The sequence below is a fragment of the Balaenoptera physalus genome (genome assembly GCF_965194825.1).
Source record: "Balaenoptera physalus genome assembly, chromosome: 11".
NCBI classification, from domain to species: domain Eukaryota; kingdom Metazoa; phylum Chordata; class Mammalia; order Artiodactyla; family Balaenopteridae; genus Balaenoptera; species Balaenoptera physalus.
The window spans coordinates 32533853-32659463 of record NC_138896.1 but is presented as its reverse complement, the minus strand read 5'-3'; the positions used below and the strand labels follow the sequence as shown (position 1 = coordinate 32659463).

Genomic DNA, 125611 nt, shown 5'->3' with positions numbered 1-125611 from the left:
CCCTAGACTAAGCTAATAGAAGCAGAGTCTGCAGGGAGCCAGGCAAACACACCATGGCTCACTGGTAATAACAATGATTTCTCCCTCATTTTATTTTGAAAATTACACAAATATAGGACAAAAACTTCAAATGGAATGAGAGAGTACACAGTGGAAAGGGAGTCCTGAGACCCCAATCCCATTCCCCAGAGGAGCACATCATCGGAGGTTTCTTCTGAATTCTTCCTGATTAACTATAAAATACCAAAGCATGGGGTGACAGAGCAGACACAATAACCATTTTTTTAAAATGCAAAGACACAAAGAGAAGGCAAAGACATCTTAGGCTATCTCTGTCCTCTGATGTACCCAGCTCCAAAGATACACGAACCATGGGGCAAATGTGTGTGCACAGCTGTGCACTAGTGCTCTCAGCACCTTCGCACACACAGCCACAGCTGCATACTTAGGAGGCTGGCCTCAGGTGCCAGAGGCCTTGAGGGGCAACCTCCTTCACTCTCCCTACCCTCAGTCATGCCGTCCTCTGGTTCTCGCCACAGGTGAGGAACACACGTTCACATATAGACACAGAGCATCTTGTTTCTGCCTCGGTGTCTTCAAGAAAATAAGCCGGCCTCCGTCTCCTTAGCTCCCGCACTTCTGATGTGCCTGGCATCCCCACCTCAGGCTGAAGGAGAAAGAGGAGAGAGATATTTTGTCTGTTTCTCTAAATGGGATATAAAGCCCTGCGATTGGTTCTGTGTCCACAGTTGAGTTGGGTGAGGGTGCAGAGCCAGCCACGGCTGGCAGCTCAGATCCTCGGCTCAGTGCAGAGAGGCCTGAGTTGGAGCGACAGGGCACTAAGTGATGGGTTGGGGGACCAAGGGTGGTGGGCAGGTCAGTGTATCCAACTTATATACCAGTAAAGGGAGCAGCAGAAGACTATCTATTGCATGATTGTATTTAAGTGAAATGTCCAGAAAGGGCATATTTAGAGATACAGAAAGCAGAGCAGTGGAGGGCTGGGGTGGGAGTGGGAAATGACTGCAGGGTAGGGCCCAAGGAAATCTTCTGGGGTGATGGAGATGTTCGAAAACTGGACTGTAGTGAAGATTGCACAAGTCTATAAATTTACAAAATATTAAATTGTACACTTACAAACGGCAAACTTTATTGACATGTAAGTTATTCCTCATAAAGCTGTTTTTATTTATTTATTTATTTTTATAAACTTATTTTATTTTATTTATTTTATTTTTGGCTGCGTTGGGTCTTCATTGCTGCACATGGGCTTTTCTCTGGTTGTGGCGAGCGGGGGCTACTCTTCGTTGCAATGCGCAGGCTTCTCATTGTGGTGGCCTCTTGTGTTGCGGAGCACGGGCTCTAGGCGTGCGGGCTTCAGTAGTTGTGGCACATGGGCTCAGTAGTTGTGGCTCACGGGCTCTAAAGCGCAGGCTCAGTAGTTGTGGCACACGGGCTTAGTTGCGGCGCACGGGCTTAGTTGCTCTGCGGTATGTGGGATCTTCCCAGACCAGGGCTCGAACCTGTGTCCCCTGGATTGGCAGGCGGATTCCCAACTACTGCGCCACCAGGGAAGCCCTAAAGCTGTTTTTAAAAAGGCAAAAATAAAGTACTGAAAATAGTATCAATATAATGAGATTCAACAATTATCAATTTATGACCAATTTATGATCTTGTTTCACCTATATGCATATTCAACTTCCCGCTGTCCTATTGTGATGCAAATTGGCTACATGTTCAACACTGTCTCCATTCCCTCTGATAATATTTTTTCAAGTATTCCTTTTGTTGTTACATTTAAAAATCTGTATGTCTTGACAACTACTTAAGGGGAAGATAAGATTTCTTTCTACTAAGTGTGATACTGTGATACTTTAGGCATTAAAGCACAGCTAGTTCTTCTTTCCTAGTTTCATATTGGCATTTTAACAGATGGAATTTTATTTTAACAGACGGAAGTAGCGTTTGTTGTAAGGTGTATGTAACCTATGTTAACTTCGTGGTCTGAAGTGTCTAGCTATCAAGTGGATTCTTTAGTAGACCAAATCTTTTGTCACTGAAGTGTTCTGAAGCATATACCTTGATGTTTAAAAGAAAAATATTCGTTAAAGCAACTTTTCATCTTCTGTGATCTACTTTTTAAAACTTCCATCCCCTGTAGTTATCAACTGCATGTTCCAGGCCTCTAGAAATTAGTATGTTAAACTGAACCAACTTGATGGGAGTCACTATCCATACATAGGGCTTGTTTTCCAAAGAAAAGTATTGTTTAGAGTAGCAAGATTATAATCCTACCTAGGCATGTTGTAAAGCCGTTTGAAAAGTAACTGAGAGCAAGTTTTGTGAATAGAAATGTAGTGCTCAAATCACATCCTCCTTTAAAAGTTGTAACAAATACAGATGAATTAAAAAGAAGTTATGTAAGAAAAAGCAAATTGAAGATCATATTAGTTCATTTGTAAATTTTTATTTTTTTTTTTTGCTGCGTTGGGTCTTCGTTGCTGCGCGCGGGCTTTTTTCTCTGGTTGTGGAGAGCAGGAGCTACTCTTCCTTGCAGTGTGCAGGCTTCTCATTGCGGTGGCTTCTCTTGTTGCGGAGCATGGGCTCTAGGCGCGCAGGCTTCAGTAGTTGTGGCACACAGGCTCAGTGGTTGTAGCTCGTGGGCTCTAGAGCACAGGCTCAGTATGTGTGGCGCACGGGCTTAGTTGCTCCGTGGCATGTGGGATCTTCCCGGACCAGGGCTCGAACCCGTGTCCCCTGCATTGGCAGGCAGATTCTCAACCACTGCGCCACCAGGGAAGTCCTCATTGTGGTTTTGATTTACATTTTCCTGATGATTAATGATGTTAGGCAACTTCTCACGTATCTGTTGGTCATTTGTACGTCTTCTTTGGAAAAATGTCTATTCAGATCCTCTACCCATTTTTAAATCAGATTTTTTTGAGTTGTATGAATTCTTTACATTTTTTAGATATTAGCTGCTCATCAGATATATGATTTGTAATATTTTCTCCCACTTCGTAGGCTGCCTTTTCATCCTGTTGATGGTTTCCTTTGCTGTATACCTTCCCATGTTTAACAACCAAAAAACTGGGAGGATACATGAAACAATGACGTTTGAACATTGGCCATCAGGCGGCCTAAGACAGTGACTCCTGAAAGACGAAACAAGCCAGGTGAGAGTATTGTCTGCAGGGTTTCTAGGCTGCAGGCAGGAGGGATCCAGGCTGAGCCTGGCTGTCTCCTTGAGCTGAGGAGACGGAAGGGGAGGCCAAGGCAGCTAGTTTGCAGGATAGAGCACAGGATAGGTCAGAGAGCTCTGGAATCTTCAGAGGGTTCCCTGGGACAGTCAGCTGAGGACTGATCAGCACACATGTGTGAGGAAAGTATCTGAGGTGGGAAAAGAACCATCTGAATGAACAGAGAGAACAATCTTTGGAGCCCACACAAGATGCAAATCATGCCTTTCCCTCCAGCTGAAGGAGTAAAACCTCATAATTCTTGGGGCATTGGGTAAATGATACCAAAGGGTTTGCCTCAGTGGTGGGGAAAATTAGGCCCAGACTAGATGCTTCTCAGTTCCCTCCTAATGAAGACTTAAAAAGTAAGCCTTGAAAGGATCAAACTGTTTCTAAGTAAATTAATTGCATCCCAGATCAAAGCTCAAGAGTATTTACTGAAGCACAAAAATATCCAGGACACCACAAGGTAAAATTAACAATATTTGGCATCCAATTTAAAAAATTACAGTATGGAAAGAAGCAGAAATGTATGACCTACAGTGGAAAGATAAACCAACTGAAATGGTTTCAGAAATGATTCTGATAATAAAATTAGTAGACAGTTTGTTAAAAGAGTTATTACTATTCCATGTGTTTAAGAAGTTAGAAGGAAAATTAAATATGGAAGATTTTTAAAAGACCCAGGTCAAACTTCTAGAAATGTAAACTACAATAAAAAAAATACATTGAACGGGATTCATACCAGATTACATGCTGCAAAAGCAAAGATGAATAAAGTTGAATAAATAGCAGTAGAAACTATCCAAAATGAAACACGGTGAGAGAAAAGACTGGGAAAAAAATGAACAAAGCTCAGTGAGCTTCAGGGCAACTTCAAGCAGCCTAGTAGACAGAGTATTTGGAGTCCCTGAAGGAAAGAGAAGAGCAGAAAAAATATTTGAGTAAATCGTGGCCAAAAGTATTCTGAACTTGATGAAAACTATAAATCCACAGATACAAGATGCTCAACAAACCCCAAGCACAAGAAACATACATACAGAGACTTCCCTGGTGGTCCAGTGGTTAAGAATCCACCTTCCAATGCAGGGGACTCGGGTTCGATCCCTGGTCGGGGAACTAAGATCCCACGTGCCATGCCACAGCTAGAGGCAACTAAGCCCGCATGCCACACTAGAGAGAAGCTCGTGCACGGCAACAAAGCCCACGCGCTGCAACGAAAGATCCCATGTGCTGCAACTAAGACCAGACGCAGCCAAATAAATAAATAAATATTTTTTAAAAACTTAAAAAAAAAAAAGAAACATGCATACAACTACACCAAGGCACATCATAATCAAGTAGCTTAAAAACAGTGATAAAGAGAAAATCGTAAAAGTAGCCAGAGGAGTAGAAAACATTACATACAGAGGAAACAAAGATAAGGATAACTGCAGATTTTTCATCAGAAGCAATGCAAGCTAGAAGACGGTACAGCAACATTTCTAAAATACTGAAAAAGAAAAAAGTCAACCTAGAATTCTAACCTAATACTCAGATCAGACTGTGTCTTATCTCTGCTCAAAGTGCTTCAGTGACTTCCTGTCTAAAAGTCTGAGTCCTCCGTACATTGACTCTGCGACAGAGATGCTCACGCAGTAGGCTTATTGGGATGTGCTCTGAGGATCAACATCTGGGGAGGACTGAAGGAAGCAGCACTGGGCAGAGTAGATGCTGAGTTTTGACGCAGCCTCAACAGAAACCTTGGCTCACCCTATCGGGGGTTCGTAAATGGGATGTTCCTTCAGAGCGGCCTTGAGTTGGGGTGATGGTGCCAGGCCTTTGTACTCACGGGTCTATCATCGATTGGCTATGGGATGCCCCAGGAAGGGCACATGATCTTGGGCATGGCAGCTCCCTTGGTCAAGGGCAATTCCAGACAGAGAGTGAGCTGAGAGAGCCAGTCTTCAGCAGCCCAGGCAGCCAGGAAATGAGTCCCTGGATTCTGAAGAGGATCTGGATGGCTCACCACATGTCCACTATGCTTCCAAAAACTAAATGGAGAGAAGCTAATCTCCTTAGCACAGCACACAAGGCCCATCTTTCATGATCTTGCACAAGGTCACCCCCAGCTCACCACACACTGTCTTCTCAGCCTGGAAGTCTGTCCCACCCTCTGGCCCCACTCATCTGTTGAAAAACTCCTACTAATCCTTCAAATTACAGTCGAGTGCACCTCCTCCAAGAAGTCTCTTCTGGCTACTTGTGCAGATTCAATGATCCTTCTTGCCAGCATAGAGGTTAGAAGCATGCACCCTGGGGCCAGGGTTTGAATCCCAGCTCTGCCACTTGTTAGCTGTGTACATAACTTAAGGCAAATTATTCAACCTCTCTGCATCTTAGTTTCCTCATCTATACAATGGGTATAACACTAGTACGCTACCTCAAAGGGTTGTTATGAGGGTTAAATGAGTTAATATATGAAAGGTCAGAACAGTGTCTGGCAGGAGTAAATCGTTACTGCTATTATTATTGTTGTTGTCGTTGTGGTTGTTGTTGAAGTTACTCAGTGTGCATTTGTTGAAGACAAGAAGGATGGAAGGAAGGAACCTGAGAGAGACAAACTGCAAAAGTATGCTCAGGGAATGTTGAGTAATCCAATCTGTCAGAAGGGTAATAATAGCCTCTCTGGGCCCATATTGGGAAGAATGTTTCATGTCACAGTAAAGAGTGTGCATCTAATTTGCTAAGAGAAACAAGAGTTTGTCAACAGATGGGAGAAAGGACCAAAGAAAGAAAGGGCCAGGTTGAGACAGGAGGTAAGGAGTATATATATATATACGGCGAGGTGAGAGTTACAGGTGAGGGATGGTGTTAGAAGAAATGGGGGGGGTGCTTATGAGAGGATGGGTACAGGTGAGGGGAAATGAGTTTAGAGGAAAGTAATATGAACGTATGGAAGATTATGTGGGAAAATCAGTTGAGGCTGATGGGAACAGGTGAGGAGTGATAGAGACATGCTGGGAGTGGTGAAGATAAAGCAGGATGGAGACAGGTGAGGTTTGTGGGGACAGGTAAAGAGTGACAGGGCCCTGCAGGGGGATGGGGGTCAGGCGAATGGCAGAGACCAGTGAAGAGAATCTATGAGCAGAAACAGGTCCATACGAGAGAGAGTCCTAGGGCCGCAGGAGTGGAGAAAGGAGCAGAGTAGACTGTGATGTCAGAGCAAGGGCGGTGATGTAAGAGCCGGGGCGGTGAGGAGGTGATGTCAGGGCTGGTGCTGATGCTGGCGGCGCAGTGCATTGTGGGCAGCTCCCCGCTCTGCCGCTGCCGCCGCCGTCGCCGTCGCCCGAGAAGGATCCGGGCCGGGCCGGGCCGGGATGGTCCCGGTCGGGAGGCCGCCGCCACCGCCGCCGGAGGGAGCGGGCCGCCCAGCACCGCACTGAGCCGCCCACGCCCCCGCCCCCTCTCCGCCCCGGCCCCGGGGGATGCGCCGCCCGGAGCCGCTGCCTCCGCCGCCGCAGCCGCAGCCGCAGCCGCAGCGGGCTCAGAGCAGGTGAGGCGAGGCGAGCCGAGGCGAGGCGGGGCGGGGCCGGCCGGCCGGGCGGGGGTCGGGGAGGGGTCTCCTTCTGTGAACCCATCGGGCCTCCGCCCTGGCTCACCTCCCAGCGCAGCCTTCTCCAGTTCCCCCTCCCTGTGCCGTCTCCAGCTCCGCCCGAGGTGGGACGCTGGCCTACACAGCCTGGGCCGCATCCCGAGGCCTGGATCGGCGCCCTGCCCCCCAGCACACCCACCCTCTCCAGCCTGTCCTCCAGGGGTTTTGCTCCTCGCTTCTCATCTCTGTCCCCATCCCTATGGCTTCACTCTCCTGACATCCCTGACAGTCGTTCCCTGCTGTCTCCATAACCTCTCTCCCTTGTCCTCCCACCAGCCTCCTTGCCTACTTCCTCATCCCTTCAACTGTGCCCAGAAGCCCTTCTCATGGTCCTGTCCCCTCTCCATCTGTCATGATTATCCCTCACCTGTCTCTGTCTTATGCAACCCCTTCCTCTGATCCTGTCACCCTTGTCCCTTGCATTCCCTGTGCCCCCTTCCACACCTCTCTTCACCTGTTCCCATTACCCCTCACTGATCTTCCTCACCTCTCCTTACCTGGGCTCCCAGATTCCTACACACACCTGGCTTACACCTTGCACAGGTGCACACCAACACTTATATGCACATGCCATGATGAGCTCGCAACCACCTAGATATACACCCCCAACACACACACCTGCACGCACGCACACACATCATCGGTCCCACACTCTCATACATACACACTTGCTGACAGATATAAAACCTCCTCCACAAGCCCTCTCTCTCCACACACCCATCCCTCCACACACTAAAGGGTCCTGAGGGGGCGGTCATGGGGCAGCCAGGTTCCGTGTGTCTGTGTCATCCAACCCTAGCCTGGGCTGAGTGCAGTCCTCTGAGGCAGAGAGTGGGAAGGATGGTGGGCAGGGAGAGGCAGGGAACCCTCATTTATCCTCTTGCCTCCACTCCCCCTTTTCCCACCTCACCTGTTCCTCTATGCTTGCCCATCTATAGAATGGGAGCAGGACTCACATCTTCCTCACCAATCTATAGAATCCACCATCACAGGACTGGAAGGCCCACCAGAGGTCACCCTGTTTAACTCCTTAAGGCTCCCTCCCTACTGGTTCAATTGCTTCTTCAATCTTGTCCTCATCCTGTCTCTCCACCTTTATTCCAGAATCCCCCATCACTCCCTCTCCCTTCATCCTGCCATTGCTCTCACTGCCCTCTGAATTCCTGATGCCCCATTTGCCACTTGGCAGAAGGAAGGCAGAGGCCTATTTAATATCCTCACAGTCCTGATACTCTGAAGTTGTGTGGATTGGAGGAAACAGTCAGCTGAGTCATTTGGCAGAAAAAGAGTGACAGTGTCCCTCTCCCTGAAGATCCCTCACGGCACACCATGACCTGTGGAAGGTTGTTTCCACGCCTTCGCTATCCCACGCTGCCCCTGTACCAGGATGGTCAGACACAGGAGCCCTGGGGAATGAGTCCATCCCAAGTAAAGACAGGCTCATGGAGTTCCCGCCCCATCCATTGGTATCTTAGGCACTTTCCTCCTCTCCACCTCCCCCACCATACCCAGCCTGAGGAGCTTCCTTCCATCTGTGACTGTCCAGGGTCACTGGGAGGCCAGAGCTGTGTACTTATAAAAAGTGTAGGGGGAAAGGAGAGAGGAAAAGATCCATTCCTGTACCGGGGTGGCAGAGATCTCAAAGAGCCATCTCTTCTGGCCCCTGCCCACATACGGGCACATCACACACCAACAGACACAAAACCACACATAAGCACACGTGGACACAGATGTACAGACACAAAGACACAGACACATAGACACACACAAAAAGACACACAAAGACATATACACACTCATACAGAGGGTACACACAGACACACACATGCGCACACTGACATTTCCCTGGGTAACACTGGCTGGCTTTCCCAGCCCTCACACTTGGGACACTCCCCCCTGATATCCAACTTCTACCTATCCGAATGCGACAAGAGCTATGTTTCTTCCTTAGCAGACACAGAAAAGTGTGGGCAGAGGCTCTCTCACCCACCGGCCGTCCAGACCCACTGCTCCCTGGCACATCTGCCTTCTCTTAGGCCGCTTCCACTTCCCTGCTGTCCTCACCTCCCTCCAGTTCAGCCTGCCTCTCTCCCTCTGAGTGGCCACAGGGCTGCCATACCTCTAAAATCCATGTCTTGAATCCATCGCCTTATGTTCACCCCATCACTCACATCCTTGCTTCTCACCGCCGTGGCCGTGTCAGTGGTTTGGGCTCAGCTCTGAGTACGGTTGCAGCCTCCTCACTCAGCACCACCCTCAAGGGGCTGTTGGGTAGCTCCTCATTTTCGGATAATCACATCTCCCATGGTTGATTGGCGGTCTCTGTCACTCTGGTGTGTGTCTTCCCTGGGTCACCCTTTGGTTCAGCAGGTCTCCCCTTTCAATAAGCCTCAGATACACAGTTCCTTGGGCACGGTGTGGCACGGGAAATGTGCGGGTGTGGGGGCCACAGATCGAATCCCCAGACTGGTCCTTCTTGGCTCAGGTCTCCCCTGCCTAAGCACTGATTCCAGTCTGGTGCGCCCCTCGGTCAGCAAGTCTTCCCCACATTAGTTAGCATATGTCTCTTTGGGAAACCCTTTCCCCACAGCCTGTTCACACATCATTTTCCTCTCCTTTTTCTACCACATGTGTGTGCCCGTTGCTGGTTTTCACATCTCCAGTTTGTAGTTTGTATCTCCCTTCCTGTGAATGGCATTTCTGTCTTCTCCTCTGACCTCCCCTTGGTTTTTACACAATGCTTCCCCCATTGACCCCTAGAGCATCCACCCAGTGGGCCAGGGAAGGATGCCTGCCAGGAGAATGGAACTCCCCTCCTCCATATCTGCAAGTGGGTCCCGGGTCCTAACCTGCCCCCCTCACAGTCCCTCCCCACTCCCCCAGGTAGATGGCCCCTTCAGGGCAGGCCCTGCGGACACCCCTCCCTCCGGCTGGCGGATGCAGTGCCTAGCGGCCGCTCTTAAGGACGAAACCAACATGAGTGGGGGAGGGGAGCAGGCCGACATCCTGCCGGCCAACTACGTGGTCAAGGATCGCTGGAAGGTGGTGAGTGAGTGACCCAGCAGGGCAGAGGGAGGGGTGGGGGAGGATGGGAGGAGAGGATCTAGAGACCTGTTAAAACAGGTGCCCTTGGCGCTCCTACCCTAAGAGGGAGGTGCCCCTAAGCTCATTTGTATATGGCTTGCAGGTCATTATTTTGCCTACACTTGTGGACAATCGCTTTCTCCCAGTGCCCTCTCTCCAACCCCGCCGTCTCTCACCCCTTTCCCCGCTAGATCACGTTGGTCGGGCCCAGCCTGCAACAACTCCTGGTTGGATGTCGGAGCAGGAGCTGCAGAGCTCATTGAGGGGAGGAGGGCGGGGGTGGGGGAGGGGGCCGTTTCTCTGCTGGACCTTGGAGAAGGGCAATGAGTGAGCCCCTCCTCTTCCGCAGAGGACAGAAAAGCTTGGGTTCGGGGAAAGAGGCCCTGAAGGCGGCTCCCACCGCATCCGCACTCCATCTTCTCTATCCACCCTCCTCCCTTCACTGCTTCCTGCGGCAGGTGCAACATGCCGAGACTCCATCTCCCAGCGTGCCTTGCTCCTCCAGCCCAGGACTTCGGGCTGCTCGGTCTGCTGGGAGTTGTAGTCCGAGCCTCTTCAGGGCTTTGCCTCTCGGATGGGAGGGCGACACGTGAGGGTCGAGGCAAAGGCAGTGTAGTGTATGTTGAGCGGAACCTATGGTAAATCAATCCCTGTCCCAGCGCCCCCCCTTTCTTTCCGATGCTTGAGGGCACTCTGATGTCCTCTTTTTATGGGGGCAGGATGATGTGGGGCAGAGTTTGGGGTGACTATGTGAGCTTGTGGGTCTGCATAGCGTGGGTGCTCAGCTCTCCGGAGGTGCGGGGTTGAGAGGGGAGTGGGGCCTGGCTGCGGGCAGGTCTCCATGGCAACAACTACCCAGTGGGCAGGTCTCCTAGTGGCCAGGGAGAGGGGCAAAGGTGGCAACGTTGTCAGAGATGTCTCTGGGACTGGAGGAGGTGAGGGAGGGAGCTGGAGGAGCCAGAGAGCTGAGGGAAAGGGCTGTCTATGTCCCAGAGGGGGACTTCCTGAGGGGCAGAGGAAGGGGACAGAAACTGGGAGAGGAGGAGCCAGGGCAGTAATCAAAGGCATGAGGGTCTGGCAAAGTGAGGAATGTTCCTCCAAGACCCCACCCTCACCCCCTCCGGGTCCTGCTCAGGGCGTACTTTCTGGCAGATTGGAGGCAGGAGGACTTTTGCATTGAAGAGGTGAGAAAAAGAGGGTATTCACTCACATACTGAAATTGGGTTAGAAATTTCCTGTGCTTTTTGAGGGAGGGGGTGGGAGATGAGTGGGGAGAGAAGTGGTAGGGGTGGAGGGGAAAGGAGCAAGCCCTCAGTCTTTGCCGGGTGACCTCGCTTTCCCCTCCCTCCCTGGACCCTGGAGAAATAGAGAGGGTGGGGTGCCAGATGCCTCCCCTCAGCCAGTCTCCACGAGGAACAGACAGAGAGTGAGGCACAGCTCAGGAACCAAGAAAATTGCCCAGATGGGCTGTGCCAGGAGAAAATGAGTGTCCATGGCACTTGGTGGAGTATTTAAAAATAATAGCAGTGTTTTTTCTTGAGGGGTGCCCCTTAGAATCAGAATGTCAAACTATAATAACAATAAAAACTTAGCATTTATTTTGAGCACTTACTGTGGCCGGGCGCTATGCAAACTGCCTTACATGCATTATCTCAACAACCTATGGAGTAGATACTGTTATTATCCCCGTTTCACAGTTGTGGAAACTGAGGCACAGAGATTAGCTAACTTGCCAAGTTCCCATGACTAGTCGGTGGAACCAGGTTTGTCTGACTGCTGGGGCAACAGTCACTGAACTATGTTGCTTCCTAAGAATTAGCCCATCTGAGAATCAGGATCAGAGAGCTGAGGGAGAGTTGTAACATATATTCTAGTCCAACTCTCATTTTACAGAAAGGGAAAAGCGGAAACTCACCCCAGTTCACCCAGAGCTGGGCCAAGAAACCTGGTTTCCTTTTTCCTAAGTGAATGCTAGTCCTATTGTGTCGTGTTTCTTGAGGTCCTTCGGCAGGGGAGAGGGTCCAGAAAAAATTTAGGAGGGGAGGAATAGGGTCTGGTGCAGGGAGGTTGAGAGAACATTCCTGTCACTGGGCTGTGGGCAAAGCTGTTTTGTGACACTTTAGTGGGCACTTTTGCCCTTACCGGCCCCTTCCAACATAATAAAGTACTAAAGATTGCAATTGTATGACTGCATTGCTATAATGAGGAATAAATTAATACTATATAATAAAAATTTTTTGATCTAAAAGTTCATTTTCCCCTTCTGATTGTAAAAGAAATGGAAACATTTTCATGTCCTCCTAAAAGTATTATTAGGGTGCCTGCTGTACTCCCCTGCCCCCAGAGGTTCTGTAATGGGTGGGTGGGGGGTGAGGAAGGAACTAAGGAAAGAGAAATAGACTCTGTTTGGAAGTGGAGGTGGTAGAGAAATACCGTTTGGCATCCTGGGAAATTGGAGAGTAGGTGTCAGAAATGTCTTGGGTGCCCCGAGCCCTCCTTACCATCTCCAGCAAGGATTTTGGAGCCTGGTGGATCTGGCCTTGAATCTCAGCACTCACACTGTTAATCACAGTATAGTCAACGGTACCTACATTATTTCAGTTAAGACTGTGGGTTCTGCATCAGATTGCCTGGGTTTAAGTGAAACCCGGCTTTGCAACTTACTAGCAGTGTGAACTGGGGCAAGGTACTTACTCTCTGTGCCTTAGTTTTCCTTTTGTGCAAAATGACAACTCCTGTGACCTTCCTTACCTGTGTTGCTGGGAGCCTCTGGGGATGAGCTGAGATGATGTCTGTGAGTCTGGAGCACAGAAAACGAGATGTTTCCTCCATGTTCCCACAAAGAAAACCGTAAAGGAATCTAGAAGATACTAGAATCTCCCCTGAGTTTCACATTCCCAGAGGAAGACATGCCATTGCTTTCCTTGAGTCTGCATCTGTCTCCTCCTGTTCTGAAATTCTTCTAGAAGTCTGACCTTAACTTTCATCTCAAGTAGAGAGGAACCCTGGTTTCTCACTGTTCTTCCTCCCTCCTCTTTCCTGGGCACAAGAACCCAACCAGCCTTCCACTTGTCTTCTAAATCTTCCCTTCATCCTTCTCTCTTTTTCTAGAGTGTTTACAACTGTAACCTGCTGGGAACTCCCAGTCCTCAGCTCTGCCCTGCCCCCTTTCTCTCACCATTCCCATGTTTCAACCACCATTAAACATTTATTGGGCATCCGCTTGCTGAATAAATGCCAAGGGGAGGGCTCAGAGATGCAAGAGGCTGAGAGTCAGGAGTTTACAGATGCTCAGAGCAGCCTCCATCCAATCATGAGCAAGCCCAGCTGCGGCTGGCACGTTACAAGCCAACAGGACACAAGTGAGGACTCTGGAAGAGGGCAGGCCACCCATGGGTGGGGGGCTCCCTGGGGAGGTGAGAATTGAACTTATAGCTTTTTTTTTTTTTTTTTTTCTATTGAGGCATTTTCTTTGCACAGATGTGTTACATCCCTAGAAAAAGAATCCCAGGATTTTCCCTCCTGTGTTTTTTCATCTTGCTTCCTCACGGTTCATGATGCCAGCTGAGGTTATCAGTACAGTGAAACCACACTGACGGGATGGAAGCAGATTATTCTGCCATTTTTCTAGATCTTTGAGCTGCACATCAAATCTGAGGCTGATCACTCTACACTTGTTTAGCCTGCCTGTGAGGTTCACAATAATTTTCCCAGCTCTGTGAGCATCAGTGATTTCAAACTCGCCAATGTAACCATGCTTCAGCATCCCAGTTAGAAACTGGACGGTGACTTTGGAGCACAGCCTAATAAGAACCTGGCATTTGCCTCACTTTTGTTGATGCTCTTGAGAGCATCAGCCAGGACCTTTGTGCGCACCATTATGGCGACACGGAAAGATGGCGGAAAGAGGTGTACATCTTTCTTAAACCAAATGAGTCCCAACCTAGAACTCAGCATCTTCTCCCCTGTCCCCCCATCATTGCTAGCAGCACCCTCACTCTCCAAGACCCCTGGGCCCCTGACTTAATCCCGCCCCATAACTCAGCTTTGCTCATCTCCCCTGGCCAATTCTTCCTCTGTCACAGTTCTCCCCTCTGCCTTTTCTCACTGACTGCCCAGAGATGCTAGGGGAGGGGGGCCCAGAGCATCAGAGCTCCACTGCAATGCTCCCTGGGAACACACAGATTCTCTTCAAACCTCCATCCCCACCATGTTCCCCTGGACAGGAGGCTCACCCTGGTTTTGGGCATCTGACCTGGGGCCTCGGGAGTGATGTGAGCTTCAGCAGGGGGCCTGGGCAGAGAACACCCTTTGCTGAGTCCCCTCCCCCAAACACTCCTCTCTAAATGCTCTCTGCCCCTGGTGTCATCTTTCAGGAGACTGTCAACCCCAGGAAGGGCTGGCCTCCCTGGGGGAGGGACCCACCTGAAGCTGCAAGGTTCTGGAAATTAGTTTTGCTTCTGGATGGAGGCTGCTCAGTCTAGGTGGGGAATGGGGGGAGCGTGATATTTATTGTCCTTAAAAGGCTCACGGCGGCCCATTATCTCTTCAGAATCCTGCATCGGCTTGTCTCCTTGTCTCTGTGGAGTCCCAGGTCTCATAACTTTCCCACTGCCCACTCTGACGTGTAGCCCCATGCATGTGTGTGTGTCTGTGTCTGTGTGTCTGTGTCTGTGTCTGTGAATAGTTGTACACCCATGGACTGAGCTCTCTGTCTCCAGCACTAGGAGAGGCGGTGGGAGCATGGGTGGGTGGGGTGAAGAAGGGAGCCATGGGGTCCTCCCCTTCAAGGACAGCCTCTGCCCCCATCAGTGAAGGAGGTGACCCAGTAATGGGTGGGGTGAGGAGCTGTTCAGCCTGATCCCTGGGTCCCCTATTTCCCTTTCACCCGTCTCTGTAGCTCAAAAAGATCGGGGGCGGGGGCTTTGGTGAGATCTACGAGGCCATGGACCTGCTGACCAGGGAGAATGTGGCCCTGAAGGTGGAGTCGGCCCAGCAGCCCAAGCAGGTCCTCAAGATGGAGGTGGCCGTGCTCAAAAAGCTGCAAGGTGCGGGTCCAGGGCAAGATGGGAGGGAAGAGGTGATGGAGCCAGGGGCTGAGAGGTGATGGGCGAGGGGATATGGGAACAGAGTCCAAGAGTGATGATGGGCCTAAGGGCAGGGGGAGGTGGGAGAAGTGGCCATGGGGCCAGGGCTGGGGGAACCAGGAATCAAGAGTGCACGGGAAGCCCACCTTAGGGCTGGGAGTGAGGAAGAAGGAGTAGGAGTTGGGAGACCCCTGTCTGTATCCCTCAGGGAAAGACCACGTGTGCAGGTTCATTGGCTGTGGCCGGAACGAGAAGTTTAACTATGTAGTGATGCAGCTCCAGGTGAGTCCCCGTAGCCCATCCTCCCTTCACTCTCCCCCAGGAGCTCTGGTGGTGACTCCTGGGGTGGGATGGAGACTGTGGCCCTGGGAGGAACGGGGAGTGGGCGCAAGCCTTTGGGACGAGGCTGGGAAGAGTGTCATGGCGGGGGTGGTCGGAATGGCAGCTGAGCTGGGCCTGTCCCCACCCCCTCCCCCACCCCAGGGCCGGAACCTGGCTGACCTGCGACGCAGCCAGCCTCGAGGCACCTTCACGCTGAGCACCACTCTGCGGCTGGGCAAGCAGATCCTGGAGTCCATCGAGGCCATCCACTCCGTGGGCTTCCTGCACCGCGACATCAAGCCGGTGAGGGCTGCCCCCTCCTCTGAAGCACACACCCCACCTCCTCTCCTCCCCTGGGTCCCCTGGTTTCTTCTCCAGAACAGTGGTTGGGTGGGGACAGCCTCTACTACCTGTCCCCTCCTCCTGTTCTCCATCCCAAGCTCCATCTCTTCCGCTCCCCTGCCTCTCAGGAGCACCCCTGCCTGCCCCTTGGGCGTGCCCGTGTCCTCCCCTCTTTTCTCTTCTCTTCCTTTTTCTCACCCCTGACCTGAACAGTCCTTGAACCTGGAAAGGTGAAGGGGTTGGGGAAGGATGGAAGGATTGAAGGAAGGGGGACGAGGGGCTGAGGCTTGGTAAGAGATTCCAAGTAGCTGATTTTGTAACATCTTGGATCTTGGTGCTTGGACCCAATTTAAAGTGGTGAAAACTGAGACCCAGAAGGGTTGGTTGAACGGCCCAAGGTCACACAGCAAGAACAGTGCTGGTCTCCTGATGCCTCAGGGCAGGACAGTTACACTAAGCCACACAGCCTCGCTGGGAGTTCCGAGGATTCGGAGCCAGGCGGACCTCGGCTGGGTCACCTCTTGCTGTGTGATCTTGGAGAAGCCTGCAGTTTGCCCTCAGTTTCCTCCTCTCTAAAATGAGCATAATCACACCTGCCCCTCAGATAAGGTCCGTGACCTGCTGTACATGTTGATGTTTTACTCTCATGTGAGTGTATGTGGGGTGGAAGGCCCCTCACCAGAGCTGTTTCTTGGTGTCTCCTGAGGTGGGCCTGGAGCCCCAAGACTCACAGCTGCTGTCTTCCCCCAGTCAAACTTTGCCATGGGCAGGCTGCCCTCCACCTACAGAAAGTGCTACATGTTGGATTTTGGGCTGGCCCGGCAGTACACCAACACCACGGGGGACGTTCGGCCCGTGAGTACTGCCGCTCACGGGAATCCTGGCATCCTCGCCCCACCCCCTGATCTGGGGACCCTTCACCAGTTTTCCCTGCAGCTGCCTAGACAGGCCTGGCCTTGTGTTCAGTGTCATCCAGTGCTGGGTCCACACTCGGCCTGTCCCCCTCTCCCCCTTGGCCTGGGTGGATGCCACTTCCACGCCCTGTGGTCTGCCTGGTCAAGGGCAGACGCAGCGACAGTGAGCAGGGTCGAGACGGGTTTAGGACTGGGCCTGGTGTGTCAGGTTGCTCCTGACCAGGCTGACTCGGCAGTGCTGGGTGGCGGGGGTGGGGGGGGCGGTGATGGGGGAGGAGGCAGTCAGGGCTAAAGTAGGCAGAATTAGGCTTGGTAAGCAGGGTTGAGACGTGGCCGAGGTCAGGGGCAGTGGGTGACGTTCCTGGTGGTGTTCTCCCCTCTGCAGCCTCGGAATGTGGCCGGGTTTCGCGGGACTGTTCGTTATGCCTCGGTCAACGCTCACAAGAACCGGGTGAGTGGCAGGGCGGGACTGAGGGATGTGGGGACAGTAAGGGCAGAGGTCAGGGGCAGAGTATGCTGCTGAGGAAGAGGGCAGGGCAGGCAGCTGTGATGGGAGGTGGGGAGAGGAGTGCAGGGCAGGGGCTGGAAGATGCCCGTCCAGAGACCCTGATTGGAAGAGGGCTCAGAGGGCGTCTCCCCTTGACGTCACCTTCTTCCTTGTTTTGGGGATCCCCTCCTCTCTGTCCCCACTACAAATCTCTGTGGATGAGAAAGCACACACGGAACTTTTGACTGTGGGATTCTGTGTGTTGGCGGGTCAGGAATGGAGCCGTGGCTTCAGGGAGACCCCAGCTCTGCCCATAGGCACCCTGACTGGTGTCCCTCAGTGAAGGGTCAGCGTCCACTCCCGGGGAAGGACCTGGGAGCCATGGGTGACCCCCTCCCTGCTCCCACCCCCAGGAGATGGGCCGCCACGATGACCTGTGGTCCCTCTTCTACATGCTTGTGGAGTTTGCAGTGGGTCAGCTACCTTGGAGGAAGATCAAGGACAAGGTGAGGGCAGTACAGCTGGGTCTGAGGGCAGGGAGGGGGTGTGGGGCAGCTGGGGCTCCATCTCCCAGTGCCCTCTTGTCTCCAGGAGCAGGTAGGGATGATCAAGGAGAAGTACGAGCACCGGATGCTGCTGAAGCACATGCCCTCCGAGTTCCACCTTTTCCTGGACCACATCGCCAGCCTTGACTATTTCACCAAGCCCGATTACCAGGTGGGAGCCTGCCTGCCTGCTCCTGCACCCCCGACGTCTCTCTATGGGTGACTGTCTCCAGCGCCACCCATCCTGCTGAGGCCCTGCGCCCCTGCCGGCTTGGCCCTGAGCACCTTCCCCGGTCTTCCAACCGCACGAAAGAAACTGTTCTGTGCTCTTGTAAACAGTAGTCACAGCTAAGATTTATCAAGAGCTCACCCTGTTCTCAGTACTTTTCCTGCATTAACTCATTTAAGCTTTAAAACAAGCCTTTGATGATATTGCGTGTTCTTTATGTTATTATTCCAGCACTTAACAATTAATGAAGCCAAGTGCTTTCAAGGACTTTACACTGAAACGCTGCAGGAGGCCAAGTGGGATGATTATCCCCATTTCATAGATGAGGAAACTGAGGCCTGACAGCCTGGTTAGGAGCAGGGCAGGGCTCAGGCACATCTGACTCCAAGTCCAGTGCTCTTTCCAAGGCGCCATCACTACACCCCTATGGGACCCACTGATCAGAGAATGTTCTGCCCAGGATCCACTATGTGGGAGCACAGATAGTGTCAGGCACACAGTGGGCTCGCAGTGAAGGGGGTCGTGCTAGCAGAGAGAACCCTCTGGAGAGAGCTAAGTCAGAAGTGGAAAGGTCTGTGGGGCCGCCACCTCCTGAACCCAGGGACCCGGTTGTTGGCAGAGATCCCTTACTTGGGCAGTGGGAGGCCAAGGCCCCCAGGCCTAGCTCAGCGTCATGGGTTCCCCCAGACCAAACAGCTTCGAGCACACCCTGTGCTGGGCCCTGGGCTGGCTGCTAGAAGTGTAGAGGTGGCAGATAGGCCTGTGAACAATTCAAACCGCTGCTCTGTGCCCAATCGTGTGGGCGGGGGATTCAGGGAAGGCTCCAGAGTGGAGAGGACAGTGGGAAAGGCACTGCAGGCAGAGGAAGCAGCCTGTGCAGAGGCATGATCCCAGGTGGTGGGTTTGGGAAACTACTGCTGCTGCTTCTGCTGAGTTGCTGGAGATGGCAGAGGAGGCTGGGGATGGTAATCAGGGGACAGATCTCCAAGGGCTTGTGTCCAGCCAGTGGAGCTTAAGTCAAGACGATAATTTGCATGCTGATTTGCATACTTTGTGCATGTTTTCATTTAAAATCAATGTGCCCTTCTTTCAATACCCCCCTCGTGGCCCATCCCTGTCCTGGAAGGCCCCTCTCTTCCCCCTGCAATCCCAGCAACTGCCCCCTCCTCCTGGCTAGCCCCTGGGTCACCTCTCTGTCCTCCCACCAACCCCATCCCTGCAGCTGATCATGTCAGTGTTTGAGAACAGCATGAAGGAGCGGGGCATCGCCGAGAACGAGGCCTTTGACTGGGAGAAGGCGGGCAATGACGCCCTCCTGTCCACGAGCACCTCCACCCCGCCCCAGCAGAACACCCGGCAGACGGCAGCCATGTTTGGGTGAGTCTTGGGAGGGGTGATGGGGGGGCAGACGACCCCTGCCCCAAGGTGTCACCTGAGAAGCCACCCTCTCCTCCTCTTCCTACCTGGACACACCTGGCTGTCTCTCCTGTTCTTGGTGCTCAAAAGCGGGGTTCTTGAATCCCAGGAAGTTCTGCCACATCTCTACCTTCAATCTGGGGATGGAGGGGGCACCCTTATTTGGAGTTCTTGACCTTACTGGGGAGCAGAGAACCCTGAGTGAGATTCCCGCAGCGCCACAGTCTGTCTGTTTCTTGGTGGTCACACGCATCCATTCAGCGAACAGGTCTTGAGCCCTGGCACCAGGCCCTGTGGGGGCTCGAGAAGAGATGTGCAGCCCCTGCCCTCCAAGTGCTCTCAGCTGAGTCTGGGATGTTTGTAATCGATGGGTCAACGATTTCAGATCTAACTGAAAAGCACAAAGATAGAGTGGCCCAGGGAGGGGCCAGAGTGAGAAGGGCTCCCCACCCAGCCCCAGGGGTGAGCCAGAGGACACACTGCGGAGACTCCACAGGACTTGCCAGCACATGAGGTGCCGGGTCTGTAAAGACATTGGTCCAGGAACTCCAAAGTGATTCTTTATTTAGACCCATTTCCTAGTCTCAAGGAAGCCAGCCAGCGAAATGTAGTGGGGAGCTGGCAGGGCCGGAGAGCATCGAGATCTCCTACATAAACAGAGCCAGGTGGTGCCATACTTGCCCTTCAGCCCTCTGACCACCTGAGCCACCTGAGGGTGGTCTGGTCCCAGAGGGTTTGCGAGCCAGGGATGGAGATGGGCCTACGGACGCCCCGACCCTGCCGGACCTTGCCTGTGCCCACTCTCATGGGTGGCGGGTGGTCTCCAGGGCCTGTGCTAGAGGAGAGGGCACCCCTGCCAGCCTTGCCCACGGCCCCCTCCTGGCCTCCACAGGGTGGTCAACGTGACGCCGGTGCCCGGCGACCTGCTCCGGGAAAACACCGAGGATGTGCTGCAGGGCGAGCACCTGAGTGACCAGGAGAACGCACCTCCAATCCTGCCGGGGCGGCCCCCCGAGGGGCCGGGCTCCAGCCCCCACCTCGTCCCTCACCCTGGGGGTCCTGAGGCTGAAGTCTGGGAGGAGACAGATGTCAACCGGAACAAACTCCGGATCAACATTGGCAAAGTAACTGCAGCTGCGGAGGGGGACGCGGGTGGCCTTCCCCCTCCCACCTTGCTCCCCACCCGTGGGCCCCTCTCCCCAGCCGCCTGCCTGCTCGCGCTGCCTGCCTGGCCCGGCCCCATCCCAGGATCACCGGCATCCCAGTGCTCGGACCTCCCTCTCTCTCCTTCACCCCAGAAGATCACCTGCCCACAGCTGCCCTGTCAGCCCCACTCATGGAGCTCCCCTGTCCTGCAGACCCCCTGTGTGGTGGAGGAGGAGCAGAGCCGAGTTGCGGGGGTCCCCAGCTCCCCGGTGCGCGCCCCCCCAGACTCACCGACAACCCCAGTCCGTTCTCTGCACTACCGGAGGGTCAACAGCCCTGAGTCGGAGAGGCTGTCCACGGTGGATGGGCGGGTGGAACTGCATGAGAGGAGGTGGGTCTGGAGCCAGGGGGATGGTCAGGGGCCCCTGGTCCCCTCCACCTTCACACGGCTGGTCTGGAGGAAAGTTCAGATTCCAGGCAGAGGTGGGGGGACCCTGGAAGCGTTAAGAGGGTTCTACTTGGGCCTGGGGTCAGACTCAGTTGAGTCAGTGACCAGCCTGGAGAGGGGGTGGGGGATGCAGAGGGCCCAGCTCAGACCACGGAGGGGCGTGGGGCTGGAGGAAGGTGTAGGAGGAGGCGAGAGCTGAGATGGTAGGTGGGCGTGCTTCCAGAACCTCTTTCCCTGGGGACTAATTACAGATGCCACAGAGCAGCTGGTGAGGCTCCCTTCAGCTCTGGGGGAGGGGCCTGGAGAAGGATTCGGGGAGTGCCTGAGGAGAAGACAGACCAAGTTTTGGGGGTCAGGCCTCAGGGATCTGAACGTCAGGGAGGGACCTGGTTGGTGGGTGGGAGTGTTGGAGAATTGAGAGTCAAAGTGAGCCTTTAGGATGGGGGATGAGAGGGTGGCTGGTTGACCTTGGGTGGCTGATGGCCGCTAGGGACCAGGGCCCCATCCTCACCTTAGATCTGATGGGTGGGACAACCTCGGGTGGGAGACATGACCCCACCTCCCTTGGCTCTGGGTGGGGCTTTACCTCACAGCAAGGCTGGGGCCTTCTCTGCACCAGGAAAGAGGTCTCTTCCTGTGGCCCAGCCCTGGGGTAGGAGGTCCCTGACTCCTCATGACCCACCTCAGCCGGGAACCCCTCTCTGGACTCTGTCCCAAACTGCACGCCACCTCTGGGATGGGCACAGTGCCCCTCTGGGGTGTGGAGACGCCCGAGTCAGGGCAGCCCTGTGCCAATCCCTGTGGTGACCCCAGGACAAAGAGACGCAGGCCCTGTCCCGAGGGAGCTGACAGCCCTCACACACACACTCATATCCACACACACTCCCACTCCCACACTCATACTCCCACTCCCACACTCATACTCACACTCACGTCCACACTCACACACTCATACACACACACACTACACTCACACGCACACTCTCACGCTCACGTCCACACACTCACACACACTCACTTTCACATGCCCATCACACTCACACACTCATACACACACACCCTCACCACACTCACAGTCTCACAGGTTGAACTACCCGGGACAGAAGACCACATTTTCATCCATGGTCGCCCAGAGGGTCCAGGAAACAGGGAGGAATGAGGAGGGGCAGTTTGGAAGGGATACGAGGGGAGAAGGGAGGTGGGAAATGCCCTGAGCAAAGACAGTCCTGAAGAGCACTTTGGTTTGGCTCAGACTGAACCCTTGTTTCAGGGATGCTGGGGAGAGGAGAGGGCCGAGGAGAGATTTTCTGGAAGGTTCAGGATCTCAGGCAGGGCAAAAGGGTTTAGGGTGCTCTGGGGCACTTGGGAGCAGGAGAACATATGAAGCTGGTGGGATCAGGGGGTCCCACCTCCCTGCTTTCTTCAATTCCCACTCCCCCCACAATCTTCGGCCCCTCTCTTCCTCTGGCTTCCTCTCTCCTTCACATCCATTTAAACAAACCATGCTCTTGGGAAAGGAAGTGACATTAGCCACTTACATGGGAGTATGAATGTAAGACCTGGGTGACCTCCCTCCGGGGTTTTTATTTTAAGCCTTATGAACAAATTGATAAAAATGTTGTGCAGATTGGAGTTGGCAGGTCCCACATAGGCTGGGGTAGGAGGATGTTGAGAAAGCCCCACAGGAGGCTTTGATCTTGCACCCCTCCCCTCACAGGCTCGATGCGGGTGGGGAGGATGGCAGTCCACCCCCTGTCCACAGCCTGAGTGTGAGTGAGGCCTCCGTGGTTCTCAGGGGGGCACCCTGGCATCTGGGAGAGGACAATTCTTCCTTGTATGGCATCCTACAACCAGGAATACCCTCACCTTGGGGCTGGTACTCCCCAGTTGAGAACCTCTGCAAGTAACGTGAGATTCACAGCACAGGTTAAGATAACGATGAAAGAGATGTCCCCAGGTAGGATCAGGGTCCCAGAAGCAAAAGTCAGAAGGGACCCAGCCCCTGCCTGGCAGAACTCGCAGTCTACTGGGGCGGGAGATTTGTAAACATACACGTGCTCCTCTCTGTGACGAGAAGGGACACAGGCAGCGCTGGGAAGGCAAACTAACCCCCATCAATGCAGGAGGGAACAGCTCCCTGCAGGAGGTGACATGGAGCTGGGGTGGACAGCAAAGGGTGGGAGGACAGGCTGTGTGTGGGGCGTGGCATTCGTAAAGGCACAGAGGTGTGAGCAATTTGGGGAAAAGCAAGTGAATTTGAGATGGGTCTGGCTAGGGGAAGGGGGAAATGGGGCCTTTGGCTGGCCGTCAGGGGCCTTGAATGCCAAACTAAGGCATGTGGACATTGTCCTGGGCTGGGAGTCACTGGAGTTTGTTGGAGGTGGTGAAACCAGCCAGGTAGGCTTGAAGGGTGGTGGTAAAAGAGGCTAGAAAACCATCAGCAAACTCGAGGGCCAGGTGGGTGTGTTTGCCCTGGGTGCAGCGGGAGAGAGCCCGCGTGGGGTGGGAGCCCTGGCTGGGCCAGCATCAGATTGCCTTTAGGAAGATCAGAAGATCCAGTTTCTTGGGGGTGGTTTGGAGGACAGTGTTCCTTGGGCACAAGAACCAGATTTTACTTTTTGCCCGTTTAGATTCCTGGAACACAGTAGGCATTCAAAAATGTGTGTTGAATGAATGACTAAATGAATGAATGAGATCTTTGCAGGGACTGAGGTTGGAGGGTGGCAACCCAGGAAGTGGCTGAGCCTGGCCCAGGGTGCGAGAAGTGCAGTGGTCAGGGGGTCTCAGGCATCAGGCTCCACCTTGCCACCTCCTTGGGGTCCTCGGGGGTCCAGAGAGGCCGGGCACTGAGCCCCACGTTGGGTGGCTTTGCAGGTCACGGATGGATCTGCCCGGCTCACCCTCGCGCCAGGCCTGTTCCTCGCAGCCGGCCCAGATGCTGTCAGTGGACACAGGCCACGCCGACCGGCAGGCTAGCGGCCGCATGGACGTGTCAGCCTCCGTGGAACAGGAGGCCCTGAGCAATGCCTTCCGCTCGGTGCCGCTGGCCGAGGAGGAGGACTTCGACAGCAAGGAGTGGGTCATCATTGACAAGGAGACAGAGCTGAAGGACTTCCCCCCGGGGGCTGAGCCTAGTACGTCGGGCACCACGGACGAGGAGCCCGAGGAGCTGCGGCCGCTGCCCGAGGAGGGCGAGGAGCGTCGGCGGCCAGGGCCGGAGCCCGCCGTCCGGCCCCGGGCACGCGGCATGCACACGCTGGCCGAGGAGGACCTGCGGCTCACGCCGGCTCAGCCCCTGCCACCCCAGCTGAACCAGGCCGATGGCCGGTCAGAGACATCACAGCCCCCCACGCCCGGCAGCCCTTCCCATTCTCCCCTGCACTCCGGACCCCGCCCTCGACGGAGAGAGTCGGATCCCACGGGCCCGCAGAGGCAGGTAAGGTTGGGCTTGCACCCCACTCCCCACCCCCGGCGCCCACAGTCCTGGCACGTAGCCGGGAGTGCTCCCATGTGCTCCCTGGGGGCTGCCGACTAGCACCCAACTGTTGCAGCTCTGATGAAGGGAGACAGGCTTAAGGGGTCTGAAACCAACCTTATGCGGGCAGCAAGACTTCCCAGAGGAAGTACCCTCCCAGGTCTGAGGTGAGTCTTGCATTCTGGGTGGTGTCAGCCAGGTGACAAAGCAGGAGAAAGACCTCCCAGGCCAAGGGGACAGGGTGTGCAAAGGCCCAGAGGTGGCAATCAGAAAGCACTGCTCTGCTTGCACTTTGCAGCACATGAGGCTGCGAGGTGGGTCCTGGGGCCCTGTCTGGGAGGGCCTTGGGGTTGGGGCTGGATTCTGAAGGCTTGGTGAGCCACCGCAGGCTTTTAAACAGGGGTGCGACATGATGACATTGGTACTTTTGAAGGATCCCTCTGGCTGCTGTGTGGAAAATGGATTGAAGGGGCACAAAACTATCAGCAGGAAGGCCACATGGCAGGCGCCAGCAGGAGAGTGCCCTGGTGGCTTGGACCAGGGTGGGGACTTTGGATTCGGGGCAAGGTGGATGGAGCCGAGAGGTGTTGGCTGAGGACTGAGGGAGCTGTGACGGAGCAGAGGGGTTCTCCACTGATGCCGGTGTTCTGGGTGGGTGGCGGTGCCGTCACTGAGTGGTTTTGAAAGGAGTATCAACTCAGATTTGGATGCAATGACCTCGTGGTACCTGTGGGATGTCCACTGTGGAGGCATCAGTGCTCAGGAGAGAGATCTCGGCAGGAGATATGGATTTGGGGGTCTTGTAGTCCACAGGAGTGGATGATGTCACCCAAGAGGACACCCAAGAGGGTGGGGAGAGCCAAGGGTGAAGGCAGAGCTGGGAAACATTCACACCTGGGAGGGGAGGGGTGAAAGGAAAGAGAGCCCTTGAAAAAGAGTGAGATGAAGGGGTCAGAGCGTGGAACACCTGGGGAAAGGGCTCCTGGAAGTCAGCAAAGGAGCTGCTGAAAGGGGGTGAGGGCAGCAGGGGATGTCCTGTGGTCAGGGTAGGCTCCATGTGGGGGGTGAGCCCTGAGGACCAGGACGCTCAGACAGTGATGGGGAGAAAAGGAGCCAGGGCAGCAGGGACCCTAAACTGGGCACAGGGGCGGGCATGTTGGGGGCCCTGGGTGGACCTGGTCAGGCTGCCATGGCACCTTCTTGTGTGGGAGGACTGGGGGACAAGGCAGGACGGGCAGGGAGGGGCCAGATGGTGGTTGCATCATAAATGCCAGGGTGAGGGTCCGCAGCATGTCTCATGGTATTTTGGTTATTTTCTTCTGGCAAACATGGGGTGTCAGAATAGGCAGAAGGCCGCTGGCCTGGCCTGGCTTCTCTGTGTGGGGTAGAGGCTGACCTCTGATCCAGGAAGTGGCTCCAACACTCACCCTGGGTGCTGAATGGGGTCTGTGCTCCCTCAGAGGACTGGGGAGAGCCAAGGAGGTGATGCCAGAGGGCTCAGGGGCTGTGCCGCGTTCCACTGGACTGTCCCATGTTGGGGGCATGCACGCACAAGGCTCTGGGAGATGCCAGGTGCAGGGCCGGGGCCAGTTCCGCTGTGTGCTCAGAATCGGGAGGTCTGGCTGGGAGATCGCAGGTGCTCTGGAGAAGGCAGCTCCAAGCAGGGCTGTCTTTAGGCCCCATCCCTGTGTGTAGAAGAGACAAACTCTGACCCAAGATCCTGAGGAGTGTTCGTTCTGGCCTTGCCCTGGACACTGGAAAATTGGGGGCTCAAAAAGTGGGGACCATGAGCTTCCACCCAGAGAGGTCCTAGCCAGCCTGAGTTGGAGGTTCAGCTGGGGCAGGATGTGGGCAGCATGGCTGTGTTGCTGACCTGGACACTGTGCCCACCAGAACCAGCCCTGGGAAGCAGGAGAAGGAGCAAGATCCGTTTGGGCTCCCTTGCTCCCCTCTCATTCATTCACGCATTCATTCATCACCTAGTCATTCCCTACTTACCGCGCATCTACTCTGTGCCGGGGACCGGAGGCATCAGAGATCAGACACACAATCGGTTGTGCTCTTGGCAGGTGCAGAGTGGAGGAAAGGAGACAGGTGGTGGTGGTGTGGGGTGGAGAGAAAGCCCAGAATTAAAATCAGGAGGCCAAGTTCTGGACCTGGGCTCTTCCAGTCCCTTCCTGGTGACTGTAGGCCAAGTGGGTCTCAGAATCGGGGTGCTGAGCTATCTGGGAGGTTTTTCTCGCCTTCAGATGCAACCCCCCTTGTCCTAGGAGTCAGCCTCACACTGGGGAATTCCAGCCAAGGGATTGAGGAGAGATTTGGGGGAGCAGGCTCAGGCCTGTCGTACAGTCAGTCTTGGGCTCAGGTCCTGCTCGTGACAAGGGCGGGCATTGCCTGTCTCAGTGAGCGATGAGCTGATGAGTCGTGTGAGTCTGGAGGGGATGTTAGGTGTGTGCGGGCCTTGGTTTCCCCACACTGTACAGAGGGAGGTTGGTCAGCATTCCATGGCTGCATGTGTGCCATAGAATGTCAGTGTCAGCTTACCCAAGAGAGTGCAGCGGTGTGTGGGCGTGTCCGTGTGTGTACGCACGCATGTGGGTGCACGTCGGAGTGTCTGTGTAGAGCGCGTAGTGGGTCTGCGAGTGTGTGGAGATCCATGGAAGCCTAGAACGTCACAGCTGGCAGGGTAATCATCACAGTACATGATAGTTCTAATGAGGATATAACAGCTGGCACTGCTCCCGAAATTCCATATTCTACACGTGTATTCCTCACAACAATACTGTGCAGAGGCCATCCCCATTTACAAGGTAAGGAAACTGAGGCTCAGAGTAGCTAAGTCTTTAGCCCAGGGCCACCAGCTGCTAAGTGGTAGAAGCAGGATTTGAATCCAGGCAGCTGGCTCCAGGGCTGTGCCCGGAGCCACACAGTCTGAGGCCTGTGTGTTTAAGAGAGGAGCAAACACAGGCCAGAGAGAGCAGATGACTTGTGCGGGATCAGAAAGAGCCTTTGTGGGGGGGTGTGTGTGTGTTGCATGCACACATGTGTGCGCGCCTGCTGGCTGGACTGTGGCAGCAGGTGTGCCTGTGGGCGTGTCATTGTGTGTGGTGCAGTCTCTGTGTGTGTCTGGGTGTGAGCACATGGGGCAGGACATGTCTTGGAGTATTTCAGTACAGCAGGGTGAAGCTGACTCCTTCCTTCGCCAAGGGCAGGGGAAGAGGGAGGAATGGACTGGCACATGTTCTCCTTCTTTTGGTCTGGAAAGAGTCCTGAGCCCAGCCTGGGTGGGGGATCCAAAGCTGGCTGCACACTGGAATCACAGTTTGTGGAACTCCCCCCATCCTGTAATGTAACTAGATTAAGCGGCTCAGGGCAGGCAGGAAGTCTCTATAGGGACCCCACCCTGCCGCCTTTCTGCAAGGAAGCCCCTCCTAGTCCCAGCTCCGTCTGCTTGGTGTCTGATGTGTGAACTTCCTCCTAACAGCTCCTAAGATAGGAGCACCTGCAACTCTGTCACCTACCCCCGTGGGGAGCCGGGACGAGGATAATGTGGAAGCAGGCAGTTTTAGAGCATCTATTGTTCTTTGGTGTGCAGAGCATGATACTTCAATTTTTTTCTTACACACACCTTGTTTTCTTCTCTCCGGAATTTACGGTGCAAATTAGAAGTGACCGGAAAAGCCAGGGCAGAGGAGAGAGCAGCGGACAGAGTGTGTGATTTGGGGGAGGGATGTTTACCCTCCTTCCAGGTTGTCTCTGGCTGATAACCCAGCGGGTCAACATTCCCTGAGTACATGGACATTTGTTTGGCAGCCCCTAGAGCATTTCCCTGCCACGTGTGCGAGGGGCTGGGGGACAAAGATGAATCGGAGCTTACAGTCAAGGGGGTGGGGTGGGGATGCAAACGTGGAGACACGGTGTTTACAGTCAAGGGACATAGGGAGATAACAGAGAACTTTCTTCTGCTAGGAACAGGGAGCCAGCCTGCCTGGGAAGCTGGGGTGGCCTCAGAGACATGACACTTCAGTGGGGCACTGAGGACAGGGAGGTGGCCACAAGAAGTACCTGGCCTGAAAGGGCAGGAGCACGCTGGGATTAAATCCCTCTGGCAGCTGACCAAACTCTGGCTGAGATGCTGAACTTGAGCCACCCGCATGTGCTGTGAGAGGGGCTGTGGGCAACTGTGGGTACCTTTGGCCCTCAGTATCCCCAGGTGGGCCTGGGACCCCTAACCCTCAGTGCAGACAGGACTGGTTCAGAAGGATCCTAGACTTGGACACAAAGAAGCTGGAAGGGAAAGCAGAGTGAGGGCAAAGACGATCCTACAGAATATTCTGTCTCCTCGCCTTTCTGCTGGAGGTTCCATGCTGGGTCCCTGGACCCCCATTCAATGGCCTCAGGGGCCCCCTCCTCCTCAGCCCTCTAGCAGCTGGCCCAGCCAGTCCTCACTGGCCCCGCCTAAAGCTATGTAAACTGGCCTCAGTCCCAGGAAGAGCTAGGGGTCAGGATGGGAAACATCTGATGACAGCCAGGTCACCATTTCCATCCCCATAAGCCTGGGACACTGAGCCCCACTTTCCCTTTTCCCTTTGAGGGCACGAGGGCAGCAGGGCACAGGCGGGATTCTTCCCAACGGTGGCCAAGTGAGGCGGCCACACCCTGCCATGCCGCTTGACCTTGCAGAGGACAGGGAAAAAGCCACCTTGGAGAAATGATTTCGATCGACTCCTCCACCCCCTAGTCCTCTATCTCTTTCTTCATTCTCAAGAGTGATTTAAAGGGTAATAAAACAGTTCACATGACACAGCATTTACACCATGGCCAGCACTGTTCTAAGGGCTTTGCATATTATAACATCTGATCCTTACAAAGGTCCTATGATGTGGGAACCATAGTTACCCCCATTTTACAGATGAGGAAGCTGAGGCATGAAGAAGTAAAGTAACTTGCTTGAGGTCACCCAGGTAGTAAGTGGTGGAGTTGGGATTCAAACATAAGTAGTCGGACCTCAGAGTCCTACCCTCTGCTACGTTGCCACTGAGACCCTGATTGCCCCTGTCATGGGGGCAGGAGTGCCACCCCAGAGGGCTTGTAGCTGGTGTTCTCTAGACTTCATGAAGGGCATGGAGTCCAGCCGGGAAGACAGATGGTGCACAGATGCTAATACATTTTAGAGCAGCCTTCCTGGGGGGCAGGATTTCCCCAGCCCAGAGGGAACCCCGAGCTATGTAAGCCAGGAAGGCATCCTGGAGAAAGTGAGTGACCAAGGTCTCTGCAAGGAGACCATGGTGTGAGGAGGAGGCCGGGAAAGGGCATTGGAGGCCGGAGCCTAGATTGTGAGGCAGGAAAGTACTACAGTCTGCACCCCTCTGCACCCTGCTGGACCCTGCCGACCTGCCCGGGACGCCGGTGCCGCAGGGGCTGTCAGCGGTGGGGTGGCCCCCCGAGACGGAGCTGTCGAGTCTGTGCCTGACGCCTCTTTTCCCTCCACTCTCTTGGTCTCTTTCAGTTGGAGGAGGACAGACTCTCGGGGCACTCCCTCCCGCGGTACAGCCCCCTGCGACGACTGGCGTCCTCTGTTTTCTCCTCCTCCACGCTGGAGACCGAGCATTACCCTCACCCTGGCGGCGGCGGCTCCTCCGGTTCCCTCATTCAGCGCAGCCGCTCGGCGGAGAGCAGCCCCGTGCGGGCGCCCCACCGGCGCCACGCGCCCCTGGCCGCCGGCAACCACAGACTCGTGCCCTCGGTGCTCCGCATCTCGCGGTCACAGCTGCAGCAGGTGTGGGCCCGCTTCACGCACAAGACCTAGGCTGGGCCCCCCCCCTCCTGGAGGGGGCAGGTGGGGGGGGGTGGGGAGCAGGCAGAGACCGTGGTTCCTTCCCAGGACGCAATAATCACACACTCATACACCCTGTCCCTCCCCATCATGCAATACAGCCCCCTATAACGTTGGCCCAACGTACTGTAACGCCCCGCCCCTCACCCCCCATCATCTCCCTTTGCTTGGTGCCAGCCAAATGGTGCAGGGAGGGATGGGGCTGTTGGTGCAGTTTCTGGGACAGGACAGGGGCCCTGGGCTGGAGCCACCAGTGAGTCCAGAGTCCAGTGGAAACCAAGGTGTCAGGGAGAGGCATGCTGGGTCAGAGTCAGTCTGGAATGGGGCTTATTCTTTTTAATCTGTGATCTCTTGGCATAGTTGGGCCTGGTCCAGCCTTGAGGGGAGTGCCAGGGGACTGGGTCCCTCTTGGTGTGCTGTGTGTCTGTCTATCCGCGTGGGGCAAGGCGTGTGGCCCTGTGTGTGAGACGGGGACCTGGCCAGCCAGATTTGGGGCTTGGTGGGAAAGTGCCTCTACACTCAGTGGTACGGGAGGAAGCAGCCCTGTGACCCAGTGAGCGCTTCCCATGCCATTGTCACAGAGGACAGAGTCCTTGCCCTCCCACATCTCAACCCAGGAGGCCTGGAGCTCAATCCACTGTAGGCTGCCCCTCCCCCAAGGCATATGTGCCATCATCCGCTGGTGGGATTGGTTGCCTGGCTCAGCTCCTTAGGAGCTGAGCAAGTATGAACAGGGGCCTGGGATCTGCCTCTCAAGGCGAGCTGGAGCCTCGGGGTGAAAGGACCCCGTCCAGTAGCAGTGGCAGAGAGGGTGGTTGTAAAGGATGAGGTAGGACCTGTGAGCTCAGGACGAATTCCAGACACAGCAGTCCCACCACTGCCCCTCTCAGAGGGTGACTCCTTCCTGTGGGTGCTCAGCCAATCTTTTTGCCCCCCAGGGGCGGTGGTGAAGACAGAGCAACAGAGCACCTGGTAGGCTGATCAGATGGGGATCTGGAGATGGGTGGGGGATCAGGATGCCAGATTGCTTATGCTCTTTCTGCCTGTTTCTCAGCACCCAACCTGTCACTGCAGGGACCCCCAACGTTCTCTTTCTTCGTTCCTGCCCATGTCAGCCAGCACCTCTGTTCCCCTGGGGAATGCGGCAGTGGTGAAGATGGCTCCAAGAAGGGCAGTACCTGTATAGGGAGGGAAGGAGGGGAGGAGGCCTGAAGGTTTGCAAAATGTTTATTGCAGTAAGGTTGCGTCTGTGTGTGTGCTTGTGTGCATGCAGGTACACTTATGAGTATGAGTGTGCTTATGTATGAGCATTTGTGCACGTGGCAGGGTTGCCACGGATAGATGCTCAGGCTTTGCGCTGCCATTTACATAGACCCTAATGTGAATGGCATCCACTGAAGTTGCACAGTGCTGCAGTCCTGTGTGTGTGGGTGTGTATGAGTGTCCATGTGTGTGTGTGTGTTAGGGAGTCAGAAAGATGTTTGGGCAGTCCTTGGTAGTTTCCTATGTACCTACTATCATCCTGACTCCTCTTTCTCCCTCCTTCCTCTCTTGATGTCTGCTTCACTCCCAACTCATCTCCCTTCAACTCCTGTCTCTGGTTGCGGTGGAGGCCTCAGGGCCCCTGCCCCAGCCTAGGGATGCCGTAGTGGGTGGGCAGTGTCCTGAGCCAAACTGTTCTCATAGATGGCTCATCCATGTGAGCTAAGCCTGCACCCACCACTCTCCTTTCTCCAAAATCTGTTTCTTTTTGAGGATATCTGGGCCAAGAGCACCCTCTCCATCGAGGAATGAAAGCCAGACTCGGGCCCACCCCCATCCTGACTGCTCATTTTTGAACCTCCTCAAGTCCAAGCCTCTGTTGCCCTCCGGGATGTTCTGTGTGGCTCTGCATCCTGCGGTGGCAGAAGGTAGAGGAGGGTCAGGGTAGACCCTCAAGAAAAGAGGGAAAACACAAAGCACAAAGGTGAGGGGGTGGGATGGACAGTAGCCCTACTCCCCGCCTTCTGGCACTGCCCCCCTCTCTCCCTGCTACCCTCTGGCCCTCTTTCCGTCCTCTCCAGCTAGTGGCAGGGGCTGAAATGAAGGGGAGTCTGTCCACCAGCCACTCTTAAAAGTCAGCAGCAGTGGGGGAAGGGCCCCTGTTATCTGGGATTAGATGAAACCAAGCACTCTGTTATCCGGCATTTCCTTCCAGAGGGTTCCACTACCCGACCCTGAGCACAGCTCCCACTCAGTGACCAGCACCGTGAGGTACTCTAAGATCCCAAAGTGCCTTGTGACATATCAAAGATGATGGCACTAGCTTCAGCCTCATTTTAGCATTAAACACATATTACTGTTTCTAAAGCTTTTGGAGGTGGGGAATCCTGTTTAGCAACCCCAAAGTGGCTGAATTTTCAAACACACACACACACACACACACACACACACACACACACACACACACCAGAACTGATAACTGTGGGAGAGGGTGTGTCCTTCAAAGTAAGATCATGATTCAAAACATTTTGTCCTTTGGGGGACATCCTTTTACGTGTCCTCTGTAGTGGAGGAGATACTGTCTTATAAGCCATAAAGCTCTGAACTAACAGGAAGTGATCTTGATAATATTAAGATTATCTCAGGGCCCCTGCCCCAGCCTAGGGATGCCATAGTGGGTGGGCAGTGCCCTGAGCCAAACTGTTCTCATGGATGTCTCATCCGTGTGAGCTAAGCCTGCACCCACCACTCTCCTTTCTCCAAAATCTGTTTCTTTTTGAGGATATCTGGGCCAAGAGCACCCTCTCCATCTAGGAATGACCTCTTGAGGGTAGTTTTGACTTTTGGAACATCTAAGGCCATTTGAAGCCACGTGTGTTGGAGCAAGTTCATGTGAAGCTCAGCAGAGCCCTGCATGGTTTGGAGTTGGGGTGCCTGTCTCTAGGTCCCAGGCTGGGTAGGGACCTGGAGTGTTGTCAGGCTCCTTTGGGTTTCCCAAAGAAGAGGTCAGAGTGTTTCAAGAAATGACACCCTGCTTGGGGAAAGCACATAGCCTCCCCAAGGTCGTCTTTGAAAAGAAGCAGCACTCTTTGTTGTATTGGAAAATGATATTTTCATACTTTAAAGTCACACCCTGCATGTAGTGGTGGCTTCCAATTATTAATTAATTTATTTTATTTAACAGTCACTGGCACACAGAGCTTATTATGTGCCAGGCAGTGATCTAAGCACTTTACAAAAATAACTTGTTTAATCCTCATAATAGCCTAGGAAGTAGATCCCAGTATTATCTGCATTAAATGGATTAATCAGAATATCTAATTTACAAAAGCATATTAAAAACCCCACCAATGCCGAATAACTGAGGTCTTGTTTGATGGGAGTTTTAAAGCGTTTTAGTCTGTGTATTGGTCTATTTACTATTTACTGTCCTTTCTGGTTGGCCCCTCCTCGCTCTATCTAGGAAGAAGGAAGTTGTCTATGAGTCAGACTCTCCTTCCTTCTCCATCCCAGAGTCCAGGTGGGGGTCACTCCAGAGTACTGGGGTTGGTTGAAATGGCTGGACCCTGTCTCTCCAGAGACCCCAACCTCTCAATCCCACATGGCCCCAAGCATCCCATAGCAGCTCTGGGGATTAGATGGGCGGAGTAAGAGTTCCGGTGAGAAAGCAGGTGCTCAAAACCCTGTCCTCAGTGGTATTGGTGGAATCCTTGGGGTCAGGCTCACAGGCAGGGCAGGTACTGGCATTGGTGACCACTGACCATGGAGATGTGATATGTCACCAACTCACATGTCAACAGGAGCCAAGCAGTGTCAGGGAGAGGGTACTTGTGGGGATTGTGGTAAACAGAGGGACCACCATCCTCAGCTCAGCCAATTGTTGCCAGTATCTTCCAATTTTTAAGTGAAATCTCACAATTTTTAATTAGTGGCCTCTAATTTTTTAAAAGCAACAACTTTTTAAAGAAAAATCACTGTGTGAGCTAAACAAAACTGGTTTACAGGCAGAGACCCTGAACTCAGTTTGAACCTCTCTGAGCCTGAGGACTCCCCCACTCCCCCAAATCTATCCAAGGCTGTAGCACTCAAATGGGGGCAGTGTTCTGCCCCAGGAACTCAGACTGGGTGGGCTTCTTAAGAGAAGGCAGTTCGTGGCCAGTGGGGCTGTGTGCTGTGTGTACATGTCAGTGAGCTCATGGTGTGTGTGCCTAAGTGTGTGTGTGGGCCGGTGGATTTGTTCATGGCAAGTGGGGTCCTCCTCAGAGGACCAGTATTTTCTCTGTGGGACAGGAACCTGAGTCAGTGAAAAATGCTCTAGTAAATTCTCAGTAATGAATAGACCCCCCCCCCCACCCACTTAAGGCAGCTTGGGTCACAGCAATAACCATTCAACACTCACCCCCGCCGCTAGCATCCCGAACCCAGCAATCTCCTTTGCGTTTCCAGTTGTGGGGAAAAGGGGAATAGTCCTGCCCAGCACATGGGGGAATAGTGGAGACTCTGAGCCATGCTGGTACCTTAACCCTTGCTCCCCCAGCCAAGAGGGGCAGGCCCCTCCAATCCCAGGAAAAGCCAGGGTTCCTCTCTGTGGAGGGGCCCAGGACCCTCCTTTGCTATTTCTCTCCTCTGCCCTGCTTAGATCTCCTTTTCTGGGGAGGGGTGGTGCTGTCTGCCCAGGCAGTGGTTGGGGGGGTCTGGGCTACTGGGGTGGGCAGAAAGAGCTGTGGCAATGTGTCTATATTGGGTGGCCAGGGGAGGGGACCATGCTTAGGGAGGATATGGGGGCCCCTGGCTGTGGGAGCATAATGCTGTATCCCCTGCTGTCCTTGGGTTGATTTGGTACCTGAGGATGGAAGCATAGACCTCTAAGGAGGGCCCGAACACCATCCCACCCCACCCCAAACTCCACTGAGATTCCAACCCATAGGGCAGGAATCAGCCCACCCCCATGGGCAGTCCTTGGTAACAAGGAGTGTGGCAAATCACTCTTCTTAAGTTGGGGGGCACGTCCCCAAAGTTTGCATTATTCCCATTAGGGACAGAGGTGCCCCCTGGGACTGGTGGGGTCAGCCTCTGAAAATTTTAAAGCATTCTTCTCCCTAAGGGAGAGGCTCCCAGCCTGAGGACCACATCCCTCAAATATCCCAAATGGTTTCTCACACCACCCAGTGGGCTTCCCAGCTTAGGGAGCCCCTGGGCTTGAATGGCCCCAGCCCCCCAAATGAATAGTTAAGAAGCAGTGGGGGAAGAAGGGCAATGAAGCCCAAAGGACTATGGGAACCTTCCTAGACCTCCGCTTCCACTTGGTTCCGCCGTGCATCCCACCACGTACCCTCCCTTCTACCTGCACAGGCTCTGAGGGTGGGGGGGCTGGGGTTCACCTTGCCACGACTAACAGGCGCCCCCTCTCTCTCTCTCTCTCTCTCTCACACACACACACACACACACACACACACACCCCCACCCATAGCTGCACGCACGCTTCATGCACTCTCCGGACAGCAAACTAGCGGCCCCCCGCCCAGGAGAGCACGAGGATCGTGTTTCCGGGCCCCTGTCGCAGGTTTATCACTGTATCGGGACCCCCATCTACCACATTCCCCTTTGTCCCCGACCCCTGGACCCGCCTCCGCGGCCGTCGCACCACGAATGTACGTTCAGTCTTTTTAACTAGCTGCTAAGCGGCGTGATCAGGGTACCGCCAGGCCTCTGAGCCCCCGGCTCAAGACCCGCCCCTCACGTCGCCAGAGCTGCCCTCCCGGGCGCCCCGACGTGTGCGACCCGAGGTGGTGTCAGCTTCTGCGCCCCGCCCCCGCCGAGCTGCCTGTTGCTAAAGTCCTCCCCCGGGTTATCGCCCACTGCCGCCCGCCGCCCCCGCCCCGCGCTGTGATTGTGTTAGCTTTCCCTCCGCAGGCTCTCGGTCGCAGGGTCCCTGGCCCGGGGAGGGGCGGGGCTGGAGTGGTGGCTCGCCCCTCAGGGCTTCAGGGCAGGATGCTGACGAGGGCTGAGAGGGCAAGCTGGCCAATTCTCCGGGCTCGAAGAGCCCCTGTCGCCCACCCCTGATTCCAGTTACCTCACCACCTACAGAGCTGCCCCCTCCCCGCCCCAAATAACTGGCCTTGCAATTGGATGCCAAAGAGCCCAGAGTTGAGGGGGACCCAAGCTTTGAGCCTAGGTCTCTCAGAGCCACCCAACACCCCCTTTTGGCCCAAGCCCCTGCGTCCGTGTCTCCTGCCCCACCCCACTTACACCGAGGGCCCTGGGGGTCCCCAAACATGCCCCCACTTCCAGCTCTTCTCTCTTCCCACCCCCGAAAATAAAACTCAGGGACCAACATCTGCTTCCTTTGCACTTGCTCCGTCGACCCCTGCCCCCCCACTTGGAGGGGCTTCCGAGGGTGAGGAGGCGGGGTTCGGGGCCCTTGTGGCTGACAGTATTGAGCGAGGAGAGGGCTGGCCCCTGCCCCCTAAGAAGTGAGACTGGTGGGATGGGGGAAGCTCAGCCCTGGGGCCCACCTGAGCCCTTTCCCTCCAGGGACCCGAGGAGCCCCCTCCCATTGTTGGGAGACTTCCTGATCGAGGTGGGGAGGGGAGCGAGGGATAAGAAGGGGGTTGGCGAGAGGACCTCCCTCCCGGAGGTCCCGAATCCCAGCCTGTTTATTCCTGGGCTTCCCCATCCCATCATAACCCCCCCCCCCATTTTGTACTGCAATAATACTGTATTATAAGCTTGCACTATTTCCCAACCCCGGCCAGCATAAGCATGCACGAAAAACTCGAAACCACACACACACACAGGAAGATGGGACGCTTTTTTTTTTCTTTCTCTCTCTCTCCGGGGTGCGTCCTCAGTGTACAGAGCGGCGTCGGGGGGCCCCGGGCCAGGGTAGAAGAGCATGCACTGAGACCCCGCCCCTAGACTGCGAGTACTGTACAAATCCAACACTTGAAACTGACACGCACACGTGCGGCGCCGCCGGGGAGGGGGGTGGGACACGGACACGCACCCCCGCGCACACGGCCACGCACAGGCGGGGGTGGGGGGCGCCCCGCCGTCACGCGTCGCTGTGCGAGGGATCTTGTGCCTTTTAAAGTCCCTGTATGTTAATGCAGACAATCCGGCGAGCTTGTGTACTACCAATTCCTGATTAAAGACGCCTTCCAGGAACCTGCACTTCGCCTGCTTTCTTTCACCCTCCTCCTTCCTAACCCACCATTCGATGCAGAACCAATTCTGGGGTCGCCAGGCTAGGCAGAGGGCAGGGTCTAGTCTTTTGCTGACTCAGAGATAGGGTGGGGGGCAAACTCCAGATCAATGGATCCAGCCCCACTCCTACCTCCGCTAAGACAGGCTAGATCGGGAGGGGACCGGAGGTTTCAGCCTAGTTGGACTTGAGCAACCCTCACGAGGCGGCTGGCTGTCTCCTTTCATCCGCAGGAGGGCTTTGGGGGTGGACTCTGGTCTTTGGGGCCGACTCCAAATCGCCAACTTGCTGGAGGGGGGAATGCGGAGTAGGAAGGTGGGCGCACTAATCAGTTTCCTATGGATCAGACAATTGAGGCCAAGTGTGTGCTGGGGGTGGGAAGCCAGAATGCCAGAGAGCCCTGTGGGAGGGAAGGGCGCTGGAGCCTTCCCCCGCCCCTTGCTTTAATGGGGGGTCTGAAGTAGCCCTGGCTTAGGGGAGAATGGTCTGTTGAGGGGGATCAGTGAGAGAGTGGATTGTGCAGAGCCAAGGGAATGCAGGGATAGAATGTGGGTTGAGGGAGAACTAGGACAAGGAGAGGGGTGGGACACAAAGAAGGAGAGGCTCGCAGAGACTTTGGAGACTGCAGAGAGAGAGGGTGAAAGTGGAGGGGGGCTCACCCTCTCTCTGTCCCCCACCCCACCCCTGCAAGCCTGCAGCCACAGCACCAAAAGAGGAAGATACTTTTCTTGGGGCCTAAAGCAAGTGTGCGGGTAGAAGAAGGGCAAGCTACAGCTGCATTTCTTGACCCGCAGAGCATTTAGAATGTCCCCATGCTGTCAGATCCTTGCCCTGGGGCAGCCAGGGAGGGGCTGGGGACACTGAGATCTGGGGGTCGAGTATGTGAGGATCTGTAGAGACCTAGGGTAGGCAGCTGCCTTCCCAGGTCATCTTACCCCTTCCACTGGCCATAGGCCAGTGTGCCCGGGGTGGGTGGCACCCCTGGGTGTGGGGTGGAGGAGCAGAGGGAGGGCTCTTGGCTTGGCAGATGTGGTTCAAGAATAGAGACCTGGACAGACAGATGAAGAATCTGGGAAAGGCAGAGGTGGGCAGAGGAAGCTACCCTGTTGACTTCTCATCTCCAATTTTCAGTCTGGGAAATTATGGCAATTGTGGGGGGAGGGTCCCCTGGGGAGGAGGGGAGATGGGAGGTATGCGCTGGGCAGCTGTTGAGGGAGGAGATGGGGCACTGCCGTGAGAGGCACAAAGCCCTCCCCGCCCTGCAGTGAGGGAGGGGCGGGGTGTCAGAGTTCACACTCCTCTTGTCCGTCGGCAGCCCCCCTTCTTTGACCTTGGGACTGTGGGCTGATGTGCAGTGCACAATGTCTGGGACTGGCGAGGGTCCAGGCAAGAGTTGCTCAATGCACGCCGTGTGGGGATGGGGGTATGTGGAGTAACCTGTCTCCAGCATCAGTAGCAGAGAAGTCAAGGCTGAGGAGAGCCCAGTTTTGTTGGTGGCAGGGGCAGTTGGGAGTCTGGTCCGTCTACCTCTGTTCACTTTTCCGGCTGACTGGAGTAAACACGGGCTTGGGCTGAGTTCTGAAGCTGGTGAGGCCACATGCTGCTGCTCTGGGCTCAGCGGAGGCAGGGGGAGGGCTGAGGCTTTCATTCTCTCTGTCTCAGCTCCAAAGGCCTGCCTCTCCTCCTCCCACACTATTCACCCTCACCACATCTGCCTTTGGCCTTTGGTTCACCAGGGAGCTTTGAAACAGATTTCTGGGCCTCATCTCTGACCTACAGAATCTACGGAGTAGGACTCAGGGCTCTGTTTATTTTAAAAAGCACCGCCAAGTAACGTTGTACCAAGCATGCTGGAGTACCACAATAAGCAGACTGGAATCATAAAGGGCCACTGCCCTGGGAAGGGAGCAGGAAGGTGTGAGCTTCCCCAGAACCCGACTTCCGCTTGGTGACACCCAGCACTGTTTCTTCCCTCTGAGATAGACTGGGAGAGTGTCACTGCTGTCCCCCTCCCATGGTGTCCTCAGGTCTATAGGGCCAAGCACACAGAGGCTATCCAGTGACCGTTGGCTGATTGAATGAGCACAGGATCACATGGGCGAATGGATGAATACTCATTGGGCACAGGCATCCAGGAGAGGCCAGAAAGGGTGTGGGAGGACTTCCCGCTCTCTGAGGAGGGAGGAACTTGAGCCCAGCCCTGGCCCTCCCCAACATGGAGCCAGATGGGGAGGGGCTTTGAAATAGAAAACCCAGCATGCCCAGGCCAGGGTGGGCTTGGCAGTGATGCTTAGGGCAAACCTGTCCCTACTCTGAGGTTCACAGTTCTGCTAAAGGGCAGAGGGTCCTGAGTTTCTCCACGTGGGAGGATGGGAGGCCAGTGAGGCAGTGGAAAGAATTCTGAGTTCTGGGCTACCCTGGGTGGTGTGCTTTGTGACTTGGGCATGTTGATGCTTCTCTCCAGGCCTCAGTTTCCCAGTCTGATATTATCAGTGATGCCTGATTTCCAGTTCTCATCCCTCATCCCTCCCATGTAATGAAAGGGGAGGGCTTTGAGATGAAAGGAGAGAGGGTTCCAGCTATGATCATCTAATGTGGGCACTGGGAGCAGAGGATCCATCCTATGGATGGGGCTTTTCCTGAGAGATCCAAGAACTGGCCAGATGGCAGGGGAAAAGGTGGTTCTAACAGGGATGCCCAAAGTGTCAGAGATGGGACAGGGAAAATAGGCAGAGGTTTTGCTGAGAAAGAATGGCTTGGTGGGGTTGAAGGATATCCCTGCTGGGTAGGATGTATCTAGTGCTGGGTGGGTGAGTTCTGAGCCAGACAGGATAAAAACATAATCAGAACACACCCCAGAGTGTGCTGGGGTCCTATCCGGTGTCTGATGCTATTTTGTCTGGCATCACTCCTCCCCACTCCATCAAGGCCTCACTGATGGTCTGATTGTGAGGAAGATTATGGCAGTTAAGGAAGGGAGAAGTCACAGCCTTGAGCAAATCTTGGCCTTGGGGATTCCTTCCCCTCCACCAGCCTTTGGGCTGACTGCACAGAGACCTCAGCTGGGAGAACCCCTTCTTTCCCCACCCCCCGCCCCCCGCCTACAGGTGTGGAATCCAGGAGTTTCTGGGGTTGAGGAAGGGATCAATGATCTTCAAACCAGAGTGAGCAGGGTGGGGAGGGAGCTAACATTTATCAATCAACTGCTATAAGCCAGACTCATTGCTAACATGACCTCATTTATGGTCACAGCCTTTGTGGAGAATGCATTATCCCCATTTAATTTCCTAATCTAAAGATTTCACACTCCATGAAAACAAGGACCAGATCTGTCTTGCTGATCCACAAATTCACAGCCTCTAACACAGCAGCCAAGACGATAGACATTCAAGGACTTCTTGAATGAATGAATGAATGAATGAATGAATGAAAAACCCTTAAGAGGCTCAGTGTTTATCAAGAAAGAGAGCCATGTAAACACGTGCTTGTGAAATAGAGGATGGGAGGTTCTGTAATGGAAGGATGTGTGAAAACAAGTAGAGTGATGAAGTCTGCTTGGTGGGGGGACAAGAAGCTTTTGGGGAAATGAGCTGTTTTAGCTGGGTCCTGGAGGAAGAACAGGAATTTGTCATGTCAATAGAGAGAGTGAGAGGAACCCTTGGGCAAAGGAAACTGCCTAGGGAAAGACCCAGAAGTGTGAGATGCATGAGGCATTTAGAGAACTGCTGGAACATAAGTGGGAGACCAGAGGGTGCTGCTCAAAGTGAGGTTGGAGCACAAGGTAGGAGTCAGATCACGGGGTGGGGTGGGGACAAGGTGGGGGGTGGGGATGCTCATGTGCCAAGCCAAAGATTGAAACTGTCTCCTGAGGACTGTGGGACCCACCATAGGTTTCTATAGGTTTGAATCTGTCTCCTGAGGACTGTGGGACCCACCATAGGTTTCTGCAGGTTTGAAGCAGAGACAAATGGGATCAGATTTAAGTTTCAGGAAGATCACTTGGGCAGCTGTAGGAAGAACGGATGGGCAATGCAGAATGGAAAAAACAGGTTGATGGCTGGGGAACCACCAGGCAGGACAGGGCTATGCCCATGGGCATAGGGCAGCAGACACAGATGTTCAAGAGGAATGCCTGGCAGGACTCCCTGAGAGTCTGGATGGCACCTGAAGGTGTTGGAGCCCCTCCAGGGCTTCTGGTCTGCATGGGCTGTGTTTAGGAAAACAGAGGCCCTGTGTGTTCAAAAGGCTAACAAAGTGCTGGATACCATCAGTACCATCCCACCAGGAACAAAGCCATGTCAGCCCTAATGGGGCCTGGCGCATTGTGGGTGCCTGGGGATGTGTGTGATTGACAAGGGCGGAGCTACAGAAGACACAGCAGCTGAGGTCCTGGTAAGATGGTCAGGCCTTTTGAGTCTGGAAGGAAGGGGGCTAAGGGGAGATGTGGCAAGAATGTAGAAAACCAAGGACATGCCATCACATTGCCAAGAACTCTGCACAAATCTTCAAAGGGTAAAACTTAAATCAAGTGAAAAGAAACTGCCTTTCATAGGCTGGCTGTGAGTTTTTGGAGGAAGTGTGGATTCAAAACATACCTATAGAGGACTGGAAAATTCCTGGCTGACAGACAGGTGGGAAGGGGGCTGGAGCTCCAGGGGCCCAGCCTGCACTTCAAGGGGTGGAGGACGGCCTGAACTTTGCCCTTGTCTGACAGGTTCTGGTGGCCCTGGTGGCCAGCTCCCCGGCTGCAGAGGAACTGTGCCCTGTGAGGAAGCAGTGAGGGCTGACCCAGACACTTGCTGCCTCTCTCTGGACCTGGTTTCCTACATGGTGGCTATGATGGCTTGCAGTTGTCATTTTCTTCTGTTGATTGAACTAGAGTTGCCTCTGGGTTTCAGGATAGACATAGGATACAGAAGAGTGGGGGTAAAGGAGAGACTGGTAGACAGAAAAGCCACCAGGATCAAGGCCTGGGACCTCAGGGGACCTGGAGCATGAACACAGTTATTCATCAGAGATTTACTGAGCACTTCCTAGGTGCCAGGGACCATTCTAAGCCCTGGGGACAGAGCAATGAGCAAAACAGCCCCAGCATGTGCTCTAGTGGAACTCACACTCTCATGGGCCTCCTAGCCTGGGAGTGCAGTCAGTCCTTCTCCGGCCCAGGATGGGGGAGTGACCTCAGTGGGTCCCTGTGTGTGCCCCTTGCAGGTATTCTCCGTGGCGCCCCCGTTTGAGGTGAATGGTCTCCCACGAGCCGTGCCCCTGAGCCTGCCCTACCAGGACTACAAGAAAGATCTCTCCGATTACCGCGAACGGGCTCGGCTGCTCAACAGGGCCCGGAGGGTGGACTTCTCGTACATGCTACTTGCCACCCCGCAGGTCCCGCTGGCTCCTGTTCAGCCTCAAACGAATGGGAAGGAGGAAGAGGAGGAGGAGGAGGAGGAAGAGGAGGAGGAGGAGGAGGAAGAAGAAGAGGAAGAAGAAGAGAAGGAGGAGGAGGAAGAGGAGGAAGAAGAGGAGGAAGAAGAGGAGGAGGAGGCAGTGGCCCTGGGGGAGGTGCTGGGGCCACACAGTGGCTCCAGCAGTGAGGGCAGCGAGAGGAGCACGGACCGGAGCCAGGAGGGCGCCCCGTCCACGCTGCTGGCCGATGATCAGAAAGAGTCCAGGGGCCGAGCCTCCATGGCTGACGGGGACCTGGAGCCTGAGGAGGGCTCCAAAACGCTGGTGCTTGTCTCCCCTGGCGACATGAAGAAGTCGCCTGTCACTGCCGACCTGGCCCCCGACCCTGACCTGGGCACTCTGGCTGCCCTCACTCCTCAGCACGAACGGCCCCAGCCCACTGGCAGCCAGCTGGACGTGTCTGAGCCAGGCACCCTATCCTCTGTCCTCAAGTCTGAGCCCAAGCCCCCTGGGACCGGGACAGGGCTGGGGGCTGGGGCAGTGACCATAGGGGCAGGGGGAGTGGCAGTCACCTCCTCGCCCTTCACCAAAGTCGAGAGGACCTTTGTGCACATTGCAGAGAAAACCCACCTCAATGTCATGTCTTCCGGTGGACAAGCCTCCCGGTCTGAGGAGCTCAGCGCTGGGGGAGAGCTGGGCCTGGAGGTGCCCTCTGATGGAAGGGCTGAGGAGGAGGGGGCCTCCGTGTACCTGGAGAACGGCATTGCCATATCAGGGCTGGTGAGCTGTGTCCTGTCCGCCCCCCCCGGGAGCAGCCCCTTGGAGGTGACCACAGACTCACTGCCCAATGGCCCAGCCCTTGCCGATGGGTCAGCCCTGGCGTCCCTGCTGGAGCCAGGTCCCGAGAAACTGGCCACCATCTCCCCCAGTCGCCATGCCATGCCAGGCCCTCGTCCCAGGAGCCGAATCCCTGTCCTGCTGTCTGAGGAGGACACAGGCTCGGAGCCCTCAGGCTCACTGTCGGCCAAAGAGCGGTGGAGCAAGAGGGCCCGACCACAGCAGGACCTGGCGCGGCTGGTGATGGAGAAGAGGCAGGGCCGCCTGCTGTTGCGCCTGGCCTCTGGGGCCTCATCCTCTTCCAGTGAGGAGCAGCGCCGTGCCTCTGAGACGCTCTCAGGCACAGGCTCCGAGGAGGACACGCCTGCCTCTGAGCCCGCGGTGCCCAGGAAAGCCGGGCGGGCAGCTGCCACCCGGAGCCGGATCCCCCGCCCCATCAGCACCCGCATGCCCACGCCTGCCGCAGCCCAGCAGCCCCCTGACAGACCCCAAGGCGCGGCCCCAGCATCTGACACAGCCATCACCAGCAGGTGAGAAACTGCTGCTAGTCCTGGGGCAGGCAGAGGGTGACTACAGAAGGCTTCCACCAGCAGACGCTTCCCTGGAGCCAAGTGCTATTGATAATTCAGGAAGGACCCTCAGCCACACCTCCTGTCCACCAGCTCCCCAACTAAGTCTCTCTTCTGACTCAGCTCCCAGCCCTGTCACTGGGCTCAAGGGAGTGGCTGCAGTGAGTGTGTCTGGAGGGGTGCCAAGGAGGCCGGGCTTGGGAAAAGGCTGATGGGGGCCAGTGGGGTCCACACACAGCCTCTGGTGTGCCATGGGGCATTTGAGGCCAAAGGATAAAGGCCAGAATAGTTGGGAGAAAACATTATTCATATTAATATAAACATGGGTATATAATAGAGTAGAATGTAAAATCCATGTGAATTTTAAAGATAAAACAGAGACATCAAAGAAAGCCTGGAGCAAGCTCTTTTGGTAGCAGCCTGGGAGTGTGTGGCCCTTAGAGGTCCCGTTCTGGAGGATGGGGCACCATGCCTCAGTTTATCCATCTGTGCCAAGGTCTCCTCAGTTTCATCCAGTTCTGAGGATGCAGGACTCTGGAGCTCAGTGCCCAGGGAGATTCTGAAAATGTCTTTTTGTTTCTTTGCCCTCCTCTTGTCTCTTGCCTTCTGCCCTCCGCACCTCCCGCAGGCTCCAGCTGCAGAAGCCCCCAGGGACGGCCATTGCTGCTGACCTCCGTCCCAAACAGCCCCCCGGCCGTGGCCCGGGCCCAGGGCGAACCCAAGCCGGCACCAGGCCCCCAGCCCCGCGCAGTCCCGGCCTCCCCGCCTCCTCCGCGCACCATCCCAGCGCCTCCCCTCGGAGCCGGTCCCTGTCCCGCAAAGAGAGCCCCTCCCCCTCGCACCAGGCCCGGCCCGGGGCCCCCCCACCCCGGGGCGCCCCGCAGGCCCGGGCCCAGCCTGAAGGCACCCCCTCCCCGGGGGCCCCCAAGAAAGGACCCAGAGGGAAACTCCAGACTCAGCGCGCAACCAAAGGCCGGGCGGGGGTTGCGGAGGGTCGGGCTGGGGCCAGATAATGACGCGCGCGGCGCTCCGTGGCCCCTCACCCTCACCCCGGCCCCCCACCTGCAGCCGGCCACACTGGAACAGCTCCCAGCACAGCCTTACGCGCCTGACGCGCGCCACCCGCGGCCCCAGCTTCCTGCCTGCACCCGCGAGGACGCGCGCCAGCACACGCCGCGCCCACCCGCCGGCCCTGCGGAAGGGGACGCGGCGCCGCGGGGGGAGTGTCCGCCTCCCCATCCTTCCCCGTCTCCGCCCCTCCCCCTGCTGCCCTTCAGGTGGGGCAGGCTCACCCTACGCCCCGGGGAAGGCTCAGCGACTCTTCACCAAGGACTCCACGAATGGGGACGCCCTGCTCACCACCAGGCCTCTGCTGCTCTCCAAGCTCCCCCAGGGAACTCTGCTTACATATCCTGCGGCGCCTTTCCCTTCTCCTGACCCTCTTCCAGCCAAAGCTACACGCCCCAACCCTTTCGGAAAGGCAGCCTCAAATACCAGAAGTGGAGGCTCCAGCCTCCCTCCCACTAGGGGTTAATCTCACGTCTCCTGGGAGCTGTGGTGGTTGGAAAGGGCTCTTCTCAGCTGCCAGACGGGGGTTGGGGAGGTGAGACCTAGGAGCCATTGGTCTACTGTGGTGTGAGGGGGCAGGTCTGACCTGCCCCAAAGCCAGCACCATCCTGGACACCCCTGTAGGAGGCAGGGGACAGGTGATGGGGGGAGGGTGCTCCCTTGCGCCTCTGGGGTGCAAAGACCCCCTCCCCCTTAGTTTGTGTGGGACCTCAGTGGGAACCATCAAGTGTGTGTGGGCTGCCTTCCTGGGTAAGTGTTTCCCAATGGAAAGTTGCAGGGGGGCTTTAAAAAAGGTTTCACCCCTTCCCTTTGTCCCTGGATCTAGTGCTCAGGACCCCTCACCATCAGGAATTCCTTCTTGCCATCTAACCTCAATCTTGCCTACTGCAGTTTCAGCCAACTTCTCTCTCTCCTGAATTCGGTGGAGGAGGTGGAGAATGGCTGGTTATCATCTTCTCTGCACTGGCCCTTTGGAGATTCAGGGACTCAGTTCTAGCTGGGTCACCCTCCCTGTCCTCCTGCCTGTGGGGAGTAGGCTGGATCAGACCATCATCTCCCCCAGTGGGAGAGAGAGCAGAAATAGGCAGACAGACAGACAGCTGGCCCCTGGACTCAAGGCAGAAAGGCCTTTCTAACTTCCAGACTGTATGCTTGTGTGATAGGTCCAGCCCCAGTCCCCTCCGCCTCCAGCTCACCCTTCAGCCTGTCCCCTCTTGTCCTAATCCCAACCCATGCGGCTGAGCAGTCCCTGCAGCGGGTGAGGCCTCTGCTGCTCCATGAATGGATATGGGGCCTCCTCCTGGGTCTGGCTCCTGCATAGTTCATCCCAACTCATCATCAGCCTCAACTGCCTACATCCGGGCCAAGGGGCTGCAGAAGGATAGCCAACCCTGCCTATCTGGGACAGGTCCCCTGCAGGCCTTCTCCATCCTCAGCACACACAGCCTCTGCCCCCTGGCCTGGCCCCTCTGTTCTTCCCTGGGTCACAGAGAGCAAGGCAAGACAACCAAGGGAAGAGGAAGAAAGGTCCCAGCCTGCCCTAGTGATCTGGCAGCATCCAGCCACCATCACTTAGAAGGATGCCCATGAGGAAATTTGCCCCGAGAGAAGCCTGGTGGTGCCAGCTGAAGCCCCTGATGGAGAGTCGGCAGCTTGGGCAGCTGCTTCTATGCGAAGGTGGTGGTTTCTCTGCAGACCAGCCCAGGGGAGGACTCCAGGGTGGATGGCCTTCGAGGTTCACCCTATGCTGACGCAGAAGCTCCTAGAACACTCAGGAAACCTCTCCGGACAGAGCCCTCTTTGTCAACCCGAGACCCTCCCAAGGCCTCTGCTGCCCTCTGGATCCAGCAGAGGGGGTGGAGGAAGGGCCACTCCCTCCCACCTAGAGCTTCTCCGAATGACAATCAGCTCGTGCCAGGTGGGGACCAGGGCATGACCCCTGGTGCCCAGGTCCTGGGCCTGCTCCTTGCCACCAACCGAACTGTGAATGTAGGGCCCCCAGCCTCACCCCTGCCCCAGGACCAACAACACCCTGGTTTGGTGTTGGGAGGGAAAAGGGGGCGGCCTGAGAGAGCCCCAGGCCCATCCCCCGCTCTAGCTTCACCCAGCACTGGAGCTGGGCAGAGACACAAAACCCTGTCTGCCTTTGGGATTCCGGACCTCCCTAGGGCTCCCAACTGACCTCAGGCCTCTGCGTCATTGAATGTCACTGAGGTGGGGGGAGGAGAGGAAGGGGCGAGTGTGCGAGGGGGCTAGGGGACTGACTCTGCTCTTCTCCCTCAGAAGGATCCAGGGCAGAGGAAACCACACCTTCCAGTGCCCCCACCCCCAGCTGCAGCTTCTTTCCCCTTGGGCACCCATTCCCCGCCACCAAGCCTTCCCAGTCCTGAGCGCCTTCTCTATAAAAGAGTGTCACACCACCACCACCACCACACCCCTCCAGCATTTCCTCATCACCACAGCCTGTGTCACTGGCTCGGATGCAGGTCTGCTCACCCCAAAACATGCCTCCCCTCCCCAGCCGCACTGTGCACGAAGAAGGTGCAGGCGAGGAGCCGGGCCCCAAACACGTGGGCTGCCCCCTTCCCAGATCTTCGCAGGGGCCTGGCTTGCTCAGTCTTCTCAGCTCCGGGGACCAGCCCTGGTGGCCATGGGGTAGGGGGCAGAGAGTTGCCCTTTCCCTCCCCCTGGGGAAGCCACTGAAGAATGTTTACATGCCAAAAAGAATGTAACACCCTCCCCCACCCCTCCTAGTCACTGCATGGCCTCTGCCCACCTTGCACCTGTCCACCCCTCACCCCCACCCCCTGGAAGCCCCTGTCATGATTAGATCGGGTCTCGGAAGGGAAGTAGCCATCACACCATTAAAAAGCCTGTGGACCTTTCTTTCTGTTGGCCTGGACTCTTTTTCCTTTGGGAGAGAGGGCAAAGCCCAGGCCCTGGGGCTGGGGGTAGACAGGAGAGAAGAGAGCAGGTTGGTGGGAAAGTGTGGAGGGACTGTCATGGAGGCAGATTGTCTACAGAAAAGGATATGGAAGCGCAGGATGGATACCGGAAATTTGCTCAGGGTTACACTGGTAGAAGGGGACGGTCCTGCTGTCTCTGACAGCAAAGCTCAGGCTCTCTTGGCTCCCCTGGCTCCCAGAGACTCTAAGTCTAGCTTTGTGCAGAGAGGGAGGGAGGAAGAATTTTCATTGCCCCCAAAATTAACAGACAAAAGTACAAGTGTTTGGAAAACCATAAAGTACAGCAGCTTACAGGCAAAGAAGATAAATGGTCATTATTCTTACAAAATCTATGAAAATCACAAATGAACAGAGCCTCCACTCCTAGAAATGTATCCTATGGATATACTTGTAAACTTGCAAAATTATATGTGTCCCAAGTTATTCATGGCAGCATTCTTTGAACTCTGCAAAGCCTCATCTGCAATTCTGAAAGCCAAAAAGTTCTGAAACTTGGGAGTCTTCCCATTAGATTGGCATAAACTCATTTGGTATCAAAACCTGCCAAGACCATTTATAGTCTTTATTAATTCCATTTATCATACATGTTTGCAGTGGAAATATTAATGTGTTTGATTGCACGGCGCTGCCTTAGATCCTACTAGGGTGTTTCATAATATATGGAATATGCACTGAATTGCCTTTCTAAATATTAATATATTCTGGATTCTAAAAGATTTTCAATGGTTTGGGTAAGAGACTGTAGACCTATAAAAGCAAGCGCTCAGAAGCCATCTAAATGTCCATTAGGGGGGCTTCCCTGGTGGCGCAGTGGTTGAGAATCTGCCTGCCAATGCAGGGGACACGGGTTCGAGCCCTGGTCTGGGAAGATCCCACATGCCGCGGAGCAACTGGGCCCGTGAGCCACAACTACTGAGCCTGCGCGTCTGGAGCCTGTGCCCCGCAACAAGAGAGGCCACGACAGTGAAAGGCCCGCGCACCGCGATGAAGAGTGGCCCCCACTCGCTGCAACTAGAGAAAGCCCTCGCACAGAAACGAAGACCCAACACAGCCAAAAATAAATATAAATAAATAAATAAATTTATAAATGTCCATTAATTGGGGCCTGTTAGTAGAACATGGCCACCCATGTGACATCGTGGGGGTACTATGAAGCTCTACAATGAAGGAGGTGGCTTTTTGTATACAGTAAAAGAACTGTGTGTGTAATGTCCAACTGTGTAGATGAGTTAGAGGCCTCTGGTTGCTTTGGGAGGCGAGCTGGGGGGAGGGAGGCTGCAGTGTAGTGTACTTGCTGTACTTTTTGCATTTTGGATCCTAGGTTCACTATGTGTGAATCTTTCACCTAGGCAATACGTAAGCAATTTCTGTCCCAGGGTAGGCTCCCAGCCCTGTCTGGGATCAGAGGGAGAAGGGCCCAGGCTTTGATGTCCTGCTCTCCCTCCGAGAAGACCACTCCACCACAGCTCTGACATTCCAGAACCTGTGTAACCATCTCCTGTTTCCCTCCGTGACTTCCTGGGCCCCCCTTTCTTTTGACGTGATGCAAGGGGGCTCTAGGGTCTGATTCACTAGCTTTCAGTGGGGCCCCCACGTGCTTTTACCTTCCTTCTTGTTCAAAAATGTCAAAAGCAGGTCATATTTGTAGTAAAAAGGCAAGTGCTAAAAGCATATAAAATAAAACGTGAAAGCCTCCCATCCACAAATGTGACCATCTACAGGTAACCCCTGTGAACCACTTGGTGTATACCATCTCAGCCCTTCTTTTATGTTTATAATAATAGCACTCTCTCCATATATATTTCTTATAAATAGAGGAGCATATTACACCTACTATTCTGAAACATGATTTTTACACCCAACAATGTCTTAAAATACAGATCTTCCTTGTTTTTAGTATATCATAGAGTTGTACAACCAATCATCACAATCAATTTTAGAACATTTCCATCACCTCAGAAAGAAACTCCATACCTATAGCAGTCACTCCCATTTCCGCCCAACACCTCCAGCCCTAGGCAATCACTAATCTACTTTCTGGCTCTATATAGATTTGCCTATTTTGGACATTTCATATCACTGGAATCACACCATATGTGACTCTTTGTGACTGCCTTCTTTACACAGCTTCCAAGGTGAATGTTTCCAAGGTTCATCATATTTAGTTTTTATCAGTACTTCATTCCTTTTTAGGGCTGAATGATATTCTGTTGTATGGATAGACAACATTTTGTTTATCCATTCACCAGCCGATGGACTTTGGGTTGCTTCTACCTTATGGCTATTATGGATAATGCTGCTATGAACATTCATTTACGAGTGTTTGTGTGAGCATATGTTTTCATTTCTCTTGGGTATATATTCTAAGTATATAGGTAGAATATAGAAGTAGAATTGCTGGGTCATATGGTAACTTTATGTTTAATAGGTTGAGGAATTACCAAACTTTTCCACAAGGGCTATACCATTTTACTTTCCCACCAGCAACGTAGCAGGATCCTCGTGTTCTTTTTAATGGCTATGTAATGGTCCATGGCATGAATGTTCTATCTATCTAACCAGCTCCACATTGTGCTTTCATTAGAGTCTTTCCAACTTCTCACTATTTCAAATAGTGCCAAAATCAACATCCTGGCTCCAATCTTTGCTTACGTCTACGAGTCTAATTCTAGGAGAAATCCCCAGAATAATCAAGTAGATGAAAAATGATATCTTGTTCTATTTTTTAATTTCTTTTATTATTATGAATGAATGAAAGAATGCCAAGGACTATTCATTCATTGTTGTTTAGAATTCCTTCAATCATTCATTCGTTCAACTAATTCTGAGCCCCACATGTACCAGAGGCTATGCCAGACATGGGACACCATCCAGGAAATGAGACAAGGCAGAGTGTGCCCTCTAGGAGGTGGCTGTAAATTAACTTTCACTTTACACGAGGCTCTATGTGTGCTGATACATGAGGCTCAGGTAGGGCCTCCCAGGCCAGCCTGCAAACTTGTAGGAAGGCCCTCCGATGAATATGACTCTTAGACTGAATTTTGAAGGAGAAACAGCAGTTGGGCACATAAAGAGCAGCGGGGGCAAGGTGTGGAGGTGTGAGGACTATGTGTGGTTCAGTGTGGTGGTCACTGGTGTGATTCGGGGAGTAGAGAGAGGAGTGAGGGGGGGCAGGACCAAGCCTGTGGCAGGGATGGGCTATGCCAAGGAGGACAGCTTTAGAGGGTTACAGAGAACCCCTGCCCGCCCTCCTCCCCCAGGAGCCTGAGACCTGCAAGGCACACTCACGTCCCTCACAGCTTGGCTCCACAGGTGAGGACCTGCCCAGGCCCCCGCTGACCTTCTCTCCACTCCCTCAGAAAGACTATCTTTTCTGTTCTAGGGCCAAGAGAGCTCTGAGGACAGCGACACAGAGAAATGAGTGGCTTGAGCAAGGTTCCTCAATCAGGGGCTTGATAGGGGCCAAAAGACCCAGGACACTGGAGGGGCCTTTGTTAGTAAAGAGAGGTCCTTGGGGGACACTCTGGAAAAAAGAGACCAGAGTGGGAATGTGGAGGGTGTCATGTCTCTGATCGTCATACACTGGGGCCTGCTGAGATTTTCCCATTGGCTACTCAGGAGTCAAGGCCAGGATAAGAGCTGAGACCAAGCCAAGACTGAAGGGTGGTCAAGATGAACTTCTACGTCCTCAGCCAATGCAGGAGCCTAGTCTTGCCCATGGTGATGTGGTGATGGGGGAGGAGAATCTGCATGGTCATTGGAATTTGGCCATTAGTCAGAGGGAAATATGAGACAAGCCCATTTTCATCCGTTCCAGGTGGCATCTTCTGCATTCCTCTCCATCCCATGTACAATTAAGCCCAAAGCAGTGTAACATCACCCATTGCCACCACCATCAATTTTACCACAATCACCACCTCTATCTCCATTACCTACTTCTAACTCTATTACCCACCACTACCAGCACCCTTATCACTCAAATCACAGATACCCTTCTCCATCACCTGCAGTCACCACCACCATCACCATCACCACCACTAGGCTCTGATGACACGATTAACAAGAGAGACAAAATTCTTGTTCTCCAGGAGCTTATATATCTTCAGCATGAGCACCGCCACCATTTTCGCCATCACCACCACCACCACCACCACCATCAGTATCATCTACCACATAATCCTCATCACCACCACTGCCCTCATAACCACATCACTATTACCACTATCCCTAGCCCCATACCCTTCATCCCTATTCCAATCACCATCATTTCTGCCATCAGTATTCCCACCTCCATCGCTGGTATACCATCCATCCCATCACCATATTTCCCACTACAATGGATTCTGTCATTACCACCATCATCAATGTAGGAAATGATTACCTGGATTGTAGCAATGATTAATGGTCAGTGAAGCCCCAAGTAAGATAGGGAGGTCACTCAGTGGAGAGAGAGGCAAAAGAGTAAGAAACACTAAAGTGTAAGAAGTCTCTATTGCAGGCAATCCCAAATAGGGAATTGTTTACCCCAGGAACTTATTCTTTCCCAAACCCTCCAACAGTTCTAGCATAATTTCAAGTAAGGAGTTGTTGTTTTTCCAGTGCACAAGGCTCCTTCTCATCTAGTCTGGTATAAATGAGGGTCTCCTTCTATCTTGGCCTCTGAGCCCAAGTTTGGATTCCCAGGTTGGAGGGGCATGGGGATGGTTAAAAATTTAATCAAAACCAGCTCTTGACTGGTAATTCAGAGCTGATCAGTACTCTGGTTAGACTCCTGGCATTTCCTACCTTGCTTGTCCTTGCTTTTCCAGCCTCCAAACATCACGGTCATTGTCACCACCATTCCTTGATGACATCAGAGAGGAGAGCTGCCATATGGGGTGGAGGCAGGGAATAAGATGAAGCCGGGGGTACAGTTAATGTCAAATTACTCTCTGTAGAAAGGGGCTTCAGATTTAGATCTGAGTTGCCTAGAAGCCAATGCAAAGAGAGAGAGGTGACTATTAGCTACGTCTCATGTTAAGGCAGGAGAGAACCCTCCACTGTGAAAATGAAGGCACCGCAGCCAATGCCCAGGGTTGGCCTCATTGGCTGTTCTCTCTGGCTGTGGAAAAACCTCAGAGTATTCCCCTGTGGAGTCGCTGGAGGGACCATGGTGATGAGATGGCTGCAAAACTTACCTCTCAGGAACCACAAACAGTTATGGTATTTTATATTTTTATAGAAATGATTACATAGTATCAAATGAGGGAGGAACCAACAATGTGGGGGTCGCATATGGGTGAGAGCAAGAGGGAAGGAGTTTCTCACTCTTGAGCTGGTCTCCAGAGTGGCTGGGGCATCCACCAGGTGAATAGGAGGGAGGCCAGGGCTGCCCTCAGGACCGCACCCATGGTACTGGAGGGAATGGGGCATGGTGGGGAGGGGTCAGAGACAGGCTTGGGGAGAGGAGTCATATGGAGGGTCATATGGCCAAGCTAGGGAGCTGGACTTCCACCCTCCAGCAGAGGGAGCTCGTGAGGGGTTTTTTGTTTGTTTGCTTTTGATGTGGACCATTTAAAAAGTCTTTATTGAATTTGTTACAATATTGCTTCTGTTTTATGTTTTGGTTTTTCGGCCGAGAGGCATGTGGTATCCTAGCTCCCTGACCAGGGATTGAACCCGCACCCCCTTCATTGGAAGGCAGAGTCTTAATCACTGGACCGCCAGGGAAGTACCATGGTGAAGGGTTTTAAACAGAGACATTACCCTGTCAGATTTGTGTTTTAAAATGTTCATTGTGGTGGGTGTGTTGAGACGGGTGAGACTGGAGGCAGGGGGGGTTGTATCACTTGTTTTAATCCTCTCGCCAGACTACACGCTCACTGGGGGCAGGGACTGTGGCCGAGGCATCTTTGTACCTTACCGAATGCTGAGGTCGCACTAGAGACTCAATATCTTTTACTATTATCATCTCCTGTCACCACCACCAAATCACTGCCCTCACTCCCAAGCCTATTAGCATCACCATTAACACACACCATGTCAACAATTTAGCTCTTTTCCCAGAGCTTTCTCAGGGAGCCCAGCCTAGGGCAGACTGGAACATCTCCAGCTCAGCAGCTTGGGTCAAAGGCCCGGGCAAGAGTCAGGGGTCCTGGTCCTCTCTGCAGCTCTGCTGCTGAGTCACTGTGTGAACCCAGCAAGCCATGTTCCCAGCCTCCCAAACAGTTTTTCTTAACTCTTCAAAGTGGGGCTAGACTAAATAAGAGGTTTTCAAATATTTTTGTAGCTTGGGCTCTTTAGAAGCTTATTTGCCAACCTGGTGTTTGGAGAATCAGATCAGAATAAATCTGACATTGCTGGCTTTCCCTGTGCTTTCGCAGCAGGGGGACATGAATGAGAACTGAGTGGGGAGTCAGACAAATTCTGAGTCTTAGGCATTCATTGCAGGCAACTATGCCAGGACCTTGGCAAACCCTTTCCTTCCCTACCACCACCCCCCAGACACCACGGGGTGATCTAGGAAGCTCCTGAAATAGGGGCAGAGGGCAGGCAGAAGGGATTGTGTATATGGGAAGAGCCCCTGAGTGAAGAAGTGGGAGGGTGATAGGTCTCGGACCCCCAGATCAGCCAGGCTGTCCAGTGTGGTTCCAGGTGTGCCTCAGGCCAGGGCATAAGCTCCGGGTAGGGGTACAGGGAGGCCTTGTGGCTCAGCAGGAAGAACCCTTCACCTGGTTAGGGCCTGGCTGTCAGTCTTGCATCCTGAGCTGCTGGTCAGGCTGTGGCTGCAAATAGACAAAACTGACCTAAGGCTTCACAGGACAAAGGGCATCCAGGGAGAGCTGGCACTATGCTCCAGGAGACCTCCCCTTTTAGGGACCCTTGGAAGCTCTGCTGACCAAGGGGCTAGGGCCTCACCTCCTACATACCCAGCTACCCCATCATGGCAGCCCAAGGTTGCCCCACTTGGTCCTTGAGCACCAATATGTAAGTCCCAGAGCCACAGAGTCAGTGACCTCTGAATGGATGGCAGCCCCTCCCCCCAGGCACTGGGCCAGACAGGCAGGGATCCCTGGAGACCTAGGTGGCCGGGGAGGGCCCAATCCTGGGCCAGCCCCTGAGGGCTGGATTCTGGCTGCAGGCTCTCTGCTCATCAGTCAGTCTACTCCCGCCTCCAGAGTCCAAGGGTCCAAGTGGTGGGCAGTTTGAGCTGGGCTGGGCACTACAGAGGGAGTCCGTGCTGGAGAAGGTTGGTGGGTGGGCAGCATGGGATTCGAGGAGCTGCTACACAAGGTGGGAGGCTTTGGGCCCTTCCAGCTGCGGAACGTGGCACTGCTGGCCCTGCCCCGTGTGCTGCTGCCCATGCACTTCCTCCTGCCCATCTTCCTGGCTGCTGTGCCAGCCCACCGCTGTGCCCTGCCTGGAGTCCCTGCCAACTTCAGTCACCAGGATGAGTGGGTGGAGGCCCACCTGCCCCGGGAGCCTGATGGCAGGCTCAGCTCCTGCCTCCTCTTCACCCATCTCCAGGCGCTCCCCAACACCACGCTGTGGGGAGGGGGGCAGAGCCCTGGGGAGCAGCTGGAGGGTGAGCCCTCCACAGTGCCCTGCCCTCAGGGCTGGGAGTACGACCACTCGGAATTCTCCTCCACCATTGCAACCGAGGTACCCGTGCTGGGAGGTTGGGGGACATGCGAGTGGATGGGCCTGCCATTGCCTTGGGTGATTACCATGTGGGCATTAGACACATTATTTTACCATTTAGAGTCTCAGTTTACCAATCTGTAGATGGGATCTAGAAATTCAAAGCACTGAGCTTCGTTCCTGGCTTGTAGTAAAGCCCCTATGTGAGAGCTGCTATTATTAATTGCGAGGTAATTAGGGCAGGTGAGGGCTAAGATGGCTCTAGGGAGCTGGGGCAGAGATTTGAGAAGGGTGTTTCTGTAGTAAGAGGTGGAGAAACAATAGAGGATTCCTCTCTCTTCCTTTTTTCCGGGCCCCAGGTCTAGGATTTGCATAATCCATCTAGAGGAGTGCAGGTGGGGGCAGAGTCTCTCTGGGAAGGAGCAGAACTCCTGTTGTCATGGTCAAGGCCTTCTATGGGAAGACACTGAGGCTGCAGAATTGGGGAGGGGCAAAGTTTTCCACCCCCCAAGCTGGGGTGAATAGTTGGGGGCTATCTGACATGGAGGTACCAGGATGGCACAGTTGACCTCAGAAGAACCTGGGGTCTAGGAGAAGAGGGATTGGTACCAGCTGGAGAGGGCCCTGTGCCCATAGGAGGCCCCTCCCTGCCTGTCCCTGCAGTGGGACCTGGTGTGTGAGCAGAAAGGCCTGAACAGAGCCACTTCCACCTTCTTCTTCGCCGGTGTGCTGGTGGGGGCCGTGGCCTTCGGATACCTGTCTGACAGGTGGGGTGAGGTAGGGGGGCCAATAAGGGTGTGGGGTGGGGAACCCTTTCCACTAGCTGGGGTATGGGCCTAGTATACCTCTGTCTTGGGACTTCCCTTCTACAGGGCGCTGACCCTGCATGACCCCTGTGCAGGTTTGGGCGGCGCCGTCTGCTGCTCGTGGCCTATGTGAGTTCCCTGGTGCTGGGCCTGGCATCTGCAGCCTCAGTCAGCTACACCATGTTTGCCATCACTCGCACCCTCACTGGCACGGCTCTGGCTGGCTTCACCATCATCGTGATGCCACTGGGTGAGGCAGGCAAAGGACGGGTAGGGCCTAGAAGACTGCAGGGAGGCAGTTGTCATGGGTGAGACTGAGCCCATCTGGCCCTTGCTAACTGTCTTCCTGTCTTCAACCGCGCCCTGGGTCCAGAGCTGGAGTGGCTGGACGTGGGACACCGTACTGTGGCAGGTGTCCTGAGCAGCACCTTCTGGACAGGGGGTGTGATGCTGTTGGCACTGGTCGGCTACCTGATACGGGACTGGCGATGGCTTCTGCTGGCTGTCACCCTGCCTTGTGCCCCAGGCATCCTCAGCATCTGGTGAGACCTGGGGGTAGCTGGGGAGTGGGAGATACAGGAGGCCACAGACAGAATTAATCAAAGGCTGAGATTCGAAGACAGACTGAGAGATGAAGAGAAACTGTCAGTGACCAACAGAGAGAAAGAGAGACAGAGATCAATACAAAGAAGATGGCACCAGGCTTGTGAAGCAGAGAAACAGGGAACAAAATATAGAGAGATAGAGATGGAATGACAGGCAGAACCACTGAGAGACAGTGAGAGACCAGGACAGAAAGGCAGACTCAGAGGCACAGATAGAGATGAACACATGAGTGACAGAAGAGACAGAGCCAAGCACAGACAGGCTGGCGCCCTGGAGGGGTGGGGGTGGTGGCAAAGCCAGCACAGGGGTAGGGAGTCCAAGCAGGAGGGTGGGGGGGCTGGGTGAGATGGGCATTTCATTGCCTACCCAAAATGAACTGGTTTTGGATGATCCCTGTGGGTATGTCTGTATGTCTGTCTCTCTTTCATCCTATGCCCTCCTGTCACCTGTGGGTGAAGTGGGTAGCTGGTCCTGGGGGCTGAGGTTTTGGGAGCAAGACCAATTCAGCTGAGTAGAGAAGGGACTCCCAGGCTGTGGAGGACCTAGGCCTGGGCAAGGAAGAGTGGGAAGAGGTGGCTTTGAAACTGGGCCTTAAGGGATGAATAATAGTTCATCAGGTGAGGAGGGCTTGGGAAGAGAACACATTCCAGGCTGAGGGGACTGTGTGGGGAAGAGCCTGGAAGCTGACAGCCTGTGGTGTGCCCAGGAGGGAGATGTGGCTTAGGGCGCTCTGACTGAAGGGCCTCCTCCTGCCCCCCCAGGTGGGTGCCTGAGTCTGCACGCTGGCTTCTGACCCAGGGCCGTGTGGAAGAGGCCCACAGGTACCTGCTCCGCTGTGCCAGGCTCAATGGGCGGCCTCTGGGTGAGGACGGCCTGAGCCAGGAGGTGAGAGTGAATGTATGTGTGAGTGCATGCAAGTACACGTGTGTGTGTGTGTGTGTGTGTGTGTGTGTGTGTGTGTGTGTGTGTGTGCCCTGTGTCAAGGGTCCCCTTCCTGGGGTCCACTCTGTGTGCAAGAAAAGCTCCTGACCCCCAGTGGAGTGTTCCAAACTCTTCAGGATGTCCTACTGGCCCTAGTGGGCCACACCCTTGACTCAGGCCCACCCTACTCAGCTCCCACGTGCATCCCCTCCCCCACTACTGCAGAAGAGAAGGACGGAGACCCAGGGAGAACAAGGTGCCTTGCTTGCTCAGGCCACATAGCCAACTCCGATGTCACAAACACTTCTCCTTCCTCACCAGGCTCTGAGCAAAGTGGCTGCTGCGGAGCGAGTGGTCCGAAGACCCTCATACCTAGACCTGTTCCGGACACCAAGGCTGCGACACATCTCATTGTGCTGCATGGTGGTGTGGTGAGGAGGGGGCTGACCTGGGCCTGGTGGGCTGGGGGAGGGGCACACTCCACTGGTGCTGAGTGTGAGAGGACAAGGGACAAGTGAAACTGTAACTGCGGATGGCAGGAGGATCCGCCTCTAGGGAGGAAGGGGCTCTGGGAGGTCAGGATGGAGCAGGCATCAGAGACACGTGGGGTTAAATTCAGGCTCTGCCACCTCCTTACTGTGAGCCCTTTGACAGGTCAATTAACACTCTGAGCCTCAGTGCCTCTTCTGTACAACCGACGCTATTAGTTCCTATCTCACAGGGTTGCTGTGAAGATTAGGTAAAGGTGCTTGGGCTACTGGCATGTGCTGCACACTCAGAAGGGATTATGGGGACACGGAAGACCGTGGGCAGCGGGCTCCGAAGGTGGGGGAGACGGTCCCTCTAAAAGGCCAAGGCTCCTGAGGAGAGGACAAGGGGGCGCGAAGGAGGACCCCTGAGTGGTATCGCGACCCCCCTCAGGTTTGGAGTGAACTTTTCCTATTATGGCGTGAGCCTGGATGTGTCGGGACTGGGGCTGAACGTGTACCAGACGCAGCTGCTCTTCGGGGCCGTGGAACTGCCCTCCAAGCTGCTGGTCTACCTGTCGGTGCGCCACGCTGGACGCCGCCTCACGCTGGCAGGAACGCTGCTCGGCGCCGCCCTCGCCTTGGGCTTCAGGCTGCTGGTGTCCTCCGGTGAGCCCCGCCCCAAGCCCCCGCCCATTCCCGTAGGCCCCGCCTCCTGGCCGAGAACCGCCCCCCCCCCGCCCTTTCCCGGAAGCCCTGACTCAAGGCCAGTTAAGTCCGGCCCTCTCCGGAGGCTCCACCTCCTATCCTGGGAGAACCTCGGTTCTCCTGCAAGGCCTGCTCACTGCCTGAACCCCTTTTCCTCCAGAGGTGAAGTCCTGGAGCACCGCCCTGGCGGTGATGGGGAAAGGTTTTTCTGAAGCTGCCTTCACCACTGCCTACCTGTTCACGTCGGAGTTGTACCCTACCGTGCTCAGGTGACGGGTCCCAGGCAAGCCACCTCGAGGGAGGGCTTGTTAGTCACAACTCTTACCAACACGCCTACGTACACACACTGCACCCCAGTCCCTGTCGCCCATTCCTTACAGAGCTAATCAGAGCTGTCTGTGTTTGCCTAAGTCTGGGAGGAGGTGGGGCATTTAATCTTCTTTACTAAGTGACCTTGAGCAAGGTCAGACAACTTCTCTGGGCCTCCTTTAAAAGAAAACAGTCGCAAAAGGCCCCATCTGTCCATCCCATCCTACTCAACACAGCCCAAGCAGAACTGCCCTTGGGGGTTGTCTCTGGACATAAGGCCCTGGCCCTTTCAGGTAGCTATTGACAGGTGGGGAGGAGATGGGTAGGCAGCTGGGCATGTTTAGAAAGCCTTGTGTCTCCTCTAACATGGCAGGGTCTGTTCCAGCTGCTGACCCCTTCCTTTCACGCTACCCTTTCCCCATCCTCTTTCTGATGACTTTTTTTTCCTTCAGCAATACGTGATCGGTACTATCAGAATGGGGGCCCATCCTCTGGTGGGTGCTGGCTTGGGGGCCCCTGGCCTGGAGGTGGGTGGGAAGACCACCTGAAAGAAGACTCAGCTTTCTTAGCTGTCTGGGGAGAAGGGGGCACCAGGCCCTGCCAGCCCAGAAAGGGAGCCCCGTGAGGCATGACCGCAAGTAGGTGTGAGCACCAACCCCCTCCTCCATCCTCTCTCTCTGAGCAGACAGACAGGGATGGGGCTGACTGCACTGGTGGGCCGACTGGGGGGCTCTTTGGCCCCACTGGCAGCCTTGCTGGACGGAGTATGGCTGTCACTGCCCAAGCTCGCTTATGGGGGGATCGCCCTGCTGGCTGCCTGCACTGCCCTCCTGCTACCAGAGACAAAGCAGGCACAACTACCAGAGACCATCCAAGACGTGGAGAGGAAGAGGTGTGTGCACAGGACTGTGTCTGTGTGAGCACATGCATGTGGGTATGGGTGCTCAGGTACCTGACACCTTGGGTAAGATTCAGAGAGGAAGACATGTCTGCACATGTGTGTCTGGTGCATGTATGCGAGTGTGCGTGGGTGTGTGACCTGAGGTATGTAAACTGCGTGTATAGAAGTGTACATGAGTCCGTACCTGTGTGTGTGTCCAGGAAGAAAAGGATGTGTACACACACTCAGGTATGCCTACATGTCAGGGATGGGTCAAGCATGTGTGGGAGTCACTTGTGGGAGTACATGTGTCTGTATATCAAGAGCTGGGGGGAGCCCTAGGCCAGCCCTATGGGGCAGGCTGGGGCGGTAGGCTGGGAGGATAAACCCCATCATTGCTCATGACTCCTTCCTCCTCAGTGCCCCATCCAACCCTCAGGAGGAAGAGATGCCCATGAAGCAGGTCCAGGACTGAATGGAATCAGGGGCAGGCCCTCCATGGAAGTTCTGCAGCAGGGGCTGGGAGAACAGAAGGGCAGGCCCTCTGACCAGGGCTGGGGGCAGTGAGCCCCCTGCCCAGGCCTGGAGTTGCCCCCTCTCTGTGCTCATCCAGCCTTGACTATTTGGCCTCCAGCAACAGAGCAACTTCCCAGAATGCAGTGGGCTGCTGAGAATTCTGGCACCCCTCTCATGGCTGGGGGGATTCTGTAAATAAAGGTGCCCCTTGGGTTAGGGCAACAGTGAGGAGCTGTGGGATGAGCCCTGGATGGGAAGCCACTGAGTCTGGCCCTGGGTTCTGGTCCCAGCTTTGTTACTGATTTCTGGGTGACCTTGGGCATGTGGCTTTCCCTCTCTGGGTCTGTCTGGTCATCTCTCAAATGGATAATGAAGCCTCTTAGCAGACCTCGCCACAGGATCTATCTGCTCTCATGCTCAAATGAGATACTGAATAAGGTGCTTCCTCTCGAGATGGTGCTAAAGAAAGAACTGTCCTATGACGACTTCTGGTACCAACAGGGCTGGTGGGCATGCTGTCCACTGTGTGGTGCTGGGAGCTGCCCAGTGCCAGAGCCAGGGGACCAGGAGAACAGAGCTCTTTGTTCCCATGGCTGGCTTTGCTACCTCCCAGTCACTTTGCAGGGTAATGCATCCCCACACCCCTACACTCCCCACCCTCCAACCCACTGTCTAGGCCTCATGCCCAAAGAAGAGTTGAAGGCATGGGAGCCAACATTTTATTGGAGAAGCCAAAATAAACAGAAGTTTTATGAGTACCTTGAAGTTACAGAATTTGCTGGGTCAAGGGATTGGGAAGACCAAGACACTAACCTTCAAATGGGGTGGCCTATGTTCCCTGACCAGATAGGAATGGGAAAGGGAGGAGTTGGCAGAGAAAGTCTAGACTCTGGTCTACCACGGAGCCTAGGCCCAGGCCGCCAGAATCCCACCTTCTCCTACCCTCATGGGACTAGAGAATTCTGTAGCTTCCATTGGACCATGGAGAGGATGATGGGAGGCCTGAGTTAGGGTGACCTCTGCTATGAGCATCTCATTTGGATTTTATCTCCACGGGGTCATAGATGTAGCAGCCCACATCACCAATGTTCACACCTGAGGGAGAGAGTCCCATCACCAAGGGCCTTGGGGCTGGGGAGGGTGCTGGGCTGAAGGCTGGAGGGAATTGGGAGGGGTCTGGGGTGTGTTTGACCACAGGGGAAGTTGTCCACACATCCCCACAGACCCACATGCCATACTTTAGGCCCATTGTCTGGGGTGGGGCTGCCCACCTTTGGGGCCAAACAGGTAGCCATAGCAGGGGATGTGGCAGTAGGGGACGCCGTCATGCTGGGACACAGAGAGAAAGAGAGACGTCTCAACTTGGCTCTTTTCCCATCTCCAGCCTCCCTCCTCCCAGCATAATCACCCACCCCTGCCCTGCTCACCTCAGCGTGACTCCCAGCAGTCAGGGTCTTCCGGCACCGCTGGCACCTCAGACAGGGTCGGTGCCAATTTCTGCCCAAAGACATCACCTTCTCAGCTGGTGGGGGAGAGATGGTAGTTCAAGGGGCAGGGCAGGGAGACCGACTTGCCTTGTACCACCTCCCTACCCTTTGATGCGCATCCTGCACCCCCCTCTCCTAGCTTTCTGTTGTCACTTACCGAAATAGACGGGTTCCTTACAGCCTGGGCACAGCGAGGTCTCCCCAGTGAACGTCTTCATGTGGGGAGGGCCTTTAAGGGGAAGAGGCCCCCGCTAGGGCTGAGGTGGAGGCCAGGCCTAAACAGGGCCCATCAGCCCTGCCCTGCATATGGCACTGTCCTCTTCCAAAAGCCATGCATCCCAGAGCCTCCCACCCACATGGACATGAGCCTGCCTTCCTCAGGCAGAGAGCTGAGTCCCCTCTGACTCCACTTCCTGCCCCATCCCTACCTGCAGGAGGGACCACCTGCTTCCTTCTCATCCTCCCAGGGGCTCAGGTGCCCACCAGCCCAACCCTGTCAGCAACTCAATCCTCAGGAAACCTGAGCTGATATAGGAGCTGGCCAGGGCAGGGGTGTCAGGTGTTGGGGAGCACAATGTCACTGCCCACTCCAGGGGATGGAGGAAGGAACAGGGAGAGGGGAGAAGTGGAAGAATGTAAGGGGCTGGCCCATCTCAATGACCCCTTACTCTAGGTCATTCCTTCCATGGCCCTGGCCTGGGAGGGGCCTGAGTTCCAGGCCAGCTTTGCCTCTGATTAGCTGTGTGACTGCACAAGGTCATTTGCCCTCTACAGACCTCAGTTTTCTCACCCGTAAAATGGAGGTGATAATGCCACCTGCCCGATTTACCTCTTACTCAGCAGCTGACATAAGGAAACATCAAAAAAGGGGCCACGGAGAAGAGAAGCCTTTGCCATGAACAAAGTTGTAGGAATGTGAAGCAAAGGACTAGGTGGGATACTGCCACCTGGTCCCCATCCCCTGTTCCATCCTGGGGAAGGGTCAGGAGGAGGAGTAGCTGGGGCTCAATCTCACTTACTTTTCTTGCCCTGGGGGAGGCCAGTCCTGGGCCTGGGGGGGCTGAACCTGCTGGGGCTAAGGGGAGTAGCACTGGCAGGGGTGGGGGTGGGGGATTTGTAGAGGTAGGAGCCCACACCACCAATGTTCACCCCTGCAGAGAGAAGAGGGGAGGTCAGGCTTGAGCCTCCAGCTCCCAGCCACACGGAGGGTTCTGCTGTCCCCTGGCCCCTTCCAGGCTGGTACTTACCCCTGGGTCCAAAGAGAGCCCCATAGCATGGCTTGTGGCAATACGGCCTTCCGTTGTGCTAGGCACAAGCAGAGGGAAGAGGACTGCTTAGGGCCCAAGGGGGCTCTCCTGTGCCCCACAGGCTTTTCCCCAGGACAGGCTGCCAGGTGTGTCTGTCTACTGGCCTGGGCTGCCGGGGCTGGGAGCAGTGAGGGGTGGGCTGGCATGCCAGAACTGCCATTGTGGTCAGGGAGACAGGGAAAGAGCAGGTCAGGAAGCAGTGCTGCTTCCCTCCCCCACCTGACGAAAGGCGTGGGATCCACCAGCACAATTCAGGCTCCCCACATGCTGGCTGGTGTGGTGCCTATTGGGTAGGTGATCTTGGGAGTTGGCTGCTGAGGTTGCCTTTGGTGGGCCGATGGGGCTGAAACCAGGGGCTGATGTCTCGGCGACAGTGACAGACACAAGGCTGTGCACCCTAGCCCGGCCTCACCTCTGCATGCCCTCCTGGGGACAGGACGCTGTGGCAGCGCTCACATTTCAGACAGAATGGGTGCCAGTTCTTGCCCAGGGAGCTCACCTTCTCTGCTGTGGGGGACAAGGTGCAACCAGGCAGAGCCAGGCCAAGCACAAGGCGCCCTCCTTTCCCCCCTGTTCCCCCCACACCGTGATTCCTAGAGACGATGGGGAGTGTCTCCAGGAGGCCAGTTCCATCCCGCCCAAGTGCTGTGCGCCCCACAGGTGGAAAAGGGGGCTGGGACCACACCGTCGCCAGCTCCTTGCGTCCTCATGGAGCCCAAAGGCTCTCACTCGCCCCGTCTTCTCCCCTTCCTCCTCCCAGGCCTCACCAAAGAAAACGGGTTGCTGGCAACGCGGGCAGGTCCAGCTCATGGCTCCGCTCTGAGCAGCCGGCGCCGCATACTGTAGTCAAGTCTGCTGGAGTTCAGTTCCCGCCCCCTTCGCTGGCCCCTCCCATGGCTCAGCCTTGAGCCTCTTTGGGCTGAATCCGCTGCTGCTCGGTTCCCACTGGCCGCCGGAAATTTAGAACCACTCCACCTGGGGAACGCAGGCAACTTTGCTGTTACTTCCAAACACTGAAGTCTCGGACCCGTGGACAGGAGGGAAGATCCTGAAGCTAGACTGGGAGGGGAGGGAGTAATGAAGACGCCTGGAAGGGTGGCTGGCACTAGTTCCTGGCTTGGTACAGAGAGGAAAACTGTTCAGAGTGTAGATGCCATGAAAACACTATTATTTCCCCAAAGCAAGGAGTTAGGCATTCTTTGAAATGGTTTCATTCCGCCTTCTCCGTGGCAGATGGTTAAGAGCAACGGAATCTGGAGCCCATCTCGGTTACTTACTCATTCTTTGGCTTCAGGCAAATTACTTAACCTCCCTCTGCCTCCGTTTTCTTATCTTTACAATGAGTAAAGTAATAAGTTTCTCCCTCATAGGACTGTGGTGAGAATTAGATAAGTTAATACTTGCAAAGTGCCCAAACAGCACGTGGCACCTAAATGCTATAAAAGCGGTAACTATCTTTATGATGGATCCCATAGTGAACCCAAGGTTCAATTTGGAAGCCCCAAAACGGGGTCTGCATACTATGGTTTGCTCATAAAATTATAATGCTTATTAAATTTAAAAGTATAATTCAGACACCAATTACATATTCCTAATTTGGTTTAAGATGTTTTAATATTTGTTAAAAGTAGCTCAGCAATGCTTCAAAGGACACTTCAAGAAACATAAACCCATAGAATGAAAAAAAGTATTTGCAAACATGTATCTGATAAGGGTCTAGTAATCAGAATATATAAAGGATTTTTACAACTCAGCAATAAAAAGACAACCCAATTAAAAAATGGGAAAAGAATTTGAATAGAGATTTTTCCAAAGAAGATATACAAAGGTCAACAAACACATGAAAAGATGCTCAGCATCATTCGTCATTAGGGAAATGAAAATCAGTAACACAATGAGGTAATATTATACACCTACTAGAATGGCTATAATAAAAAAAGATGAGTGTTAGTGAGGATGTGGCAAAATTGGATCCCTCATACAATGCTGATGGGAATGTAAAATGTGTAGCCCTTCGAAAAATAGTCTGGCAATTCCTCAAAAAGTTAAAACTTAGAGTTACCATATGACCAAGCAGTTGCACTCCTGGGTGCAACTGCCCACACACACACAAAGAGCATATGTCCACACAAAAACTTGAACATGAATGTTCATAGTATTGCTATTCACAACAGCCAAAAGATGGAAAAACCCAAAGCCCATCAACTGATGAATGGATAAACAAAATGCGGTCTATCTATGATAACATATTATTTGGCCATAAAAAGGAATGAAGTACTGATGCATGCTACAACATGAATGGACCATAAAAACATTACATTAAGTGAAAGAAGCCGGACACCTAACACCACATATTGTATGATTCCATTTATATGAAATGTCCAAAAAAGGGAAATCCGTAATGACAGAAAGTAGATTAGTGGTTGCTACCGGTTTAGGGGAGGGACAATTGGGAGTATCTACTAATGAGAACCAAGTCTCCTTACAGGAGAAATAAAAATGATCTGGCATTAGTGGTGATATTTGCACAACCTTGTGAATATACTAAAAATCATAGATTTGTACACTTTAAAAGGGTGAAATTTATGGTATGTGGATAATGTCTTAATAATTATGCCTGAAGGGAACTACTTTTTTTTAAAAAAGGTAGCTCAGTGGACTTCCCTGGTGGTCCAGTGGTTAAGACTCCGCACTTCCAATGCAGGGGCCATCAGTTTGATCCCTGGTCAGGGAAGTTCCTCATGCTGTGAGGTGTGTCCCCCCCACCCCCCAAAATAAAAAAATGACAACAAAAAAAGGTAGCTCAGCAAATGAGGGGCAGAAGAGAGGCCTGATTACCTTGTGCCAGGGCCCCAGCAGAGGAGACAATCCCTCGATGAAGTATCATGGTGAAATGAAGAGTTTTCCGGGAATAAGTTCCTGTGTTTTGTCAAGTCAGTTCAGAAATGACTGAATGGGGCGTGTGTACTAAACCCATCATTGGGTTGCAGCGCTGTGCCCTGCTAGGTGAAAGGAGTCCTATTTGTGTCTTAGGAGTTGGAGACCCTCTCTGGACTTCAATCCCCTCAGATGGGCAATAGGGATGGGACTGGTGTCTCTGAACTTCTGCTTAACACTCCTGTTTCCTCACTTGTCTCCATGAGTGCTTTTTGCTTCTAACAACACTTGCTTTATCCTCCTTGATGACTTCTGAAGGTGGAAGGCTTGCACATTGTGAAATGAACTTTTCTACACTTTCTCATTATTTGTTTCTTGTTTTGGGGAACATTTCAAGATCCTTAGTTTTTAATTGTTTCTGGAAGGGATTCTTCTTTAACAAACTTGAAAAGTACTAGTTTTAGTCTCCACTGATATTTTACTCTCGTGTTTCTGCCTCTCATGTGTTTCTTCTTCAAGAAGGCAGCTCAAGTTTCACTGCCTTTTGCTCTCTAAGGCTCACATGAAGAAGGTCCACATTAGGAGGTTGGGAGGACTTCACTGTTGTATTTATTCTTGGACATGCTGCCTCCTTTAGGAAGGCAAACGTCATCTGTCCAAGGATCTAGCCTCAGAATTTCCAGGCCACATCAAATAATCCTTTTCTAAGGTTCCCCACCTCTTTCTGCATTCGAGCGCCTTGTGCCCATGCCTCAGCCTCCTAGTTGGGTCATCTTTACCCTGGCATCCAGCACAGGGCCCCATATAAAGAAACAAGCACTGAAGTGCTTTACTCCTCTCCATCTTCTGTGGCCTTCCGATATTGCATGGCCACAACAAACACAGTATGCCTCATCTTTTCTATTTCAGTGCTTATGAAAGACTAGTTGAGGCCCCTCCTTTTCAAATATTTGCCATCCATTTATATGTACAACAAATCACAGTATTCCACTCTTCTTCCTTGCCTGGCTTCCATTATTCTGACTCTAACCCAAGAGTCTTCGTAAAGAATGTTAACAGGGAGAATTAACATCTCTTGTAGGAATGCGTTTGCAGTCACTAACAGTGGCTGTTTGAATACTTTGTGTGACTAAAACCTCTAAAATGATGTTTTAACAAATACCACAAATGGATAAGTCCAGTTGAGTTGTAAGTATTGCCTACTCAGTTGAGAGGGTGTAGTTTATATTATCTCTTATAAGAGGCAGACCCCTCTTTCATAAAGATAACTATTCCCTTGGTGCCCCGCCCCACTTTTTTCCTGCACAGACCTCTGTCACAGTATCTGTAATGTTGTGTTACACTTATTTACTTTTCTAACTTTCTTCAGTTGACAGGATTGATTGAGACTTACTTATCTGTGTATCTATAGTATCAAGTATAGTGGGGGTGCTCAGTAAATGATAGTTACTACTACTACTACTATTATTAAAATCTTCCACTAACACTCTTCATGTTTTTATTGTCAGGTACACGTTTTAGATTGTTGTATTTTCTTGATGAATTGACCCTTTTATTGTTGTTGTTAGGCTGAAGAAACAAGCTTTTCAACTCTAGGTGAGTGGTAGTGGGAGATAATGACCTTAAACACCTGGAGGACTGTCACATGGAAGAGGCATTAGGGGTACTACCGAGACCCCTGGATAGAAGTCATAGGGAAGCAGATTTGGATTCAGTCCACAAAAAGAACCTTCTAATAGAGCCAAATATGCAGTGACTGCTTCAGAAAGTAGTGAGCTTCCTGTCTCTGGATGTTATAAGTAATGCTGGAGAACAAACCAACTAACTGTCATTGTTGCAGAAGGAATGCAAGCATCATATGCAGACAGATCTTTAAGGTTTCTTCACAATTTGACGATGTGTTATTTTGTGATTCCACTCCCCAAGAGAGTTTGAAATCTGTGTTAGCAAGAGAGCATTGCTAAAATAGTGACAGCTACCACCTATGGAATGCCAGTCGTAGGCGTTATACTTATTATTTCTGATCCTACAAAACCTGATGAGGGATTTAAACATTACATTACCAACTGTACAGAAAAGGAAAGTGGCTTGGAGAGGTTAAGAAATGGTTCAACACCATACAGACCCTCATGCGTTGTGACTCTTGAACTCATACTTTTTCTACTTGATGCTCCTAAGCATGGTTTCTGCTAAGCTACCCATGTGTTTCAGTCTGAAAGGATACTACTCTTGTCTGTACAGCATCTCTGTACCTAACTGATAAGAAGGCCTATCCAGGTAAATAATGGGTTGAGATACAAGAGGCAGGGAAATGTCATTAAAACTTTTCCATGGCTTCTCGGTACTCTCAAGATAAAGTTTTTAACTTGGCTCTAGGACCCTCCACCTTTCCAGTCTTCTAAGCCATTTCGCCTGTTGCCTCAACCTCTGTAATTACAGTAAATGACCTTCTTAAATCTGCCAAGTTCTTTCCTGCCTCGGGGCTTTTGCAAATGCTATCTTTTTTCTGGGAACTTGCTTCTCCAATATCTTCACCTCACTAATTCTGCTCCCCCCCATCACCTATTCAATACCAGGCTATCGGCACCAGGCACTCCCTCCTATAGCATCTTGTGCTGGGGGTAAAGGGGGTACAATCTATGACAGCTGTGTTTTCCCTGCCTGAGTGCTGAACCAAATGAGGGAAAAAGTCAAATGGAGACCCCATGATAAAAGCTGAGTTTGTAGCTTAGTGGGAGGGTAAAATAGGTCTGCCAACTTCCCACCCACCTCCCCCGCCACATTCTAGGCTTTGTCTACCTCATTACTCTGTGAGCCCTATGAGGGCAGGGACCAGGACTGTTCTGCCAACCACTGCATATGCTTCCAATGCCTTGCTCAATCTCTAGCACATGATGCTCAATAAAAATTTGTTGGTGAATGAATGTTAAATGTTGCACACAAGTCTCCCTCAAGTGTGAGTAGATGAGGACCAGTGGGAGAGATGTGCGATTACGAGTGGACTGGTAGGGGTTGAGAGTTTGGTTATAACAAAAGCCCTGGAGCAAGGGGAGCTCATTTGTCTAGGAGTAGACTCAGGAGTTTGTTTCTTAATATACATGAGGATCAGCATGTATGATGTAAAATGGAATACGATTTAAACTGATCCTGATTATAAATACTAGGAGACTAATACAGTAAAAAGAACTGAAAATTTGCTTTGGCAGCAAATCAGTCCCACTAATTACAGTCATTCACAAGAACTTACTAATTAAGCCTAATTAGCATGTAGCACAATTATGCCTATCATTAAATATATGGCAAAAGAGAGAATGAGGGAAAAGTGTTGTGTAAACTGTAAAGCACCTTACAAATATGGCTGCTATCATGTGTCAGGTTGGCAATGCAGTGAGTTTTGATTATAACTATAAATTCCACTCATTTTATACCTTTGTAGACTTGTTCAAGTACATGGCCATATGCTTGTCACTTTTAGGCATTACCAAAATTTGTATCTACGGATGACTCTTTTAAAAGGTTTCACTCAGTTCTGTATGTTAATGAAAAATCAGTCTTACCTCTTTATCGTTGTGTTTCTCAACCTTTATTACCCATAACCCTTGTGCTTTCTCACTCCATGTTTTGAATATCCCCTACAACTAGAAAGTTTTACTTTCTATAGTTTATGAACAAAAAATAAAAACAAAAAATAAAAATAGAAACATACACAGAAAACAAAAACAGACTGAAATGCTTTCTTAAAATACACTAATCCTCCCAGCTGTAGATAATTGCTGCTGTATAATCACACATTATTTATGGCTCTTGCAAGAGTCTGTCCGATTTTTCCCTTGTTTCCCAGCATCAACTTGCCATCATATGAACCTGTTGAGAGCACTCTGTATTAGCTACTTGTGGTTAGCTGCTTGGGCTACTGAGTGAGCTACATTTTGTGATTCAGTGGCATCAGCTGGACTAATTCAGAATCAAGACTGCTGGAAAGGACTTCTTGACCCTTCACCATGTCTGCCTTCAACCTATGCTTGTGAAGAAATCAACAACAGCTTTAAATGATGATTTTCCATGCAAAGATGGATTTGGCCTCTCAAGTATCACTTGGGAATGTGTATTTCATCTGAAAGTATATTTTAGAAAATGACCTCCAAATAATTTGCAGCATGAAAAATGTATCCATATTCTGGAAACTTAGAGAAGAATAAGAGTGAAACTTGGTGGGCAGCTTAGTTATAAATCTGATAGATGGTGACAGTGCTCCTTGGTGGAAACTACCAGCAACTTCCTCATCTTCTTACTAAGGTCTGAGGGGTATTTTTTTTTACAATATACAAGAATAGTCCTTCCATGTCACGAGACTATGTAATAAGACTAAAACAGTTTAATCTTATGAATTCAGACAAATGCAAATGCTTACCTTTTTATAGAGGAGTCTTTCAGTTCCTCTATGAAGCTCAAGGTCACAGAATCAGGAGCCATGTTCTAGCCTCTTCCCAACTCCAAAATGATTGGGCTTTTTCTCTTCTTCTCCTGAGCTTTTGGAACAGGTAGAACTGTAAGATCTTCATTTCTAATCTCTTACTACCCCATACCCTCACCACCAAAAAAAGGGCAGCAATTACTAGTATCTTAGTGGGGATAAGAACCTGAGCACCATCTTTTGATAAAAAGCCACAGGGCTTCCCTGGTGGCGCAGTGGTTGAGAATCTGCCTGCTAATGCAGGCGACACGGGTTCGAGCCCTGGGCTGGGAAGATCCCACATGCCGCGGAGCAGCCGGGCCCGCGAGCCACAACTACTGAGCCTGCGCGTCTGGAGCCTGTACTCCGCAACAAGAGAGGCCGCGATAGTGAGAGGCCCGTGCACCGCGATGAAGAGTGGCCCCCGCTTGCCGCAACCAGAGAAAGCCCTCGCACAGAAACGAAGACCCAACACAGCCAAAAATAAATAAATTTAAAAAATAAAATAAATAAAATAACAAATGTTCAAGTACAATTGGTGTCTAAAAAAAAAAAAAAAAAGCCACAAAGAGGGAAGGCTACAAACAAAGAAGGCACTGAATCTTCGCAGCTCTATAGGGGACATTTTATTTTCTACTTAGAAGCATTTCCTTTGGAGAACTTCATCTTCCCCCACTGCACATTAATTCAACTTAGTCTAGATTCCTCATTAGGGTAGACCCTGTCTTCCCAGGGTGAGCTTATGACCAGGGCCTGGTCTGGACACTTCATCCACCTGGCCACAGTAATTGTTCAGAGATAGAAATGTGGCCCAAGTCACACTAATCAACATCCTCCCTGAGATTTTTTTGGTGCTATAAGGAAAGATACACCTCATTTTCTAGACAGAGGCCTATAAGAACCATGGCAGCTTGAGACTGCAGGGCCTAACTTGCACCTGAGTGGAGAGAAAATAAGAAGTTAAGCAGAGCTGAGGAAATGGGGAACAAAGAGTCCTGATGACATCTCTGACCTCCTGGATCTAATTCTGACTCGGTTTCCCAATTACCAAACCACAAATTACCACCTATTCATTTTTTTTCTTAAGCTTGTTTGAGTTTAGTTTCTGTTACAACCTAAAGAATCCTAATTAATACAATATGTACCTTTATACAGAGAGAAGTGCTTCTTCTTGTGTTTAAGAATTACATCGTGTTGTGTAAAGTTCTGAAACTGTAGTTTTTTTTTTTTAAAGCAAGTTTTTTTTAAAAATTTTTACTTATTTATTTATTTATGGTTGTGTTGGGTCTTCGTTTCTGTGCGAGGGCTTTCTCTGGTTGCGGCAAGTGGGGACCACTCTTCATCGCGGTGCGCGGGCCTCTCACTATCGCGGCCTCTCTTGTTGTGGAGCACAGGCTCCAGACGCGCCGGCTCAGTAATTGTGGCTCGCGGGCCCGGCTGCTCCGTGGCATGTGAGATCTTCCCAGCCCAGGGCTCGAACCCGTGTCCCCTGCATTGGCAGGCAGATTCTCAACCACTGCACCACCAGGGAAGCCCTGTAGATAGTTTTATACACACATTTTCTTAATGCATGATTTTCAGGATAACCTTGTAAGAAAAAGACTAGAAAATAATATGTAAGAAATGGATCTTAGACAAGTAATCCAATCAAAAATGGGCAAAGGATTTGGACAGTTCTCCAAAGAAGATATACAAATGGCCAATAAGCACATGAAGAGATGCTTGACATCATTAGTCATTAAAGAAATGCAAATCAAAACCATAAGGAGTGGGCTTCCCTGGTGGCGCAGTGGTTGGGAATCTGCCTGCTAATGCAGGGGACACGGGTTCGCGCCCTGGTCTGGGAAAATCCCACATGCCACGGAGCAAGTAGGCCCGTGAGCCACAACTACTGAGCCTGCGCGTCTGGAGCCTGTGCTCCGCAACAAGAGAGGCCGCGATAATGAGAGGCCTGCGCATCGCGATGAAGAGTGGCCCCCACTTGCCGCAACTACAGGAAGCCCTAGCACAGAAACGAAGACCCAACATAGTAATCAATCAATCAATAAATAAATCTTTAAAAAAAAAAAAAAAAAACCATAAGGAGATACCACTTCATACCCACTAGGATGGCTATAATTAAAAAAGAAAAACAGAAAATAACAAGTGTTGGAAAGATGTGGAAAAAATGAAACCCTCACATTTCTGGTAGGAATATAAAGTGGTACAGCTGCTGTGGAAAACAGTTTGTTTGACAGTTCCTCAAAAAGTAACATATTGTAATGTCACAGAAATGGCACAGCAGAGATCTCCAAGAATCAGTTCCTCCACTGAAGCTATCATTAAGCTGGCAAAAACTGACAGAATCAACTTTTTCAGAACTCTGGAATCTAATAAAAAACTTACAATGGAGTCCAACCAGTGGTGTGCTTAATGAAAAAAGCAGCTGCAAAATTTCAGTAACAGAGCATTGTAGCATTTTTGCTTACCCATCTAACATCCCCCATTCTGCAGCTTGGAGGTGGCCATTGGGACAGCAGCCCATATTCCTGGTGTGGCTTGCGGGTGCCAGGGGAAGATAATATGCACCTTGTTCTCAAAAGATTGTAGCTGTGAATCTTGCCCTGTCTAGTGGTTCCCCAAGGAATCTGTGCTGAGGCTGACCTTGTTTTGCCCCCCTCAAGCTGGAGCAGCTTTCAAAGCATCCATTGAAAGCATTTAAAGACATATACTACCAGTGGCTGCATAGATAAAGAAACAACGAATGGAACAAGCAGCAGACGGATCTAAAAGTCTGGAAAGGAGGAGTCTGAGGAGGAAGATACATGGGGAAATAAGAACTCTGAAGGGCTACCATGTGTATGGGGAAATCCAGCATGTAAAGTATATGCCCAGAGACAGATGAGAGTTCGGAAAAGACCTGAGAGGACCCTAGGCTTGCACCTTTGGCTGAACTTTGGGTTCCATGCAGCCAGGAGGTGAAGGCTAAGGCAGAGTTTTAGGCAGACTGGCTTAGCATTGAAGTGGTGCCCCAGGTCAGTGTCTGCAAAGACCAAGAGAAGTGGGTTTTTTGTCTGTTTGTTTTTGTTCATTTTTTCACTCCAGGCATTTAAGGAAATCTCTGTCAGGTCACTGACTGCTGAGATACTGGAACAGAGATTTAAGGACCAAACACAAGCATACAGTCTTCGCAAAAATAGCTTGGAAAAGTCAGTAAACAAATGATGACTACAGACTTCAATAATCAACAACAGCAAAACTTGGGAGGGGGATCTGACTCCCAGATTGACACATCATAATATTCAAAATGTCCAGTTTTAACCAAAAACTCACAAGGTATAAAAAGAATAAAGTATGGTTCATTCACAGGAAAAAAGTTTATAGAAACCATCACCAAGGAAGCCCAGACACTGGACTTATTAGACAAATATTTTAAATCAAATATTGACATAATTGAAGGGGAAATAGACAGTTCTACGATAACAGTTGGAGATTCCAGTACTCCAATAATGAATAGAACATCTAGACAGAAGTTCACTAAGGAAATACACGACTTGAACAATTCTAAATTAACTAGATCTAACAGACATACAGAATACTTTACCCCAAAACAGCAGAATACACAATCTTCTTAAGCTCACATAAAACATTCTCCAGGACAGATCATATGTTAGGCCACAAGCAAGTCTCAATACATTTAAAAAGATTAAAATCACACAAAGAATCGTCTCCAACCACAATGGAATAAAGCTAAAAATCAATAACAGGAGGAAAACTGGAAAATTCACAAAATGTGGAAATTAAACAACACACTCTTAAAGAACCAATGGGTCAAAGAAAGATTCAAAAGAGAAATTATAAGATACTTTGAGATGCGTGAAAATAAAAACACAACATATCAAAATGTATGGGGTGCAGTGAAAACAGTGCTCAGAGGGAAACTATAGCTGTAAACATTTTTAAAAAGAAGATCTCAAATCATCAACCTAACTTTTACACCTTGAGGAACTAGAAAAAAAAGGAGCCAACAAAAGCAAGTGAAAAGACAACCTACAGAATGGGAGAAAATATTTGAAAATATCTGGTAAAGATCTAGTATCCAGAATATATAAAGAATTCTTACAATTCTACAACAAAAAGGCAAACAACCCAACTAAAAAATGGAAAAGGTCTGTGTCTTTATTCCCGACTTGCCACTAGGTTCTTCATGGCCTTTTTTTTTTTTTCCTTAGATTCCGTATATATGTGTTAGCATACTGTATTTGTTTTTCTCTTTCTGACTTACTTCACTCTGTACAGACCTACCAGAGAATGGACTTGAGGATATGGGGAGGGGGTGGGGTGAGATGTGACAGGGTGAGAGAGTGTCATGGACATATATACACTACCAAATGTAAAACAGATAGCTAGTGGGAAGCAGCCGCATAGCACAGGGAGATCAGCTCGGTGCTTTGTGACCACCTAGAGGGGTGGGATGGGGAGGGTGGGAGGGAGGGAGATGCAAGAGGGAAGAGATATGGGAACATATTGTATATGTATAACTGATTCACTTTGTTATAAAGCAGAAGCTAACACACCATTGTAAGGCAATTATACTTCAATAAGGACATTTAAAAAAAAAAAAATGGAAAAGGACTTCACTAGACATTTTTCCAAAAAAGATATAAAATGGCCAAAAAGCATATGAAGAGATGCTCAATATCATTAGTCATCAGAAAAATGTAAATCAAAACCACAATGAAATATTGGGATGGTTATAATATATGAAAAAGGAAATTAAGTGTTATGAATATGGAGAAACTGGAACCATCATACATTTTACTGGAAGGGATGTAAAATGATTCTGGTGCTGTGGAAAACAGTTTGGTGGTGGTTCCTCAAAATGTTAAACATAGAATAACCATATGACCCAGAAATTCCACTTCTAGGTATATACTGAAAAGAACTGAAAACAAGTACTCAAACAAATACTTATGCATGAATGTTCATAGCATACTATGCACAATAGCCAAAAGGTGGAAACAACCCAAATGTCTATCAATGAATTAATGGATAAATAAATTGTGGTATACACAGACAATGGAACATTATTTAGCCATAAAAAGTAATGGAATACCTATACTTGCTATAGCATGGATGAACCTCAGAAACGTTCTTCTAAGTGAAAGAAGACAGATAGAAAAGGTCACTGATTGTATGACTCCATTTATATGAAATATCCAGAATGTGTAAATCCATAGAGACAGAAGGAAGACTGGTGATTGCCAGGGCCTGTGGGGAGGTAGGAATGGGAACTAATTGCATAAGGGACACAGGGTTTTATTTTGTGGTGGTGAAAATGTTTTAGAACTAGACAAAGGTTCCAGTGGCACAACACTGTGAATGTACTAAATGCCACTGAATTGTTCACTTTAAAGTGGCTAACTTTATGTTATGTGAATTTCAGTTCCATAAAACAAAAACAAAAAGCACCTGAGATAGCAGTTATATTTCAGGAAAGTAGTGACTGCAAGAGAACAGGAGAGGGGCTTCAGGGGTGTTGGTCACATTCCATTTTTTGATTTGGGTGTTGGTTACCCGAAGTGTTACACAAACTGTTCACTTTGTGAAAAGTATTGAGCTTAACACTTGTGTGTGCTTTTGTTTTGTTATATGTACCTTATACTTTAATACAAAATTATATTTTTTAAAAAGTTAGAGTTGTCATGACCCAGTACATACCCAAGAGAATTGAAAAGTATGTCCACACAAATACTTGTACACAAATGTTCACAGCAGCATAATAGCAAAAAAGTGGAAATAATCCAAATGTTTACCAACCAATGGATAAACAAAATGTGTTTATATCTATACAGTGGAATATTATTCAACTATAAACAATGAAGTACTGATACATGGTACAACATGGATGAATCTTAAAAATGTTAAGTGAAGGAAGCCAAACACAAAAGACCACATATTATATGACTCCAGAATTGTCCAGAATAGGTAAATTCATAGAGACAGAAAGCAGACTCATGATTGCTGGTGGCTTTGGGGTAATTGGGAATGTCTGCTAATTGGTATGTGTTTTTTAAGTGGGGTGATGGAAATAGTCTGGAATTAGATAACAGTGATTGTTGCACAATCTTCAACACAATCTTCTTGTACACACTTTAAAATGATGAATCTTACGTGAAATTTAATGTTATATGACTTATGTTTCAATAAAAAAGTAGATTTTAAATATTTAATCATTCGTAATGTATGTGAACTCTAGCATATCAACTTTTAAAAGTCCAAAGGGAAAAATATTATTCTAAAAAATGTTTCCTTTCCCTCTGCCCATGCCCTAGATCAGCACATCTCAAAGGTGGACTCCAGACATTACTGAAGAAGGGAGGTGTAAGCAGCAAACCAGGGGCTGGTAGGTAGGTGAGTCACATTTAGGAATAAAAGCTGTGACCAACACCCTTGATTGTCCCTGAGCAGAGGAATGTGGTAGCTGATGAGAAACAGATCTTGGACTGGAGCAAGGGAGAGAAAGTAGTGGTGACAAAGTGTTGTCAGCCCTGGCACCAGGCTGCTTTCCATTGCTTCATCCACAGGGTCATGCCTGAGGAATGAGTAGTCATTAACTGATATAAGCTCAGCAAAAAGAGGCCCTGAGATACTTTTTACCCCTTACTTCTTCCTTCTTATTCTATTGATGGCTTTGGTTGTATATTATGCAGTTCTTTATATTTATAGTGTTATGAGTAGTCCCAAAAGTTACCCAAACCACAGATTTATTTGGGCAGTAAAGCAGACCTCCAGGACTCTAGAAGTGCCAGCATTTACAAATCAGAAATAAAACTAGGTTAACAGTTTTAAGGGTAAATTTGGAGTTGGGGCAGCTCAGATTTAAATAAATCTCAGAGTTTAAAGGACTTAAATGTCAGGTTCTCATCCTCACTGTGTTCCTGAGCCCAGTTCCAAAGCACAAAAGGGCATAAAAGAAGCACCTACTGGCTTTTTAGATGAACAGAGAGTAAGGTGTTTCCTTGGTATTTTGAAATGCTTGCCTGTTTCTGTGTACCAAAAGTTCTACTGTGTGTAGAAGAGGTAGTAAGACTGAATGGAAACTTCAAGACAGCTGTCTTGAAGTCTGAAATCCCAGGATTTTTCAAACACATCCTTTGTGATTGTCCCCCCTTCCTTGAGACTCCTTTGTCTATTTATATCCCACTCCTCTAAGGACATACCCAATTTTTACCTTGATTCTTGTATGGACCAGGAAGGAAGGCTAAAGCCGAGATAGGAGATGTTCTACTTGCTGGGAGCATTGGGCCCAGGGCCCAGGAGGGATGAGAAGATCTGAATTCCACAGCTTTAACGTAAGTATCGTGGCACAAAATGAGAGATGGAAGTTAGGAGATAATTTGAGATGAGTAGTGGAAAGTTTAAAATATACACCTATGCCTATCCTCATCTTGTTCCTCCTCTACCGGTACAAAGATATAGACATACATAAATAACATATTTGCTCACCCAACTCACCATTTCCTGGCAGCTAAAATAACAGGGCCTTCTCCATAACCCATTCCTGCCCCAGCAACCATACCCACCTTCTGGAGTCAGACCCTAGAGGTGACTGCCCATTGGCCCCAAGGGCGCTCATCGTTTCTGTAGCTTCTATCCCTGCCTCCCTGGGGCAAAAATGTCTTCTGCAGTCCTTCCTTCTAGAAATATGAAGACTTCTGCAATTGCTCCTGAAAAGAAAGGAAGATAGGTGGGTTAGAGTCGGTAAATGTCATCATAATCATCCTTATGTAGGTATACCAGCTATGGGAGGGCTGGATTGAACTTTAGGAGGGGCAAAGTATCGGAGAGAAGATGAAAGAAAACAGTACCAGAATATGGCTGATTTAATTTTTTTGCTATCTTCCTCTACTGTAATGTAACTCTGTCTCTATTTTTTTGGCCGCGCTGTGTGGCATGCAGGATCCTAGTTCCCCAACCAGGGATAGAACCCCTGCCTCCTGAAGTGGAAGCGTGGAGTCCTAACCACTGGACCGCCAGGGAAGTCCCTCTGTCTCTTTTTTTACTCGGCTCTTTCACTTCTCTTAAACATGCTCATTTCCCTTGTTTTCTACAAAACACTTTTCTTGCCTGATGCTCCATGAGTGGAAGGAATAAAAGCCTGTAAAGCTTTCAATCAATACATCTAGATACGAGTTATCTTCTGTCCTTCTGCATGCAACAAAGACTTTGTGGTATCTTTTGTGTACCTGCATTAAAGTAAGCTTTGTGAAGACAGGTATCTTGATTTATATAATGTCCAAGTGCTTGTACAGCATGAATGGAAATGCATAACCAGCTCCACGGAGATAGGAGCTAGAGAAAGGGAAGAGGAGGAGAGGAAGATGAGTGGTATTCTTGAATGTATGTAACCCAGCCTTGATGGGAGTAGAGGAATTTAGGAAATCTTGAGGGAAAAGCAGCAAGACCTATTTGTAATAATGGAAAACTGATGTGAGGAATGGAGACAGAGATGCACTGAGTGGGAAGAGACACAACTTTAAAAAAAACCACTATTTTTTAATACATAAAAGTATACAGAAGAGAAAAAAAACCTGGTCTGTAATTCCACATCACCAGACAACCCCTACTGACATAAAAATTTCCTATAGGTGTGTGTACATATTTTATGTGTATAAAATATTTGTATTTTATATAAAATGCATTTTCATAGTCTGAATATTCAAACAAAAAAGATAAAAAATAAAGAGTGAAAGCATCATTCCTGCCTCTTCCAAAGGCAACTTTTTTTGGTTAATTTTTTGGTTTCCTTCCAGAAATAAAACTGATGGCTTGATTTACAGTTTTGATGACATGACGAGGATGCTGGGCCATGAAAAGTTGAATTACTCCTTCAGCTACATCAGAGGGATTTGGGGTTTAATTTACTTCAACATGCCTGTGAAATCTGGCTGGAAGGAGAAAGGGAGCCATCTGAAAATCAGAGTCCCCAAAGCCTTTTATTGCTAACTCTAAAGTCAGTGTACCCTTACCCTTCCTATCCTGTTTTTCTTCTAGGAGCTTCAGGGGCAATGTGTCCCCCTCCTGGCCTGGCACCACTATTCCAGAATGCTGTTGAAATGAAGGGGCCACGGGCAGCCTTGATATGCACTCACTGCTATAGACAGTGCCTTGTATACAAAGATCTAGGACAGAAGCAAGAGGACAGTTGTCTTCTGCAGTATTAAGCACCCAGCAAACACAATCATCAATTTACAGCTTTTACTCACTTATAAATTGCTAAGTATTCACAGTTAATTTAAAAAATAGCTACTATTACCACACTGATTCTTTTAATGAATTTTTATTGAGCACTCTTAATGTGCCAGGCAACTGTGCACTGTGAATACAATGATGAAAAAACAGTAAGCAAAGACAGACTTCCTGCTTTCGAGAGTTTATAATCTAGTTGGGGGGGATGGGTGGGAAGGAGGCACATATTAATCAAAGAAACACATAAATGTAAAAGTACAACCACATTAAGTTCTACAATGAAAATGCACATGGTCCTTTGAAAGTGTATAAGGGTTTTTTGGTTAAAAATTACAGACATTATTGTAAAATTAAACTCTAAAAGAAGAAATGTGCTCACAATCCCAAACTATTTTCATTTGTCCATGTTCTCACAGAATTGTCAATGAATGAAGACCTTGCTTAGGTTCTCATCCTGGGCTTGGTAGGTAAGCTTTGTGAAAGTGAGAACCAGGGCTTTGGAATATGTATTTTCTAAAACCCCCACCTCACTTAGTTCCATAATTTATAGGCTGTCTCCTCCATGATCCCACCTCCAGCTTTTTTTTTTTTTTATAACACACTTAATGTCCCTACTGGATTCCTGTATCCCATACATCCAAACCCCCCATTCCCACTTCCCCATTCTTTTTCAGTCCCTTAACCTGGCAGTCTGATAAATGGACATATGCTCTGGCATGCTTTACTACCAAAACATTAGCTAACTTCTTGACTTGTTTTAGAGAGATGAAGTGGCATAGTGTAAAATGGGTATACTTAGCAGAAAGGTCACTAAGAGTATTATGTGTCCTGAAGGTAGCTGTGAAGAAAGAGGTTTATAAAGCAAGAGGCCTCCATTCACAAAGCCAAGGGGAAGTTTTAGGGGGTTACCTACATAACTTAGGTAAAACTTGGTGTTTGCCCAAATTTAAAACTAACTGCTGATCACCTGTTCTCACAATTGAGGGAGTCAAATAAAAACTGCTTCTGATGTTTGCAGAAATTTAAACCATAGTTATATGACACCATAGGCCACATGTGAAGATTAGGGCCCACTCTTTGCATGTGCCTTTGTCTCCTAAGACGAAAATTTATTCAGCACTGTGATAGTACTGAATAAAAAGAAACAGGCCCTACCTCTAGGCGCTGGCAACTGGATTAGAGTTCTGCCCTTCCTTTCACATGGCTTCTCTAGATAGGCTCCAAAACCTGATCCCACTGATCAAAGAGGAAGCTAGCAACACTTCCCGCCCAAACTACAGAATCCTAAAAGCTCTCCCTCTGCTGGTTCAAGGCAAATATGAAGAACACTGTTGCTTCAACTCTTAGAAGTGGGCATTATTCTAGAAAAAGCCTAAGATTGGTAGGTACCTTTGAGTTATCAAGAGAGTACAAGAGGAGTTGCTCTAAGTACTCCAGCCCCAGTTACTTGAATTAGTTCTGCCCTTCCTAGATTTTGCCTCTTTTCCCTTCTCCACCCTTCTCAAGTGGCCCTCTCCTAACCTAGAGACTAAGATTCTGACTCCTTCTGAGACGGAGTGAGTTTAGGACTGAGATCTGGATAGGATTAACCCCTCTCCATGCTTACCCTAAACCCACCTGTCTCTCCCCAAAGGGAGGTGGAACTTATTAAGTGAACAGGCCTGAAAATGAGTAATAACTGGCATTTTAAACTCTTATGTTCTCTGAATTCCTGTACATAGGCTCCTAGAATGGAGAGGGAGTAGTTCTCTGGAGAAACAAATACATCTCTGAAGCTCACCCGGGTTTACGTTCTGCTAAAGGGCACCTTCTGAGTCTGTTTATGGTTTCCAGGTCAGAAAGATGCATTGAACTCAGGCTTCAGCCTAAAAAGCAGACCTAAGAAGACTGCTCAGGATGGCCCGACCCTGTACACATTTGGTGTGAGATGGAGATAATGATCCTCCACATTAAAGAAAAAAAAATCCCTATGGCACAGTGAGGCAAAGTAACTCATCTAAAATCACAGCAAGGCAAATGGCTGAGGAACATCCAAGGACCTAACTATTCCAAATCTGTGCCCGTTCCGCAAGATGAAGAAGGGAGGCCAGTACAACTTCTAAACTTCTAAATTAGTCAAGAAAAATAGCCTCCTCGAACTCAACCTAGGGATTCTGCAGCTCTGCACACAAGGAAACAGGAAAACAAGAATTCTTAGAAAAAAAGATCAGCAACTTTGCATTATTTTTGAGGAGTGGGAGAATAAGACTCTGAAGCCTCTGTTGAGCCAGGTTATAAATTGCTAACAGGGGTATCAAGAGGAAACTGGGGCAGAGATTAGGAAATGTAAGGACCAAGCTCCCTGATCCCCAAGAGCACCCTCAGCGAGAACATGAGTATTCTTGGGGAGCTCAGTTCCCAGAGGAGCGTCGGGAGAGCCAACATAAGGGTATATACAAAACTTCACAACAGAAAGATGCCAAAACCAGACCACTGGTGCCTACTCACTACCCACCCAGCAAGCACTGGGGCACAACTATATAAGCTAACAAAAGTAGCCCTAACAACTGGGGAAAGAAGGGTGGGAGGGGGAGACAGGCAATAGGGCAGCAGCATTGTTCTAGTTTCCCTGTGGAGTTCAAATGTGTGTGGTTTCAAAACAAAAATCCAGAAAGAAACATGAGATTAATGCATTTATTCCAAGTAATTAACACATTAAAAATAAAGTTAAACTTGTCCAAGCCACTCATAAATCTTTAATCTTTTGAACAAAATGTACAACCCAAAACATCACACTATGGTGTAAATAACTTGGGAAAGAGAGAGGCAGAGGAAGGAATACATATGAGTGTGGAACAGAGAATGAGTCCAATCCCAAAGCAAGTTTCAGATCTTCTACCTCTTTAGAACAGAAATGGCTGCTAAACAATTTCACACAAAGTGTCAGTGGATCACAATACAGTGAACAAAGGCCATTTCAAAAATAAAACTGACCCAAAAAGCATTATCTGCTCCTGGCACTGAGGCATGAATAAGCCTTACCGATTTGTTGTCTTCCAAAAGTGAGCCTGCTAGATTTTCTTCCACGTTTACTGAGGCCATTTCCAAACAGGTATGTGGATTAGCAGGACCATCTCAAGCAAAGGCAACAGAATGAGGGAAGTGTGGGGGTTGACATGCCACAAGGAAGTAAACAGTAAACAAAAGAGCTACTCACGCTGCATTTCAAACAATGTTAAGGCAGGCCCATCCAAATGGAAGCCTAAGAGATGAACAATCCTTCCTTCAGCAGTAGTTTTCCATTTCAGCAGGTTTTCTTGTGTTTCTCCCAGAGATCCATCAGCTGCCCAAGAAATTGGGTGGGAATACAACACAGCAATTGGAGAAGTCAGCTGTCTCCCTCCTCCCCCACATTCCAGAAATGGCAGAGTCAAAGCCAAAATACAATCAAAGCACACTATATGGTGAGCCAGATAGACATTTGATTTTAATGACAAAGTAGGAGAAAATAAATTGGCAAAAAAAAATAAAAATAATAATTAACAGAAAATACTTTTTTACAGATATGTATAGAAATAATGATTGATTTGTCTGGTATCTTAAGGAAAATGGAAAAAAGGAAAGGAGGTAAATTTTTTAGCTTCCATGAACATTTACTCTTAAGATGCTGACTGCATCTCTTGGTGTAGGTTCCAGATGAGATAGCCAACTAGTCCTGGATCATCTGGGCACCTGATTTATAGAAGCCAATTTGATTCATCCACAAGTAGCTCTGAATTTGTATTCTCAGTTGTGAACACTGGATTCTGTGTGGTCCTGGATGGCATCAACTGCAGCTTCTTGTGCAGCTATTTCCTGAGGGACCGTATTGCCTCCAACTACCTGCTCCCTTGTATGGGACCCTGAAGCCATAGATTTTACCATATTCAAAGGGCTGTCATTGTACTCATCTACGTGAGGAATTGCTACCTCCGTGACATATGCATTCGGTATATCTAACTGTAGTGGTCCCATCTCCAGGGAACTACACTCAGGAGGGTCACTTGGCTCAGAGAGAGGAGAACATATCTTCTCTTTTTGAACTCCAGATGTCCGCGTGACAAAGTCAACAAGGTCTGGAAGGCAAGGAGATGGCCCAAGGCCTAAAGGATTAATCGTTTCTGATTCCAATCTGAGTGAATCTTGTTTCTCTAACTGAGAAGTTTCTTCTATTTCCTCAGGCATCATTCCTCCTGCTAACAGGTCAAGGGCTTGGTGTGTTCCCTCTAGGCTCCCCAAACCAAGGCCAACATTTTCTATAGAAAGTCCAGTTTTCAAAATGTTAGGAGTGATCCTCCCAATTCCCGGATTAGATGAGTTTTGTTCACCCTCTGCTCCGAAGTTAAGCACCAGGGTTTTGGGAGAATCTAATGGAAACTCAGAAAAGGATGGTACTGGTTCAAAGTCAGTGAGAGTGGAGGGATTACTTCCTATAGGTGACACAGAATTTTCTTCACGTACTTTCTGAGACAGGGCAGTTGCGGATCTATGTCCTGGGTCTACCCGAGTATTGCAGAAATCAACACCTATATCACCCATGTTCCCCAGGGCAGCAAGCTCTTCTACTTTTAAGTTTGTAACTTCAAAGTTTTCTAAGGCCTTGCTTTCTATTGTCACTGTTAGTTCTGGATGGACATCTCGAAGATCCAGGGCTTCTGCTTTTGGTTTCTCTGGGCTCTCCCAGGTCTCTGGCTTCTTGTTCTCATCCCAAACAGTCAGTTCATAGATCATTTTACCCTGAAACTCTTTTGATCTTTCTCTCTTCAGTTTAAGGCTTCTGTACCTAGAGGCTCTAGAAGCTGATCCTGGAGCTGAATTTTCTAGCCACTCCTCACTAGCAGTTGAAACTCCTTGCTCCTGTTCACTATCTTTCAAACACATATCTGATCTGGCTGGGGACTGAAGAAGCAATTCTGGGGCAGAAATTTTCACAGGTGTATCTTGTGGGTTCTGGAGTAAAGACCTAGCTTCTGACGGAAATGAGTCTATTTTTGCCTTTGTGGAAGAGAGCGCCTGTGCATTCAATTCAGTCACTACTTTACTTTGAGTTTTACTTCCTGTTATCAATTTCTTGGACTGTTTAGCCTTTTTGTCAGTCATTTGCATGTTGGGCTGTTCTACTTCTCCTTCCCACACGTATCTGTTCCCATGGTTCAAATCAGAATACTCTACACTATTGGGCCCAACATTGGTATCTGTTCCCTCTCCCACTGTCCTCTCAGAGAGCTTCGCTCCCCCTTCTTTTAGTTCAGTGCTTGTCTCTACTTCACTTTTTCGACAATCCTTAGACTGGTGGAGCTCCTGGCTTTCCTCATCCTGGTTACTAGATTCCACAAGGTGGGTTTCTAACAGCTTCTGAGATTCCATGGTATGACAGTGTACATGTGACAGCTCAGGGGCTGGCTTGACACCTGGTGGCCCAGGGTCTCCCAGGTCAAGTTCAATTTTCCCCTCTGGAGATACATCCCTATTAGCATCACTCTGGAAGGAACTAGAAGTCCACATGGCCAAAGTCTCTGTCTTTGGGGTAATAGTTTCATAAGGCCTGTTTTGGCACAACCTTGTCAGAGGCTGCAAGAAGCCATAGCTGCTACCTCTGCGTTTTGAGTCTACATTTTCTACAACCGACCATTTCCCTAGGGACACCAGAGGTTTTGAAATGGGCTTTTCAGGGCTGCTGACTAAAGGAGCAGAGACCAAATTTCTATCTGGAGGCAACTCCTCTTGGGATGCACTGCTGTTCAAAGTAGAAGTGGAAGAGGTGTCTGAACTTTCAGCTCTATTTTCCCCATTAGCCAATGGACCACCACTCAGCTTAGTCTCAGGGGCCCCTTTTCCACCACTACTGTAGAATATGTCATACAGATCCTTAGCATTGGCTGTGGCTAAGCATGAATTTCGCTTTTCCAATTTTTTGGCTTGTTCACTGAACACACTTGAGAGGGGAGGTGGAGGACGCACTAACACAGAGAATAGGGTCTGGTCCCGGTCACTCTCACTCACCCCAGGAGCCGTCTCATCAGAAGGAATGGCAGCTGGCTGTGCTGAGGCCATGATGGCTACCGGTAATACTGGGTTCAAAATGTTAGGACCCAGGAAGCCAGGGCTGACAGTGTGAGATACAGTTGGGTTTGATTTTACTGGAGCCAAAATAGCATTTGCTTGAGCAGGAGATGGAGCAGCTGGATGAGGTATAACTGGGGGTGGTGGAGGTGGTGGTGGAGGTGGCGGTGGTGGAGGTGGTAGCATTTGTTCAGGTATATGTGATGGCTCATTCTTTTCAGCCAGCACCATTTTTTCCTCTGGAGACCCTTTTAGAATCACCTCTTCCCCTCCAAATGCTTTAGAGATGATGTCGGGAGGCAAGAGGAGATCAGCTGAAGACTCTTTAACCACTGGCAGAGGCTTAGCAGTGGTTCCAGAGGACTTGATGGATAGAAAGGTGTTAAGAGGAGCTGGCTTGCTTACTGTGGCTGAACCTGACTTGCGGAGGACTGTGGATGGGATAGGCAGGTTGGGTCGGATCTTAGTCTGAGTTGAAGTTGTCACTACAGGCATCCAAGGGCTAGTATGTGCAACAACAGTTTTCCCAGAGAGCTTGATTTTGATGGGCTTTGCCTTCCCAGCTTCAGCTCTGCCATCCTCTTTGTCCTTACTATTTTCCACAATCTCTTCTTTGGGAATACTTGGGGCTACTGAACTTTTTTCCTCCTCTTTTTCTGGCTTCTTCCAGCTGAATTTCCCAAAAGAGGAAGATGTTGGTGGTTCTTTCTTTACTTCTTCTTTTAATTGGAGTTTGATGCTAGCCTTCCTTTTATTTTCAGCCTTTTCAGGGGAGTTCCCACCTTCAGAAACTTGGTCCTCTAATTCCTCAGACACCCTGTCATCCTCCTTTACTTCCTTCATGATCTTTGCCTTTTTTTCTTTCTTCTCTTCCTTTGGTTTCTCACTGAGTTTGCGCTTTAGCTCACTCTGCCGTCGCCGTTCTGTCTCTAGGACCACAGCCAAGCCAGCTTGGCGGTCCAGATTCCGCCGCTCCTCATACAATGGGTTTTCAACCACATATTTCTAGGAAGAGAAAAGAGAAAGGCTCAATAACTGGTCAAAATACTATAAGAGAGAAAAGTTGGCCCTACCACTGTTAGAATTCATTTAGTGGAAATCCTCAGAGTCACCTTCCTCAAGGATAAATGGTTCTCTCAGGTCAGCATTGCTTACTAGGATTGAGGAGAACGTCCCAGTGATTATATGGAATTTGAAATATTAATGAATTTTTTGAGCTTTTTCTGGCTCTGAGTTTGTTTGACAACATCAAAAGGATTACTGCAGAAAGTAGGAAACTCCATAGGCTACTACAAAGACCAACCTTATATTTCTCATTGTGCTGATAACCCTTCACATGTTGCTCTCCAGAAATTGGATCCCCCAAAAATTCCTCACAGAGCTGGCAGTAATATCCAGTGATGGGAATCAGAAACTCAGAGCCTGGAAGAAGTGGAAGAAAGTCAAGAAAATAAGTCATTTCTACCCAAGATGACAGCAACCAAAGGAAATCCCACTTCCCTTCTGTAGTAAAATGGTTAATGGTATAGAGGACCTTACTCACTTTCAAGTCAGAAGGAGCATTTAGATGAATCCCAGTGGTATGTCTTCCCAACTTAAAGCTTGAACTCAGGACCTCTACCCCTTCTACGTTTTGGGAACACTAACTGGTTAATTCAGGAGTTTTCTGTGCCAGACTCAATTCTGTTGCTGATTCTCCTCAAACTCCAACTAGCACTAAGCATCTTAGGAGATTTAAAAATTATACTCCCAAATAGCCCAGTACTATTGGTATGAGGATCTCTCATGTTGGTATTAATTACTTAAGAATCTATCTTCTACAATGTAAAGGATGTAGCAGCACTGACTACTTATAAAGGTAAGAAATTAAGAAGCTTAAAGACAAAGAAACTTTCTATTTCTCAACTTAGCCCCTAATAACAACTATTCAAAAATATTTTATAGTTCTTAGTTGAAAAGGCAGTCATAGTGCACCTCTGACTGTTCTTTTTTACCTATATTTCAAATAAATAAGATTTTGGTGCATAAGCCAGTGACGAAGAAAGCCGTACTTTAGTCTATGTGCTGCCAAAGCAAGCACAAAGAAAGTTATATTTTAGAGTGGTATGTGTATGTTTAACATCTGTTAGATTTTTAGCCATATGGGTAGAGATCATTCTTGTCTTATAGCTCTCTTTATTTCTTTAGGAACTAGTTTTGCACATAGAAGGCAATCTTACAGCTTTGTTAGAAGTAATGGCTATGTCTCACTCTATGCTGTTTCCTTGTACCTTAGTTCAGGGATACCTCTTCCCTGACTGAATGTAAGGAAACCACAGAAAAGACAGGGAGGAAACACACCTTTTGCAGGAACAGTTATCTTGTCAGTGCGCTTTACAGCATCTTGCTTGGCTTCACTCTGGGTCTTTGAAGCCCAAGGTCTGTTGTAGGGATCCAGTGTCTATTTGCAAGAGGCAGAGGTGCTCACACACAGCACTGAAAACTCAATGACCCACTTCTCTTTTTCTCCCCCACACCAGGGGGACCAGAAGCCCCCAGCTACCCACCCCCACCCACTCTGCCAACTGTTTAAACGGAAATCACCTGTGGAAAAGGTAAACATATGTTAGAGTAAGTACTAGCAATGGATAAAATGAAACAAATAATCAGGTACTCAAGGAATCAAAAGAGGCAGAAGCCTCACTTACACTTGTCATGGTGTTTAGTTACAGGCAGGTCCCCTGGACTGAGCCCTGGGGATGGTGTCTCCTTTGTTGGTATCTCTTGGCTCTTCAGATTGGGGCTCCTGCCCATATGAGAATGTTTCATTTTCCAGCTTCGTAATGCAGATGGGGGTATAGGAGTTTGAGGGGAAGGAGGACAAGAATGGAAATAACAGAGGGCAGGATACCTACCTGTGTGTGCTTCTTATTGTGCATATGAGTGAAGAAGTCAAACATGGTCCCACAGATGGTGTTGCAGTCTTTGCACCAGTGATTGCCAGCATCATAATACTCATAGGTAGCAACGGGCTGATCAGAGTGCTTAGCAGCTGGCTGGGGGCTCTCGGCAGGCTTGGGGCTCTTAGTATGGGAATTCTCATTGTTTACCTTTGATTCCTAGAGGGGGAAAAACCTTCACTAAGAAGGAATTCAAAGTAGTCTAGATCTGTCTTCTCTCAGAAAAAGCAAATAGCCTACCACAATAACAGAAATAGGACCATATGACCATATTTCCAGTGCCTAAAGCTGCACAAACTAGGAAAAACCCCATGAGAAATCTTCCTGCAAGGCTCAAACAGAACTAATTAGATTCCATAGTGCCATGTCATCGTGGAGAATAAATCATAATGGCAATATATTTACTTATATATATCCTAAAATATCTAGAAGAATACTCAAGATTATGGAAACACTGGTTGCCTCTGGGAAGGGGTAATAGAGAACAGGAATGGATGGGAGTCTTTTACCGTATACCCTGTGGTAAATGTTAAATGTGCTACCTATGCAATTAAATACATTAAATTTATCAACCATAATGACAACTAGGGGAGGGAAGAAAACCAAAATGGAAAAGGTAACTGACAGATTAAGCAAGTGCAAAAAATAGATGATAGTGAACTCTCTTATCACAGACACATCCTGGTATAGATTAACTAGAGAGCGAGGCTGGCATAAATAAAGGGGATAGTCATTTATGTGGGATGACTTAAAAGGATCTGGGTAAAATATTTCTAACTGCCTAAAGTATCACCATTAGAATTTAACACCTTCGAGTTAACATGAATCCTCTTTTAAAACATATCAACTCCCCAACATTAAGTTATCAATAATAAATACTTTAAGGCCTCCCTGGTGGCACAGTGGTTAAGAGTCTGCCTGCCAGTACAGGGAACACGGGTTTGAGCCCTGGTCCGGGAGGATCCCACGTGTCGCAGAGCAGCTAGGCCCATGCGCCACAGCTGCTGAGCCTGCACTCTAGAGTCCGTGAGCCACAACTACTGGGCCTTGTGTGCCGCAACTACTGAAGCCCACACGCCTAGGGCCCGTGCTCCGCAACAAGAGAAGCCACAGCAATGAGAAGCCCGCACACCTCAACTAGAGAAGGCCCGCGCATAGCAACAAAGACCCAACGCAGCCAAAAAACAAACAAACAAACAAATAAATTAATTAATTAATTAATTTTAAAAAATACTTTAATATGAAATCATTTGTCAGCAAGCTGGGAATAAGACAATTCAGGAAATGAGAATTTTGGATAACATTGGGGAGTGAGGCACAGACAAAAGGTAAGTTTTGGAACACAGAGAAGGTAAGTATGAATGAGGTTCCACGGTAGACAAGATCAGGGAACTGGGCACCCTGAATACTGGCTGGTGGGGAGAGGAAGACAATATGGAGAAAGGGAAACAATTAAGACTTCAAAGATAATCTTTCCCTATTAGAGTCCTATTCAAGAGTCACTAAAGAGATCGCACCCAGCAGGTAAGGGATGGGCACATGCATACACTGCTGGTGAGTACTAACTGGCACCATTTTTCCAGAAGATAACCTAGGAATACATATTACATACCTCAAAATTCTTTATACCCTTGACCCAGCAATTCTACTCCTTGACATTTATCCTTAGGAAATTATGTCAAACTACAGGTGATTTGGTTGGTTAAATAAATTTTGGTATCCATACAACAACAAAAATAAGGTCGCTAAAAATGATATTATAAAAGTCTATTTATTGACATGGAAAGATGTTCATGATAGACTAGGAAAGTAAGTAACAAAATACATCTGAATAATCAATACAGATATGTAAATAGGCACAGAATGTCAAATGTCACCTTATCCAAAAGACTTTCCCTAACTACTCTATATCCCTTATCCTGTTTTCTTTTTTTAGGCACTTGTCATTACCTAACCTGCACTTGTTTACTTATTGACTATCTTCTCCCATTTCATTAGAATAAGGACCTTGTCTATTTAGTTCCCTGATATACTTCCCATATCTAGAACAGTGTCTGGCAGTTTTTTGGAAATCAAGAAATATTTGTTAAATGAACGAACAGAAGAAGGGAATTTGGAATAATAAACACCAAGGTATTAGTAACAATTGTGTCTAGGTGAACGGAACTGTGGAATTGTGTGTATGGGTTTATTTTTATGAAATGACCTATTCAAGAGAAAGAAAATCTCAAACCAACTATGCATTTTAAAAAGAGGCAAAGAAAGAAGAAATACCAAGGACAGGTAGGAAACAGAGCTTGTAGAGAGAACATTCTTTACTGCTGAAATGAAAATCCAATTGCAACATATCCTTGTTAGCTTCAGAGAGCATGAAGGCTCACTCAAGTCAAGATGATAGATTATCACGGGGTTGGTGCATAAATGGAACCCCAAACAATGTGTAAGTCAGCTACAAAGGGTCAAAACTTTCAAGCTCTTCTCCCATCAAAGGCCCTGAACTCAGTGATCCTGATATAATAATACAGTCTTACCTGGTTGAGAAAGAGAACTCTCCCAGGAAGACATGAAAAAATTAGAGCTTGGTTGACAGAGAACACAGAATATCTTCTTCTCTAACCCCCAACATTAACTGACCGTCTACTATGTACTAGATATACCAGATGCCATGGGACACACAAAAATAAATAAGTTATGTTCTGTTATTCTCAAGAAGCTCTCATTTAGTGGAAGACACAGGCATGAGAACAGGCATGATCTTAATCATGTTTTCAATAAGACAGAATGAAATAAATCTTATAAAGAAACAAAGTAATATACTATGGGAGTGCTAAAAAAGGGTTGACTCAATCTGTATGGAATTCAGGAATTCTTCACGGAGGTGGTAGTATTCAAGTTGGACCTTAGTGGATGAGTAGGGTTGGGAGACAGGCTAAGAGGACTATTAATGCAAAATTAGAGAGGCACAATAGCATAATGCACATCTGGAAAAGTGCAAGCATTCTAAGGTGGCAGGAGTATAAGGTGTAGTGTCATATTTCTTGAGCACTACCCATTTGCTACATGCCAGGCACTGAGCTATGTACTGGGGACTATATAGGAGAATGAGACAGATATGGTCCCTGATCCCTTGAACCTTAAAATCTAATTGGGGAACACATGTAATTATATAATTACAACTGCCATAAATGCTAAGAAGGAAAATGTCAGGTATTATGACAGTGTATATCAGGCAAATTTAAAAATTTAACAACCTGGAAAATGAAGGAAGGGAGTCAGGGAAATAATTTAATCTGCAATCTGAAGATGAATATGAGTTAGTTAGAAGACAGGATAAGAAGAGTGGGTTTCGCATGGTAACCAGAAGGAGGAGAAGACACAAAGACATTAATGATGAAACATTTAAGGAACGAAAATGCCAGTAACGAAATTACAGAGAGCAAAGGAAAAAAGAGGCATGAAATGAGGCTGAAGAGGTAGGCAAGGAAGTATCTCAATCACCAGCTGAATATGGAGAAAGAATTAAGAGTGTAGCAGCACAAGCAAGAACTGAAGGTGGCTTGAACTTGGATGGCAATAGAGATGATGAGATGAATGGAATTGAGATTTACTTTGGAGGGAAAATTGGCAGAATCTGTAATTGACTTGGTGTGTGGAGCAGTTTGGGAGGGGGAAGCACTAAGAATGCTCTTCAGGTTGTTGGCATGAAAACTGTTGGATAGTAGTATCATTCACTGAGATGGGTAACAACAGAGGAAGAAAAGGTTAGAGGGAGGTTGAGCACAATCTTAGTTTACTTTAGGATATATTGATTTTGAGGTGTTTATGAGACAATGAAGTGGAAACAGTGAGTAGTCTGTTGGACACTCAGATTTGAACCTTAGAAGAATCACCTGAGCTAGAATATAAAACTGAAAGTTGTCAGTATGGTATTTCAGCATAGGACTGAATGAAATGACCTAGGTAGAAAGCAGAATTCTAGAGAATTAGGCTAGAACTGAGCCCTGAAGAACTAAAATATTTAAAGATCAGGAGATTAAACAGGAGCAACCAGTATATAGGAGGAAAAGAAATGTGACAGGAGCCAAGGGAAGGAAACATTTTTTTAGGGGACAATGGTTCCCTATATCAAATACTGATTTGAGAATGGAATTTGAGGCTGTACAACATAGTGGTGACCTTGTTGCTAAACATGAACCTACAAAATGGCATTACAAGTTACGAGAAAACGAGAAGCCAAACTGGAGTGAGTTAAGGAGTTAAGCTAGAACTAGAACACAGAGGGCCCAGGATTCTACTTTGTGGGCAATGGGGAACTGCGAAAATTCTAAAGGAGAATACCATGATCTGAACTATGCTTTACAAAGATAACTCTAGCAAGAGTAAGAACAGGTTGGAAAAGGATGCTAAGAAAATGGTTAGTTAGAAGGCTTCTTTAGGAGTCCATGGAAATAAAAGATACAATAAAAATGGAAAAGTTGAACTGTTACCTTGCTGTTGGAAAAGGAGTTTGAGGACGATGACACTTTTTCTGGGCTCCTGGATTTTTCTGCTTTCCCAGTCTTCTCTGTAGGCTCCCTACTGTCATTTGAAGACTTCTGAGATTTATCCAAAATGTTAATTCCCAAGATCTGAGCCACTTTGTCCAGTTCAGACTGCTTTTTTTCTGCCTCTTCTGCCTCTTGTCGAAGTTCTGCAATGTCCTTCATAATGTTATCCTGAAGCCGACTCACCTCTACCAGGAGTGGGTCTTTGTGACCATCCTTCTCCCTTCGTTTCTTACGCAGCATTTCCCCTGAGTAGTCAAATGTCAACAGAAAGAAGCACAAGGAAAGTTAACAAGTCATTTTTCAGTCATAAGTACTAATTCTCAAGACTTTATGGTCACAAAATCTTTCTCCATAAAACATTCAAAAAGCAGGTGAGACTTGCCTTCCACATGGGCTGGTTTAGTTGAAGCTCCTATGGAGGTAAAGGTTGAGTGATTACATTATTTCTCATGTAGGGGTTATTAGCTAAGGATCTATGGATAGGTTTCAGGGAGGCACTGCATGAATCCCTAAAAGGGTATATACAAGTTTGTGTGCATGTGTAACTATGAATCCCGTGGCTGTCCTCTTCAGAGAACTAAAGAATTATTTAGAGGGCAAAAAACATTCAGTCACATATTTGACTTTATCTGATTTAAGGACCCTTCACCAACACCTCCACTGAGTTTTAGGTTTTGCCTCAAGCTCACCTAATGTTATCTCCTATTCCAAATTGCAGGTCCTCATGAATTAATCCTCACAGGATTAATAACTAAGTTTCTCATCCCTAAACAGCCCGAATCCAAACAGAAGAAGTTATATCTTCTCCCACTCTCTACTCTTCCCATGCTATCACCAAGCTGTAATATAGAAAGAAGCCTTGCTATGTTCTTAGTGTGTATGTGAATTCCTAAAAGCATAGATGAAGAGGTGGAATCAATAGAGGCATCATGGAGCATCTTTTTGTGCGAAAAAGGAAGTACTCAAAAAATGATGGACACAGGAGTCAACTTAAAGGGGGTCTTACTGACCAAATCTGGGGCAATTTGAGCATGAAGATAAATAATAATAGTAAAATATTATAACCTATTAAGAATCCATGAGTTCATACTGTTATAAATGGACAGATAAATGCGTGAGGAGGTGTGGGTGGAAAGCTCCTCCTCATAGTAGAAAGCCAACTAATTAACGAAGATGGAATGATGAAATTACAAAATTACTATTTAACAACCATCATAATAATAACTGATTTGGGCAAGGATCATCAATGAATGCTAAAACTAGTGGGCTAAAATTTGAGGAGTAACTGAATATTTACATAGTCTCAAAGTATCTTCCCTATAAGATACTTATTAACTGAAAAGGGTAAAATAGTAACCTTACAGTGGAGAAACTTAGCAGACGCCACCTTAACCAAATGATCAAAGTTGACAACACCAGTATGGGATAAATCAACACCTGATATGAACTTAGCATCACTTCTGTGATGTTCCTGCCAAAAATGCATAACCTGAATTTAATCATAAGAACACATCAGACAAACCAAAATTAAAGGACATTCTACAAAATATGTGACCTCTTCTGGAGATTCGGGAACTACTACAGATGAAAGGAGACTAAAAGAACATGACAACTGAATGCAATGTGTAATCTTCCATTTTCTTTTGCTTCAGGACATCATTGGGACAACTGATGAAATATGAGTAAGATCAGTAGACTAGTATATTACTGTTAATTTTCTAATTTTGATAAGCATACTATGGTTATGCAAGGGAATTCTTTGTTGTTAGAAGACACACACTTAAGTGTTTAGGAGTAAAGGAATACATATCTACAACTTACTCTTAAACAGTTCAGGAAAAATTATATACACATATGCACAAACACAATTGAGAGAGAAAAATGGATAAGGCAAATATAGTAAAATGCTAATAATCGTGGAACCTGAGAATTCTTTACACTATTAATGCAACTTTTCTATAAGTCTAATTATATCAAAAATTTTTTGAAAGTGAAGCTTCAGTGTCAATGAACCTGTCTGAGAATCCCCAAAGCTCTCCATTTGGGTCTCCTACTAAAGTTACAAAAGGCAGTCATGCAAAGAAGTGTCTGATACCTTGTTGTTTATGAAGCCGCTCCAACTCAGTCCTGAGATAGTACATCTTCTTCTGGCGAGCTTCCCGGTCACTCTTCAGCTTTTCCCTCTCTTCAATAACCTGCAAAGTACAAAATGGTAAGAGATCCTTTAGCCTCCAACATCCCTTTTCTATTGTTCTTTTCCATAAACCTTCACACTAGATAATATCTGAATGCAAGAATCCAAATGTCTGCACACAGAGGCTCTGACTTTATAGTGAAGGTGATATTTCATTCCAATCCAAGTGCCAGAATAGAATTATCCTTTCCAGAACCGTACAGACCAGAAAGTACTTTTTTTGTACAGGAAGCACTACACTATTAGATAGTAGTTCTGAGCCCAAAAGGAGCCATCAAGAAGGGAACTAAAAAAAAAAAAAAAAAAAAAAAGAAGGGAAGAAGGGAACTAATATGTGTTACGGATGAAGCACTGTGTTAGTTGCATTACATATATCACCTTATTTAGTCATGATATTATCTGTTTCACAGTAAGAAAATTGAGGTTGCAAAAGACTAAGTAACATACCAAAAGATCATACAGTAAGATGATTTAAAATCCAGATATGCATGCCCTAAAGTCCCTGATCTTTCAACTGTATTACTATCACCTAATGGAAAAACAAATATGGAACTCATGTGAAAAATCTGTGTATTGTCAGCCCTGACTTAAGTACTAGGTTTTTAAAGGTAAAGTAAAGGAAAAGCACTAGTCTCCAGACAGTGTCTCTGCAGTCTTAGGTTTTGTTGTATGGAACCTATCTTCCTCTTTCCCAAAAGACTTAAAAAAAAACCAAAAGACTGAAGTTCAGGGCACCCAAGTACAATGGAAAATTAAGAGGTGCTTTTTGTCTTCTCAAGGATTAGCTAAATTTCTGTTCAACTGGAAAAAAAATGAGATTAGGCCTACAATTTTGCCTTTTCTACTTTTCTCCTCAGGTCTTAATTATTTTATTAGCAAACCAAATTTACACATATTACAATTTTATCATCCTTAGGTCACCTTGTTTAACAAAATGAGTTTTTAGTTATTAAGGACCTGTAAAATTAACAGTACATATTAATTTTTCTATTCAAAATTCTTCTATTCTGTATTCCTCATCCCTACATAATTTTTACCTACTGCTCTAAAGCATCTAGAATTATTATATCTTTACCCCAGCCACTGCTCCCTTTCTATAGCCTGGGAACCCGATGAACAGTATAAAAACTACTTTTTTAAAAAAAAGTATAAAAACTACTTTTGACACTATAAAAACTACTTTAAAAAAAATATTATTCCTGGACTCTAAGTTAAACCAGAATAAGCAAAGCTTATTTCTTGGTTTAATTACCAAGCAACAACTAGTTATTAGTTTTTAAACCCCATAATCACTACAGGAAAAAAATCCAAAACTCACTGGGATGAAACATAGATTTCCTGATTTCTCTTTCACCCAGACCAATTTTGGTTCCTCTCTCCCTGATAAGGTCATATTAAAGACTTCAAGGTTCCCAGCTCCTACCCATAGGGTCCTAAGGCTGATAATTCAGATAGAGAAATAAACTTAAAAAAGGAAAAAGAAGTCTAGCAATCACAGTGGGACCTATGGCCAGACTTTAGTCCAAATGAGAAAACATAAAAGAAAAAATTATGGTAAGACAGCAGTCTCTAAAGACTGCCTTGGGCCTTGCAAATTTTCAGCTCCCTCTAAAAGACAAAAATTTATGTTAAAATAGAAGATTCAGGCACAGGATGCCCAAAGCTAATATTCACCTTCTGTTTCTGGGAAGCACGGTTCTTCTCATCAGAGATCTTCTCCGGATTATATCTTATGAGTGATGGGATGGACACGTGGACAGGCACTTGGGCAGGAGGAATTGAGCCCAGCACTGACTCCTCCTGCTTGGGCTCATCAGGAGTCACAGTGGGGATCACACGGAGATTGGGACGGCTACGGGTAGCTTGTTTGGTAACTGGCATTATCCTGTGTGGTTCAGGTAGAGGGTGGTTTGAAGGTTGGGAGGCAGGGTACATGGGCCACCTTGAGGCTGCATATGCCATGTACTGCCTATAGGCATCAAAGGAAGCAGGGGGAATGGCAGGTCCCTGGTAGTTTGGAGGTATCCGAGCTGCAGCAAACTGAGAGGCCCTTGGCATATGAAACTGAGATAAAGAAGCAGGGTGTGGAAGTCTAATTGGGGCAGATGGGGCTGATGGCACCATGCACCTGACTGCAACAGATGACTGAAACCCACTGCCAACCACCTCAGGTCCTGCAGTATGACCCATTGGATGGTCAGACTTTAGGAACGGGGGGCTGTTTTTTGTGAGCAGGTAAGGATCCACAGGGGAGACTGGGTGTGGATGGGATACCTCTGGGGAGTGGGTATTGCTATGGTGTGCCTCTCCACTCTCCAGTCTGTGAGGATCTGCAGAGCGCCGATCAGCTGAGAAACGGCGGTCAACTGAGGAACAGCGGTCTGATGAAAAGTGCCGGTCAACAGAGGAACGGCGGTCAGCAGAGGAACGTGATGGCTTCTTGCCATGAAGTCGTTCCTGGGTGCGTGCAGCCAGTTTACTAATCTCTGCTACTCCAATATCCAGCCCTATGGTCTTGAGCAAGTCATGAATCTTCGCATATTCTGGACTGGTCTCTTCTATTGATTCTAGCTTTACAGCTGGAGCTGAAGAGGGTAGGGAGCTTCCCTTCTGCCTCATAACTTCACTTTCAGAGCCCCCAAGGGGCTTTGGTGGAGATTCTGCCTTTAAATCCTCTTCTTCATCCCCATAGAGAAATTTCTCCTCATCCTCAATGTCAGGGAAGCTACGTCGCCTCTTTTCCTGTGTACTGGTAGAATCTGCTAACATGCTCAGAATGCAGGAGAAACCACTGCCATCCTGGCTAGCTCTCTCATGAGGAAGCAAGAAGTCTGTGTGTCGCTCTGGTCCCTCAGCCTTCATATCCAATTTTTCACTGTGGCACAGAAAACTTCCAAATTTCTCTCTGAGGGGACTGCTGTCTTTGGGTATCCCAGGGAGGGGGCCCCATTGGTAGAGGTTGCCCTGAGATTCCTTCAGGGTAGTCTCTACCATAGTTCCCTTGTTGTTTTCAACCTCTGAGGCAAAAGTAGCAATAGCACCACTTAGTGGAAGAGATGAGTGTCCAGAGTAAAGGGAGTGATCCTGGCTGGAGCTGGTACTGCTGGAAAAACTCTCAAGCTGCAAAGACAAACATAACTGAATTAGCCTCTATGTAGAATCTCAGAAAACTAGTAACTGAGATAAATACTTAAATACTTTGTTCTTCTTGAATTAATAGGGAAAAGATAAATGTGGATGAAAGGGAGGTCCTTAGCCTGGTTCAAGATTTGGGTTCCCGTTTCTCCAGATGGTTCTGCTGTAGCAGGGGGAAACAGAAAAGAAGGCAGATTGAGTCTTCATTTTTGCCCATTTGTTGTAGTCTTTATCAAGGAATTTGAATTCAAAAGGACTTTAGAGATGCCCTAGCTTACTTGCTTTCTTTTTTACGGATCCCCGAAAGAAAAAAAACATAAAAGCAGAGAGCTACTTTGGTTGAAGTGGGTCAGGAAACTCTGTTAACCCTAACTGATTGCCTTCCCTTACTTCCCTAAGTGCCCTCAGGCACTTCTTCAGAAACATTTAGCTCCTAAAAGGACAGGTAAAAACAAGTGCTCATGCCTGACCATCTTTTCATAAGTGAGAAAAAAATATCAAGGTCCAGAATGGTTAGGTGACTTATCTAAAAATCACACAGCAAGTTGGTGGTAGAGACGGGTCCAGAATCAGAATCATCTGATTTCTGGTCTACTGTCCTACCACTCATACATTTTTTCTTCTCTTTAAAGAGAGATGAGGAAAATTCAGATCAGCTCCTCCCTTTGCTCTTCAAGCTTCATTTCCAAGAAACCCATATTCAAAGATCCTAAAGGACTATCCAATTTAGAGGCGAAAAAAAAAAAACTTGAATAGATACTCTCCAAAATGTCTGTTTAGAAAGCCTAATACATGACAACAGAAGCCCTCTATTGTTGCATTATGAAGCCTACAGTTTCCTTTGGAGAGTCCTGGAAGGTACAGCTCATAGGCATAACAATGTTGGTCCAACACATATTCCAAAGATACCTTAGGGACACAGCCCCCAGGAAAGTAACTAGGCTTTAAAATATTACAGGGACTAGCAAGAGACCCTAGAAGAAATGCAGCATAGACCTGCATGGAAGGCTCCATTTCCACCTCAATCCGCTTTTTCAGAATTGACTTCTTGGGCATCACAGATACTTCCTCTGGCCGATGTAAAGAATATCCTGGCTCCGATGCTGTTAGGACACCTGACAATCCAGGGATGGGACAGCCAGTGCCACCACCATCAACTCCCACCAGTTCCTGACTCAAGCTCCTACTTCGTTCCTCCTCTTCCTCTCGTTTTCGCCTGGCAAGGTCCAGCTCTCGAAACTCAGGGTCTAAAAACCTAGGACTCGGGCTCCGCCTACGCTGTCGATAGTTGCGGGCCCCCGATGTAAAACTTGGGTGATCACCTCCCATGCTGTGTATCTTCTCTGTGTCATCATAACGGGGCCGTTTGGCCTCCCGGCTCCTTTCCTCAGGTCGTATAGAGTAGGAGCCTTTGAGTTTGTCTCTATTCCGTTCTGTTCCCCGCAACAGCTCATCATGACAACTGACATGGGGACTATAATCAGATCGATGCAGGAAAGTTTCTCTTGCTCGGTAGTCCTCGTCAAGTTGTCCCAAGAAGGGACTGAGAGGTGCCTCCTCCCGGGAAATATATCGTTCAAGACCTCGAGAGCACTGGGAACTTCGAGTGAAGACAGAATCATCAGTCAGGTCATCCCTGAGAAAAGAGACAAGCATCACTGAATATAATGGACTCTGAAAGAGCAAGACCAGACAAGGCTAAGAGACTGACATCTGGCAAGGGGGCTGTAGAATGCTTAGAACAAAAGACAATAATCATGAAGTCCAAGAACAAATCTATGTATATACATGGAATACTTCTTCTCCTTTTCCCCAGGGCACAAGCAGCTGTAGCCTCTAACCAAAGGAAGATACTACTAATGTACCTAGACAGAATTCTTAGGCTAATCTCTTTGATTAGACTTTGGGGATGCATAGTATCATGCTAGGGTCTGGGAGATGCAAAAACACCACTACCAGACTACAATAAGACATGGGTTACCCAACTTCACACTAGCTAAATTCTAGCTCTTTGCTACTAAAACTGTGGTCTGAATCAGCAACATCAGTATTACCCAGGAACTTTTTAGAAATGCAGGTTCTCAGGTTCCACTCAGGCCTACTGAATCAGAATCTGCATTTTAACAAGCCCTCCAGGTGATCTGTATGCACCTTAAAATTTGAGAAACACCAGTTCAGATCAATGATTTTCAAGCTGTGTTCCACAGAGATTCTGAAGAGTGCTCAGGAGCTGCCTAAAGGAAGGAGGTAAGAGCCTGCATGGCTCTGGGCCTTCCACCTCACTGAAATCATACTGGTCCCAATTTTATCTGTTTATATAATAAAATTCTATATAATATTTCCTTTGGAGAAAAAAAGTTTCACTGTGGGGAAAAAAAATTTTTTTTTTTTTTTTTTTTGGAAAAAAATTTTTTAACGATTGATCTATCCAATTGGCATGATTTTCTCATAAGTTTTAGAAGGTTCTCTAATGCTTTGTCTTGCTGGCTCATATATTAAAAACCATAAAACTCCCTCACAGCCTGTTTTGTTACCCTCTTTCCTGCCTTGCCTGGATATCCACAAGCACTCTGCTAATCTTCGGCCCAGAAAAAGAGTATGTGATGCTTTATCTCACTATATATTTTTATTTTATAGAAATAAAAAGGTCTTAGACTCTTATGGCATGAAGGTAAAAATACAGGATGGGACATCTGTCCTTTTAGTGCAGATCTCTATACCACACACAATATCCTAATCTTTTTGGGCACTATGGTCAGAGTTTCTATTGCCCCCTAAAAGTTTCTGACTTAAATCACAGATAGAAATAAAGATCCCCTAGTACTTTAAGCATACCACTTTGAAAAACTTACATGTCACTCACATTTCAGAGTGAATTACTGTCCAGAGGATGGTAATTATTGCTGTCTTCTACATGCTAGTAGCTACTTCTGTTTTTTTGTGAGTTTTGAGAAATGACTTTTCTTTGTTTTTTTTTTTATGGTTGTTTTCCTATTTCTGGGACTAAGCAGAACATCAAAGAGTTGCTTTTTCTCATTCGCCAGCCCAGGCTTTGTTCAGTTTTAGACCTGGGTAACAGCTATAAATAACTTTATGAAAGACTATAAAGGATAAACTTTATCACCTCCTCTATAAGCATGCCACCTATGGGAATTGAGGTTCCTGTTATTCACCTCCTCCCTAAGAATTTGGGGAATTTTGAGGTCCCAATGTACTATGAAATAATAGGAAATGAGAATAATAATAGGATAATAGTATAATAATATGAATGAGAATGACCAAGGATGATCTCCGAAATCAAACATAACTAGAGTAAAACAGTTTACTCTGTAGGTTTGTCAGCCACGAAGACATCTATTTCTAGGGAGGAACATCCATGAATTGAGTCACTCCACTGCCAAAACACCATCTACCATACAGAGTCTCTGAACACATTAGTGCAGAGGAAAATCACAGGCTCCACGGGTAGTGGCAAGTTCATCCATGCTCCCACATTCTGCTCCTCACCAGAACTATTACATGTCTCCACCAAGCAGCATACTAGCCCAAGATCTAATCCAACATTAAATATCAAGAAGCTAGAAATAATGAAATGGTTCTCAGACTCACTCTAAACTTGCAATCTCCAGCAAAAGGAGGCAAAAAACAATGAAAGAAGGAATAGAAACAGTTAAAAGAATGCGCTATCATGTAAATACAGGCAGAAATCAGGTTGATTAGAAGCTCACGTCCTCCTTCCCCAGTTCTCCCAAAGGATAAGAGAGAGAACTGGCTGCAATAAAAGTGAGTCCTAAAAAGGGCCCCGATCTCCTGCAGCTCAGAATAGTCCACGGACAAACTCTCTCTGAAAGCTTTGGTTAAGTCCAACTCTTTTCTAAAATAAAATCTACTTAAAAAATTGATTGTTCAGTGTAGGTGATGGGTACATGGAGGCTCAGTGTACTATTCTACTTTTTCTGTGTTTACAAATTCCATTAAACAAATTAAAAAAACATATAATATACATCCACATAAGTTTGTACACCAATGTTCACAGCAGCATTATTCATAATAGCTAAAAAGCAGAAACAACTAAAATGTTATCCATCACTGATGAATAAACAAAACACATACAATGAAATTATTATCAGCAATAAAAAAGGAATGATGCGCTGTTATATGAAAAAACGTGAATGAATCTTGAAAACATTATGTTAAGTGAAAGAAGCCAGTCACCAAAGGACCACACCTTGTATGATTCTATTTCTATGAAAAGGCCAGAACAGGTAAATCTATAGAGGCAGAAAGTGGATTAGTAATAGGCTTGGGGCAGGCGGTGAGACTAATAGCTAAGGATAAGGTAATAAAAATAAAATTGATCATAGTGGTAGATGTACAACTCTATGAATATACTAAAAGTCACTGAACTGTACACTCTAAATGAGTGAATTGTATGGTACGTGAATTATGGCTAAATAAAGCTGTTTAAAATGTATATAAGGAAAAAAAAAGGTCCTCCAGAACCCAAACTTCCCATTATTTTCCTCTGCTGAATCCCCAAAATGCCTGAAGAAAGCTGTTTGCTTCTGTCTGTTCCCTAAGGCAAATCAGAGGGAAAAAATTCTACTCCCTCAACCTACATCAGGGCAAGGAGGAGTTAGGAGAATTCCATGAATGGAACGTATAATGTGTCTACTTTGATAAACAAGGGAAATCAACCTCACATCCACAAGTTTTTAGAAGCTAAGAGTCTTCATACAACATGTTCACGTTCCCTTTTCAGAATAAGTTACAATCCTACACACAGAGCTGCCCTGCCATGGTGAGGAGACTGACAACCCTTGATTTGGCTATAACCCAAACCAGGTATTAAAATTTAACAAATTCAATATGGGAAGAGAAAGAATACAGGGTCTCAGGAAAAAATAAACACACACCTACATACAAAGGATGGAAATGGCTCATTTCATTAACTGAACACTGGACTCACAGTCAGGAAGATATCTTGAGAATGCCAACATTCCTATGGCCTGGTTTTAGCCGACAGTAATTATCCACACAAACTATATTGAGCAAGAGTGCTGGGGGCAAAAAGTCTAAAGAATGGCCTGGGACCTCCTTTTAGAACCTTAATCTCACTTTCTCTAAAATAAATTTGTCTCTCTGAAACAAGATTCGTGAAAGAAGATTACTACCTCAAACATCCTAAGAGGAAATTTTTAATTTTTATAACTTAAACAGACAACTGGCTAGCCGAGGCACACATGCATAACAAAGTTTATGGAAAAGGGAGGTGACACCCCAGAACTAACAAGAGGAAATGCTAAAGTTACCTCAAAACCTCAGCAAGGAAGGAAGAGAATCACACCACGCACCACCTACTCGGACTGCCTACTCAATCATCTCCCAAAATAGAAGCAGCCAGAAATGCAAGGGCTGTTGCCTCAATTAATAGTCACACACCTTGAAACTCAGAAGTTTCAGTATTATATGACTGTCCCGCCTTGCTTCACTACATTGAATAGCCACTGAAGCTTTGAAGTAAATATTACCAAAGGGCAGCAGTGGTCCTCAGATTTCCTGCCCAGCTGTCCCCAACCTGCCTGCCTATACTCTGTGCACTACTGCATGGACAATCTCAGTTTGAAAGAACATTATATTGATTTATTGCTACTGCTAAACATTTGTGAAAACTCCTAGTGTACTGGGCAGAGACCATTAATAGACATGGTTCTCAGCTCTCAGAGTGCCTTCCCTGCACTCCCATCCTTACTCTTTTACTTTTATGAGGTGAAAAACACCTAATGTGATTATTTACTTCCCAGATATACCTAAGTTCCTAGTACCTGAGATCTATATTTAATACTATGGAGTATTAAATGCCCTTCCTCAGCCCTCAGTGGTTGTAAAGTAGTAACTGAAATTAAACATTTTAGGGACTTCCCTGGTGGTCCAGTGGTTAAGACTCTGCGCTTCCAATGCAAGGGGCACGGGTTCGATCCTTGGTCGGGGAAACTAAGATCCCACATGCCACACAACGCGGCCAAGAAAATATAAAAAAGAAAACACACATTTTAAAAGATCTCTCACTTTCTATTAACGCGTATATGTTTCATATATATATATATATATGACATGAATTTAGCTATACCTTTTCTTTTTAATTAATTAATTTATTTATTTATTTTTGGCTGTGCTGGGTCTTCGTTGCTGCTCGCGGGTTTTCTCCGGTTGCGTCGAGGGGGGGCTACTCTTTGTTGCGGTGCGCAGGCTTCTCATCGTGGTGGCTTCTCTTGTTGCGGAGCACGGGCTCTAGGCGCGCAGACTTCAGCAGTTGGAGCACGTGGGCTCAGTAGTTGTGGCTCGCGGGCTCTAGAGCACAGGCTCAGTCATTGTGGCACACGGGCTTAGTTGCTCCGCAGCATGTGGGATCTTCCCGGACCAGGGCTCGAACCCGTGTCCCCTGCATTGGTAGGCGGATTCTTAACCACTGCACCACCAGGGAAGTCCTACATAATTCTTTCAGAGTCTACCCCACTGAGAAAGCCTTTTCCAATGTTATACTTTGTACTGGATGTAGGGTATAACTTCAGTGCTGTCACCACCCTTTCAAATACACCATTCAGAAAACAGCAACATTTCTACCTTCAAGCACTACTATGGTGTGCCCTGTCTCCGATGAAGCCTACCTGTCCACATCCTCCAGATTATCCATTGGTGACCCCAGTCGATCACTAAGCCGCCGCCGTTCTGGTATGCCAACACAGAAGTGGTCATTGCCAACAGTGATCCTTAAGCTCTGTTCCAAAGAAGAGTCAGAACGCAGACCAGGAGAGCGTCTCTACAAAAGTAAAAAATAACACAATAGTCAATAAGGTCAAGATATCTCTACACTCAAAAATGTTCTCCTCCCTAGTCAAAAAGTTGTGGTCCTACAAGGTGTGAAATGGCTATGGTAAGATTCTACTCCAAAAATAAAGGACTTTAAAAAAAATTATCATTTTTCTTAGATGAAAGTCCATGCTTCCAACCCTCCTAATCAGTGACCTGTTATTCTTTAATTTCCTGGTACCAGGCGTGGGGCTAGAGGAGTGAATTAAGCCTGCTCCCAGAACCTATACATTTCCAGTAAAGGAGGCAAGCGAAAAACAAGTTTAAAAAAAAAATAAAGTACTTCTGATAGCACTATAAAGTGCTATAAAGTCATTAAAACACAGTAACATGAAAGAGATTGGGGAAAAGGAGCTATTTCAGATAAGCTGGTTAGAGAAGGCTTTCTGAGGTGATACTATTTAATTTGAAGCCTGAATGATGAGATGTCAGCCTTGCAAAGAACAGATGGAAGGTGTTTCAGGCAAAAAGAACATGCTCTGTAATGCGCTTAGCATGTTTTGGGCAACAGAAAGGTGGCTAGTGTGATTCCAGCAAAGTGGTAGGAGAAGATAGTCAGAAGCCACAGTTAGGGAACTTGGATTTTATTCATAGTATAACAAGCCACAGAAGGGTTTCAAGCAGGGGAGTGATATGATCTAACTACACTACTTCCTCCAGATGCTCACATTGTTCACAACCCTCATCTTCTTCAGGTCTTTATTAAAAAGTCACCTTCCCAGAAGGCCTTCTCTGGCTACCCTATCAAAAATTATAACTCCCTTCTGTTTTCTTTTTCTCTTAGCACTTAATCATATTTAACATGCCAAGACTTTTTACTTCTCTATCTTATTTATTATCTGAATCCCACTGTTACAATATAAGTTCTATGAGGGCAGGGGTTTTTGACTGGTTTGTTCAGTATTGTATCCCCAGTGCCCAGAACAGCATGGTAAATGTTCAATAAATACTTCTCAAATGTATAAAATGAAGGTCTTCAAAAATCATTTTGATTGCTGGGTACAGAAAAAACTGGATGGTAACAAGAGTGTAAAGGAGCCTAATGTAATAACCTGGGCAAGAGGTAATAGGGTTTAGACTAGAGTGATGGCAGCAGGAGGACAGTTTGGAGGATGTATTTTGGAGGTAGAGCTGACAGGTTAGATAGATGAAGTTATTCTTACGGATTGGGAGAAGGGAGATGATCACTGTTTCTGGCTGAGCAATGCGTGATGTCATTTACTGAGACGGAAAAGACTGGAGCAAATAGGTTTTGCGTTGGAGAAGAAAGGGGAGGTTATACAAACTAGTAGTTTTCTGTCTTCCTTACTTTCTCTGTAGTGACTAACATTCAGACTATACATGCTCAGCTATGAAAATCTTAACACAGTGACAAGTCAACTCATCTATAACCAGAGTACCCAGATACTGTTAGAGAGCCATTCAGTAAGACAGAAACTTTGTCACGGGGTGGTTTTTTTGTTGTTATTTTTAAAAGATTGGTGAACTGATAATAAAAACAAATTCCAAAACACCAGATTCTGCCAGGAGGCTCTACTAGCGAGGTGGTTATGGTGAGAAGTCAATATTACGTCTAAACTAAACTTAACCTCATGCTCTGTCCCTTTAGCAGGGAAACATAACAGTTAAAATCAGGGTGTTGGGAACCAGGCAGAGATGAACTGAATCACACTCCACCACTTCTTAGCTGCGTGGCCTTGATCAAGTTACTTAAACCTCTTTGAGTTCCTCAGTTGTTAGATAAGGAGGAACCCTCACCTCAAACGGTCGTTACTGTTCAAAGAGAACGTGTAAAGTGAAGGGCTAAGCATCATTCCTGCCACATAACTAGGTAAGTGGTAGCAGCTATTACAACGACTGTGGGTACCCACACTTCGATTTCGGAGACGCAGCTCTAACTTAGAGACCTAACAGTTTACACTCTCGGTGTCTACCCTGGAACTGTGTAAGCCACCCTAACTCGCCACAAAGACATTTCAGCCATTCCAAGATCCAGGGCGCAGCTCAGGTCTAGGGGGATACAAAACCACGGAACTCTGAGGACACCAACTACTGAAAAAGTACCAGGCACACGGCTTGGAGGAGATTCCCCTTGCCCCGGCAAACTTTTCCACACCTCACCCAGAGTGAGAGAATCAACCTATTGCCAGGAAATGCAGCACTGCCTCCCGACCCGGCGCCCGGGCGCTTCCCGAGTCCGTTATTGTGCAAATGAAGCTCCACGGGCTGACCGGGAACCTCCTGGTTTGGGCGTCGCTGAGGGGGCCGGGGGGAATGGATGGCCTTCGATGTGGGGTCCCCGGCCTGGAGGCCTCGGGTCGCCCGGGCTGAGGGCGTTTCTGGAAGCGGGAACCCCGGGCGAGAGGACTGCAGTAGGAAGGGAGTCCGGGTCGAGGGGTGGGATTACCCGGCTGCCGCTGTCGCCTGGATGCTCTCCGCGGCCGTCCCGGGCGAAGTCGGCGCGAGACTCCCCCCGGCTGCTCCCTCGGAAACCGGCCGAGCCCGGCGGGAAGAGTCGTCGGCCCCGCGGCGGCGGCGGAGACGGGGAGCCGCGACGGGCCCGCGGCGGGGACGGGGAGAGGCGACGACCCCGCGGCGGGGACGGCGAGGCCCGGCGGCCGCGGGGCGGAGACGGGGAGCCGCGGCGACCCCGCGGAGGGGACGGCGAGGCCCGGCGGCCGCGGTGCCCTGAGGGCGAGCGGGGTCGGCGAGCCGGCGTCCGCGACGAGGAGGAGCCGGAGGACGGCGGCGAGGTGCGGCGAGACGGGCCTGAGGAGGAGCCGGAGCTGCGGCCGGTGCGCGGGCCGCCCCCGCCGCTCTCTTTAGGCCGGTGCGAAGAGACGGAGGAGCGGGCGCCGCTGCGGTACATGGCTCCGGCAGCCGCGGCCACGGCGGCAGCTCCGACCGGGGGCGCCCTGGACGCGGGCCCCCAGCGCGCCGCCGCAGCTGCAGCCCGGGCCGCCACGGCCGCCGCGCACCGCCCCCGCACCCGGAGCAGCCCCCTCCCCTCCGCCCCGCGCCGCCCCTGGGGCCCGGCCGAGCGCGCCTCCGCGGCCGCGGCTGGCGGTTGGAGGGCGCGAGCACGCGCCCGACACACCCCCCCCCGCCCTCCGGGGCTCCCCGCTCCTCCACTCAGGGAGCGGCCACAGGAGCCAGAAGTGGGGAGGAGCACGGAGGGCGGCGCGGGGCTGGGCGAGGAAAGGCGCGGGAAAGCGCGCGACCTGCTCTCCTCACGCTCCGCCTCCAAGCCGGCAAGATGGCGGCCGCCGAGCCGCCCACTTCCCCTCCCCCGGAGACCACGTGACCCCGAGAGCTCCGCGCTAGTTGGGCCTGGCGGAAGGGAAGGGATTAGCGGGAGTGGAGCCGGGTCTTCCGGGGATGCTCGAGGCCTTGGGACGCTGCGGGCTTCGAGGGGGCGGAAGCATCTTTGCCTTTTCCCTACCCCCAACCGTATTAATTTACGTGGGGACAATAAATGGTTATAAATGATGGGAATATAAATAACTCACAAAGCGTTAGGTTATGTTGGAAGTTACGCACCTCGGCAAGAGCGACCAAAGAAGTCCCGGATCCCATAGAAGCCGTACGACGGCTCAACAGTTAGTTTACTTTCCAGTTTGCCTGTTTTCTTAGAGGTTGAAATTGAGGATGGGGTAGTGCGGAATGGGGGCGGATTCGGGAGCGAGAATCAAACTCAAAGCAGGCATTCGAGTAGAATTGTCGCTGTCTAACCCAGAATACTTACGGGGAAGGTCACTCACCGCTAGGGGTCCACATCGTGACAGATAGGAGGCCTGGATAGTTTTTGCGAGCGACTTGGAACCCCCAGTCTGTGACTAGAATTTTTCTGGACGCCTGGCTGTAGTCGTAGTCCCCAGTCTCAGGGTCCTGCATGCTAAGTACAAAAGTCAAAAAAAGACAACACGTAAAAGAAGAAAAACAATGGTCAAAACCTGAAAAAAAAAAAAGTTGACCCTGACTAGTGAAACTCTTCAAAATAAAGTAATGGCTTGACAGTTTTCATATATCAACTAGAAACACAAAACCCGAAATTGGTATGAAAATCAGGTTTCGGATTGCAAAGCAAAGGCAGGACAAAGAAAAAATTAATTATAAAAAGTTTCCATTTTCTTTTTCTTTTTCTTTTTTTTTGGCCTCTCTTCTGAGCTTGCAGAATCTTAGTTCCCAGACCAGGGATTGAACCCCGTCCTGGCAGTGAAAGCACGGAGTCCTAACCACTGCACCTCCAGGGAATTCCCCAAGATTTCCATTTCCTAATTTACATTTTTTCATATTAAATTTAAAAAGTATCCAATGTCACATGTTTGTATAATGGCTTTTGCTTATGTCATAGCTCAGTAAAAATAAATTTTTCACAATTTGATTGGTCTCACACTCAGCTTTCTTCACTCAACATTACTTGCTTGCTCCCTACAGGCATTTGAATTACCCATTCCTGACTTTCGGATTTTGTCGCTTAAGGCTGTCGTGTCAAGTTTCTTAATATGTTCTTCCATATATTTTGTTAACCCATATTCAGTTTACAAGGAGCTTTTTGTATGAATCCTCACATAATCCATTAAATTAAGATCTGAGTTTTTTTTTACAGATGGATAGCCAATTTTATTTGAAACAGAAATTGGGATTATCTGTATACTGGGAAGTCATCGTGAGGAAATGAGTTATCAGCTAATGAATGAACACTGCTAAATGCCCATTATCCACATCTCAATCCAATTCCGTTGTTTTCTTTTGACTGTGTAATTTGACAGTAAAGAAAAAAAATTTTAATGTGATTAATTTGTGAAAAGAAAACTACCAGGATTGATGGTAAAAGTCAAAGAAAGTAAAGCAATCTGAGAAAGTGATAGCTCTTAACCAGAAAATATGTTATGTACAAGGTTTCCAAACAGTCTAAAAACGTATTTCATAATGTGTCCTGTGCAGCAGAGACCTGCAATCAGAGATTCGGATACACCAGCTCAGCAGCATAAAAGCCCTGTCAGAGAAGGGTGACAGCCTCTGTAAGTGAAGCTGCCATGTAAAATGTCATGGAAGTTGATTTTAGTCATCTCTGGGTTGGTGGGATTAGGAGATCTAGGAGACATTACCAGGGCTCACCGATATCTGGGGCTCCTCTCATGCTGGGCACCAGGACAATGCTTCCTTCCCCATTTCAGAAAGGGGAGTCTTATGACTATTTCTAATCACTACAAGCTGTGAATGGAAGCACCTTGTATCACTTCCAGGCAATCAGGAAAGAGGAGTTATAAGATGCTCTTTCTTTTGCTGTGGCAACAGAGGAAGCTACGTGTTCCAGATGGTGCAGCCTATCAGCCTGGGTCCTGAGTGACTGTGTAGAGCAGAGTACCAATTAAAACTCTGCCAGAGGTGAATACCCTGTCTTTATTAACCTGTATATGAGTTTTGGTTACCCATGCTTTTGGTGGGATCTAAGTAAATATGAAGAAAATGTGAATAGGTATGTACAGATACTTGAAGTACATACATTCTAAATCAGGGTTAGTTATACTCTGTATCGACTTTTCCTCCTCAATCCTTCTCTAATATTCAATAACTATTTTTATCAAGGGAGCTGGACTCCATGGTATATAATTGGAAAACTGTCTTGCTTCCCCTTCACACCTGCCCTAAACATAACTCAACTCTAAACTTCATTCAAGCTAAAGGATCTCCCTTCCCCCATCTCTTGCCTGCTTCAGGTGTGACCCTTGCTGTGATAAAGGAAGGTGTGCCGAGCTTCTCCACATCCCTGCCTTTACTGCTCAGAGTTTACTCCTCCTCTCCTGCTGGCCAGCTGCTATTTATGAACCCCTCTCCCCCAGGGTTTGGTGAGGAGAAGAAGGGATTAGGGGAAAGGGGCACAGTTTTTTCCAATTATCTTCGGAAGTTGGTTCCCTATGGACATGGAGGACTCACAAATGTTGGCTCTTTCTCTCTTGTGTGTGTCACCTTTGTGGGCTTTTTTATGACTCTCTTGCTGGGACCTAGGCAATTCCTCTCCTCTGGTTGACTGCCTATAACTCCTCTTCCCCCAACTTCTTGGCCTTCTGGAGGTTCATCCCACGTAAAACATATTCTCCTGAGGTCCCTTTCCTCTCTGGGTATCCCTCATGGGAAGGACCCTTTTTAAATGACTCCAAGTTGGTTTCCTTCTAGGTACACTTGGCCCACAGGACAACTCATGCGTCTTTGCCTTGCTGGCAAGGGCAGTGCAGCTCGCTCTCCATGCCACCCACCTTACTCACCGTCCCAGGGAAGCTGGTCAGCCAGCACCTTACATCTGGACTTCCTCAGGTGGGAGTTAGAACATTAGTCCCTATGGACTTCCAAACCCCAGGAGATATAAGCCAAACATTCTGAGAGGTGCTAGTGGAGGCCTCTATCTCACTTGGCTTTAGGCAAAGGGAAAAACCCCTCTCCCTCCCTAGAATGTCGAGAGGAAATATAGAGCTCACAGGTAACTACCCAACACAATTCTCATTCTCTTGTATTGACTCAGTGTGGATAATTAGTAATGCTGGCAGACTGGTTCACAATCTCTTCCCATCTCCCTTTGAGGTGGATGGGGGAAAAGGTTACCTGGCATCTATTGTTTGCTTTCTGCTTTTGAGGCCTTTGCTGAAATTCCACAGACAACAGGGAGAATCTAATTAAACATCCTGTCACAACTCTTGTCTGTCATCAATTCAAGAAACTCTTACTAGGCTGATGAAAATGGTGAAATGGCTTAAGGCTTTCGCAGACAGACAGACAGACAGACAGACACACACACACACACACACACACACACACACACACACACCATGTAGCAGATATAGAGCAATGACAGATAAAACTTGAAAAGGGTAAAGAGATCTAAGCTTTAAAACATGAACACCCTTGTGAATTTGCTGAAGCCACAGACCCGGGGCTTTGAAAGAAGTCTGGAAGCAAGGGTAGCAGTCAGAGATTTGGCTCCTGTAGATGGAGATATAAGTGCCTCCTAGGAGGTAGGGGACAAGGGCCAGGTTTTCAGCTTGAAGCCAAGGACACCCCTGCCCCTACATGCATTTGAACAAAACTATTGCCAACCTTCTGCTTGGGGCTATAGCCTTATGGAAAGCTGTGTGCCGAGAGGGTGGGACAAAAATGTTGACAGTCTTTAGATGAGAATTGAGCCTAGGCACTCCCTGCTCGGTGAGTGGAATGGCAATAGTGTGATACCCTATACACCAGTAATAACCAATTAGAAAATATGATATTATGTTAAACATGGTGGATTCAATCCATACATTTGTCACTATTAAGTCCCTAAACCCCACTAAAGTGACAGTAAAGGGTTTTGTTTGTTTTTTAAGACATATATTCATATGTGCACTGTGGAAGTGTGAGAGAGATATTGCCCTGTGGGGTGGAATTTGATCAATGAGAGACATATGTTTAGAAACGTAAATTGCTTGCTAGCACAGAAATAATACTACTTGAGCTTCAAATTTCATAAGTTATAGTTCTGTCTTCTCTCTGTTTCTTTAGCCCTTTTTATTGTCTAAATGACCATTAAGTATGTGATAAGGTGCTAAACTGTCTTAGTTATCAGAGAAATGGAAAAATATACGCTACACATTTACTAGAATAATTAAAATTTAAATGATCGCTAGTACCAGGTGTAAGCAAGGGCATAAGCCATGGGAACTGTCATACAGGGCTGGTGGGCATGTAAATTATTACAACCACTTTGGAAAACTGTTTGGCAATATTTTTTAAAGTTGAATATATACACTATGATCCAGCATTTCCTAAATGTATGCTCATCAGAAATATGCACATATGTGCATCAAAAAGATAGGTACAGAAAAAGTTCTGGAAATGGATAGTGGTGATAGTTGTACAACATTGTGAATGTACTTAATGCCACTGAATTGTACACTTAAAAATGGTTAAAAGGGTAAATTTTATGTATGTTTTACCACGATAAAAAAGATATACAAAAATGTTCTCGCGGCATTATTTATAAAAGTAAAAATTTCAGCTGTAGGATGAATACATTATAGTAGATTCATACAGTGGAATACTTTATAATAATGAAAAAGAACAGACTATCGCTAGATGCAACAACTATATGAATACACAGTCCCTGCTCTCATAAAACTTAAGGTCAAGCTGAGAAGACATAAATAAATATAAAATTACAACTGTGATAAGTACAATGAAGAAAGGGCACAGCATGGCCTGAGAACATATAGTAAGGAGATCTGACATGGTCAGAGGGGTTAGGGGGGCTTCCCTGAGAAGTGATGTTTGACTGAGATCTGAAGGTAAGTAGGAGGTAGAAGTGGAGAGTAGAGCCTTCTAGGCAGAGGGAACCCCCTATCCAGTGTTTCCCTACATTTACCTTTTTCATTGTCTTTGGCTCTGTCCACTCCAACCACCTACCCAGTCTCCACCCATCCTCGCTCCAGGGCTGAGAGGAATCATTTCTTGACACACTTGTAACCCATTCCTGACATAAGGTTTGGGAAGCTCTGCCATATGCAAAGGTCCTGTGGCAGGAGAAACCATAGTGATTTCAAGGACCACACAGAAGGCCAGTGTGACTGGAGGGCAGAGAAAAAGAAGAAAAGTGAGAAAGGGAGCTGAAGATGTAGGTGGAGGTTGATTATGTCCACTATATTTTTAACATTAATCCGTGTTCATGCCTGTGTACATACTATACTTGACTCAACTGCTTAATCCTGTTGTATATTTTTTAAGTCTGATATTAACGAGGGCAGCTGGCATAGATGACGGAATTGCTGGCGCATATCCAGACTAGCTCCAGTGTGCAATGACTTCAGCCTTGCACACATTACGCTGGGCCAGGAGGGGGGCAGTTAGCCATCCAGAAAGAATGATATGATGTTCACTCATTTAAGAGTTATTATCTAGAATTGTTGTTTCTTGTTTGTAGGATTATCAGATAAAATACTGTATTTTTATTTACTAAATCTGGCAACCCTATCTATTAGGATTTGGGGGTCTGGAAACCCACTCTTCCTTCTGTCCAGGAAGTTGTTAGAATTGATGTATACGCTATGCTTCCTGCTTGTGCTGACATCCTCCTGTATCCTTCAAATAACTAAACTCAGATGGATATACCCACGTAGTGATTGCATCTGTTTTTTCATCAGTATAAGCCTACTATTGTATTGGCTGTATAAAGAAATCTGTCATTGACAAAATAAAAACTGATAGATCAAAGAAGAAATCATAGTGAAAATTAGAAAGCACAAGAACTGAATGACAGAGAGTATACTATATATTGAAACTCATGGGATGACATTTGTCAAAATTCATCAAATGGTACATTTAAGATTTGTGTATTTCATTGTATATAAATTTTACCTTAAAAAATAACCATACGTTGCTCAGCAGGCCTGGCCTGGCTTTGGGCCCCAGGCCTCCCAGCTAGGGACTTTGCACCTGTGCCTGCCTGGCAGCCTGGGTGTCTGCACAATCCATGGGCAGCAGTAAGGGCCACAATGACAGATTATCAAGAGGAACAGAGCAACTGGAGGCTCTGGAGTCCATCTATCCTGACTCCTTCAGAGCTTGATTATACATTGATCCAACCCTCCTAACAACTGGTCTTCCAAAATAGAAATGAACTCTCCTGATACCACTTTCTCCTTCAGTAGTGTTTTAGCTAAATATTATCAGAAAACCCAACCAACTTCACCATTACTGTGACATCTGGGGCTGGAAAAAATGATGAAACTGTCCAGACTATCCTCAAGTTTACATATAGGGAAAAGCACCCCGATGAAGCTCCCCTCTAGGAAATACTCTCCCAGGAAAACCTAGAAGATAATGATGTCTCAGACATTTAAAAATTATTAGCATTACAAACAGAGAAAACCTTGGTATGGTGATGATCTTTACTTTAGTTACAGCTGTGCAAGAAAATTTAAGTGAAATGGTAGATCAAATAAAAACTGGAAGAGGAGAAAAGAAACAAAAGAAGCAGAAGCAGAAAAGGAATTATTTGATGACACTCCTGTTACCATTAAGAATTTCTTAAGTGGGAAGGCCAAGTTTGATGCAGAACTCTTGGAAGTTAAAAAGAAGTGAATTAAAAAGAACAAGCAGGAAAAACTAAATTAAGTGGGAAACAGCTGTTTGAAACAGATCATAATCTTGACACATGTAATATCCAGTTCTCGGAGGATGCTGGATACAGCGTGGAGGTAGATGAGTCGTTGGTCCAGGAAATGAATGATTTGGAGCTACAGGATGAGGTGGATGATCCAGACTACAATCCTGCTGACCACAGAGTGACTTGACCAACTAGTGAACTATCCTCATCTTAGAGAGGCTGCCACAGCATCTGTGTCTATGCTGAGAGTGTGTGTTGATTTTCTTTTCTCTATTCGTAAGAAAAAATAATTTTCAGGAGAACAATTTTCTGACAGCTTTCATCATTAAACTTAATAAACTGACCTTAAAATTTCAATCAATCGATCAATAAATAAAAATATTGAACTCCAGGGGCTTCCCTGATGGCGCAGTGGTTAAGAATCCGCCTGCCAACGCAGGGGACACCGGTTCGAGCCCTGGTCTGGGAAGATCCCACATGCCGCCAAGCAACTAATCCCATGAGCCACAACTACTGAGCCTGCACTCTAGAGCTCTTGAGCCACAACTACTGAAGCCCACGCACCTAGAGCCCGTGCTATGCAGCAAGAGAAGCCACCGCAATGAGAAGCCCACGCACCACAACAAATAGCAGCCCCCGCTCGCCCCAATTAGAGAAAACCTGTGCGCAGCAACAAAGACCAAACGCAGCCAAAAATAAATAAATAAAATAAATTAAATTTTTTAAAAATATTGAACTCCAGGTAGTGATATGTGTGCTGAAGTGTTTAAGAGCAAATGTACTAATGTCTGTAACTTCCTTCGAAATGAATCAAAAATAAGATCCTTGAAATTGATAGAAGAAGGGATGGATAAATGGAAAGTTCCGTGATAAGGCAAATATACTAAAATCTTAACTGTAGAAATAAGGTGCTGGGCATTTGGGCATCACTACAATTCTTTCAACTTTGTGAACATTTTCAGAATTAAATAAAAACCTCATCAGATTGTGAATCACTATATTGTACTTATATAATATTGTACATCAACTATACGTCAATAAAAAAATAAGTGTAGAAACAACCCCTCCCCCAAAAAAACCTTCATTGGATGCAGATAAAGTGATTCATAAAGAGAAATGTGTAGTCCTAAATGCTTATTTACAAAAGAAAAGTTAAAAATTATTCATCTAAATTTCCAGTTCAAAAACTTAAGAAGGGCTTCCCTGGTGGCGCAGTGGTTGAGAATCTGCCTGCTAATGCAGAGAACACGGGTTCAAGCCCTGGTCTGGGAAGATCCCACATGCTGCGGAGCAACTAGGCCCGTGAACCACAACTACTGAGCCTGCGCTCCACAACGAGAGGCCATGACAGTGAGAGGCCCGCGCACCGCGATGAAGAGTGGCCCCCACTTGCCACAACTAGAGAAAGCCCTCGCACAGAAATGAAGACCCAACACAGCCAAAAATAAATTAAAAAAAAAAAAAAACTTAAGAAAAAAACAAGCACAGTAACCTTGAATAAAGAGGAAGAGTGGCAGTAATAAAAAATGAAAGCAGAAATTAATTGAATATGACAGAGATACGTGGAGATGGTAAAAAGACAAATAAAATAAAAATAAATATTTATTTTATTCTTTGAAATAAACTAATAAAATAGGCAAAACTCTGGCAGAATTCATTGATCAAGAGAAAAAAGAGAGAGAGCAAATAAACAATCTTAGAAAAGAGGGCTACAGATAAGTTATAGCCAGGCTACCACTAACCCTCACAGTACCTTTGTGTGAATTAGGAAAAGGTTTCCCCTTTGGGTGGCCACAGCTCTAATACCTAGGGCTTGTTACTTGGAAAGCCGGGTACAGGCTGCTGCCACTCACTCCTTGTCCAGATAAGCTTGTGCTTAAACCACCTACACAACCATATTGGCAGTCCTGGATCAGCATAGTTTAAAAAGTTATGAGACAATATGAACAACCTTGTGCCAATTAATTTGATAATTTGCACAAATGATTGGTTCCCTTTAAAACTACAGTTTACCCAACTATATCAAGGAGACATAGACAACCTGAATAAACCCATAACCATTAAAGAAATCAAATAAGTAGTTACAAGATCTACTTTAAAAAAGCATGAATATTCTTATTTTTTCCCTATAGTCTAGCATAATTAAACACCATTGGAATCATCTGTTTGCTAAAAGCAATAAAATACAGCTGTGAAACCATGTGGTTCTGGTGCTTTCTTTAAGGGTAAATCTGTAACCATCTTCCTGATCTTTTTTGTGATAACTCGTCTTTTCAAGTTTTCTATTTCTTCATAGGTCAGTTTGGTAATTTTTTTTCTTTGAGAATATCCATTTCCTCTAGTTTTTCACATTTGTTGCTGTAGAGCTGCACATAATTCTTTCAGCCTCTTTTGTGTCTGTGAATGTATCTCCTTTCTTATTCCTAACCTTGATATTTTTGCTCTCTTTTTTCCCTAACCAGATTCATGAAATGTTGATATATTTTATTGGTCTTTTCAAATAATTAACTCTTGAACTTATTTTTTCCTTTCTACTATTCTTTTTGTTTTCTAATTCATTATTTTCTGTTGTTTTCTATATTATTTCTCTCCACTTGGGGTTTATTTTGTCATTATTTTCTTAGTTTCATAAAATGGGCAATGAATTCTTAAAAAAAAAAATTCTTTCATAGTGAAATATTTAAGGCTATGCATTTTCTTCTGCTGTGTCCTGCAGGATTTTACATACAATGCTTTTTTTTCATTCCTTTCTAGATGGTTTATCACTTCATTTTTAAAAATTTTACAAACAAAATAATTATTAAATTAGAAAGAACCAAACACCTTAATTCTAAGTAGTTATACTCTGACATAATTTCATTTCAAAACAAGACAAATTAATCACTCATTATAATTTTAGCTCTTCCCTAAAGTAATTAACTTGATTTATACATACACACACACACAAAATAATCTATAGACCTAACCATCTTTCCTGTAATACCTCAGAAACCTTGATTTATTAAGAACAGCAACATTAAAATAATTGTAGAAATGGGGGAAAATAGGCCTACAGGATTTCACCCTTGCAATAACAAAGATAGTTTTCCTATAGAAATTACAATTAAAAGTTTTATTTGGTGATTTAAATAAACCTTAATTTAAGGCTGTAAACCTGAGCTAATCTAGCTCTTTCTTAGCACACTTGGTATCTATCCCAATAATAGACCAGCTATCTAGCCTATTAACAGATAGGTATTATCTGAGGCTAGCCCGGTTTCTTAATTAATCCCCATTTCAATTTTTTATTTCCTCTTGATCCAAAGGTGATGTAGGCATGTGCTTCTTTTCTTCTCGTTTTTTTATTTTGTATTTCTTACATATTTTTATTTTGAATAAAAAAGTGCAAATTGTACAAATTGTAGAGCTTTTTCTGTTTTTGAGTTGTTTGAGAGTAAATTGCTACCTGTTACCCACTGCTCCTGAGTACTTTAGCAGGTATTTTCCAAAATAAGGACATTCTCCTACATAACTCCAATACAATACAAATCAACATTGATACATAACTACCATGTAATTCTCAGACTCCGTTCAAGAGTCTCTAGTCGTCCCCAAAAGATCCAGATCGTAATCATAAATAATCATACATTGCATTTCATTGTCATATCTCTTTAGTCTTACTCATCAAGAACAGTTCTTCACTCTTTGCTTGACATTCATAACCTTGACATTTTTAAAGATTACAGACCAGTTATTTCATGTCCCTCAGCTTGGGGTTGCTGGGGTTTCCTCATGATTGGATTCAGATTATGCATCTTTGGTAGGAATAGTATAGAAGGGATGATACCTTTCTCTCATTGCATCCTCTCAGGTGGTGCAAGATTTCAAACGTTCCCTCCCAGTACTGATAATGTCCACTTTCGTCACTTGATAAAGGTAGTGTCTGCCAGGCTGTGAAGTTACTTTTTTCTTTAGTAATTAATAAATATTTTGTGGGAGGTATATGAAATTGTAAATATCTCATTCCTCATTGTACATTTAATTCGTTTATGTCACTATAGACTTGTGGTTTCCTATTCTAGTCAATGAATAGTAATCAGTTATTATCATTATCTCCATTAACTCATGAATGGATAAACAAAATGTAGTATACCCATACAGTGGAATGTTATTTGGCAATAAAAAGGAATGAAGTTTTTTTTTTTTATAAATTTATTTATTTTTGACTGCATTGGGTCTTCTTTGCTGCGCGTGGGCTTTCTCAAATTGCGGCAAGTGGGGGGCTACTCTTCTTTGCGGTGGGTGGGCTTCCCATTGCGATGGCTTCTCTTGCTGCAGAGCACGGGCTCTAGGCTCACGGGTTTCAGTAGTTGTGGCGTGTGGGCTCAATAGTTGTGCCTTGCGAGCTTAGTTGCTCTGCAACATGTGGGATCTTCCTGGGCCAGGGCTCGAACCCATGTCCCCTGCATTGGCAGGCGGATTCTTAACCACTGCGCCACCATGGAAGTCCCAGGAATGAAGTTTCGATACATGCCACAACAGGGATAAACCTTGAAAACATTATTTTAAGTGAAAGAGCCCAGACACAAAAGGACACATATTGTATGATTCCATTTATATTAAATGTCCAGAGTAGGTTAATCAACAGAAACATAAAGAGGATTACTGATCGCCAGAGGCTGAGGAGAAGGAGAAATGGTGAGTGACCACTGTTAGGTTTATGGTTTCTTTTTAGGGGGCTGAAAATTCTCTGGAATTAGATAGCGGTGATGTTTGCACAACCCTGTGGATATACTAAAACCATTGGATTGTGAACTTTAAAACAGGTGAATTTTATGGTATGTGAATTATATATATATATTTTAAAAATAAATTTATTTATTTATTTTTGGCTGCATTGGGTCTTCGTTGCTGCGCCTGGGCCTTCTCTAGTTGCGGTGAGCGGGGGCTTCTCTTGTTGCGGAGCACCGGCTCTAGGCACACAGGTTTTGGTAGTTGTAGCACGCGGCCTCAGTAGTTGTGGCGCATGGGCTTAGTTGCTCGCAGCATGTGGTATCTTCCCGGACCAGGGCTCAAACCTGTGTTCCCTGCATTGGCAGGCAGATTCTTAACCACTGCGCTACCAGGGAAGCCCCCTTGTTATTTTTAAAAGTAAAATAAATCTGCCTTTTTCACAGAGGATTGTAAGGAAAATTGCCTGTTTTGACTCTTACTGCTGAACAGAAGAAAAAGTTCCTTTCCTCAAAATTCATACCCTCAGTCTAGTCCTGTAATCTATGAAAAGCACCTACAATTTGTTGGGAGAAAAACAAAGACCTTAATAAAAAAATAACCAAAATATATGAACAGACAGTTCACAAAAGAGGAATATAAATGTCCAATAAATAAATTAAACCACTAAAAGACGATCATCTTCATAAAGTAATCAACACACATCACATTGTGGTTTTGTGATGATTAAAAGAGGCAAACACTTTCAATATTTTCAATACCAGATTCCTTCCTGTCTTTGTACTCATTTTCTCCATAATTCCCTATAATTGGCTTCTACCTCCACACTTGCCTGAAATTGCCCTTGGTCACAAGACACCCCTCTCAATCCAAATATGAAGACCACTCCTACTCTCCCTGGAACTCTCCAACGCTCTTGGCCCCTAACCTTTCCTTCCTCGAATGCTCCTTCCAGGCTCTTCAAGGCTCATTCCCACTACCTTGCACCACTACGTGATCTCTTGACTGACCATTCCCTTCCTTTTCCTGCCCTCTAGCTTTGGCCAACTGTAGGTGGACATTTCTCTTGGGGAGGGGATGGAGGCTGTTTAGCATCTGAGAATGTCCCACCTTATGAATCTTTTATGAAGCAGACCCCACTTCTCACTATAGAAGCTGAAAATGCCAGATACTTGTTTTCCCAACCCGCTTTTGAAGCTGGGTGCTGGCACTGACCTAGGCTGGGTCAATCTGATGCAGCTATTTTAGACTTTGACTCTGGAGTTATTGGCGAAAAGAAGCAGAGTCAATGGAAGAGTGTTCCTGGCACCAGCAACTTCCAGTTTCCATGGCAGCTGTGGCAGCAGTGCCGAGCTCAGGTCCCTGCCTGATGGTGTCAACAGTGTGAGGTGTGACATCTAGTGGACAACAGTGTCCTCACTAGACACTATTTATAGAGTGGTTTTGGCCCTGGTGGTAGCTGTTTAGGCTCTGAGCCTGGTTCTCCAGGTTTCCCAGTGATTCTGTGTGCTATTTTAGCTTAACTTAAAATCAGAATCTATTTCCATTGCTTGAGACTGAGAACTCTGACAAAGATAGCTGTTTAGAAAGCTGTCCTCAGCTCTCTCTTCCTCTATACCACCTAAAACCACACTTTTCTCTATATTTTCTAAGTCTCTATTGCATTGTAAAAGAATCGGTGCAACTTAGCACATTATCATTTGTTACCTTATAGTTAAAATTTTCATTTTCGTATGTTGTTTATGTTTATTTACAGGCCTTGTTGGGCCTGTAAATTGTCTCCCCAACAACACCGTGAACCATGAGAACAATTAAAAATGGATGATAATATAGCCTTATATATTTGCTGAGGGGAATGATGGGAATGGGACAAACTGAAGATAGAGGGGTGAACGGCTGACAGGCCCAATGTCCTTGAGTAGTTAAGAGGAAAAGAGATCTGTTTTTTTTTCTGGCCGTGCCTCGGGGCTTGTAGGATCTTAGTCCCCCGCCCCCCGCCCCGGACCAGGGATTGAACCCACGCCCTTGGCAGTGAAAGCACAGAATCCTAACCACTGGACTACCAGGGAATTCCCAAAAAGAGATCTAGTACCCAAGTCAAGGAGTTGGCCTTGGGAGCAGAGACAGTCCACCTATAGCAGGAGGAGGGCAGGCAGATGCTGGGGGTACAGATGCTACCAGTGGGTAGCTGTGGTGGTGGATGCTTTAATTTTCTCTGTAGATTAGGAAGGAATGTCATCAGTAGAGAATGAGAAGGGGAGAAAGTGTAGGAGGTTGGAGAAGGCACAGAACAGTCATTCAGGACAGCAGTTTGGGGAATAAGGCAACTTTCCAAGACGTTCACAGTATAGATAATTTTAAGAGACTCAGTTTCCAGATACTCAATTTCCAAATGTTCTTTTCCTAAAATTGATCTATTTTCTCAAAATAGATGCCAGCTGCTCTTCCTCAATTGCCTTTCTCCCACTTTACAGAAGTCATATCTCTCGCTCAGCCCAAATCTCACCATAGTTAGGCAGTGTAGCACAGTGATTATGATGGTAGCCAGTCTCCAAGATGGCTTGATTCCTGATATTCATATCCTTGAGTTGTCCTGTACCTCACTGAATCAGGTCTGGTCTATGTGATAAATGTATGACTATTGAGGCTAGGCCATAAAGGGCATTGCATCTTCCACCTTGCTCTTTTGGATTGCTTGCTCTTGGGAATGTCAACTACCACATCATAAGGTCACTCAAGCAGCCCTAGGAGAGGTCCACGTGGAGACAAACTGAGACCTCCGCAAACAGGCAGCACCCACTCACCCATGATGTGGGTGAACCGCCCTGCAAACAGAACCACCAGCAAAGATTCTCCCATCCCAATAGAGCATTTAATGACAAGAGCCCCAGGTAATATCTTCCTGATATCTCATGAAAGACCCCTAGCCAGAATCTCCCAGAATCTCCCAGCCAAGCCATTCCTGAATTCCTGATTCATAGAAACTGTGAAAGATAATAAACGGTTCTTGTCGTTTTAAGTCACTACATTTGGGGGTAATTTTTTTTTTTTTTGGCTGCACTGCCCAGAGATCAAGCCCACGCCCTCTGAAGTGGAAGCACAGAGTCTTAACTACTGGACCACCAGGGAAGTCCTTGGGGGTAATTTTTACACAGCTGCAGATAACTGTAGGGCAGATTGCTTAACCTCTTTGAGCCTCAGTTTCCTCATGTGTAAAATAAGAATGATAACACGATAGTAACTGACTCAGGATTGTTATGAGGGTTAAATGAGTTAATATTTGTAAAGTGCTTAGAACAGAAAAGTAAAAAGTATGAATTTGTTAAATAAAAATAAATGTGATCTATTCAACACAGCACTACTGTACTGGGAGATCTAGATAGTGCAATAAGGCAAGAAAAGGAAATAAAATTTATACAGATAGGAAAGGAAGAAATAAAAACTGTTCCAATTTCAGATGGCACGACAGTCTACATAGAAGATCTCAGGGAATCTACAAAAACTCCTAGAGCTAAAAAGTGAATTCAGTGGAGTTTTAAGATACAAGGTAAATACACAAAATTCTGTTGTACTTCTATAATCTAGCAACGAACACATGGAAACAAAAATTTTAAATACAATACCATTTACAATCGCTCAAAAAAATGAAATAGCTGTAAGTCTAACATAACATGTACAGGACTTGTATGCTAAAAACTATAAAACACTGATGAAAGAAATCAAAGAAGATCTAAATAAATGGAGAGACGTACTGTTTTCATGGGTTGGAAGACTTAACATAGTAAAGATGTCAATTCTTCCCAAACTGGTATACAAGTTTAACACAGTTCTCATCAAAAAGCAAGATTTTTTTTGAAGATGTGTACAAGAGTATTCTAAAATTTATATGGAAAGGCAAAGGAATTAGAAAAGCTAAAACAATTTTGAAAAAGAAGAATAAAGTGGGAGGAATCATTCTATTTCAAGACTTATTATGTAGTCACAGTAATCAGAAATGTATGGTATCAACAGAAGGACAGCCTTTTCAACAAATGATGCTGGAGCAATAGGATATACATAGGAAAAAATAAAAATAAAACTTGAATCTCAACCTAAACCTCACACCTTAAACAAAAACTAACTCAAAATGGATCACAGATTTAAATATAGAACATAAAATTAATAAACTTTTAGAAGAAAACATAAGAGAAAATCTTTGGATTCTAGGGCCTGGCAAAGAGCTCTTAAAATTGATACCAAAAACATGACCCATAAAAGAAAAAAAACCCATAAATTGGAATCCATCAATTCAAAAACTTTTGCTATGTGAAAAACTGTTGAGAGAATGAAAAAACATGATATAGACTGGGAGGAAATATTTGCAAACCGCATATCTGACAAAATACTACTATCTGGAATATATAACTAACTCTCAAAACTCTACAGTAAAAAACAAATAACCCACTAGAAAATGGGCAAAAAGCATGAAGAGACATTTCACCAAAGAGGAGATACAAATGGAAAATAAATACATGAAAAAAAATTTCAACCTCACTAGCCATCAAGGAAATGCAAATTAAGGGGAGTTCCTTGGCTGGTCC

General features: G+C 48.3%; 4 protein-coding genes, 1 long non-coding RNA gene and 2 pseudogenes across 11 annotated transcripts; 3 read left to right on the top strand and 4 right to left on the bottom strand.

The window, feature by feature from the left end:
• Positions 1 to 6564: 6564 nt before the first annotated feature.
• Positions 6565 to 48152, top strand: TTBK1 (tau tubulin kinase 1). 2 transcript variants are annotated; one of them, XM_082414059.1, is made up of 15 exons: positions 6565 to 6774; positions 9757 to 9918; positions 14858 to 15005; positions 15253 to 15326; positions 15528 to 15668; positions 16458 to 16562; positions 17007 to 17072; positions 17522 to 17614; positions 17700 to 17825; positions 19105 to 19259; positions 20191 to 20422; positions 20657 to 20835; positions 23767 to 24328; positions 42601 to 44159; positions 44827 to 48152. In XM_082414059.1, the coding sequence occupies exons 2-15, from the start codon at positions 9811 to 9813 to the stop codon at positions 45209 to 45211; spliced, it is 3933 nt and encodes a 1310-aa protein (XP_082270185.1). In that variant the 5' UTR covers positions 6565 to 6774; positions 9757 to 9810; the 3' UTR covers positions 45212 to 48152. The 2 variants fall into 2 exon arrangements, with proteins under 2 accessions (XP_082270185.1, XP_082270184.1); XM_082414058.1 differs by lacking the exon at positions 6565 to 6774 and having other exon boundaries at positions 7044 to 9918.
• LOC309638316 (small ribosomal subunit protein uS8 pseudogene) lies at positions 9935 to 14804 on the bottom strand (annotated as a pseudogene). The gene has a single exon. The product of its transcript is annotated as a small ribosomal subunit protein uS8 pseudogene (transcript).
• On the bottom strand, positions 24339 to 30065 carry LOC309638322. The gene is made up of 3 exons (XR_014251070.1): positions 29988 to 30065; positions 26366 to 26428; positions 24339 to 26052 (listed from the first exon to the last, which is right to left on the bottom strand). It is a non-coding gene; the product is annotated as an uncharacterized lncRNA (long non-coding RNA).
• Positions 48153 to 52944: 4792 nt separating the features above from the next.
• On the top strand, positions 52945 to 61823 carry SLC22A7 (solute carrier family 22 member 7). Of its 2 annotated transcripts, none has more exons than XM_082414107.1 (10): positions 52945 to 55873; positions 56516 to 56619; positions 56754 to 56908; positions 57032 to 57200; positions 58026 to 58149; positions 58507 to 58616; positions 59107 to 59321; positions 59521 to 59629; positions 60355 to 60561; positions 60970 to 61823. In XM_082414107.1, the coding sequence occupies exons 1-10, from the start codon at positions 55478 to 55480 to the stop codon at positions 61022 to 61024; spliced, it is 1644 nt and encodes a 547-aa protein (XP_082270233.1). In that variant the 5' UTR covers positions 52945 to 55477; the 3' UTR covers positions 61025 to 61823. The 2 variants fall into 2 exon arrangements, with proteins under 2 accessions (XP_082270233.1, XP_082270232.1); XM_082414106.1 differs by having other exon boundaries at positions 60355 to 60565; positions 60976 to 61823.
• A 114-nt stretch (positions 61824 to 61937) lies between these two features.
• CRIP3 (cysteine rich protein 3) lies at positions 61938 to 83708 on the bottom strand. Its single transcript, XM_082414103.1, has 11 exons — positions 83617 to 83708; positions 78755 to 78898; positions 78403 to 78516; positions 64627 to 72776; positions 64272 to 64366; positions 63800 to 63857; positions 63572 to 63703; positions 62710 to 62781; positions 62493 to 62587; positions 62337 to 62394; positions 61938 to 62160 (listed from the first exon to the last, which is right to left on the bottom strand). The coding sequence occupies exons 4-11, from the start codon at positions 64667 to 64669 to the stop codon at positions 62099 to 62101; spliced, it is 615 nt and encodes a 204-aa protein (XP_082270229.1). The 5' UTR covers positions 64670 to 72776; positions 78403 to 78516; positions 78755 to 78898; positions 83617 to 83708; the 3' UTR covers positions 61938 to 62098.
• Positions 83080 to 111924, bottom strand: ZNF318 (zinc finger protein 318). 3 transcript variants are annotated; one of them, XM_082414053.1, is made up of 10 exons: positions 108594 to 111924; positions 105985 to 106136; positions 100313 to 100952; positions 97856 to 99301; positions 96083 to 96182; positions 93928 to 94232; positions 89396 to 89599; positions 88842 to 88941; positions 87805 to 87923; positions 83080 to 87506 (listed from the first exon to the last, which is right to left on the bottom strand). In XM_082414053.1, exons 1-10 carry the CDS (start codon positions 109053 to 109055, stop codon positions 84186 to 84188), a joined length of 6849 nt encoding a protein of 2282 aa, XP_082270179.1. In that variant the 5' UTR covers positions 109056 to 111924; the 3' UTR covers positions 83080 to 84185. The 3 variants fall into 3 exon arrangements, 2 of the variants coding, with proteins under 2 accessions (XP_082270179.1, XP_082270180.1); XR_014251064.1 differs by lacking the exon at positions 83080 to 87506 and adding an exon at positions 89189 to 89286 and having other exon boundaries at positions 87874 to 87923; positions 88842 to 89084; positions 108594 to 109655; XM_082414054.1 differs by lacking the exons at positions 83080 to 87506; positions 87805 to 87923 and adding an exon at positions 89189 to 89286 and having other exon boundaries at positions 88841 to 88941; positions 108594 to 109655.
• A 3655-nt stretch (positions 111925 to 115579) lies between these two features.
• Positions 115580 to 116747, top strand: LOC309638318 (RWD domain-containing protein 1 pseudogene; annotated as a pseudogene). Its single transcript has one exon. The product of its transcript is annotated as an RWD domain-containing protein 1 pseudogene (transcript).
• Positions 116748 to 125611: the final 8864 nt, after the last annotated feature.

Coding starts and splice junctions, on each gene's coding strand:
- TTBK1 (XM_082414058.1), top strand. CDS start 9,661: ATGCCTGCCAGGAGAATGGAACTCCCCTCCTCCATATCTGCAAGTGGG. Junction 17,073..17,521: donor TCAACGCTCACAAGAACCGG/GTGAGTGGCAGG, acceptor TCCCACCCCCAG/GAGATGGGCCGCCACGATGA. Junction 17,826..19,104: donor TCACCAAGCCCGATTACCAG/GTGGGAGCCTGC, acceptor CCATCCCTGCAG/CTGATCATGTCAGTGTTTGA.
- SLC22A7 (XM_082414106.1), top strand. CDS start 55,478: ATGGGATTCGAGGAGCTGCTACACAAGGTGGGAGGCTTTGGGCCCTTC. Junction 55,874..56,515: donor CCTCCACCATTGCAACCGAG/GTACCCGTGCTG, acceptor CTGTCCCTGCAG/TGGGACCTGGTGTGTGAGCA. Junction 56,909..57,031: donor CATCATCGTGATGCCACTGG/GTGAGGCAGGCA, acceptor CCCTGGGTCCAG/AGCTGGAGTGGCTGGACGTG.
- CRIP3 (XM_082414103.1), bottom strand. CDS start 64,669: ATGAGCTGGACCTGCCCGCGTTGCCAGCAACCCGTTTTCTTTG. Junction 64,367..64,626: donor CCAGCAACCCGTTTTCTTTG/GTGAGGCCTGGG, acceptor TGTCCCCCACAG/CAGAGAAGGTGAGCTCCCTG. Junction 63,704..63,799: donor GGCTCTCTTTGGACCCAGGG/GTAAGTACCAGC, acceptor TTCTCTCTGCAG/GGGTGAACATTGGTGGTGTG.
- ZNF318 (XM_082414053.1), bottom strand. CDS start 109,055: ATGTACCGCAGCGGCGCCCGCTCCTCCGTCTCTTCGCACCGGCCTAAA. Junction 89,600..93,927: donor ACTCCTTTTCCAACAGCAAG/GTAACAGTTCAA, acceptor TTCCCCCTCTAG/GAATCAAAGGTAAACAATGA. Junction 87,507..87,804: donor AGCACAATGAGAAATATAAG/GTTGGTCTTTGT, acceptor TTCTCTTCCTAG/AAATATGTGGTTGAAAACCC.